Source organism: Balaenoptera ricei, chromosome 9 (genome assembly GCF_028023285.1).
Source record: "Balaenoptera ricei isolate mBalRic1 chromosome 9, mBalRic1.hap2, whole genome shotgun sequence".
Taxonomy (NCBI): Eukaryota; Metazoa; Chordata; class Mammalia; order Artiodactyla; family Balaenopteridae; genus Balaenoptera; species Balaenoptera ricei.
In genome coordinates, this window is record NC_082647.1 from 76,479,403 (window position 1) to 76,623,577 (window position 144,175).

General features: G+C 37.0%; 1 protein-coding gene and 1 pseudogene across 5 annotated transcripts; one reads left to right on the forward strand and one right to left on the reverse strand.

Annotated features, from left to right (window-relative positions):
- Nucleotides 1–12,803: 12,803 nt before the first annotated feature.
- Nucleotides 12,804–105,731, reverse strand: HYCC1 (hyccin PI4KA lipid kinase complex subunit 1). 5 transcript variants are annotated; one of them, XR_009505072.1, is made up of 12 exons: nucleotides 105,519–105,731; nucleotides 59,091–59,169; nucleotides 53,487–53,588; nucleotides 47,785–47,964; nucleotides 46,859–46,939; nucleotides 46,244–46,359; nucleotides 45,775–45,870; nucleotides 37,244–37,360; nucleotides 34,172–34,259; nucleotides 33,317–33,476; nucleotides 16,167–17,702; nucleotides 12,804–14,277 (listed from the first exon to the last, which is right to left on the reverse strand). XR_009505072.1 is itself a non-coding variant. In XM_059933988.1 (12 exons), exons 2-11 carry the CDS (start codon nucleotides 59,139–59,141, stop codon nucleotides 18,529–18,531), a joined length of 1,260 nt encoding a protein of 419 aa, XP_059789971.1. In that variant the 5' UTR covers nucleotides 59,142–59,169; nucleotides 105,519–105,731; the 3' UTR covers nucleotides 17,627–17,702; nucleotides 18,502–18,528. The 5 variants fall into 5 exon arrangements, 4 of the variants coding, with proteins under 4 accessions (XP_059789968.1, XP_059789970.1, XP_059789969.1 ...); XM_059933988.1 differs by lacking the exon at nucleotides 12,804–14,277 and adding an exon at nucleotides 18,502–18,797 and having other exon boundaries at nucleotides 17,627–17,702; XM_059933985.1 differs by having other exon boundaries at nucleotides 12,804–17,702.
- Nucleotides 105,732–133,917: 28,186 nt separating this feature from the next.
- On the forward strand, nucleotides 133,918–134,567 carry LOC132371562 (small ribosomal subunit protein eS4, X isoform-like; annotated as a pseudogene).
- Nucleotides 134,568–144,175: the final 9,608 nt, after the last annotated feature.

Below are 144,175 nucleotides of genomic sequence, written 5' to 3' on the forward strand. Positions count from 1 at the left end.
TCAGCACTCAGAGTAGTGCTTCAGAGATTTTCTTCTAGGGGGAGAAGTAATTCATATGGAAAGAGAGCTCCAAAGTTCTCCCCAAAGTAACTGACTTTATTTGAAAAAAGAGTGCGGGAAAGTTCAAGCCTAGGTGCTCTAGGAAACAACAGCTCTCTTAATAAGAGCAATAGTTAAACCACTGGCCAGCTAGTTCATCAGAGAGAATCAAGGAAAATGACAGCTAAGAAGGGTACCCCTGGGGTCAGGAAAAAAAAAAAAAATCTGGCTACAAAAACTGCTCCTGCCTGAATTTAAGTGGATCAGACTGAAGAACGATTTATGCCCAGGGCATTGTTGAAAACAATAGAGGAATTATCCAGTAACTCATGGAGCCTAACAGTTGGATGTGATATCAAGTAAGGCTGACAGCTTAACAGAGACCAGGGAAAAGACAGTCAAAGAAAGCCCTGTTAAAACCACTGTCATCCCAACGTGACTGTGTGCACGTTGAGGCAGTGCCTTCCAAGAATTGATACCACACAGTGGGAGAAAACAGACTTAACTAAAATAATTTAGCCAAGTTTCACACACACACCCAAATAACAACGAAAATAAGCCCCAGAGGAAGGGGAAGAGAATCGGTATTCATAGTACAATGTCCAAAATTCTTCAGGATAAAAGCAAATAAACCCAGATGAAAACTTGCATGCACATGAGAAAAACAAAGAGTATATTGCAGTACAAATGCATGTTTCTTCTTCCTTTTTCTCTGATTTGCAAAGCAATTATATAAAACAGTATGTATGTATGTAATTGTGTTTGGCTTATCACATATAGAAATGTAATATATTTTGCAATAACAGTACAAAGGAGGTGGGCTGGATCATAGTATTGGAGTAAAGAAATGACACCAGATGGTAAATCAAACCAACAGGAACTAATGAAGAATACCAAAATGGCAAATAAAAAGTTAAAAATAACAAATGCTATACATAGATACTTTCCTTCCTTTTCTCAGCTTCTTTAATAGACATACAATTATAAATAATAATAATTATAACAATGTATTCTTGGGTTTGTAGCATATAAAGATTTAGTATGTATAACAATAATAGTACAAAAGAAGGGGGAAGGAGGAATGAAGTCACATTTCTATATCTCAGTGGAATTAAGTTAGTATAAATCTGAAACTGATTTTGATATGTTAATATGTATATAGTGAGTTCTGGAGCAACCACTCAGAAAAACTCAAAGCCTATAGTGAAAAAAATAAGTAAGTTAAAATATTATGCTGGAAATGTTCACTTAATGGAAAAGAAAGCAGCAAAGGAGGAATCGAGAAATAAAAAAGTCATTGAGACATGGGAAACAAAAAATAAAATGGCAGGCAAATTCAACTATATCAATAATAACATTAAATGTGAATGATTAAACAATCCAGACAAAAGGCAGAGATTGTCAGACTGGATAAAGTACAAGATCCAACTATATATCGCTTACAGGATACACACTTTAGATTCAAAGACATGAGTAGGTTAAAGGTAAAAGTATGAGAAAATGTGTATCTTGTAGATAGCAACCATAAGAAAGCTGAAGTGGCTACATTAATATCAGATAAAACAGACTTTAAAACAAACAAACAAAAAATACTAGAGATAAACAGGGATACTTTATAATAAGAAGAGGATCAACCCATCAGGAAGCTATAACAATTATAAATATATATGCACATGATAACAGAACTCCCAAAATAGGTGAAGCAAAAACTAACAGAATTGAAAGAAGAAATATACAGTTAAACAATAATAGTTGAAGACTTCAACACCCCACTTTCAATAATGGATGGAACAGCTGGCAGCAGATCAACAAGAAAATAGAAGACTTACACAATACTACACTTAAATTTGACTTAACACATATCTGTAAAACACTCCACCCAACAACAGTAGAAAATGCTTTCTTCTCAAGTGCACATGGAATAATCTCAAGGATAGATCTTATGTTAGTGCATAAAACAAGCATAACATATTTGTTAATAACATAACAAATCCTATAGAAAGAATACTATAGCTTTAACAAGTGGGCTTTACCCCAGGAATGCAATGTTGTTTTAACATTCAAAAATAAATTAATGTAATACACCATATTAATAGAATAAAGGAAAAAAACTACACAATCATCTCATTAAATGTAGAAAAAGCATTTGACGGGGGGAAGGGGAATGGAGGAGGTGTTGGTCGAAACACACAATTTCACTTAAGCAGGATAAACAAGTCCTCAAGCTGTACTGTACAGCATTGTGCATACAATTGACAGTATTGTATTGTATACTTAAAAATTCATTAATAGGGTTGATCTTATGTGAAACGTTCTTATATTTTAAAAAAAGAGGGAGGAAGGAAACTTTTAGAGGTGATGGTTACGTTTTTGGCATTGTATATGGTGTCAGTTTCATGAGTATACACTTACCTTCAAAATCATCAAGATGTATACATTAACTATGTACAGGTTTTTTGTATGTTAATCATACCTCAGTAAATAAATAAGAAAGAATGTCCATGTCTCCCTCAAAAAAGACAGAAAAAGCATTCGACAAAACCCAGTACCTTTTCATGATAAAAAACACTCAACAACCTACGAATATTCTCAGTCTGATAAAGAGTATGTATTAAAATCCCACAACTAGCATCATAATAATGAAATACTGAAATTCAGAATGTGACCTTATTTAGAAACAGGGTCTTTGCAGATGTAGTTAGTTAAGATGAGGTCATATTGGATCAGGGTGGGCCCTAAATCTAATGTCCTTATAAGAAGGTCATATGAAGATACACAGGGAATAAGACTATATGATGACAGAGCCAGAGATTGAAGTAATGCAGCTAGAAGACAAGAAATGCCAAGGACTGCTTAGAGCCACCAGAAGTTTGGTGGAAGCAAGGAATGAGTCTCCTCTAGAGCATTCAAAGAAAGCATGGCCCTCCCAACACCTTAATTTCAGAACTTCATCCTCCAGAACTGTGAAAGAATAACCTTCTGTTGTTTTAAGCCACGCAATTTGTGATAATTTGTTAGAGTAGCCCTGAGGAACTAAAACAGATTTTGGTACCAGAAAGTGGGGTGCTGTCACAACAAATATCTAAAATTGTGGAAATGGCTTTGGAATTAAGTAATAGGTAGAGGCTGGAACAGTCTTGAGGTACATGATTAAAAAAAAAAAAAAAAAAAAAAAGCCTAGATTACCCAATCAAAAAATGGGCAGAAGACCTAAATAGACATTTCTACAAAGAAGACATACAGGTGGCCAACAGGAACATGAAAAGATGCTCAACACTGCTAATTATTAGAGAAATGCATATCAAAACTACAATGAAGTATCACTTCACACCAGTCAGAATAGCCATCATCAAAAAGTCTATAAATAATAAATGCTGGAGAGGGTGTAAAGAAAAGGGAACCCTCCTACACTGTTGGTGGGGATGTAAATTGGGGCAGCCACTATGGAGAACAGTATGGTGGTTCCTTAAAAAACTAAAAATAGAATTACCACATGACCCAGCAATCCCACTCCTGGGCATATACCCATAAAAGTCGAAAACTCTAATTCGAAAAGATACATGCATCCCAATGTTCATAGCAGCACTATTTACAATAGCCATGACAGGGAAGTGACCTAAGTGTCCATCAATAGAAGAATGGATAAAGAAGATGTGGTATACATATACACTGGAAATTACTCAGCCATAAAAAAGAGTGAAATAATGCCATCTGCGGCAACACGGATGGACCTAGAGATTATCATACGTGAAGTAAGTCAGACAAAGACAAATATCATATGATATCACTTATATGTGGAATCTAAAAAATGATACAAATGAACTTATTTACAAAACAGAAATAGACTCACAGAAATAGAAAACAAATTTATAGTTACCAAAGGGGAAAGCGGAGGGAGGGATAAATTAGTAATTTGGGATTAACAGATACACACTACTATATATAAAACAGATAAACAACAAGGACCTACTGTATAGCACAGGGAACTATATTCAATATCTTGTAATAACCTATAATAGAAAAGAATCTGAAAAAGAATATATATATGTGTGTGTATATATATATATATATATATATACATATATATAAGACTGAATCACTTTGTTGTACACCTGAAACATTGTAAATCAACTATACTTCAATTTTAAAAATTATTTTTTTTTTTTTTTTTTTTGTCCTTTAGTATTTTATTTTCAACACTTTTAAATGCAGTTGACATCATTTCATTACTTATACCATTTCATCTCTCTTTTATTCACTTTCCATCCTGGGATTTAGGAAGGGAACATTTTGATTAGAGGAAAAATACTATCAAGCAGGTGAATTGATGAATTCTTCTTTGAGGTAGGAAGGATTGCAGATTATTTTCTCTTTTTTAATAGCACTGCTTATTGGGGTTAAAAATGTCCTAAACATAGTCCTGCCAGGAGTGTGAGGTTAAGATGGTTTCTACTTTAGCTACTTAAAGGAGACCTAAATACAACACAAAAGAAAGACTATTGAAGTGTTTACTTATGTGAATGCTTATGAAAAGATTATTATAGATTGGAAATCTCCAATCTAAAAAAAGAAAAAAAAAGCCTAGATTGCCGTCAGAGGGAACACAGTCCTGCTGACACCTTCATTTTGAACTCCAGAACTGTAAGACAATAAATTTCTATTGTTGTAAACCATGTAATTTGTGGTAATTTGTTACAGCAGCTCTATGAAATTAATACATCAATCTTGAATTGCTAGGATAAATTCTCATTGATCTGCCTCATGGCTATATCCATTATCGAAAATGGGGTATTGAAGACTCCAACTATTATTGAACTTTCCATTTCTCCCTTTGATTCTGACAATTTTTGCTTCATATATTTTGGGGCTCTGTTAGTGTGTGTTTATAATTGTTATATCTTCATGATGGATTGACCCTTCTATCATTATAAAATGCCTCTCTTTATCTCTAGTTACATTTTTTGTTTGTTTTAAAGTCTAATGGTTTGATATTAGTATAACCATTCTGGCTGTCTTATGGTTGCTCTTTGCATGGTACATCTTTGGATCCTTTTATTTTCGATGTATGTGTGTCTGAATCTAAAGCATGTCTGATCTTTTTAACAAATTCAGTCTAACAATCTCTTTTTGATTGTTTAATCCATTCTCTAATCTGCTTAAATATATATACTGAGTTCTTAATTTTAGGTTTTGCATTTTTCAGTTCTAGAATTTTGAATAAAAAGGATTCTAGTTCTTATTAAATTCTCAATCTCAACTCATTAATCAGAGCTATTTTTAAATCCATATCAGATAACACTAATAACTGGGTCACCTGTGGATCTGCTTTTAGTGTCTTTTTCCTCATGGTTCTACTCTTTGGTATTCTTCATAATTTTTGACTTAATGCTAGATATTGTATATGATACACTGGGCTATCTCTGGATGTTATTTTCATACAGGGAGGGATCACCCTATTCCCCGGTGGGAAGATAAGAGTGGTGGCAAGCAGATCACATTAATCCAATCCATAATTCAGTGGATGTGAAACTAGGTTGTAATTTTTTTTTTTTTTATCATTGGAGAATCCTGCTTTACTTTTTTTTTTTAAATCAGTCATCAATTTTATACACATCAGTGTATATATGTCAATCCCAATCGCCCAATTCAGCACACCACCATCCCCATCCCACCGCGGTTTTCCCCCCTTGATGTTTGTTCTCTACATCTGTGTCTCAACTTCTGCCCTGCAAACCAGTTCATCTGTACCATTTTTCTAGGTTCCACATACATGCGTTAATATACGATATTTGTTTTTCTCTTTCTGACTTACTTCACTCTGTATGACAGTCTCTAGATCCATCCACGTCTCAACAAATGACTCAATTTCATTCCTTTTTATGGCTGAGTAATATTCCATTGTATATATGTACCACAACTTCTTTAGCCATTCGTCTGTCAATGGGCATTTAGGTTGCTTCCATGACCTGGCTATTGTAAATAGTGCTGCAATGAACATTGGGGTTGTAATTTTTATAAGGTTGTAATTTTTATAAGCTTTACTCTCTCTCCTGTTCCAATTTTTGTTTCTTAAATACAATGATGAGATAGGTAGATAGATAGATAGATAGATAGATAGATAGATAGATAGACAGATAGATAGATAGAAAGAAAGAAAGAAAGAAAAGATAGACAAATAGATATCTTTGCTTTGGCTTTCAGGTTTCTGCTTTTTTTTTTTTTTTTAATCTTTCTGCTCTTATCAGTCCCAGAATTCAGCAAATACTCAAGGGGAAAACCAGCAGAGTATCAGGCTCACTTCTCTGAAACTTTCTGCCTTATTGGGACCTTAGGTCTTTCAAGTGTTGGTTGGCTTGATGACCCTAAGCTTTTTGTCTCTCTAGTTCTTTGGAGTTGCTGTAATTTGTTTGCTTCTCTGATTCTTAGCAGAAATTCTCTTCCTGGGCCTTCTACCCAGATTTGTGTCCCAAACTGGCAAATTCTATAAAGGAAAAAGTAGCTGCACAAGGTTTGCTCACAAGTTCTCGGGTTACCTTCTGTGTTGAGAGTCCACAAGAAAACCCTCAAATTCAGTGATTTAGTAGAACGGCTCACAGGACTCAGCATACAGTCATACTCATGGCTATGATATATTACAGCAAAACAACGCAAAGCAATATCAGCCAAGGGAAAAAGTGCATGGGGTGAAATCCATAGGAAACCAGGCACAAGCTTCCAAGAATTTTCCCCTGTGGAATCACACAAGATGTGCTTAATTCCACCAGTATTGAATTGTGACAACTTATGTGATATGTTATCTGCCAGGGACACTCTTTAGAGATCTACTGCCCAGGGTTTGTATTAGAAGCTGTTCATGTAGGCACCTTCTGCCTACCACGTATCATAATTACAGATGCCCAGAGGAAAGTAGATGTTCAGCATAAACCATGTTGTTTGTATAATCAGTTTATACATAGTAAACTACCTTATCAGTTAGGAAATGGTGGGAACATTCCTATAATCCAAATTCCTAGGTGCCAGCCAAAGGCCAACATTGCAAGCAGGGCTTTCTAAGGATAGTATGTCAGGCCTGCTCTGTAAACTCTTCCCTGCACACCTTCTTTCTGGGATTTTGGCTCTTGGAGTCCTGTTTGCCTAAAAGTTCTTCAATGGTTTCAAACAGAGGTTTTAAATTATTTTATCCAATGTCACTAGTTGTCCTCAGTGAGGGCTGCTCTGCTGTAGTAGTGTCTGGTTATTTCTTCTTCGCTGCTGAACATTTAATTTGAAAAATTATGGAACTTGACACTTGAGATGTTTTTTCTTTCCTCCACAGAGTGTTTGTTACCAGGCACCTAAGCGATTACTTCAGTTCAGTTTCAGGAATTGAGATGATTTGATGCTGTGCTAAATTCCCCGTGAATTTGGAGGGGTGGGGGAGTGTACCTTCAATTCACTTTTCCTTCACTGGTGGAGTTTTTTGGGACCCCAAACCAAAGCATGGGAGTTTTCTAAGCCCCTTCCCATGAGTTGGCATGCACTAGTATCCAATTTTTGTCCTCCTAGCCTTCTGGGGGTAGTAAAAGCACGGCTCATCCCCTTAAGCGCTTCTTCTAGAATCAGCCAATACCTCCAGGTAAGAAGTGGCCGCAATGCTGGGTTTGTCTCTCTAGATTTTCGTGTTTTAAAAAGAATTCGTTCAGATTATCTAGATGTCCATGGAAATCTTGATGTTATTACCCAGTCTGCCATTAATGGAAGTGGAATTCCCCCTCTACCTTGCTTCTTACACTATAAAGCAAGTTCCTTAGATGCAATATTTTGAGGAAAATCATGATGGTCAATAGGGCACTTAGTGTTGCACACAGAAGCATGACAGACAGGGAAGGCAAATCTAAATCCAGATTAACAGTGTCTACTCTATGAACAAACAGCTGCTGCTCCATGAGAAAAGAGATTTGATATAATTGGTCTGCCACTAGGCAACTATTTGGTTGCCCTAGGGCATGAAATCTTAGGGTTTGTCACTCCTGCCGGCAGACTGGGCTCTTAGCAGTGGCAGTAATAAGGGAAGCCTTGACGAAAGGAGGGCCATATTGTTTGTTTGTTATTTTATAAGTTTTTAAAAAATATATTTATTTATTTTTGGCTGCATTCGGTCTTCACTGCTGCACGCGGGCTTTCTCTAGTTGCGGCGAGTGGGGGGCTACTCTTCGTTGTGGTGCGCGGGCTTCTCATAGCGGTGGCTTCTCTTGTTGCGGAGCACAGGCTCTAGGCATGCGGGCTTCAGTAGTTGTGGGACGTGGGCTCAGTAGTTGTGGCTCGCGGGCTCCAGAGCGCAGGCTCAGTATTTGCGGCGCACAGGCTTAGTTGCTCCGCAGCATGTGGGATCTTACCAGACCAGGGATTGAACTCGTGTCCCCTGCATTGGCAGGCGGATTCTTTTTTTTTTTTTTTTAACATCTTTATTGGAGTGTAATTGCTTTACAATGGTGTGTTAGTTTCTGCTTTATAACAAAGTGAATCAGCTATACATGTACATATATCCCCATATCTCCTCCCTCTTGCGTCTCCCTCCCACCCTCCCTATCCCACCCCTCTAGGTGGCCACAAAACACTGAGCTGATCTCCCTGCGCTATGTGGCTGGCAGGAGGATTCTTAACCACTGCGCCACCAGGGAAGTCCCAGGAGGGCCATATTGTTGAAGTCCATGTATAGCCCTTCTGCTTCCAGTATTGCCACTTTGTTCATTAGTTGATTGAACAAGGACTGGGATATGAAAGAAAGAGCTACTGACATCCTCAGAATCATCTTGACCATCTGAGTACTTAGCATCTCCTTCAAATGGGGTCAAACATAAGCCCAGAAAAATCTTCATGCTATTCATTAGCTTAAGTAAAAAGAAACATGATGTATCATAATTTAGTTCTCAAAAAACTTTTATGTAGATACTCGTTAAAGAACCAAAGTGGTAAAGTTTTACAACTTTCACCTTCATCTCTGTACAGATGTACATTAGAGAATCAAATGAGTTTCACAGACTTCTCTTGAATGGAAGAAGAAGCGACACAGTGTCCTTATGTTGCCACTTATTTCCTGGATTGGATTTACATTCTATCTAGTAAAACAAATCTTTATTCACTATCATGTATTAGGTATTATACTAAACTCCCATAGGGCAACGGTCTAGTGCGGGAGACAGACATGTGAAAAGATAATCACAGAACAATGTGATGAGGATTATTATATTACAGCACTTTACAAGTATAAATCAAATCAAGTGTGATAAGGGTCAAGAAGCTTCAGAAGAAATCTCTGAGATCTTCTGTAGAACCCTAAGAAGTCATTAACGATGTATCAATATGCTGTATTTATAGTATTGACTTATAATCTTTGAATGGGGAGAGATAAACAGACTTGAAACTATCAGTGTCAATATGGTTTAGATAAGACTGTAGGCCCTCTACGTCAATATGAGACAGTTGTTCATTCCAGTAAACCTTTGCCCAGGAAAGATAAGATGGTAAACAAAACAAAACACAAACAGGAACAATCTCTAATTTTTTGTTTTCATAAGCAAGTTCCTATAGGATAGAGACAATGACCTGCTGACCTAGGCAAACACCTGGCTTATCAAACAACAGTTTACTTATCAAGATTCTTCAAGGTCCTTATTTGCTGTGTCCACCAATCCTAAACCATTTCTTAACTTTGCCAAATCCAATCAGTTCCCTGTCTTGACAGACATGCCTTAAACCATTTGGGCACAGGTCTCAAAACTCAACAAACAGCTAATTTTCTAGTTCTGAGAGACAGGTAAGCATATCAAGGTGGTGCACTGTCTTACTGCAGTTAACTTTTAGTACTTAATTTTGTTTTATTAGCAGGTCACCAGATGATATTTGACAGTTAAACAACAGCAAAGGTTTTTTTTTTTTAAGGATTGCTCATTTAATTGGCATGTACTATACAGTAGAATCATTTTTGTGTGTCAGGTCAATTTACCTTTCACTAACAGGTCTATGTTGATGATGTTAATCAATGTTAATTGGCTTTATCTTAGGGGGAGCCCCATTTAGAACACAAGATCTGGTCCAGAAATTTGTCCTTTCTGAAACAACGTTAAGTGTCCATCAATACATGAATGGATAAAGAAAATGTGGTACACACACACACAGGAATATTATACAGCCATGAAAAAGAAGAAAATCTTGCCATTTGTGATAACATGGATGGACGTTGGGGGCATGATGCTAAGTGAAATAAGTCAGAGGCAGGGGTGGAAAGGTGAGCAAAATAGGTGAAGGGAGTCAAAAGGTACAAACTTCCAGTTATAAAATACATAAGTCATGAGGATGTAATATACAGCATGATCACTACAGTTAATAATACTGTATTGCTTATCTGAAAATGGCTAAGAGAGTAAATCTTAAAAGTTACATCATTTTATAACTCTGTATGGTGATGGATATTAACTAGACTTACTGTGGTCATCATTTTGCAATATATGCAAATATTGAACCATTATGTTGTACACCTGAAACTAATATAACATTATGTGTCAACTATACCTCAGTTTAACAATTAATTTTAAAACACATTTGTCTTTCCTAACTACAAACCACTACCAGAGACATAGAGAAAACCAATTCATTGCTGTCAGCTACTAAACCAAATGTTAAGTTTGTGTAAGAATCAACTGAGAAACTTGTTAGAAATAAAGGTTTCCATGCTTCACTCAGTGATTCTGATTTAGAGGGATCAGCACAAGGCCTAGGAATCTTTATTTTAAAAAGCACCATTTTTTCCCTAATGCAGGCTGTCTTTAGATCATACTTAGAGAAATAATGCTCTCCTCCCCGCATACCAGCAAACATACATGTGCTGTACATATGTACATAGATGAATATATAAACATATATAAACACATATACACCCATATTAAATGTTCTACCCAAGTCTTGTAAAAATGGGATTGCTCTATGACATGTTTTTTTCAGGGAACATTCTATTAAATAATCTCTCTGAATCACCACATACACATCTGCGTTGTTTTTCACAGCTACATCATATTCCACTATATGTGTGCACCATAATTTATCCAGTCCTCTATTAATGGTCATTTAGATTGTTGCTTTTTTTTTTTTCTTGCTATTACAAGCAATGCTGCAATGAATGCCTTTATACATTATGCTAAAATTTCTGTACAATATAGAGAGTGGAATAAACATGGAAGAGCAGGACTGCTAGGTCAGAAGGTATATGCACTTTAAAGTTTGACAGATCCTGCTGAACTGCTCATCAGTTTAGTTGTACCCATTTAAGTCCTGCCAGTGGCCTCTTAAACTAATGATTTCCCCACACCTGTACTAATACTAGTATCAATCTTTTTAATCCTTATCTATCTGACAGGTAAAAAAATAAACAAAATCTTAATTTATATTTTACTATGCTTTTAATATCAGAATAACTAGCATTCAGTTTACCACTGAAACACAATTACCTAAAGCTCTACAAAACGTATCATAATTTATTTTTGGAAAACTTTTATTTTGACCTTAAAACTTAACTCTGCCACCTATAAGACAGATGGAATGAGTGAATATCAAACACGTGTCTGTTATGTAGTATTCACTTAGTATCTTCTTTTACCAAGTGATAGAAAAGTGAGAGTCACAAGACCTATGTTTAAGCTCTAGCTTTCCACCCAGCAGCTAAGTGACCTTGGGCAAGTCACCTGCTCTTTTGAGAGCTTCAGTTTCCTTTTTTGTAAAATGGGAATTCTAATCATTTTATAGGACTGTTCTGAAGATTAAATGAGATCATAATTTTAACTACAAGTATTAGCTATCTACCACCACAATAACAATGCAAGGGAAATTACCAAGTGACTAGAATTATTTGTAAAAGCCTTTCTTAATAATTATAAAATAATTATATGCTGGTATTACAGATTCTATGAAGTGAGTCAACTATTTATTGGGATTGCTAAAGTCACTAGAAGACTTTGTATTCCATAGGGCTAACATACTGCCTACAAAATCACTTCTCTTGTTTTCTATGAATGCTCCTCTAATAGCAGTCAGAAAATATTTCCTAAATTACTTACTTCCTTGGATGAAATGGAATTATCCAAATATATAATCAACTATACAACAGGATTTTTTTTCAAGCTTCTAAGAGGGTTTTGTTTCTAAGCACACACAGTAATCCTATTCAAGTAATGTCATGGAGATTTCCTAGAGTCAGTAAATGAAATTTTAAAATTTTACCGTAATACAATACGTTGGAGACCTTATCCTTGATTCTTTCCCAAAACTAACGTCAACCTAACTCACACATTCATTGAATGTCTCAATACCTACCATGCACAAAGTCCTATGCTAGGAACTAGGGGCATATAGTCTCTGCACTCAAGAGATAAAGACCCATATGAAAGATAAAAGGGCAAAGCACTGTTATCTAAATTTGCCTGTACTTCTGGTATGACAAATAATCAGTCACTGGTGCATGACCCATGGAGCTCATCTTCTTCTGGATGGATACTAATGAACTTGTCACACTTCTCATCCTTAGCCATGTAAAACGTAAAGCCAGGAATGAGATGTCACTGTCCTATGGCTTACTCCCAAAAGCTCTCAATGGCTCAACTCACCTAAGTCTTCCTCCTTTAATTTCTTCCTCCACATCATGACTTTTGCAAAATTTTATGACGATTTTTAAATTAGTAAAGTGATCTGGAAAAAATATATTTTCAGTTTTTATTTCATTAAAACAAGAGGCAACACTGCTGTATAAAGTATTGCATATGGAGAACATTTACACAAATACACAAATCTTCAAAAAACTAAACTCCAGTTTATTTCCATAGCCTTAAAAAGGTAGAGAGCACATAAAAATATCCGAAGTTGTAATTTATTCTTTAGGAATGTAAACTCTAGGAACACAATCAGAAACAAGTCAATTTACTATGAAAAGATTAGTATCACTACGTGATTAGAAATAAAGATAAGAGGTACACAATAAACTCCACATAAGAGAAAATAACAGTATGTGAAATAGGACCTTGAGTTTACTAGTACAAACTTCATATCAAGACATAAGTACTCTAGAACTCTATTAAAAAACACAAAAGCATCTTCTAAAACGTTCACTGCTAATCTCTTCAGGTATGCACAAGTTACAAAATATAGAAGACAACATATTTCTGTTCTCTGATTAAGAATTTAACAATATTAAATATAAATGTGAATAACTCAAAGTATTGGGTATAATTTTACTAAGCAATTAATCTAAAAGTATAAATTCATGCTAATTAAAGGACTAGAGAGTTTATTTTTTATCCGAAGATTGGGAAGACACTATTATACATTAACTTCTATCTACAATGATTAATTTAAGTACCCATCAAATTATTTTTTTTAAATGGCTTTTTAAAAAATATTTTTTCAGTTACATTATTTAACATATATATTTCCTTGATGTGCTTCCCTTTAACAAAGTGTAGACTTACTGTGCCTATAGACTCAAACGTTAAATAGCCTTACTTTAAATATCTGCTGAAAATTAGGTCTCAGGGTGTATTTTTCTTTACAATTTAAATTTAAAGGTTTCAACACTTTAATTTTATTCTTCCAAAATAGACAAAATCCCTTAAAAATGGGATCATTTTTCATCTATTTTGGTTTAAAAATTTTATTTCCCTTTATTTTAACTTTTTGTCTTTAAAAGTTAATAATAATTTTTATAATTATTATTGAATAATGTTTGCTAAGCAGTTACTTCATAATTGAAAAGAGCAATGAACTATTGCTTTTTCAAAACACACTGAAATCATTTAAGGACTGAGAATTTCTACTCTTCAAATCTACAGAGCTGCCTTTAAAAGTTCCATGGTGGTATAATAAGGGATTCCAGGGTGCTCACCTGCCCTGGGACACTCCCCTGAAGTCTTTGTTTCTCTCTCCACTTGGATTCTAAAACGGAAAAGCTGGCACTCAGCTTCACTAGAATATCCCAGGTAGTCGGGTATCTGAAGAGTGAGAAGTTGGGTAATTTCAAGAATCTTTTAGAGGTTTAAAATGTGGAATGGGACTACAATGTCTGCGCAGATCCTCTGAGCTATGGGGTGCAAGGCCCCAGTTTTGTGCAGAATCCTTCTTGTGGTAAAAGGTATTACTCTGGATATACAGAAGTTCTGTGACCAAATGGTCACATCAGCATCTTCATAAGAAAATGACCTACAAAAGCCACTCCAACTTTCAAATTTGGGAAAGTGAGTGGGACAAGAAGAGAAGGGATAACTACCATTGTTACCACAGTTAGCATTACCCAGTATTAATAACTGCTATAAAAATTTTCAAATGTATAATCTTTATTTGAAATAGTATCAAAGGTACTACGAAAGAATTTTACTGTTAACGTAACTCCACATTCCAGAAAATCAACTGGGACAAATTACTTGGAGCAAAAATTCAGAACCACTCCTTTGAGTAAGCCTTCAGGGTTTTTAAAAGAAAAAACACATGCAGATTTGTTGTGCATTGTGTAAAAGGGTGGTACCCCTTTCATACTTAAAATTGTAGGCATCTACAGCTCTGATTCCACTTTCAAATAATAGAAGAATATAAAATGTTAACATTTTTATTGTAAAAATAAATGAGATTCATTAAAAATTTAGAATTAGGGGACTTAAGTCAGTTGACACTCTTAAAAAATTAATTAGCTTTAAAAACAATGAAGATTATAATGATCCAGTATCCAACATATTTGATCTAGGGTTGTGAGACCACTGAGAATTCTAAATATTAGATAAGTGATTTATTTGCACTTTGATACTGTCTTCTCAAACTTTAATGTACATAATAATCACCTGAGATCTTATTAAAAGGCAGATTATGATTCAGTAGATCTAAGGTGGCTCTGAAATTCTGCGTTTTTAACAAGATGGCAGGTAATGCCAATGTTCCTTACTGGTCCTCAGACCACAATGATTTATAATAGCAATGATCTAGAATAGTAACAAAATGAGGTTCCATTACAACAGCTGAATATTAAAATCTGATCTCTGATTTGTGCCAGCTAATGTTTCCTCAGACTTATTCTACAATGTTTCCTAAGCACCTTAACTTGCCTCCAATGCCAATCTTTTAAATTAGTTCTTAAGACTATTATTAATATTGTTAGTAGCTATGCCTAGGGGAAATTCTTTGTTAAAGAATTACAAAAAGACAATAGGAAATTCACAGTAATTGTACACAGGATTTAAATTGTACACAGGATTTCTATTAAATTAATACTTTATCAACTTTCACTGTCTGGTTGCTTTGCTTTTTTTTTTTTTTTCCTACAATGTATGCCAATAGATCTTATTCCATTTCTATCACTGGCACTAAAAAAATCAAATTCACTTATGTTAAAAACCATATTTTATTCAGAGTTACTGAATAAAAACTAGTTCTTGCTTTTTGAAGAATTGGATTTAAAACGATAGCCAAAGCAGTTATGGTCAAAACTGCATTCATAGTGAAAATGCTTTAGCAGTCTTCAAGACATAACAAATTTTTCACATATTTGAGCTCTGCATAAGCAGGTACAAGAGGAAAACTAGCATTTTCTCTGTGTGACCACAGCTAAAGACTGTGAATAAGGAAACCACTGTGTACTAACCACTAACAAGGGGACAGCTCCCTACATCTTCCTCTCCAGTCAACTTACTCTCTCATCCTCAACCCTGCTTTCTCTCTCTTACCCTAGATTATTACTTAAGTATACTTGATTTATAAGGAACCTCAACCATAGCTGAAATGACCACCACTAGCAAACATCAAATTTTTACATCCATCTGGAGGTCACCTGATTCTCTATAGCTACATACAAGTTTGTTTAGCTTCTGCCATATTGCCTTTTTATTTTTATTTTTTGGTTGGGAGCAACTACATTGATTATTCTTTCTATCATAACAAGAACATTTCAAATAGGCCTGTTCACAAAACAAGAAACACACTTAATATTTTTCATACTTAAAATTTTAAATTTAAGAACACAAACATATATAACCCTAAATTAGTCAATATATAAATGTCCTTTGTCCATATTTCACTATTTTTATTTTCTTTCAATGATATTTTATAGATGAAAAATTTACCTAATTTCCTTCATTTGTAGACAAACAATTCAATATGGTAAACACTGGTATCTTGAGAGATGGGTTGCAAAATTCAGTGATTTCCAGGAAGTCTTCAATGATGTGTGCTCTGAATTGTGGGAATCCAAACTAAGTAGGATTTCCGAAGTCCAGCAGCAGGGTAAGTCAGTTTTATGGCCTATTACATCTTAGGAACCGAAAGGGATTTTCACCTGCTAAATCCAGATCAAACACTTCAAAACAACACATCTACTAGCAGTCTGATTTCTGATATAAACATGTTCCAAAGATAACAATGGAAACCCCTCTTCCCATCCCCTGGAATCATATAATATTTTAGGTTACAGAGTTACCAGGCATTTTCCAGTGCTTTATATAAACTGTTCTACTAATCTTAAAGATGATCTGGTTACAAACATTTTTAGCAGGCACTTTTCTTACATTATCAGTTTTGTTTTTTCCCATGCCTGTTTTTCAGACTGGCTTGCTGAACAGCCAGCTGTAGAATTCCTGGAGTTGTACCACAGCCTCATCCTTGAAAAAACTGTTCTCATGCAAGGAGATTCCCTCTTACACTGAAGGCCAAACATACAGCTACCAAAATAGGAGTTATTAAAGAAAAAGACCCATAACCTCTCATGAGCTGTAACCAATCTGATCAGACAGCCTGCCAAAATGTATTGTCACACTGACAATCTCAGGGCAACAGAAACAAATAAGAAAGTAAGAAAAAAAAAAGACTCAAGCCAAGGGGAAAACAACCAACCAAGAAATAACAAAACCATATTTCAACTTACTGCAACCTAGACATTATTCCCTTCATAAAGTCAAGGTAGCCTTCAGAATTTAAGACATCAGGGCTCCTGTCAGGAACAGGGATGAAAGACGACCCTGGGAACTTTCATGAAGAAGCAAAGTCGTATTTTCTGATTCACTGGTTACGTGAGAAAACCCTTACAAATTAATCTGTGGACAAAGTAATGCTAATACTAGGAGGTCTCTGCTGACCTGTTTGATGCTTCATTGGAAGTTCAGTCCTTTCAGAAACGTAAATAAGCGTTTCTTCTTGCAGACTGCAAGCAGAAAACCTATTGCTATCTGACCCAGTCCCACAGCCAACAGCAGATGATGGGTTATATGGGACTGTGACACCACTAACTTGTTCAAAGGATTTACTGAATACGGTCGCAGCGGTCTTAGCCAAACCATGACTACTAGGTTTAGGCAGAGATTGGCTGGTTGTTAATGTAAGTCTCTTCAAGGAGAGAAGCTCGAGATTCTCACTTTGGGCTCTCTGAGTTTGTTTTCGAGCCAAGTGATCTTTGCAAGACTCCCCTGCAGTTTCTTTTTCTTTTCCTCCAGTTTTGTTTCCTCCTGACCGTCTCTGAGTCTTTCCTACACTTGCCTTGTTACTACAATTTTGACTACTGTTTGATAAACCCGACTGGCTGATACTAGACGCAGCCCTGGAATAAAATCCCTCGTCAACTTCAGATATCTCCATCAGTTCTTCTTGACCTGTTAATTCTGTATTTCCTAAACAAAGAAATAACAAAAATTAATTAACATTAAGCATTTTAAGTAATTGTTTTTTCATGATTCATACCAAATCAAGTATACTTTAAATACATTAAATTTTAGCATAATATGTAAGGCAACAGATTATAGACCAAAATCAAAGGATAATCAAAACATTCTATAAAATGTCAACAATAGTTCATTATAATTAAATAAGAGTAATTTAGAGTGTATTAAACAAAAAGCATGCCATAAACCACACCCCACTGTGTTTTTAGAAAAAGTTCTCTTACCATTCATGCAAAAGATCAGAAACAATTAGGAAAAATACCACACAGTAAAACTAGAGGTAAACTCTCCCCCAGTAGCAAAGCAGTGTAAAATCAAAGATCATACCAAGGAACTTTTTAAAAAATGGTATTAAAATATTTCAAAGATTTTTTTAAAGGTTGCACTCCACATTCTAGATTATTTTACTAAGAGAAAAATATACAGACCATAAGTATCACAAGCTCAAACTTGTTAAAATTCTTTATACATTCTCCTTCGTATCAAAGATGGCAAAAATACAAAGATAAAAAAGTAATTTTAGATCTCAAAACATAAGCAGAAAATTATTTTGGAAGCAGTTTTCTGCCTCATTTTCATAACTATTTACTCAGAGACAGCAGAGCTATGACCATTCCAAAGAGCATTAAGAGTCATTGAGAAACTGTGGTACATAATTCATGCATTTTGATTAGGTGACATGCAAAATTTTTGTGACTGTGCAACTGTTGCTTAAAACATGCAGCAGTGACCCTTTGCCATGAGATACCTTGGAGTGCAGCTATAAAGCGCTCTGCTAAAACTGCACTCTGCCAGGTGAGTTTATTCCATCCTCCATCATTTTTCTTACAGATTTTTGCCTCCTGATCTCTGGCAAGCCTTTGCTCTCAGTTCTAGGATCTGTGGTTGTTTCCTGTACACCCTGTATATGCTGAGCATCAATCTCTCCTAGTGTTCTGCCTTTTTCCCCATTCCCGGTCCTCTCTCCGGCCACATTTGTGACACTAATCTCAGGAATGACAAGGATGCCCAATTCAGTAGTATCATTATTGTTGTCAGGTTGCTCTAGAATTGAAGATGATAAGACAAAATGATGGCTGAAAACAAAACAAAATAAAAATGCAAAACAAGAAAAGCAAAAAGATCCAAAACAAAAATTGGACGAGTGAATGTTAGGTGTTAAGCCAAATATTTGCACTGTAGAAATTCCCATAATTTACCATACTCTGACGCACTGGAGACAATTAATTTCAAATGACAATGACAAAACTCAGAGCATCAGTTAATGTTCTGTATTTTTTCACACACATATTTGACATGGACTATGAAACAGAAATTTTTTTATAGTTTAAAATAGAATTTCTATTATTTTTAAGATAATATTGTGACCACTTGAACTTATGTCAAGCTTTAGGCAAATTTTCAAGGATTTACAGCCAAAACTCTAGCTCTTCTTAACATGAGGAACCAAGCCACTTAGGAATTCCCCTTGCACAATTTTTTTATTAGATTACACTGAGACTGCCTTAATAAACCATGATATTGGAAAAATGCTTATGCACTTATATCATGGTTAGTAATGCTACAGGTATAGTTTTTGTTTCACACACCAATCATCTTGTATATTAGTAAATATTAATGCAGCTGTGACATAATTAAACAGTCTATTCCTTCAGACTCATACTAATTGCATAAATTTAGGCTAATTTGTAACCATTCATTACTAAACTGGAGAAAAATAAAAATGGATTTGGAAAAACAAATTGGCTGTTTGTCCTTTATTCTGAAAATGGTCATTTGGAATCGAAACAAACGAATGAAACTCCTAACGAGTTAATACTTGTAGACATTTTATTGCGTCTCAAATCACAAAGCCATGGTTTATTTAAAGTTGTCAAGGAAATATCCGTAACAGATGGGAAAAAAATAACATGAATATGTCTACCATGGACCAGTAATGAAAGTTAAAGTTCAAAACACCATAAGACTATGTAAAACAGTATATACTCTTTTAAAATGTAGAACACTAATCTGTGTGAGGGACATTACTAATCCACTACTTTCAAATATTTTTCATTTCAAGGTCTCCTGAATGGCGCTACAGCATGTGAAACAGTAACAGGTAAAAGATTGGCGGCCAGAACCATATATTCCTGTGGGTGCCCACTTTGCTGTGCATCTTTAAGTACTACGAATGCCTGGCTCTCACCGTATACATTCTGATTTAAATAGTATGAGCTATGACCTGGGCACTGGGATTTTTAAAAGTTCCCACATGACCAATGTGCAGCAAAGTTTACGAACCACTGCTCTATTCTGATTCTTTCAAATTTTGAAAACTTAAAATGAAAGGTATTATGGATGCCCTGGGTACTCCATACCCAGCAGCAATATGCACCTCCAAAGGTCCTCAGAGCTTCATATTGCCCTGCGCTGGTAGGCCAATGTGCTGGTATATTAATTTCCCAATTACCTAGTGCTTCATAAACTTTTTTTTTTTTTTAATTGGGGTATAGTTGCTTTACAATGTTGTGTTAGTTTCTGCTATACAACAAAGTGAATCAGCTATATGTATACATATATCCCCTCCCTCTTGGACCTCCCTCCCACCACACACCCCCCCCATCCCACCCACCTAGGTCAAAACAGAGCACGGAGCTGAGCTCCCTGCACTATACAGCAGGCTCCCACTAGCTATCTGTTTTACACACGGTAGTGTGTGTATGTCAATCCCAATCCCCCAATTCATCCCACACCACCTCCCACACCGCAGGTCCACACGTCCGTTCTCTACATCTGTATCTCTATTCCTGCCCTGCAAATAGGTTCATCTGTACCATTTTTCTAGATTCCACATATATGCATTAATATACAATATTTGTTTTTCTCTGACTTACTTCACTCTGTACGACAGACTCTAGGTCCATCCACGTCTTTTGACTGAATATACTCTAAATGAAATTTTTATTTCCTAGAGAGACCAAAGCATGTTGATGAGGTAGTATCACATTGCTGCTTCTGCTTCCCTAATAGAGGTTTAATGAGACTAAGAAGTTCCAAACAAGCCCATTCCCCATTGCTAATAGTTGTCTTCAATGTGAGGGCAAGTAACACAACATTGTAAAGCAACTATACTCCAATAAAAATTAATTTTAAAAAAACAAAAAACAAAAACAAAGTGAGGGCAAGTAAAATCTAACTGAGGTAAATGCCAGAGGCCACTGCAACTGAGAGTAAAATCAGCATGGCACAATTGTTGGTGACAACCAAGAATTGTCCATTTACACTGTAGAAGCAGCTTCACAAAAGATCTATTAATGGGGTCTGTTAGTCCAAAATAATTATAAACTGTTGAAATTATCCAGACATAACAAAGCCAATGATTACTAAAATTTAACAAAATTTTAAAAGATAAGCATAAGTAGCCTAACAGAATAGAAAACAATCTACTACATTGATTGGCACTAAATAGTCTTCTTGAGAGTGTTCACATATATTATTCAATTATATTCTCAGAATAATGTGCTGGTGCACCTCTGAAGCAGGCAATTTGACTCCCATTTACAGACAAGGAAACTGAAGTTCAGAAAGAGCTAAAACAACTATTGTATAGGGGATCTAAACAGTATAACATACTATAAATTCTAACTCTTCAATTCATTAAAGTCCATTTGAGTTAAATATTCTCTGATAGACATTTTTCAATTACATTTAACTTACTTGCTTAGATTCCTGGTCATTTCATAGAAAGCAAATGAATTACTTTGGCTGAACACAGAGCAAGAGCAAATAAATCTCTAAGAAAACCTAAGTAAGTCATAACTCTCAAGGTTAATTAATTAATTAATTTTTTTAACATCTTTATTGGAGTATAATTGCTTTACAATGGTGTGCCGGTTTCTGCTTTATAACAAAGTAAATCAGCTACACATACACATATGTTCCCATATCTCTTCCCTCTTTCATCTCCCTCCCTCCCGCCCTCCCTATCCCACACCTCTAGGTGGTCACAAAGCACAGAGCTGATCTCCCTGTGCTATGCGGTTGCTTCCCACCAGCTATCTATTTTACGTTTGGTAGTGTATATATGTCAGTGCTATATCACACTTTGTCACATCTTACCCTTTGTCACATCTTACCTTTCCCCCTCCCCATATCTTCAAGTCCATTCTCTAGTAGGTCTGTGTCTTTATTCCCGTCTTGCCACTAGGTTCTTCATGACTTTTTTTTTTTTTTCCTTAGATTCCATATATATGTGTTAGCATACTGTATTTGTTTTTCTCTTTCTGACTTACTTCAATTTATTTTTTTAATTGGGTTTATTTTTTAAAAGATGTCAATGAAAATTAAAATGGTGCTGCAATGTGAAAATTTAGAATTTTGCAGGAAAACTAGAAAATGACAAGAATATTATATAAAATAGCAATAGGCAATTGGATTGCTAATCACATTCACTGGGATAATGGTAAAGATCTGCAGCCCAAGAAACAATAACATTAATTTTTTTAAATCATGAAATTACCTGGCATGTGGAAAAACAAGATATGCTTTTCCACAAGCAAAAATCTTTAATTCATTTATGTATGTTATCACTCAAAAATGGTAAAAACCACAAAACTTTTAAACTGCTTATTAAAGTAAATTCATAGAAAGAAAAACATGTAATTCTGCACAGAGCTAGAAAGAAAAGAAATATAACTCTCAGGAAAATTACAGGATAAAGAAAGATAATTACATAACAAACATCTGTTATGTTATCTTGCTCTCTATTATTTCTCCAACTTCTTCCCCTATATAATTCTGTGACCCAATCCCCCTACACACAACTTCTTATTGGTCTTGCTATTCTCTAGGCCTGGAATGCTCTTCCCCACATAGCTACATGGCTCACCTCCTTACTTCCTTCAGGTCTTTTCTCAAAACCTTCTCAGTGAAGTCTTCCCTGATCATCCCATCAAGTTTCAATATTCCCCATATTTCATATGCCCTCTTCCCTACTTTGTTTCTTTTTCTTCTTAGCACTTCATTACTTTCTAACCTACAATTATTTATCTTGTCTACCAGATGTAAGTTCCATGAGGCCAGGGATTTTTATCTGGTCACTGCTGTATACCTAGTTCCTAGGAAAGAAGATTGCATTAAGTACGTGCCTAATAAACATTTGTTTGATAAATTGAATGAATCTCCAGTTATGAGGTGAAATTTTTAAAATAAATGAAGTTGAAAGAACATAAAGAAGGAATGAGAAAGGTAAGCTGGGAATGTGTTACCTGACTTGATAAAATGAAAAAATAATGTATAGCATAAAAGAATTTTTAGGGACTTCCCTGGTGGTCGAGTGGTTAAAACTCTGCACTTCCAATGCAGGGGGTGCGGGTTCAACCCCTGGTAGGGAAACTAAGATCCCACATGCTGCGTTGCGTGGCCAAAAAAAAATAAGAATTTTTAGATGGCGAAGAAAAGCAAAGACTTTTTGTTTTAGAAAAGTGTAGTAGCTGCCTCTAAATGTAGGTTTAGTAAAATGCTTATTAACATCAGAAAGACTTTATTTTTAAATCTATAGTTCTTTTATTATGTTATCTAGAGGATAAGAAGAGAAAGTTATTCTTTCTTTAAAAAGACCATAAAGGAGATGTTTTAAGGGAATATAAATGCATAAGAAAATAGAATCTGCTTAAAAGCCCAGAGCTTAAAATTTTATGCAAAATGTGTTATGATTGTTCTATACCTATAAAAAAACAGTACTTACATTTGACTTCAAATAATATGAAAAGTTCAAAAAAGATGCAAAGAGAAACTTCTCAGAGAATATTTTATTTGTATAACCTCTATAAATAGGTAACATTCTCTCCATGTATAGATATGAGGAGAGTTAAAGAATACTTTTAATAGACATTTCCAAATTGGTTCTCAAAGGCACTCAAATCATTTCTCCCTACAAAATTTCTTCTGGCTTTGAGGAAAAAAAAAAAAAGGTGAAACAAATTGCAAATATCATTAAAACTGATCATGAAAAGTTGTGATTTCTCTCATATGTAATTTTATAATCCCAAATATCTATTCCATTATGTCACTCATGAAACTCTTTATCCTAGCTTTAGCTTCTATTTTTTCACAGCTGCCCTACTTACTAAAAGCGACAATTTAAATAAAGGAACAATTTATTATTCACAGAATTTATACAACTCTGTACTCAGACTGCTTCATAAGTCTAAAGGAATCTGGAAAAAAAAAAAAAACAATCAAGGTGAATCAAAAAAAAAAAAAAAAGAAAGGAACCTGGTTATGACCTAAGGCACTTGCAAATTCATTTGCAAAATCAATAAAATAAGCTGACATTAAAAAAAATTAATCTGTATTATACAATTTTGACATTAATTATGAAAAGTATTTTAGAGTAGACCCCAGAAGAAAGTCATACATATTCCTTTACAATTTATAAGATATATTTTAAATGTCATAAAATACCTGAACAATTTCATATTACCCAGTTTAATGTTTACAATTCATTCTATTCAATGGAAGACAAATGTTTATATTCATTAAGCTATTCATTGCAGTGTTATCCATAACAGCAAAAAGTTAGAAACAAATTATTTAGCATATTAAGGAAATGGTTAAGTAAATGCTGGAATATAAACTCAATGTGGTATTATATAGCCGTTAAAATAATGGGACTTACTAGGAGAACTTGGGAAAATGTTTGACAGTGTTAACTCAACAAAAGCACAGTATGTAAAAAACAATTAATTAGAGCATAACTATGAAAAATACATATACATATGGAAAAAAAAAACTGTAAAATGGTAACTCTTTAAGTACCGGGATTATAAGTGAATATTCCTCTACCCAGTTTACTATCATGTTGTTGCACTGTTTTTCAATAAAATAAGGAAAAAAGAAGCAAATTGCTCAGTCTATATTATAAATTTATCATTTATTCACTTATTCATGCATTCAACTATTTCTTGAGCACCTATTACGTGCTAGACATTGTTTTAGACTCTGGGGATACAATGGCCAACCAGACAGACAAAGACACTGCCCTCACAGAACTTACATTGTAGTATGGTAATTAAGTAAACAAGAGAATTTTAGATAGTGGAAAATGCAATGAAGAAAAGAATAATGGGAAAGAGTAAGCAGGGTAGTGGGGAGAAAGTCTACTTTAGATGGGTGGTCTGGGAAGACCTCTTTGAAGAAAGGATATTTGAACTGAGATCTGAATGATGAAAAAGCACTGGCTACACAACAGTGTGGAGGAAGAGAGTTCAAGCTGGCACTTATTAATAATTCAAATCTCAGCTCAAATATCCCCAATTCCTAGTACAAAGTCCCTAAGGCAGAAATGGCTTAGAACGTTGAAGGGTTAGAAGGAAAGGTAAGAGTGGTCTTCAGATGACGTCAAAGTGGTAGGTAAGACATCACCAGGGCCACCTATGCCATAGTACAGAGCTTAGACTTTGTTCTGATTGCAATGGGCAGCCACTGACAAGTACACAGATAAATTATTTGGGTACTTTATTAGCATTCTTTATCGATAGAAGTCACATCTGTATAACACAAAATATTGAGCACAAAGTGTGTCCTGGGTTAGAAAGAACAGCACTGTAACAGTCCACAGCCTGGGTCAGTAATTTGCAAGGCAGATTAGAGTAAAGTAAAGCTGCCATAGAAACACAGAATAAGGTCCTGGCAGTTAAGGGGCTGCACTCTGAGCACGAACATGAATTACGAAGATTTAGTAATATTAATCCTGAAGCCAGAAGCAGAATTTCCAGGTAAGAAAAGAGCAGCCTGGGTCACAAAGAAAAAACACAGTCTGGACAAGAACAATTTATTTACGGACACACTGGTTAGGAAATATTACCAGATTCCTTAAGTAAGAACAGTCAAGTCTTTAACTTGTGTATATAGTAAATGACACAATTCTCCTTATCGAGGTAAATTCAATTACTTGCAATAACTTCTGTCATCTTTATTAAGTCTCAAGTATAAAAAAAATCTCTTTGAGAACTGCCAACACTGTTGCTGGATCAGGTGAATCCTCCATGATTAAAGATCCTCATGACCAGAGAGACCAAAAACAGGTAAGCAATATCTACTAAAAAACTATCTATAAAAGCTTATTTCTTCCTCCGTGCGCATTGTGCAACAAATGCTCCTTAAAAGGTTGGGGGAAGGGTAAAGCTCAATAATAAATAACAATAAATAATAAGTTCCTTAACTACAGCCAGAATTATATAAGGCATCCTTAGTAAAAAAAAAAAAAAAAATGTAGAACACAGTCATTTACAAACAACTGTTTTTGCCTCATAAAACCAATAATTTTAACTATCTTGCTTCTCTGTAGAGAAAATTACTTTACTTTATTTTACCTAGAAATAAACTAAGATTTTTTGTTTGCTTCTAAAGTTGGCCATGACTCTTAAGACTACTGTCTTCCTCTTTAAGCCTAATGTTCACATGTGTCAATTGTATTTTAGCTCTCTGGTCAATATGTCCTTTTTCTTTGTGTCACCCAATATTTTCTAATATATTATTTTGTCTTCCATGAGTAAAAGATCAATATAAAAAATGTCAGTTAAAATTCATGCAATGCTAAGTTTGGTCAGAAGGAAATGCTTATTTTTGGTTCCAATGTTTTATCATCTATATAGGGAAAAGAAAATTTGTTCCTCAAACAGCATTTTAGAATCTAAAAATAATGGAGCTTCTCAAAATGATTTTTTCTAAATTTCTTTAAAAAGCATAAACAACTTTTAAAATAAAAACATAAGCATTATAAATTTCTAATTGCACATGTAGAATTCCAATAGCCAATTCTTTAAAGTTTGTTACTTTTGCGTTTAAAATTACCATTTCTTCATTTTTCAAAACGCTTTTATAACTATCAGCAATTTTGTTTTTCCTCAAATGCTTTACTTACAAAGTCATAAAATCTGATTCACAAAATAAATGTTCCGTGTCAAGATTTACAGCATTTACCTTCTGCAGTATCTAGAAAGACTAGCTTAAACGTTTTGAAATATTTACAAATAATCATTTTTTTAATATTTAACTAAAATATACCTCTTATAATTATTCCGATTTGTTCAACAGTTACAAAGTTATTAATGTCCTATTTTATCAATATGTTATTATATGATAGAAATTTATTAACATTTTCTAAATCAACATCTGTTTTTTTAAATAATCAGTTTTAAATAAACTATTTTCCAACATGAATTGCATCTTTTTATTGTTCCATTTCTTATCTCATCTAATAAGCTAGTCCTAAATCACTGGGCAAACTGAAACAAATCACATTTTTTGTCATTTTTTAAAAACATAATCACAGGTAACTTTGAATTTTATTACAATCATTTAAATTTATTTAACTACCTTGGCATCCTTTAAATAGGAACTTAATGCTGAAAATGCAATAAACAGCTGTAACAACATGAAACTTCACTTTCTTTAGATTCACTCCATGTAAACTATATTTTGTTTCATTTTTCACTTAAACATTCCATATAATTAATTAAATACTCTATAAAATTCTCAGGGTACTGATTTGGCATTACTAAGTTAGAAGACTTAAAAATATATATAGTACTTATTTTCCATTCTTTTTCACTACTTAAAACTCTGTACTCTTGGATCTCCTAAGTCAAAATAATGAAATGCAAAATTATAAAAATAAACCATTTAACATATGCCAGGACCAAAAGCAGGGCAAAATTCAAAGAATCTAGATTACAAATATTGCTTCTATTGTTACACCTACCTGTTGCAAACAGTTGTAACCGTACATAAATGAGAATACAAGTTCAATCTATTCTATTTACATGTTAATTTGGGATTGAGACAACAAGTATTAAAACAACATTCTAAAAAATCCTGACTGTAATGGTGTTATACATGTCAGATAATAGAGTACTATACCTCAGGGCTTTAGAAATTACAAAAAAATCATTAAACTGATCATTACTATTATATCACATATGTATACTTTTTTGTTTGATATTACACTCAAACTAAACATGTTTGTCTCAAATTGAGGAAAGCCAATGAAAGGGTTAATCAATCACAGGACAATTTGAATAGCAAGCTGGCTAATAAAAGCTTATCAAGAATACAATTATTGAGCAGTTAATAAAACAAAGTAAATAGTTTTAAATTAATAAAAGTCAGCCTTTACATAGTGCTTTAAAGCATACCGAAATGCTTTTCACTGACTTGTCTCATTATCTCACGAATACACAAGTGGAAAAATGGTGGGCAGTAATAAAGAATTAGGATTTCACTAGATAAGACTTTTATCAGATAACTAGTTGGCAAAAATTATAAGCACTCATTATTTGCAACCATAACTTAATTAGGGGACTTTTATGGAATGGGTATTTCAACAACCATTTTAAAAGAAAGGAGGAAAGTTGTTACATTGTTCCAAGTATAGATAATTTTTTAAAAAGTGGAAGAAGAGTGAGTCATAATGGTGGTGGTGGTGAGGAAACAGACAAAGAAAAAAAATAGCAATTAAATTTGCTCTGGGAGAGGAGAAGGAATGGAAAAGTACAAGGAAATAAATAAGTATAGATTGTATAACAGAATCTTGTAGAGAATCATTCAGGGATTCAAGAAAAAGGGCTCTTATATATAGCTGAAATGGTAGATAATGAAAATGGCTTTAGAAGCAACATTTAAGAATAACTATAGAACAGAGAAGCATAATTATAAAGAAATACCTTCTGTTTTCCTTTTAGCTCTGTTTATTTTTTAAACGTAATAAATATTTAAGAAAAAAAACTGCATTTTTATTATTAATTTTAAAAATTGATTATTTCACTGTTTTATTTTTCTTATTGGAATTTTCATTTTGATTCTTGTGACGGTCATCATCTACTCACATTCTTCTCTTAACTTACTTAATGCTTTTTAAAATCTTTATTCAATTATTATCTTTCTCTAATTGCATTTTACTTTCAAATTATGCCTTCTAAATGGCCCTCAATTTGTAGGTGCCTCAAAAATCTAGGTTTAAAAAATACACACTAAGTGAAATACAATATGCTTAAAATAATTAACAAATGTATATAAACAAATCTATATAAATATATATAAAGCTATTAATTCTGAAACTATGACCCTTGAAAGTCAAAAGCAGCAACTCTACATTGTAATTTTACTTTCCAAACATATGTATTGACATGGAATTATGAATTCATTAAAACTTTCTCAAAAATTTACACACAAAGTTTAAAAAGTCTGAAAACACAACATTAAGTTAAGCCACGCCACTATAATATTAAAATAATTAATTGAAAAGTGGGGAAAATCAGGCAAACACACTAGTTCTCAAACATGTCTCTCCAAAATAATACTTCAGCTGAAACCAACCTTTCTTTAAAAATCACCCTATTTAGTCACTGTCTGATCAAAATTAAAATTACAGGGCCTTGCGACATCTCCCTGGCTTGGGATGTTGATAGTCAGGGTGGATAAAGCATGTTGATAGAGGGCAGTGGTCAGAGGGTGTATGGGAACTCTGTACTTTCCACTCAATTTTGTTGTGAGCCTAAAACTGCTCTTAAAAATAACGTTTATTAATAATAATAATTTTAAAATTGAACCGTCCAAAATATAATTCTAGAAATTTGGGTTGTTATTTCACAATAATAAGATGATGGCAAGGGATATATGTTCTGAAATGTGTGGAAATGCTAAAGCTAAAGTAATTTTTTACCTTCCAAAAGAACGTTTTCCATTAAAATATAAACTATAGATAAATTGTTAACTTTAAGAATGGCAGATCTGTGAAGCTTCAGAGAATCCTGAAATATTGATACATTCTAAAAGAGCTCAGAAAAAAATTTTTGAATGCAAATGATTAAAATTGTTCCAAATTAATTTTTGAAGGACTAAAACATGAATTGGTTTTGGCTGTAAAGACAAAGAGATTTTTTCAGTTACAAATAAGAAAAAGAATACATGTGATTAACTGCTCCAATTTAATGTATTTATTTGCGTGTGCAATTTTTGGTGACTCAGATGTGCAAACACACTAATGGCTCAATTATCTATATTCCTTAATGAAAAAGGGAGATGGAAAGAAAAAAAGAAAGTTCTGCTTGGCTGCTTCTGTGGGACAACCTCATTTACTCCTGCCCCTCTTCTCCCCAGCTAGGATGGAAAACGGAGAAAAAAGGAGAGAGGCAATAAATAAAGACATAAATATGGAAGCAACCTAAATGTCCATTGAGAAATGAATGAACAAGGAAAATGTGGTATATATACAATGGAATATTATTTATCCATAAAAGAAGGAACTCCTGTCACTTGTAACAACATGGATGGACCTTGAGGGCATTATGCTAAGAAATAAGTCAGACAGAGAAAGACAAATACCATATGAGATTCCTTATATGTGGAATCTAAAAAACTCCTAAATACAGAGATCAGAGGTGGGAAGTGGGAGTGGGTGAAATGGGTGAAAGTGATTAACAGGTACAAACTTCCAGTTATAAAAACATAAGTCTTGCGAATGTAATGTACAGCATGGTGACTGTAGTTAATAATAATACTGTATGGTGTATTTGAAAGTTGCTTAGAGAGAAGACCTTACAAGTTTTCATCATGAGGGGAAAAAAGGGTAACTATGTGTGGAAATGCATGTTAACTAGACTTATTGTGATCACATTTCACAATATATCCATATATTGAAGCATTATGTTGTACACCTGAAACTAATGTTATATGTCAATTATGTATCAATTTTTTAAAAAGACACAAATAAAAGAAAAAAGAGAAGAGAAAGGGAAGAGATTCAAGAAAAGAAAAAAAAAGGGCCAATTGCTTTCTTCTTTCCCAGCACTAGCAATAACAAGGAAAAAGACACGGAGTAAAAAAAAAGAGTATTCCTTAAAGTTCATGTTTCTTGTCCCTTCTCCTTCCCCAACCCTCATCATCACTGCCTTAAAGTTGCATATTCCATATTCCTACCGTATGATACAGTTCAGGGTCTGGGAAGAAATCTCTCCTCCTGGGAGGGTTGGTGTGCGAAGGGAATGGTAGGGATAGAGGTGGAACACAGAACACATTTAGCATTCCATCAAACAAAGAAACTCTAAATGTGTTTTCACACAGTCATAAACTAAGCTTATATTCTACAGTGCTGTGCTTCAGAAACATAAGATGATAAGGCTTTTGGTGGACCACCCTGGAATCCACATGCCCTTTAACATTGTTTCTGCAAAAATTAATGTAAAAATAAAATTGTTATAATTTATATATATATAATTCATATGTGAATGTAATATAATAAACATAATTTATATAAACAAATTTAATTTAAAAATCCATTTACAACTTGAGAATGATCTATATATTTAAGAACTATAGTAAAGATACCTATCTTCCCCACAAGAAGCCAGTGTCAGCTAGAGCCCAGAACAATGATAAGGTGTTCAAATAGGAATCAGGACCATGGAGACGGAAAACAGAAAAGCTTTCAATTCAGCAAAACAGGGTAACAATGAAAAATACTGCTCTAGGAAGGAAAGCCAAGACTACTCTAAAAAGGGAGAATGCAACCTACCTGTAGACATAAATAAGGACCTTGGACTAGGAATATTTTAGAGTCCACTGGATAAAGAGAAGTCACACTGCAGAAGAGTGGTAAACAAGACTAAGCTACATTCTACATGCGCCTGACTTGCTTTTCATAGTTCACTCTCTTTAAATCCTCATCCTTGACTTTTTTGTTATCATAAACAGGAGTTGCCCAAGTGTTAGAGTTGTTAAGATTGAATAAGTGTAGGGAGACAGGTGACAAGTAAGGTTAAGGCTGTAGCCTTAAGACACTGTGCCAACCCTTCAAGTGGTAGCCAATATAAAATCTGGAAGATATGTAAGACTCTAGTATATATAATATATTCAAGTAGTCTTTTCTCATTTTGGTAATTTACTGCTATACAATATTTCTGGAAAATGATTTCTATTTTATTGCACGGTACACATCTTATTCCATTAAATGCACTTATGGACACATACACAAATCTCTTTCACACATACATACGTGCAAATACAATTAAACTACAATATTTCACATTTTTAACTGCAGGACCTATATTTTTCCCCTAGTTCCCAATATGTCCACCTAAATAGAAAGAAGGGAAAGTGAAAAAGGAATTAAAATTCATTCTTACGTTTCCTGTAGTGGTAACTTTGGAGCAATTATGGCCACAGTGGACTCATACGATCTGGTTCATTGCCTCTGTGTATATTTTCACTTGCTAATGCTTAAACAGAAAACGGATCTCTAGGGTAACATGGTGATATCTAATTAAATGACTTTCTACCTGTAATCTAGTCCCAAACTGTAGCATAATTTTCACTGAAGAAACTGATGTATGTTTAGACTCTGACTATATGTTTTAAACAGTAGCATAATTTGCCTCGATAATGGCAAATATTTACCACCTCTTTTGTGCCTTCCTAAAGGACTTTTGAGAATTGGTCACATTACTTTAAAAAAGGAAAAGATTGAAAATGATCATTGGTTAAGCTGGAAAATTTCATCATCATTTTTTTTTGGACATACTGTCTCCTAGATTCCCTGAGTAGAAACAATGGCAACTGTTCTCATCATCAACTTTCTATTTCGTAGTGAATAATCTCACTCTTCTCACTTTTGCATTTTCTCTATAGATATCATAGAGACAACTGGAACTATCAAATATACCAAAAGGAGCTACCACTTTCATTGCAGTTTGTAGGGAGGAGAAAACAGACAATCGCTTTTGTTTTACTCCAATATATATGTTTGCTTGGAGCAAAGAAATGGCTTTTTGCTTCCCATTCTATGGTTAACTTCTAGGAAGGTGATAGTAATCTCCTTACACTGATTCTTGCCCACTACAACAACTTCTAGGTAGGAGGCGAGTTATAAAAAGAATAAGAAATTAAATAAAAAATAATAAGTTATAAGAGAACGGAGAGAGATGGAAAGCATTAAGAAGGTCATGGTAAATAAAATTCACTTCCAGTAGAATTTTTAAATAATAAAATGAAGCAGTCAAGAAGGGATACTAAAACAAACCATCTTACAAGAAAATTGACTTCTAGAAAATAGAAATGCCTAGAGTTGTATCAATACCATGGGATTCTTTACCAAGACGTCCAGAAGAAAATGTTAAAAAGTCCCTACTGGTTGTTCCATTTCAATATGCAAGTTTACCTGCTAAAGAGTTGAAAAATCAGAAACATTAAGGAATATTTGCAAATAGTTGTGAATAGAAACCCAAAATGTATTAATAATTGAAAAATGCATTTCCTACTCTCCTACTGTGTTGAAATAAAATTTAAAAGCCAATACAATGTTTAAATAAATTTTCATCCATATATGTAACACAAGGGGCTCTGTATTCTTATTGCCTGCCATTCATGGATAACAAATGATATGTTAAAGGTGATCCAACAGCTCTTTATTCCATGCCACAATGATATTATTTACTAAATTTAGAAGTTATAGCACCTTAAGTACAGAGAAGAAGGGGACAGCAATAACAATCCTCTCATTTGAGGAGTGTTTTATTTCTTACCGTGTCTTTTCCACCTATGACCTCTAATTGACATGCTGGTTACTGCATTTCTCGATATTCTGGAAGAAGTTGGTGTGATTTCAACTTGAATACACCTTGTACCCTCCTTACTAGATTTCATGGCACCATGAGGTAACGAAGCCTGTATTGCATTGGCAACCTAAGAAGGAAAAATACAGTTCAAGATTGGCATTAAACAGATGTATTATTATACCCTTAGATAAAACAAGATGCTAAATTATTTTCAATTTTGTTTATTGAAGTAGAGCTGATTGACAATGTTGTGCCAACCTCTGCTGTGCAGCAAACTCGCTCAGTTATCCACAGACAGACACATTCTTTATTTATAGTCTCTTCCATTATGGTTTATCCCAGGATACTGAGTATAGTTCCCTGTGCAAGACATTCCTTGTTGTTTATCCCAAGATGCTAAATTTTAACAGATTTTTAAAAAGAATAATTTCTTCAAGATCTTTCATAAGATCCTCTAAAATGAGGAGTAAGAATGCAGAAGGAAACATGGTTAAAAATATATGTGATGAAATTTAAAATTCTAAAATACTAAATTATATTTCCAAATGCCTAATGCTAATTAATAAATGCAGCTTGAGCATGTTAATGAGAATATTCTTAGAAGTGAAAATGACTATTCATATCAGGCTAAGACGTTAGCCTAATGAAATTTTCAAATTATATATGCTTTTTTCGAGTAACAATTTTTCTACTATAACAGGAACATGAATCACTGAGTATTAATAATGTATTAATGCACTACAAATGGCTACTTCTCAATTTATAGTTCTAAATTGAGAAATTTTAAATTACAAAATTTACATAAATAAGTGAGACACCTACCAGCAATGGCTCTGGATATAATTCTAGCTGGGCTCTGTATATAATATCATCCAATGCTTTCTGAGCTAGATCCCATTCTCCATTATAACTATAAAATTAAATGAAGTACAATTATTTTAAATTAATTCTATATAACTGAACAAGATATAATGAGAAATTGTTTATCTTTAATAAGGAAAATAATAGATCATATTAGCACATTGCTTAGCATTCCACCCTCATTAAATATATATTTCTAAATCTTTGAATTCCTTTCAACTGTATCTGAAAGCCTATTAATAGCAAAGAAAATTGTACAGATGTACATTTCTTCTCTAAAGAACATTTCTATTTATAGAACAGAAGCCAAAAAGCTAGGCAATCTCAAAGCACTTTACGCTTTCAAAACAAGTCAGAGCATAATAAATTATATACCTTAGAATAATGTTCAGAACACTTTATGGTCAAACTACTCTGTAACTCCCATGGTTTTTAATGAAAATCTACAACTACTGTGGCTTGCAGCATCCTAAGTAGTTACTTCTTTGCATTCACATAGTCATCTAGAAGTGTACGTGATATATGCTGCAAATATCACAGAGATAGTGGGAAAAAAGTACATGTGTATATTAATTTTCAAAGATATGGTCAAACTCTTCCTAAAAATTGGCTAAATGATGGAATGGACAGAGAAATAATGGCTTGCTCATCTGACAACAAAATAAAGAAGTGTGAATTACATCAAGCGTGCAAGTGAGGCCTAAAAAATGGAAGCAGCATTGCTCTCACCCTAAAAATATCCAAGATCAAGCCAGGTAATCTACAAAATCATAACTTCTCATGAATCCAACAAGGAGCTAAGGTCACAGGGCAACCAAGTAGCCTGAAACCCAATGGCAGCCAGGTGCCCCTGAAGAGAGTGAGACCACAGTGCAGGTGGGTAAAAAGAATTCAGCTAAACTTTTCAACAAATTTCTAAAAGCCAGGTGTGGGCCAGTACAAGAGTACAAAAACTCCGGAAGCAGATACAAGGGGACGTCACACCCACTCATAAGCTCTTCTCCACAAACCACCTTTAGGCACTCATAAGAAAAACTAAGCGCAAGGCGGGGGACCAGAGAAAGCTGCGCTTGGTAGTGCAGGCCTGAAGGAGGAGAGTGGCCACCAGAGCAGGAAAGGCACCAAGATCCAGCCAGACACTTTCAGTGGAACAAAAGTTTAAAGCCTTTGGGGAAAGAGCAGCAAACCCTTTCACCCCAAGGACAGAGGTGAAGACCAACTCACTCTCGCTGTGAGGGAGAGAAAAAGAAAAAAAGCCTCTACATGTAGGGGAGGATCAGGAAATCATCCTATGCTGAGAAGAAGGAAGGCCAGAGGTCTCTTACCACTGGAGGAGGGGCAGGACCACAGAGGAACTCCCACCCAGATAAGCAGGGACATAGGGCCTGCTCAGAACTGAGGCCAGACCAGGACAACAGAAAACAACACTTCTCCTCCCTCCCACCCCCAGCCAGGCTAGTACACATCTAGACACATGCAGAAGCACTCTACTGCTGGAGGAGGGGCAAGAACACGGAGAGAGACCCTCTCTGAGGTATAGACACACCGGGAAAGCTAAAAGCTGAGGATGGAGCAAGAGTATTGAGGAAAAACCCTCCAGCAATAAGTACCAGGTAACATAAAAGGAATTTGAAGTAGGTGGTGCAGTATAGGTAATCACAGCAACAACGAATCCAGTCCCAGCTCACTCCTGCCTACACTAACACTACTGGCATCCTAGAAAAGAGGCATATCCATTTCCAGGCATAAATAATATTTATCTCAATCTTTACTGTCCTACCCATGAACAAAATAATGATCAATCAAATATTACAAAGCACACAAAAAGCAAGAAGAAAACAACCCACTATCAAGAGACAAAAAACAACCGAACCAAATTCAGAGATGACTCAGATGTTGTACCTCTCCAGGAAATTAAAATAACTGAGATTAATATATTAAATGCTCTAGTGGAAAAGAGGGACAACATGTATGAACAGATGGGTAGTTTAGCAGAGAGACAGGAACTATAAGAAAAGCCAAATGTAAAGGCTAAAAATAAACACAGTAACAGAGGTGAAGAACCCCCTCAGTGGGCTCATTAGTAGACTCAGCATAGTCAAGGAAAGAATCAATGAACATGAAGATAGATCAACAGAACTTAATCAGAGACACAAAGCAAAAAGGAGAGAAAATAAAATAGATCAGAGCATCTAAGAGCTGTGGGACAATACTAATGGTCTAACACAGGGGTCAAGAAACTTTTTCTTAAAGAGCCAGATAATAAATATTTTGGCTCGTGGGCCATACAGTCTCCACTGCAACTAGTCAACTCTGTCACTGTAGCACAAAAGCAGCCACAGACAATACATAAACAAACAGATAACACTGCTTTTCAATAAAACTTTTTAAAAACCAGGGAGCATGCCAGATTTGGCCCAAAGATCATAAATTCTGCCTTCAGTTAAGAAGCTTATAATCTACTGGGGAAAATTAAGGTATCAAGTGAATATAATATAAAGTATAGTAAGATACGTGTAGTAAGAGAAGTACAAAGTAGTAAAAGATAGGGTGCAAAGAAAAATACTAATATCTCAAGTATCAAGTAAGACTGAGCATCAATATTAGAAATGAATAGCAAATTCATAATAAACTTTGATGAAAGAGGCTCTAAGATGTTTCTCAAGAATTAAAATTTCTGGAACTGGAAAAGATATTCATTAAGGGAAAAATGCTACTTGGAAATTACAGCAAAAAAAAAAAAAAAAAATGGAGTAATGAAGAAAGAAACTGTAAGTGTATTTAGGTGTCACTAATTTTCATTCTGTCCCTGAATTAAAGAAAGATGATGAAGTGTTTTAGTTGGTTAAAAATTCTTTGGAATATTAAAAGATATGTTTTAAATAATAAAACTGTTATCAAGATCTTGATTCATATTTTTTTCACAAAAATATGCTGATTATTTATTGAGATTATAATATAGTAACAATAAAATAACAGACTATAATTTTCCAAAGAGATCAAAGGTTAACTTTGTATATGAAATAAACTTACAAGGCAAAATAAATTCCTGTTAACATTTGCACCATGAATCCTGAAGAAACCGGTACCCTGCTACTTATACCTTTGTATTTTCTTACATGTTGTCGAGGATATCCACAAACACAGATTCTAGAAAGACCAAAATAAGTATATTTGTAAAACTAGCAAAAATTAAGGTAATTTATTTTTTAACATTTATAAGCCAACAATGTACAAGGTATGCTCTCATAACAAACCAAACAGCAATGAAACAAAGAATCTTTCAAAACAGAACATTTGTCTGTAACATTTTACTGAGTAAGTTAGACTGGGAAAAAATGTAGAAAGCTAGGGGTATGTTAATATATAGTAAGTGAACCAGATTCTCAGAGTTGGTTCACTAATTTTGATCAGTCATTATTATTGACCAAATTATTAATGATTTTTGGTTATCATAAAACCATAAAACATGAAACTCAGCACTATTCATCATGAATAGATCAGTGGTATGATCCTCCATTCCCGATAAAGTTCTTGACACAAACTGCAGGCTCCAAAAAAGTATTCTAGAATTAGACTCAAACTTCATACAGTATATCTTAATAAATTTCAGATACACTGAAAATTTTAATGTTAAAATATCATAAGAGGGGACTTCCCTGGTGGCGCAGTGGTTAAGAATCCGGCTGCCAGTGCAGGGGACATGGGTTCGATCCCTGGTCCAGGAAGATCCCACATGCCAAGGAGCAACTAAGCCCATGCGCCACAACTACTGAGCCTGCGCTCTAGAGCACGTGAGCCACAACTACTGAGCCCACGTGCCACAACTACTGAAGCCCGCGCACCTGGAGCCCATGCTCTGCAATGAGAAGCCCACGCACCACAACAAAGAGTAGCCCCCCGCTAGCCGCAACTAGAGAAAGCCCGCGTGCAGCAATGAAGACCCAATGCAGCCAAAAAAAAAAAAGTATCATACTATCATCAGGGAGTGAAAAGGAAAGAATAAGAGGAATGTATAATTATCCCCACATTTATTGGGGGGTTTGGATAGCTGGCTGGCTGGTAGTACCACTAAATCAATTAGGACAAGTAACACATACTGTTTTGGAAGGTGCTAAGTTTCAGATATGTTTATTTTTAGGTATACAATATAGGTGTCAGTTTTGTCTGTCATGTCCTCTCTCCCACCCCCAATGTCTTCCATTAATAGTACCTCTATCCCTCTTACCTTTAGGAACTAGTCTCCCCCTATAAAATTAAGTATAACCATGTGATTATGGTGAGGCTGACAATAAAACTGCCTGTGACAAGAGATCGCTATTCTAAGATCTATTTTTCCCTTCTTCCTTTTAATAACATATATAAAGGCACACTCCCCTCCACACTCCCCAACCAATTTTAACTAGAACTATGGCCACCTGCTAGAGACCATATTTCCTAGGCTTCCTTGCATCTAAGTGTGACCATGTGACTAGTTCTGGACAGTGGTCTGTTAACTGAAGTCGTACGACTTCTAGGCTGTACCCTTAAAAGGCAGCTGCTTGCCTTCCACTCTCTCTTTCTCCCTGCTTTCAAGACAGAAGGCAGATGTAATAGTAGTGATCCATCACCATACAGACAAGAGTAACACCATAGGGAATGGTAGAATCCCAAGAAAGAAGGAGCCTGAATACTTTAGAAACAGAGCTAATCTGCCCTCAGACCATCTATCAGCTTGGACTTTTATGTGAAAGAAAAATGAATAGCCACTTTATTTAAGTTACCGTTATTTCTGTTAAAACAGCCAAACCAATATTTAACCTGATATAGTACTCTTCCAATAATACTACTACGCAACTTGGCCCTATAGGGGTTTGTATAAGCTTCGGACGGCACAATTGAAACTTTTGCTGGATTGTTTTTATAGTGAACTTGGGAGAGATGTTCTTTTTCCTGCGTTCACTAAAAGTAGACAATGTAAGCTTTTAGCTGCCTGTGGTCACTGCTCTTACCACACAGAAGAAGCCTATCTTCAGTAAAAAAAAAAAGTACAATGCCAACAGATGAAAATGAGGTAAGAGAGAGGAGAGAATAGCCTGATAACAGTTGAGCCTCTGCATCTAGTTGACCCTGAGGCCAGTTCCATCCCTGCTCTTCCCAAGTACTAACAGCCAAAAACTTTCCCTTTGATATTAGGTAGTTTTACGTAGGTATCAGTCAGTTGCAACAGAAAGAGTTCTAACTCTTACAAGGTATCTATGGGACATCTTGATGAAGATGTTTACTGAATTGGATACACAGGTTTAGAAATCAGGAAAGAAGTATAGGGTTTAAGAAAGAGAATATGGTCAGAAAAATAAGTTATTGCTGTTATTACACAATTTTTAAAAAACAACATTGCCATAGCTCTAGGATGGTCAATCAACTTTTAAATTTACTTTAGGTGAGAACTAGAGAGATAGTTCTCTCAATTCACAAAAGAAACAGGATTCCAGGTTCTCTTGTTTTCTCTACTAGCTACCTATAAGGAAATAAGGAGTTATCTGTTAGAGGCTGTATTTACTTCTTTATTCAGAAGTGCAAAGGGTTAGTGTCTTAGTCCGTCTGGGCTGTTATAACAAAATACAACAGACTGAGTAGTTTATAAACAATAGAAATTTATTTCTCATAGTTCTAGACGCTGGAATCACAAGATCAGGGTATCAGCATGGTCGGGCGAGGGCCCTCTTCAAGGTTGGAGAGTTCTTGTTATATCTTCACATGGCAGAAGGGGAGAGGGAGATCTGTGGTGTCTCTTGGCTAAGAACACTAATCCCATTCTCAAAGGCCCCACCTCCTAATACCATCACATTGGGCATTAAGATTTCAACATAAGAATCTGGGGATGGGGGGAACACGAACATTCAGATCATAGCAGTTAGGGGGGTTTTGTTTGTTTGTTTTTTAGCAGTTAGTTTTTAATAACTACTAAAACTTTACCCAAACTGTAGCAAGTGACTTCAGGAATTTTGCATTTATCAATGAAAGATTTTTAAAAAATAAAAACTTAATTATTTCCTTTAATCATAATTGTACTTAATGGATCACAAATCTGAAGTGGAAGAGATCATCTATCATTCATTCATTGAACAAATAGTTATTAAGTTTTTACTGTATGCCAGGCATTTCTCTTGAACTCTAAGGAGACAGAACTGAAAAAAACACCAAAGTTCCTGACCTCATGATATTCCAGCAGTTGACAGGCTATACCAAGTGAACAAACAAGGTAATAACAGTGTTATAAGTGCTAAAAGGAAATAAACTGGGGTGAGAAGGTGCTACTATAGAAAAGATGATAATGGAAGATCCCTCCAAGGAGGTAACATTGAGCTGAGACCCAAAATAATCTAGTGCTAGCCAGCTGCAGCATAACTCATAATGGCAACTCTTTACCCTCTTTTCTCCAGTCCTTTTTGTTTTTTTTAATTAATTAATTTTTGGCTGCTTTGGTTCTTTGTTGCTGTGCGTGGCTTTCTCTAGTTGCGGTGAGCGGGGGCTACTCTTCGTTGTGGTGCACGGGCTTCTCACTGCCGTGGCTTCTCTTGTTGTGGAGCACGGGCTCTAGGCGCACGGGCTTCAGTAGTTGCGGCACATGGGCTCAGTAGTTATGGCTCGCGGGCTCTAGAGCACAGGCTCAGTAGTTGTGGCACACAGGCTTAGTTGCTCCGTGGCATGTGGGATCTTCCCGGTCCAGGGATCGAACCTGTGTCCCCTGCATCGGCAGGCAGATTCTTAACCACTGTGCCACCAGGGAAGCCCTCTCCAGTCCTTGCTTTTAATAATTAAGAATTCTGATTTACTCATCAGTACTCTGAATGCTCTCTTCAAAGATATTCTTTTCGCATAGATCCTTCACTGAATTTACATAAAATGCAGAACAAAGCAAAAACAATCAACAAAGCTACATGTCACATGAATGCCTGACTCCTCTGTTCATCAGAGGGTATCCTGAAGTTGCCTGACTTCCCTTTATAAATCCAAAACATAAGGACTCGACCTTACGAAAGAGCAGCTGAGTGGCCTAACCTCCTCTGCTGTATTAAACTTACTCTGCGGTCACGTATAGATATCTCTCAAATTCACAAACCATGATAAAATAAAATTCCTTTTAGAAGGCATATTTGTCAGTACATTTCTGGAAGAAGTTCTAAGCATCAATTTGTAAGTGAGGGAAACTACTGCCATGATTCTCATTCTCTGTTGAGAGATACTCTTTCTTAGACTGAGAGAAAACCTGTGAGATTGTTCTCAATATACTGAATTACAAACCACAAAATGATTAGAAAGTCCAATTCCAGTGGGGCTGACTGAAGAGAGTATTTATTTAGAACTTAAAGTAGAAAAGAAAATAGATTAACTACTATCATTAGATCATCAGACCAGTGAGTAGAAACTAGCTAGAAAAAAAGGGAAACAATGATTTTTCTATCTTTTAACTTGAGAAATATCTAAAATTTGGTCCAGTTCTATTTCCTATCCATCTGGATAAAATACATAGACTATGAAATAAAACTAACCAATTTCAAAACCTCTTCCTTTTCTGCTCTGCTTTTTGAATAGTGAGGAGAGGGGAGGTGAGAAGGCCAGGAGAGCAGAAAAAGTGGGGGAATAAGGGAGAAAAGAGAAAATGGAAGAAATTCCTATACAGTAATGAGCACTTTTCTGTTCTCATGCTTCTGCTCTTTGAAATTAGGAGCCTAATAAAGGCTGCATCTTCTATCACTTTCCTCAAGAGAATACCATATACAAATATAGTGCTCGAGTTGCTGGAGAAGAGATTATTTCAGATGGGTTGTAAAGGAAGGATGGAGAAGATTTACAACGGTGGAAAGGTGTACAAAGTAAATAATAAGCAATGAAAAGTCAACTGTAGGTTCTTTCAACAAGGAATTCCCTAGTATAAGATATGCTCTAGAACGGCTGGCAACTGCAAACAGGTGGTAAAAAAGAAAGAGCGGCTGTGTATCTATAGTGAACATGTGTGTTCATCATTGGGGTACTAGCTGTCATTTATTAAATGATAACAAAGTGGCATACACTGTGCTAAGAGCTTGTTCTCTCTCTCTCTCTCTCTCTCTCTCTCTCTCTCTCTCTCATCAGTCAGGAAAATTAATCCACAAGATGGTTTATTTGCACAAAGCTGTCCCTAATAGACAGAAAACAAGAAGAAATCTGTTCAGTGGTCAGGAAGGCTGATTTAGGAATCAGGAGTGGGTCAGGGTTTCATTACAGATTCACAGGGACAAATACACTGATCAAGAATCCCTAGCAGTACATATTCAAGTCAGTCAGCGAGGTGACTCACCAAGTGAACAAAATCAGGACAGTCCCTTAGACAATGGGGGAAAATTTAATTTACAGCTTAGTACAGTTTCATCTTTAATATTTATATTCTACATCAAAAGGCAAGATAAGCCATTTCTTAAACACAATTGTATTAAAAGAGATGCTCAACAGTAAAAAAAAGAAAAAATATTTTCCCAAATTTAGAGGACTTAGGAATATACTAATAAAACTTATTTGTAGTATTGGTGGGTATGTTGCTTTTAGAAGGGCCATACGTAATATTTAGTACTAGCAGAAAATAAAAACTTGTTAACTAAAACTCAGTCTAGCTCTTGCCTCCTTTCAGATCTCTCTTCAAGTGGTCCATGCACAGATGTAGGAGGAAAATACAGGCTATCAAGCTGGCCGGCTATCAAGCTGGCCATCAGTCTGCTTACAGTTAACTGAAGCAAAGCTTATAGTTAACTGAACAGATTTTTGCCCAGTAGAATAGATTTGTATGTATGCGTGGAGGGTGGGAAGTGTCCAGGTTTGTTTTAATTCCACGACTCATTACAATCAGAAGGTTAAAAAAAGAACAGAACACATTTGTCACTGAACCTAGCTCAGGTATTCCACGAAATTTTTCTGGTTGTATTTATGTGTCCTTCCTCCTAGATAACCCAGTCAATCATTTTGGCATAATTATCATCAACAACCAAACTAATCAGCAATCTGAAACAACTGCCACATGGCCAAAACAACTTGATTAGCCATAACACTGTGTGATCACTTTATTTTATTCTTCAGGAAAACCTGCACCAGGACTAAGATCATCAGGCATCTCTTGTACTTTATCATAATCATTTATAACTTACTTATCACCATAGTTCTATAACTAATTTTCCTTCCATAGCTCTGGACTAGGCTTTGCTTGATTAGATACTCGTGCTTTCTAGTTCTTTGCTATACATCTTTAAAGTGTACACCTTAATTAGAATATTTGATAAATGAATAAGGGAATCCAGAGTTAAGAGGAAATAAATAACTAGATTTTAAACCATTGAGAATACAGTAATAGGGAATCTAAAACAAAAACAAAAGCAAACTAAAAAAGATGGGAACGATAAATTTGATGGAGTTCCTATTACATCATGTTTTGCGGCTTAAGAGTTAGCATTAAATAGTTTAAGTTTTTTGAATTACACAGATCTCTTTCCTCCCTCATTTTCTTATAGCTAGTGGGTATACATGAGTTTTTCTTGTGGCATAGAATTAATGTAATATGTTTCTACTAAAATCTTCCTCGGCCAAAATCCTACAGCTAGTTTTTAAGTAATCGGTGTTTCTATTTGTTTTCAAAACCAGCTCTTACTTGCGTTCTTAAAGGATTATCCAATTCCCTGGTTAGGTAAAATTGATATGTTAGCAATTTTCTACCCAGAACATAAAAGTAATTATATTGAAGATAGTGCACTGGAGTTACACAGGACAGAAACCAGCGACACATGTTCTTTCCTAACTTTGCCATCAGTCATTTCAGGAAAACATCAACAGTGGTTCTTATTTAGGAGGTTGTATTAGAACATCTGTATGTATTAGAACGTTAGAGCTTCAAGCATATTAGAATATTCCTGGGTCCTACCATCTAAAATACTGCTTTAAAGTAGTGTGTTTTAAGTTCTACAGGTGAAAAGTTCCTGCATCGAACTACTCCTTAAGCCAATGTTTCTGAAGTGTTGGTTCTTACACTCATTTTAGTGCATAACAACATGTTCACTGGACCATACTGAAATGAGAAACAAGGAATGCTAAACATCTCACTTTTGACTTATAAACTGTTGTCCTTCCCTTCCATTGTACCCCTTTTGGGTGTTAAAATAGTCTCCCCTTTCATTAAATAATGTTGACGGTAGATATTTATAATACAATGACTTGACAAAAGACAAAGTCGGCAACGCCATGTGAATACCCACTTCAGCTTCTTTGAAATTTTACAGATCTGTGAAATTCAAAAACTCTGGGCACCTCTGCCTTTAAAATATTTAAAACAAGAAACATATTAGAAAGAGTAAGTGAGAGAGATGGCACACTGGTACCATCTTCTAAGGTGCAGCAAATGTACTTACGCTCCAATTCAGGAAATATCTGAATGACTCTCCACTTCTCTATCTTCTCGAATAAGCCCCTTGCCTTGTTACCTCCCTCTCCCTCTGGTCCTGCGTGGTTTTCTATCTTATTCAATAGAATCAATTTAGGTTTTTTGTTTGTTTTGTTTTGACTTGATTTCTAAGTATTGCTCTATGCACCCTCCCTCTTACGAACTTTCCAAAGCTACATTTTCTAAATAAGTTTCCCAAATCTAAATTATTTTATAAGTTCCTTAGTTCTATATTTTCCCTTATTTACTTGAATTACCAAAGGCATTTTCTCTGCCTTGTTTTTTTTTGTTTTTGTTTTTTTAAAAAAAGGTAACAGGGACTTCCCTGGTGGTCCAGTGGTTAGGACTCCTCGCTTTCACTGCTGAGGGTGCGGGTTCAGTCCCTGGTTGGGGAACTAAGATCCTGCAAGCCATGCAGTGTGGCCAGAAAAAAAAAAAAAGGGTAACATCTTCAACATAGAAAATGTAGAGAATGACAGAAAATCACACAGGAAAAAAATTAAAATAAACTATAATTCCACCAAGTAGACATAACTATTGTTAATATTCTGGTCATATTCAGTCAACGCTGGAATCACACCATATATACTATATCATTAAGTACTCTTTTAAATCAGAATTCTTAAATATTTGCATAGTATACCCAAGGATTACCATAATTTACTTAACCAAGCTCTTGGCTAAATTTTTTTTAACACGAAACGCTTAAAAACCAGTATCTCTTACTTACTTCTTGGTACCAAATTAGAGCACAATAAAAATAACTACCTAGATAGATAGATAGATAGACAGATAAAAAAGCAAACAAAACAGAAACCAACCACATGCCAAAAACTGAAAGGTCATAATAGTTCCATTCTTTTAACTATATAGTATGATCCTTTTCTAATTAAGTATTCTATTGAAATGTTATTCAGCTTTACCCGCTTCACTGTGTTTTTTGTGACTTCATTGTGTTTTTAGGGAGCTTTCTGTATGTTGACTAGGTGGAGCTTTATATTAACCTATTTAGTGTTTCAAGCAAATGATTAAACAAAACAAAAATAACTTAGATATGTAACAAACTAGCAATCCTAGATTCATATATTTCAATACTAAAAACATTTGAATTTTAATTTACCTTGAACAAATTTGACACAGTGATTGAAGAGAAACACTGGGCATATAAGTTAGGGCAGCATTGTAACACAACAAAAGGAATGTCAACACTTCAAACCTAAAGATAAATCAAAAGAGTATTTACAAATCTTGAGAATTCTAAGAAGTCAACTGTAATTAAGCAAGCATTGGGGAGGGATATTATGTTACAGAACAGACCTGTACAATATAATCACACCAATAAGAATACAAAACTGAAAGGAAAAAGTAACAGTCATATGAAAATTATCTTAAAAATTCAATGTTCCAGATGACATCTGAAGCAAAGTGTAAGTGACAAATCGGGAAGATGTGTTTTTCTCTTGTATAAAATGACTCAACATTTTAAAAATTGTTACATACAACTCATTAAACATTATTTATAAATCTACTGAAATAATTTCTTTATAAATCAGCATGGTACAATAGCAGGTTATGTCTCCACAGTATACCTATTCTGTGCTGTCAGCATCTCCCTTTGGGGGTGAGGTCCGCTGTACACAACTTTTGACAAGCCGTGCTGGGACAGGGCGCTCTCGGTCAGAGCCATGGACCCAATGCTGGAAGGCTAAAGAAAAGACATGTGAATAAAGAAAAAACTGTTCTGTTGAAGATGTGGTATTTAGAATATATACACCAGTAAGAATGACTGCCATGAACATCATACATCTTAGAAATATTCAGATTGCCTACTAAGTATTCTGCTCAAAGATTAACAAATAATTAAAAACAAACCACAAATAGAAATACAAAATAGTTTAATTTTAAAAATTCTACCCCAGAAAAACATAATTGCCACACATAAAAAATCTAATCTTATCTGTCAGGAGAAGGGGAGAATATTTCAAAATGAATACTTTTAATAGATCTTTTACAGTCAGGTTTTAGTTTTATGATTTTGATTGCCCATTTTTACTTTGGGAATAGCCAATACTTTGTGTGGTGTTTTATACTTTTTAAGGCACTAATAAACTGATCAAATTTTTTGTCTCAATAACCAGACCCTAATTTATAGCAACTTCAAATCTTAGGACCAGTAAACTTACTTTGATAAAAATGTCACTTACCTCATGATATACAGATGGTTTGGATAAAGATGGAATCGTAAAACTCAATACTTTGCTATGTCCCTGTTTGTCAACTATTTCCTACAAAAGTGAAAGAAAATATACAATATTTATTTTTTACACATAAATTTAAAAGCTGAATTTAAACTGTTAGTCTAAAAAAAAAAAAAGAGATGAGAAGAAAGGAATTTTAAATTCAACTAAAATCTTAAACTATGATAATCGATTATTCACAAATACTAGGAGTTAACCTTCTCCTTAAAATATAAGTAACACAGTTTTAAGGATGAAATACAGATGTAATGTGGTAATAATCATTGATTTTTTCTCATGTAAAAAGTTCTACTTTCTAAATCAATTAACATAGTTATGAAATACATTACGAAATGACCCTTAATTTTTTTTTCCACTTTAAAAACCTTAAGTATGTATCTAGAATATTGTACTATTTAATATACAAACACTATTAGTAATGCAAACTATATATTTTAAATCAATGGTGTGAAGTCTGGAGACAGTCCAGATTTTACAGAATTATTAGTGGTAGATATTAGACTAGATCTTTTCTCCCAAACTTTCTGTGAAGGTCACAACAGACAATTTATAGACAGTGGATTTTAAGTTTAAAAAATTTAAAACTCAACACTGATATTTTCAGATACCTCCATAAAATTATTTAAATGGACTGATTTTTAGTCTCCAATCAAAAAATGTATATTTACATAATTGTATGTATGCCCATATAGCCTTCAACCTCCAGAAAGTTATTTTTGGGAGAATGAGCTATGAGTCATTTGATGTATTAAAAACAAATATTAGCTTTACTAAAATGAAAAATAGTTGCCATTATGTATTCATTTTTGTTGAAAGGGTTATATGCTTGGCTTTTGTCAGAAAACATTTTGTTAACTACATTAAATACAAACCAAATTGTAAACCCCTAGGAGAAGAGCTTCAATGCATCCACTGCTATGCACATTTCTGCTGGCTGAGACGGCAAGGTAGCACCAAATCAGTTCTGGAAGAAACTGCAGTGTAAATCGAAGCAACTGTTCCTCTCCGCTACGATAGAATTCAAAGAGCTGGTGACAGACAGGTTCTAGCAACTGGAAGAAAGACAAAATATTCATTCAAGGACTGGACTGTATTTGAATGACACTGATACATGAAATATAAAAGGTTTTCCCTGATTGGTAATTACTGAAATATACAAATGTTTCCATTTTTTGGAAGCACAAAACTATTCACAGCTAAGCTATTTAGTAATAAACTCCAGCGGAAGGCCAAACTGCAAACTAAGTGTATACGGAAGCACTTTATAAACTCTAAAACATTCTGTAGCTAGAAGGTAGTATTGTTATTAAAACCATATCTTCTAAAATTCCTAAAATAGATAGGTTGTGAGAAGTTTCTTCCTGAATATCCTTGCTTCCAGATAAAACATGTCAGTATAAATGATTGGCTACAGGGTTGGAGAAATTGAAAGGAGAGTCCTAGGGAGTTACTGTCTCATTGCCTTCCTGGGTTATAACTAGGCAGCATCGGACAGCAATGACCACTATGTGGAGGAAGAAGCGGAATAATATAAAGCCCCTAGGTCTAGTTTCTTACTGTAACCATGGTTAATTGCCCCTGGATGATCTAAACGTTGCTATCATTTTATTTTAAACGTGATTTGGACTTACTGATAGCCTTTTTTTCCCCCCACCACACTCCCCCAGTTACCCAGTTAACAGAGCTGACTGTATCTTTATAACAGACCTTTTTTAAAAAAATCAGAAAGTCAAGATAAGAGACTCTTATAGGTAAGTATTATCTTAAAGCATATATAATCATCACACACAAGTCATTAACGAATATGTCAGGGCTACTTTTCAAACAAGCAGGCTACTATTATATTTTCAGCGAACAGGAGTTCATTCACTTCACTAACTTAGGCAATAGATTGACGTCAATTTACGAAACAGATTTTCTACTACCAATAATTGGAATGAACAGGAACTAAAGTGGATGTTTTGATTTCAAAAAAGTTCAATATGTAAAGCAAACCGGGTATAATTAAAGTCAGTATTACAGAAAAAGTTATACTTTAATAAATATTGACTAAATCAAACTGGTCTTTCCTATTGAAAAACTATCTCCTGACAGTTAAGGAACATTTTTCCACTCTCAGAATGGTCATCAGAGTGCAACAGGTGTCCACTGTGGCATGGCAAAGGCAACAGGAAACCGGAGGGTCAGAGGCAAAGTAACCCCATTCACAGATAGCAAGAAAAGTTTTTAGGGTAGGAATTTGGAAGAATGGAGAGGGGGATGGTGGAAGAAAGGCTGGTAGGGGAATGTTTAGCTTTCAGGGTGGAGTTTTAAAAATTTCTTTGTGGACCAGGGTCGATAATCTTGTATTGTGGTGTAATATCGCTCATCTCTAAATACCAGGGAAAGCTTTGATTAAATCAATTAATATAGTCTAAAAAATATTTGCAAAGTTGTGAAACTTTATGCTGAAAATTTATTCAATAGGCTGCATGAACACATAATCAATTTTAATCAAAACACTCCAAAAGGCCTTTTAAACTGGTTTAAAGTCTAAAATTAAATGGAGTTTTGGTTTATGAAAGCAGAACCAAATGAAGACAGATTCAAAAGGGATGTAGAAGTTATATATTGCAGTGAGATTAGATGAAATTATGCATATCAAACCACTAGAGGTAAATACCAGTATCTGTGCAGGATTTTACAGCTTGCAAAGTACGTTCACATATATGAACCCATTTAATTCCCACAATATTATATGGTACAATGTCATTACCCTCATGTATACTTTCTACACGAGGATATTGAGACAAAGAAGCTATCAACTAAAACCAAAAAAATCACACAGCTCACGAAAGTCAGACTGAAGCCAAGGCTTTCTAACTCCTTTATAAACATACCTGAAAAATGTCGGAAAAGAATAAAACAATACACAATGTGGGAAACACAATCAATGTTTGACTTATCTAACCTGAATATATTTGAGGCAAGCAATGGAGCATTAGAACATGCTGTATTCCTAGTGTCTTGCTTGAATTTTTGAAATATTTTCTCATGAAAACATTGTTATACTTGGTGGGTAGGTTTCATAATACTATTAAGAGAGAACTGCACCTCAAGTACATTTTGATGTGTTAAATGGCCTTTTTATGGTCTAATCATAATGTACCTTCTTTCCATTCTAAAATACAATCTGAATTCTAAAACAACTGAGTTACAAATGAACTTTTACAACAATCTATTCATAAGTAAGAAGCTGTATCTTAAGAGAGAATTTTAATGGTAAAAAATGTATCATAAAAATGCCTTTAAATGACTAAAGCAGGGATAAAAGATGGAAAAGAGCTAAGTTTGGGTAAATTCACAAGAGAATCTTCCAAACCTTTTTTGCATTGAACAATTACTGAGAATACAGGTAGGAAACAGATACAGAAAAGTTGGAGGGCACTACTCTTCAGGTGCCAGTAGCCAATGAACTGACCTCCTCTCACTCTGGGCTTGCTATGCCTAGAACACCAAAAAGATTTTATGTGGCTTCTTCAAAAAAAAACAGCTGGTTTCATAACAGACTTGAGCATTGTTAGCCTCTAATCCTATGCCTATCTTAGTCAATTAAAAGCACTGATTAAGGAAATTTCATTGTATCCATAAACTTCCTCTTTACAGTTTCTTGAGCCTGCCACACACACCACACCTGCCTCAGGGCGTTTGCACTTACTATTCCCTCTCTGGAAAGCTCTTGCCCCAGTTTTATTTTCTTCCTCTAATTCATTCAGACCTTAATTCAACCATCACCTCCACAGTCCCAACACATACTTCCCCTACTCTGCTTTATTTATCGTCACAGTTTTATCACTGACATTTTATTATACATTTAGGTATTTGTTTAATGTTTCTTTCACCTACCAGAATACAAGTTCTAATCTATAAGATAAAGAATTTGTTCTATTTTGTTCACTGCTACATTTCTAAGTGATTTCTGGCACACTATATGTGTTCAATAAATATTTATTAAATGAATTTAACTAAACAATGAAAAAGTACTACTTGTAAAATCCGAATACCAAATTTCCCAGACTTCAAATAACAGCAGAATCAACGTTCCAAATTTCAAAAATGCCAAAAGACAATGATGTCAACTTTTCGGGAATATCTCCACTTTAAGACACAAAATGTTCTAAAGAGCAAAAGGAAGGTTATGATGTTAAAGTAGACACTGCTATATTTTAGAAGCACTTCTAAGTACATTTTTAAAGACTGAGTTGTCTTTTCAAGAATACAGAATACACACTGTCTTTACCACATTCATCAGGCTAAAAACATAGAACAAACTTACATGCAAAACCTCCTAAACCAGTGCTTCTGAAAGTGTGGTCCATGGACTGAAGACCATCTACAAACTATTACCAGTCCTCAACTATATAAATACAGAAATTGAGAGGAAATATTTTAAAACTTTTATAGCAACTTGATATGGCTGCAATAACCAAGAGGGTGATCAGCAGACTTATTGAACAGAGTATGGATCAGTTAGGGGTTATCAAATTTATGTGGTACCTCGCATGTGGTGTGAGTTGCATCCTTGTCATGCACATTAGGTACACATATTGGTCTGTGAGAGATTGGAAAAAAATTTTAAACTGGTACTTCACCACAAATAGTTTGAGATATACTGCTCTGAGCCATTAGAGCTCACTGTCATCTGAATGAAAGAAATGCTATGAACCAAAGTAGCCTATCAGAAATTTACCTCTATCCAAAGCAGCCTGGTTAAAACACACTGCATTAGAGACATAATTTTTAAGTCTTTCAAAATACTGAGCAGTAAATGATAAACAAGACTTAATTTGTTTAAAAAAAATACTAAAGCACACAGCTATACTTGCTCCATTTGGTAAAATAATTCTCAAATAAACATGGAAAACTGTAAAACAGCTTCTACCCAAATACTTCAAAAACTAAAACCCTTCAAGAAAACAAACTACTATACAAATTAAGAAGCTTTGGGAAGGAGGAAGGGACAAGCAAAATATGATTGTTCTATTTAGTTATTCCAGTTAAAGTTTTTGTCTTGTCAATATAATCCCTAATCTTTTTTTCAGCACCTAAAATTCATAATCTTTATAATCTTCTTTATGGAATAATCAGTAGAAGCTGGGTTATTCTAGACCCCCTCCAAAAGAGGTTACCTACTCAAATAACAAAAGACTCTAGTTTTGATAGTTTCATCCCAAAGGCATATAGGTCCACATAGGACTAGACGCCAGGCTGTAAGTTGTTTTACCCCTAGATAATAGGATTAGTGGTCTTAGAGCCTATTGTTTCACCTACCAAACTCAAGTATAAAAAGAATGTATACCTCATACTCCTCCTCTCTACTCCACCTCTTTCCATTCCCACTGACACTGCCCTAGTTCAGGTTCTCAACAGCCCTCCTACACTGTTGTCATAGCCTCCTAGTCTTCTTGCTTTCATTTTTTCCATTCTCCAATCTGTCCTCCACATAGCCACCTTCCTAAAACAATAATCTGGTCAAGTCATCAGTGGGGGGGGGGGGGAGTCTAAACTGCTTATGATGGAACTCTAGGCCTGCCATGGTTACAACCTAAACCTATCTTTCCAGCTTCAGTTCCCAACAGTCTTTCATCTCTTGTTAACTACTGCATTAGCCTATTTGCTTTTATCTGAATGCCATGCCTTTTGATTTTCCTCACTATTTCCAATCCTTACCTATTATATTTCTACTATGAATGGTGGGATTTATAAGCACCAGAATCTGGAGCATAGATCATTTTGTCACCTTCAAACTAAATTTGCTATCTAAAAAAGAAAAGGAAATGCGGGGTGGGGTGGAGGGGCGGGCAGAGAAAAGAAGAAAGGACTGGGAAAAACACCAGCAGGACCAAACTACTTGCTACTCCTCAAATTCCTCACATTTTCTCAGGCCTCCATATACTATCCCTACAGCTTGGAATGTCCTTTTACTTTCCACACCTGGAAAACATGTGCAAATCCATCTAGACTCAGTTAGGCATTACCTTGAAAGCATGTATTTACATATTTCCTCCCTTTCCTCTTACGGGATAAAGACCATGTGCTATTATTCATCTTTGATTTTCTGTTGCCTAGAACTGTAGCTGGCTCATAATGGGCACACAAATATTTGCTGAATGAATGAATGAATGCAGTGACCCAGACTTTCCAAGGCTATCTCCAGCAAGACAGATAGATATATAGATAGGTAGACAGACAGATACCTACATACGTAATACATAGGTAGATGAGCAGGAACATGTTCAGAGGTGGCTTTGGAATATGGTAACAATTCTATTTCTTGGCCTGGGTGATGGTACACTGGAGCTCATTTTATTATAATTTTTTTTATTCTGCCATTTTTCTGCACATAAAGTATTCTCCTCTTATCCCTCTATCCACTTCTCAAAAGTAATCAGCTAAACACTCCAGAATATATATTACAATTCTTTAAACTATACTTTTCTTACCCTTTTTAATATATGTGTTATTTTTCACAGTAACAAATTAAAAAATCAATCAAATGAATACTACTAGCACAATAAACTGTTCGAGTACTTACCTCACTTTGTGGCTCCTGGATAACTTTATAGAGAGATGAAACTAAAGAACTCTTGTCTTTCAAATTTGTAGCATAATTTGGTAAAGATGTTTCTGGTAGTGTCTAAACAAATTTTAAAAAATACATTTTATTTTTATGAAATGTCCAGAATAGACAAATCCAAATACAGAAAGCAGATTAGTTGTTGCCAGAGATTGGGGGACGGGGAATTGGGAGAAGGAAGAATTGGGAGTGACTAACGAGGTATGGAGTTTCTTTTGGAGGTGATGGAAATGTCCTAGGATTAGATGCTTGTGTTAGTGGCACAACATTGTGAAACCACTAAAAACCACTGTATTTTCACCTTAAAATAGTGAATTTTTCATTATGTGAATTATATCTCAACAAAAAAATTGTAAAAATAAAATAAAAGATATATTTAAACCTCAACATCAACAGGGACATAAATTAACATCAACACTTCATCTTTGATCACAGTTTGGGGTTAGAAATAAGAATACAAATCATTTGTAAAGCCAGAGATACATTTTTTTGTGTCATTATACAGGTTACCAATCTTATTAGCAGTATTTTATCCTGTTTCTTAATAAACATGTTATATAAGGATCTAATGTTTCAAACCTTAAAGCCACAGATCATCTATCAAAGTAACTCCTGAGTTACATGTTGTGACTGTTAAGTAAGACTGTTCTACTTTACAGAATTGGGGGGAAATTTTTTACTCTCAGAACTGGAGAAAAAGACAGCCACACTACCAACAAACTAGTGTTCTTAATGCCATTTAAAATATCAGCAACTAATCACAGAGCCACCCTTTCAGAAAGGACACTATGACCAGAGAGGAATGGGAAGAGATAAAACTCCAGTAGTAAGTCAGACGGTTTAGGATAAAAGTAGTAGGGAAATCTGAAGAAAAACAAAAAACAAAAACCCACTTCATTATAACAAACGATAAAAACCTATCCTTCTAGAGTATACACCTTCCTTAACAACTTCTGTCTCCCAAGTCATTATTTTTTCCTATGAAAATTATTTCTATCAATCAACCAATTAATCAACAATGTTAATCCTGCAGTAGATATAATATCTCAAGATATTGCTAACAGTCATTCCAAGATATACACTATTTCTCACATGTCCCACATCCTAGTATTTCGTGATTTAAAATGGGTTATGGTTAGTGTATATAGGTGTGTGTGTGCATAAATAGACATAGAAAATTAAACAGCATTAATTTTTATAATAAGGACATTTGGTTCATTTTTACCCTACTGTGAACTCCTTGAGGGCAAGAATTATCTTATCTTTCCATCCACAGCATTCAGCACAAAGCCTCGTACTCAAATCTTTGAAGACATTTATATAGATGAACAAAATAAGAAATAAATACTGTCACTGTTTACTCTTCAGTAGATTCTTTAAAAATAGGTCACATTTCACCTTAGGATATATAAGTGAATAGCTTCTTTTTTTAATTTATTAAGATAGTTTTGTTTACCAGAATGGTAAGTAAATGTGAACTATCTGGGAACCTTCCACAATTCTTCCAGGGCGGGGCGGGGGGTGGGGGAAGCGGGGAGTTTCACTGCAGCTGCTTACACAAAGAGGAGATTAGGGCTTTCTTCAGTATTTCAAAAGCATGTAGCAAAAAATTTCCAGGCAACATTCCATTTCCGTTATTTGATCAAGAGTAACCTAATATTGGTGGAACTTATATAAAAGGGAATAATAGTCAAATAAACAACAGATTTCCAATCACCTGAATGATAACGAACCTAAGTATACATGTAAAACACATTAATATGTGTGTGTATGTGCACACGTGCACATGCGTGTCTAAACATAAAATTTTAAACCAACTGAATTGAAAAATAAATCTCAAAAAATGATTAGTGAATAGAAAGATTATTACATACACTATCTAGGCTAAAACTGGAAGAGTCATTAAAAATGTGAACTACTGGGACTTCCCTGGTGGTCCAGTGGCTAAGACTCCACGCTTCCAATGCAGGAGGCCTGGGTTCGATCCCTGGTCAGGGACCTAGGATCCCACATGCTGCGTCATGTGCCCAAAAAATAAAAATAAAAAAGTTAAAAACAAAAAAAATGTGAACTACAATTTTCAGTTTATGTATCAATTAACCCTCATGAGGTAAAATATTTTTTGTGAAACCGCCAAAAGCAAAAGGACAGCTCTTTTCTGAAAAGACAAGTTCTAGAAAATATCCTGGGCCTAGGCTACTACTGCTAAATGAGAGGAAGGATCTCCTAAAAATTAGTGTAGTGGACTATTGTATTTTATCACAATTCTGTCATTATTTCATTTTGTGAATGTGGGAAAAGTTACTTTTGTCTATAGAAGGAGAGAAAATACAATTGCTGTGTTTATGAACAGTGCTTTGAAAACCTTAAGATCTAAAAGAGCCTATGGATTTAAATACCATGACAGCAAACCTTTAAATTTTCTTACACTGTACTAGTTCAAAGGTACTGGCCTTCTTAAATACCAGCTAAGCTTTCTCACTTTTCAGAAGGCAGAACTGGAGACAAAAGAAGTTATAATGGGAAATTATGGTAGGAAGTTAGTCTTGGCAAAATTTGAAGAAGACAGATGCTTCATACTAAAGTATCATTTGGCAGATGGCTTTTATAAAATGTAAGGAAGTGATATGGGTTGGGTGGAAGAGAATTAATGAAGATGGACAGATGGGTGGAGAACCAATAAATAAAACAACTCAGACCAACAACATTACACATAAGACTAGATTTTGAGTCACATATTGTGATTCAGTGACTACCAGAAAATCAAAAATCTGGCAGATAAATCTACGTATAACATTAAGAAAAACACAATACAATCTGAAAGATAATATTTTACAAATAAATATTTGAAAAGACAGAGATTGAACTAACTATTCATGAAACCTTAAAATAATGAAGTCTGAGTCTAATTCTCTTTGTTGGTATACTAAGAGAATATTAATGAGGGCCCATAGCTAGAGTAAATACTAGTTTTTCAAAAGGCAAAAAAGAAAAAAGAAAAAAAAATTGCACAAAGCAAACTGCATTGTCTTTGTGCATTTGAGAGAATGTAGAGTGAGGTTATGAGGTTGGGAGTTCAGACTGTACCCATGGAACAGTGCAGAGCTAAAAACATCTTCACAGACCACCTATTTCAGTTTTTCTGGTGAGGATACTGAGACCCAAAGAAGTTATGTGATTTGTCCAACATCATAAAACCACCTAGAGGAACAATTATGATTAGACCAAAGGGTGTCTGACTTCTCAGCCCCATGTACTCTGTACCACTTACTTTATTAATCATGATGACCTTGGCCTTATTAGCACCACAGTTATTAGATTAAACAACCAAGCAGAGGCATAGATAGATAGATAGATAGATAGATAGATAGATAGATAGATAGATAGATAGACAGATGATCCCTAAACTTTATTTCTTAAATATTTTCACCAAAATATACAATTAACATCACAAATCATTTCAAAAAACAAGATATTCAATTTTAAAAGTATACTTGGGAGATTTGTTCTCATGCACTTTCCTATCTTCTGTCACTTTTACTATGCTGCTGATTTTGTCTGGTAACCTTAATCTCTTCATCAAACATAAAACAGAGCTGAATTCAACACACATTAACACAATTCAAAATAGTTTTTAGAAATGCCTACCAAATTAACCAAGGAATAGGAAATATCTTCCCTTATACTTGACAATAATTTAAATCATTTGTTATGTCAAATTGATTGAAAATTGGGTAAATTTAATTTTGGCGGGTTAGGGTAAAGTTAAATAACTTTTTATTTCATGGGGCCCAGGATTTTACTCCCCTCCTCTCAAGGAAAAGTTTCCTTCCCAGGAAGGGAAGGAAATAAACAAAAAGATGGGAAGGGAAGAGAATTAGTCATGATTTTCAGTTATTTGCCTTAATAGTTGATCCTCCCCTAAGCCCCACATCCTTTATCGAGCCCTCTTGACACAACTCCCATAGTAAAGAATGGCTAACTGGCTCTATTTGCTTTTGCAAATTTTACTTCATCATTAATATAAGAATGCCCTAGAAGTGGTATTCAACTGTTAAACTTGACAATTTTAATCAACTTGCCAAAAAAAAAAAAAAATCATGGTAATGAACCATATTAAGCACTCTTGAAGCAGGAAAAAAGCTTAAAAACACAAAGACAACATATGTAGGAAAAAAAGGCACACACCAGATTTAATCAAACTATTAAAATATGTATGCTATATACAGTGCCCTTTTATAAGTGCATGTATAACTACATCACTTTATGATGAGTTAGGGGATCCACAGAAAGATATTCAATTCATGACTATAAAAGCTGAGAAAATGAAAACCTTTGTCATTCATCAGGATGAGATAATGACGGGTAAGGCCAGCTACAAAATTAACAGGAAACATTGCTTCTCTCAAGGACATACTGCAGCTAAAAAGTGTCATAACAACCTCCATTTTTGAATTACTGTATTCTTACTCAGTGAGAAGCCTTGTAATCTAAAATCACAGATATCAAGAACTTTGTCATTTAAACATATATAGGTAAGAATGAAACATCCCACTCTTGGCGGGAGGATCTAAGTCACCTAGACACAGAGAAGCAGGCTTCAGATAAGGGGTTTCTGAACCCAACATTCCACAAAGATGTTAACTTTGTAGTTCCCAAGACAACGTGACCCTGGGTCCACTTCACAGTCCAGGCCAGATTTTAACCCCATTACACATAGCTCTGCTTTGTTTTGAGTCTATCAAAATACTGTTTAATTTAAATTTCACCTCAACTCCACCTTTCCTGAAAATCCTGTAACAATTTTATTTTTTCCTTTGTTTGGTGAGATGCCTACAGGGTACCTATTGTATAGTGTCCCTCACTGAAACAAGCCAATAAGTCTGACTTCTGTCCGAGGCCTTGGGCTAACTTGGCTGGACAAAAAATGACAATTTCAGCCCAAACCCTTCCTTCCTGTGGTTCATGATCAGGAAGCTCACATAATTATGTGTAACAGCAGGACCCAGAGGACAAAAAGAAGTTAGTTAACTGGTTAAAGGAACACTATTTTAACTATCATAAAGAAGAGTTCATGAGACAAGAAAACAGAGTTACATTTTTCTTCATCAAGTAACCAAAATTTATAAACCACTTATACAGGCACTGGGTTAGCCAACCAGAGAAAGATGTACTGATAGAAAGTTGGGCAAATATCTTCCCATCTTCTCCTTATCGTTTATCTGCCCACTCCCAGTGCCCCCCAAATTGGGAGAAACATTTCAACAGTGAATCTTTCATGGTGGTTGGAGAGAGTGACATCAACTTTGAGACTTTAACTATTCTTTGTGGTGCTGCCATAAAAGGGAGAAAACAAACTAAACTACTTGTTGAAAACAGGAGTCAATTTCCTAGGAAAGATTACTATGTGTAAATAATTCCCTAATAAGAGTTTTTGGAAAATTCTTTTGCTTCCACAGATATTTAGCTTTTTAGTCATTAAAAAAAAAAAGTCACTGGAATTTAAACCCCAGACACAACTTCTTTGGAATATAACTATTATATTAAAACAGTAAATATTACCTTAAACTCTGACAACCATTCCTCCACAACCCCTTTCTCTGAAGTGAACATCTTTCCACATCTGTTCTAAACCTTCAACCTGAAAATTAACATAGAAAAATGTTAAAATTTTGAATATATTTTCTTTATAGTCAGATTACCAAGAATAGAAGTAATCCTATAAAATTTAGCTACTTTGTTACTTGTGAAACTAAAGCAGTTTCAAACATAAATTACTGGGTTCATTTCAAAACCAATGTGCACAAACAAGCATTAAAATGCAAGAATTTTGACAAAAGTATAAATATCATAACATGATGAAATTGGCTCTGCAATTTTTCATTTAGCTTTTAGTAATACCAGCTGCAAAACATACTGGACTTTTTTCCCTAGTTTCAATTAAATAATTCCAAATAGATAATGCATCTTAAGAAAACTGCAGAGGGACTTCCCTCGTGGCGCAGTGGTTAAGAATCTGCTTGCCAATGCAGGGGACACGGGTTCCATCCCTGGTCCAGGAAGATCCCACATGCCGCGGAGCGACTAAGCCCGTGTGCCACAACTACCGCGTGCTCCAACTACTGAAGCCCCCACGGCTAGAGCTCCTGCTCCGCAATGAGAGAAGCCACCGCAATGAGAAGCCTGCACACCGCAATGAAGAGTAGCCCCCACTCGCCGCAACCAGAGAAAGCCTGCACACAGCAGCGAAGACCCAACACAGCCAAAAATAAATAAATTAATACATAAATTTAAAAAAAAAAAAACTGCAGAAAACATTTTAAAACTGTGAAAATATAAAAAGACATGCATCCAAAACTAACTTTATAGAAAGCATTAATTTAATTTGTTTATATTTCAGTTCTTTACTACAGTAACAATCTATCTAGGTTAAGCCACTTGGTTCCCTGAAAGCTTAATATTCATAAAACAAAGTAAAAGTGGTAATATCCAAGATAATGACCTTAGTCTTAACAATAGATATTCATAAGATTGGAATTTACTTAAGTATAAATAAGAAAAAAGGAAGCTAAAGGAAATGCAAAACAAATTTATCTCAAGCAAAACTTTTGTCAAAGTACAATGTAGTTTTCTTCACCCATCCACCTATAGGAGAATGAACTTAAAAACTGTTTCTTGAGGGGAAACTTTATTAGCTCTAGCTGAATTTCCTAACCTCCTAAGTCAGGCACAAACCCTGCATTATCCTTCTTAATTTTAATCAGCATTATCATGTAGTAGAAACCAGGACAGAATTGACAGAAACTGAATCCTGATTCTATTCTTATTTATAGTATAACCTTGGGCAGGTTATTTGCCTTACTTTTTTCATTCACGAAATAGGGATAACCACAGTACCTACTTTCAATGGATTATTGTGAGGATTAAATGGAAAAATGTAAATAAAATCACTTATTACAGTACCTTGCAATAAAAGTGTTATTACTGTGCAATATTATTATCGAAGAATATCAACTTGTATAGCCTCTGCTCGGCTGTCTATCCAAGTATACAGATACTTCTTAATGAACAACACAGGTTCTTACAAAGAATACATTCTAATGTTTCTGTTGTCTAATTTCCATTAAAAAAATGGTTAAGAAAAATATATATATTCATTAATTCATTTATTCATACATGAAGAATTACTCGAGAGATATGCATTTTATTTTTTCAGGATAAAAAATAGCCCTTTTTTATTCTAAATTTTATCCTTGGATCAAGCCAGACAATTAGAAAACCACATATTTGTACCATATTATTGATTTTATAGAACTGTCCATTCAAATAAACTGGGCTTTGGAATTATGCCCAAAATGTTACTGAAAACCCTGTTAGATCACGTTCTTCCCTTTAAAATCCAAAGGAGAAAAATCACATCTTCATTTTTCAATACCAGGAAAAACTCTCCTTTAGAGTAAGTGGTTTACTTTTTCTTTTTTTTTTTTAAATTGTAGTAGCTGATTTTTGTTAATTTATTTATTTTTATTTTTATTTTTGGCTGCGTTGGGTCTTCGTTGCTGTGCACGGGCTTTCTCTAGTTGCGGTAAGCAGGGGCTGCTCTCGTTGCAGTGTGCGGGCTTGTCATGGCGGTGGCTTCTCTTGTTGCGGAGCACGGTCTCTAGGCGCACAGGTTTCAGTAGTTGTGGCACGTGGGCTCTGTAGTTGTGGCTCGCGGGCTCTAGAGCACAGGCTCAGTAGTTGTGGCGCACGGGCTCAGTTGCTCTGCGGCATGTGGGATCTTCCTGGACCAGGGCTCAAACCCGTGTCCCCTGCATTGGCAGGTGGATTCTTAACCACTGTGCCACCAGGGAAGTCCTGGTTTGCTTTTATATTATGGATACTGTGAATCTCATTACAGATTCTCTTTGCTTTGATTTTAATAAAATGGGAGTCAAAGTTTCTGCCCTAACTCTGTAAGCAGGCCAAGATTAATTTTATTTATCATTTTATATTATACACTTACCTTTATTTTCTTTCTACCTATTTTTATCCTGTTATACATGTTTGTTTGTTTGAAGCAAAATGAAGCAAGGTAAATATAAATGCACATGAGTTTTCTTTTGTATTTATCCACTGTTTATCTAGTAAATTAGGACAGAAAGCAATCACAACTAGAACGACACTACATCAAGTTACACAGAATTGGGGAGGTAAAATTTTTACAAAAATTCAAAATAATTCTCTAGTTAAAATTAATTTTTAAAAGGTTAAAAGGAATCAAGAGGCATATGCAAATGGATCAAGAATAGTCAAAGCAATCTTGAAGAACAACAGAGTTGGAGGACTTGGATTTCTAAATATCAAGGCTTACTATAAAACTTACCAAAACCATAGTAATTAAGCCAGTGTGGTATTACTATAAAGTATTATCATATTATCATCATATTATTACCAAAAAAGAAAATGGAACAGTTTAGAGTGACCAGAAACAGACCTACACATACATGATCACCTGATTTATTACCGAAGTGACACTGTAATTCAGTAGGGAAAGGGTAGTCTTTATAAAAAAATGGAACTAGGTCAACTGGACAGCTACATGGGGTACGGGGTGGGGAGAGAACCATAACCTATAGCTCATGCCATATGGAAAAGTCAGTTGCAGCTGGATCACAGATCTAATTTTAAAAAGTAAAACAAAAATTTTAGGAGAAAACATAAGAGAATACTTTCATAACCTTGAGATAGGCAAACAATTTTTAAATAAGAGGCACAAAAGCACTAATCATAAAGGGGTTTTTATAAATTGGATTCATTAAAAGTAAGAACTTCTGTCTGCCAACAAATGAATGGATAAGAAAATGTGATACACATACACACAAACACACACACAATGGAATATTATTCAGCCTTAAAAAGAAGAAAATCCTGCCATTTGCAACAAGATAGATGAACCTGGGGGACCTTACGCTCAGTTAAATAAGCCAGACAAAAAACACAAACACTGCAAGATCTCACTTGTACGTGGAATCTAAAAAAGTCAAACTCGTGGTAACAGAGAGTAAAATGGTGGTTTCCAGGGGGGTGGTGGAAATGGGGAGATGTTGGCCAAAGGGTACAAACTTTCAGTTATAAGATGAATAAGTTCTGGTAACCTAATGTGCAGCATGGTAACCATAGTTAGTAATAATGTATCCTTGAAATTTGCTAACAGAGCAGATCTTAAGTGTTCTCACCACACGCACACACAAAAAAATGGTAACTACATGAGGTGATAGACTTGTTAATTAGCTTGATTGCCGTATATCAAAACATCACGTACACCTTAAATGTATATAATTTTTATTTGCCAATGATACCTCAATAAAGCTGGGGGTGGGGGGGAAGAGAAGAACTTCTATTCATCAAAAGATACTACTGTGAGAATGAAAAGGCAAAACCAGAGATTGGGAGAAGATACTTACAATTGACATACCTGACTAAAGTCCCATATCCAGAACATATAAAGAACTCATAAATTATTACGAAAAAGGCAGAAAATTCAATAGGAAAAGCAAGCATGTCACTTATCCAAATGGAAACTTAATATAAAAGGTGCTTAAATTTGTTAGTCATCAGGGAAATATCACACACAAACACACACACACACACACACACACACACACACACACGCACGCACTTACAAGTATGGATAGAATGAAAGAGATAGTACCAAGTGCTGAAAAAGATATGAAGCAACCAGAATATTTATACACAGCTAGCATGGATGTAAATTAGTACAGTATCTCGGAAAACACTTTGGCAATATCCTCTAGTTGAACGCACACATACTCTATAACAACTCCACACATAAAAATATACCTTACAAGGACTTCCCTGGTGGCCCGGTGGTTAAGAACCCATCTGCCAATGTAGGGGACACAGGTTCGAGCCCTGGTCCAGGAAGATCCCACATGCCAAGGAGCAATAAGCCCGTGTGCCACAACTACTGAGCCTGTGCTCTAAAGCCCGTGAGCCACAACTACAGAGCCCACGTGCTACAACTACTGAAGCCCGTGAGCCTAGAGCCCGTGCTCCGCAACAAAGAGAAGCCACTGCAACGAAAAGTAGCCCCGACTTGCTGCAACTAGAGAAAACCCACACGCAGCAACGAAGACCCAACACAGCAGAAAATAAATTAATTCATTTTAAATAAATATATATATATATATATATATATATATATATATATATATATATATACCTTACAGAAATGTAAATATATGTCTCTGAAAGATATGTTCAGGAACATTCACAGCAGCAGTTTTTGTAAACAGTCAAAAACTAGAAAGAGACCAAGTGTCCATCAAGAGTAGGATGGATAAATTATAGTATATCATACATGGAGTTCTACACGACGACAATAAGCAAACTATAACTACATCAATGTCACAATATTGGGAAAAGGAAGGCAAACAAGAGCACTGCTATGCAATTGCATTTATATAAACTTCCAGAACAGGCAAAATTAATCAATTTTGTTAAAAATCAGAAGAGTGGTTGCTCTTGAGGCAGTTAATTCTTGGGTTCTGGTAATATTCTGTTTCTTGATCTAAGTGCTGGTTACACAGGTGTGTTCATTTAGTGAAAATTCATCAAGCTGAACACTTATGTTTTGTGCAGTTTTCTGTATATATATTATACATTAGTAACACCAGACAGCTCCAGGCCTCTTATCGTTCACTTGATAGAGATCAAATGGGAGCCCTCAATTGCATAACTGAGTTCACATGAATACTCAGTAAAATTGTCCCTCTCCATACTTCTTTGCCTTCCTCTGCAGAGCTCAAAAGGGAGACCTCAAAACAGCTCCCCCCAGACACTTTCACAGCCTCGCCACCACTACCTGCCTCCACCAGGACTAAAGTCATTTTCCCTTCCCCCCTGTTGATGTCAGGAACCACAAGAAACTACAGCTCCCAGGTTACACTCAGCCCTTGCACACTGATCTTCGTAACTCTTTGTGGGCCCTCTATTTTACCTTCATCTCCTATTCCACCCTAATTCTGGAAGGAGGTTCTCTTTCACTGTGCCTTCCGGAATTGACAATCTGTTACCAGCAAAATCCTCTATATCTTCACCAGTTCTCTCACTGTCACTTTCTTCTTGTTCTAACAAGAAGCCTGGCTCTCCTCTGAAGACACTGCTTTCCCTGCAATCTTCTCAAAGAGGACTGCTTTTCCTCTCATAGCCCTGGAAGAAACCACTGGCCCTAGAGGTAATATTACCATTTCAGATCATTCTCCCTCTCTCCCCTCGAACCATCCACCCAACGCTGTTCCGAAACTCAAAGCTGTCATCTATCATTCAATCCCTCCCTTTTGTTTCTAGATGATTTTAGCTCTGGCTCACTGTCATGCTTTGAAACTACTCTGCCTTCTCACTCCCTGAACTCTTAATTCCTAAAAATCTCCTACAACAATACTGTCTTCTTCCCTGCCTCAGGAACTCAATCCTATGATCATAAACTAGACCAAACATTTATACTTTTAAATATTGAGCCAACCTGAAAGAACACCCAGTGGTCAAAGTTGGAACAATTTGAGCAACAGAACAAATAACGTAGTAGTGAATTATTACCCAACGTATAAAATAAATATACATGAGTCCATATTGATATAAATAAATGACTAAATAAATAAATAAATATTAGAGAATAAGAGACAAATCTTTTTTTCAGAAGAATTCCAAATAATATATATAGGTATTTTCCCCTCTAGGAGGAGTTTAGTCTCTGCCTCCCCAGTGAGAATGGGCTGGACATAGTGATTTCCTTCCAAAGAAGAGAGTATGGAAAGAGGAAAACAGTAACTTTATAGTGGAGAAATCTGATAAAAACTGCCTTGATCAAGGTTAACATCATCCATGATGTCATGTGAATATCATGTACCCTTGATATGATGAGAAGGGCACCTTACCTCTAAAAAGCCATAAACCCAGTATAATCATGATACAAACATTAGAAGAAACTCAATTTGAGGGATGTTTTACAAAATATCTGACCTATATTCCTCAAAACTAAAAAGTCATGAAAAATAAAAAATGCTGAGACTCACAGACCAGAGAGACTAAGGTGACATAACAACTACATGCAATATGGTCTCCTGGATTGGATCCTAGAAAAGAAAAGAGAGAGTAATAAAAAAAAAAAAAAAGTCTGAAATTTAGTTAATAGTAAAGTAATAGTAATGACAAATGTACAATGGCAATATAAGATGACATTAGGAGAAACTGAAACTGGGTTTGGGGTATAGAGGAATTCTCTGTACTATCTTTGAAACTTTTCTATAAATCTAAAATTGTTTAAAACATTATTGAGGCTCTGATGTATTTCTGTTCTAGGATCCAATCCAATTGACATTTACTGTATTCAAAAACAAAACAAAATTTAAAAGCACAAGAACACATGAGCACATATTTCATTAGTCATCACTTATCATGTAGCCACTGTCTACTCATAAATGGGAGTGAAAAAGACAAAAGTCCAAGTATTATTATGAAAATAGTTTTGAGCTTGCAGACACCATGAAAGGGTCTTCAGGACCCCGAGAGGTCTCAAGATGATACTTGGAGAACCATTACCCTAGCCCTTGTCATTACCCACTCTGATCGCTCCTCTTATCTTTTCGGCACACACTTTTATGTACTCAGACCCCAAAACGTTTTGACCATACCTGAATCTAATGTCACCTTCCAACCTTCTCCTTTCTCTCCTTACCCATTACAAATTCTTTAGTCAATTATAATCACCATTTTGAATATGCTCCCTCAACTCCTTTGCTCTTACTAGTTTTACTCCTTTAGCAAAAATATAATTTTGGTAAAATCCAACTCTCCACCTAGTCCATGTGAGCACCCATGCAGCTGAACAAGGTGGAGAGAACAACTAAAACAACACCTGAAGCTTATGACCAAGAACCTGACTCGAGCTCTTACTGCTGCCTGGCAATCATGCAGTGTCCTCCTCCCCACAGCCCATTCACTTTGCTACTGTCCCATTTAATTGTTTCGTGCATTCTACCTGATCCTCAAAACCCCAAAACCATCTCCCCATTCCTACTCTCAGCTGATGATTTTAATTCCTACTTCACTGACCAATCAGAAGAGAACTTCCACAAACCTCCAAATGTCTACCAATCTTAAAGCATCTGTATCTTTATACTCCATCTCCCCTTCTGTTAACTATAAATGAACTGTCCATGATCCTATCTGCGGCCAATCCTTTGAATTACACACCACAACCATCCTTTCTTGTCTACCTAAAGAAATTGCTCCAACGAGTCTCCTTCTCTCCCTAATTAAATTTCTCCCTCTCTACTAGCTCACTCCCCCTAAAAAACTCTCAACCTTATTTCCTCTTCAGCTATTTTCACATTTCTCTGCTTCTGTTTTATACTCAAACTTCTCAAAAGAGTTGTATGCTTGTTTTTAATTCCTACCTCCCCTCACAACATTTTTTTTTTAGTTTTTAGAAATCAACTTTGAGGTATAATTTATACACAATAAAATGTACACATTTTAAGTGTACAGTTCTATGCATACATCCTTTCCTGTCAATCCTTCAACCCCCTATCCCAGCCAACTACTGATTTGATTTCTACCACTATAGATTACTTCAGTCTGTTCAAGAACTTCATATAAATGGAATCATACATTATGTATACTTGCGTCTGGCTTCATTTTCTCAGCATAATGTTTCTGAGATTTATTCATGCTGTTGAGTATAGCAATAGTTTATTCTTTTTTTATTGTATGAATATACCACAATATGTTTACCTATTCACCTGTTGATGGGCACATGGATTACTTCCAGTTTGGAGCTATCATGAACCAAGCTGCTATAAATATTCATGTGGCAGACTATATTGTCTGAGGATGACCACAACATAGTCTTCTTACAAGATGACTTGGACACACCTTTCTTCAAGAAGTAGAATCAATGTAACCTCTCCCTGAATCTAGGCAAGCTTGTTACTATGGCTAGATCATATAAGGTGATATAGCTTCTACCTGATTTTCTGTGGGACCATCATTCTTGGAACCTATCCACTGTATTACGAAAATGCCCAAAGAGTAATATGGGAAGACCACATGTAGGTGTTCTCCAGTGACAATCCTACTGAGTCCCAGTTAACAGTCAGTATCAACCATCAGACTTGGGAGTGAGGGAGTCTTCAGATAATTCTAGCCCCCAGCTGTCAGATTACCCCTAGCCTTTGAACCTTCTCAGCTGAGGCCACAGACATTGTGAAAGAGAGAAAAGTCATCTTCATGTGCCTTTTCTGAAATCCTGACCTACAGAATCCAAGAGCATAATAAAATGACTTTAATTTACACTATTAAATTTGGGATGGTTATGCAGCAACAGTAACTGGAACGATTTGTATACAAACCTTTTTATTTACCTTGGTAAAACACCTAGGAGTAGAGTTACTAAGTCATATAATAACTACATATTTTAACTTTATACACACACACACATGCACACACACAACAACAGCAGCCAAACTGTTTCCAAAATGGCTACACTATTTTACATTTCCAGCAACAATTTATAAGATTTTCAGTTCCTCTAACCCTCATCAACATCTGTTTGATATTAACACCTTTAAAACTTTTAGTCATTCTAGGGACTTCTCTGGTGGCGCAGTGGTTAAGAATCCACCTGCCAATGAAGGGGACATAGGTGTGAGCCCTGGTCCGGGAAGATCCCACATGCTGTGGAGCAACTAAGCCCGTGCGCCACAGCTACTGAGCCTGTGCTCTAGAGCCCGCGAGCCACAACTACTGAAGCCTGCACACGAGAGCACGAGCTCCGCAACAAGAGAAGCCACCGCAATGAGAAGCCCGCGCACCACAACGAAGAGTAGCCCCCGTTCACCGCAACTAGAGAAAGCCCACGTGCAGCAATGAGGACCCAGCGCAGCCAAAAAATATATTAATTAATTAATTAATTAAAATTTTAGCCATTCTAGTGGGTATATACTGGCATTTCATCATTTCAATTTACATTTCTATGATAACTAATGTTGAATATCTTTCCATGAACCTATTGGTCATTCATATATCTTCTTTTGTGAAGTGTTTCTACAAGTTGTTTGCCCATTTATAATCAGGTTATACGTCTTATTGAGTTTTAAGTGTTTTTAATATATTCTGGATTTATATTTGTTTTGCAAATATTTTCTCCTGGTTTGTGACGTGCCCCTTTATTTTCTTAATGGTATTTTTTTTTTAATTTTTGAATTTCATTTTTTTTTTATACAATGGGTTCTTATTAGCCATCAATTTTATACACATCAGTGTATACATGTCAATCCCAATCTCCAATTCACCACACCACCACCACCACCCCCACCCGCCGCTTTCCCCTCTTGGTGTCCATACATTTGTTCCCTACATCTGTGTCTCTATTTCTGTCCTGAAAACCGGTTCATCTGTACCATTTTTCTAGGTTCCACATAAATGCATTAATATACGATATTTGTTTTTCTCTTTCTGACTCACTTCACTCTGTATGACAGTCTCTAGATCCAACCACATCTCAACAAATGACCCAATTTCGTTCCTTTTTATGGCTGAGTAATATTCCATTGTATATATGTACCACCTCTTCTTTATCCATTCGTCTGTCAATGGGCATTTAGGTTGCTTCCATGACCTGGCTATTGTAAAGAGTGCTGCAATGAAGCTTAGGGTGCATGTGTCTTTTTGAATTATGGTTTTCTCTGGGCATATGCCCAGTAGTGGGATTGCTGGATCATATGGTAATTTTACTTTTAGTTTTTTAAGGAACCTCCATAATGTTCTCCATAGTGGTTGTATCACTTTACATTCCCACCAACAGCGCAAGAGGGTTCCGTTTTCTCCACACCTTCTCCAGCATTTGTTTGTAGATTTTCTGATGATGCCCATTCTAACTGGTGTGAAGTGATACTTCATTGTAGTTTTGATTTGCATTTCTCTAATAATTAGTGATGCTGAGCAGCTTTTCATGTGCTTCGTGGCCATCTGTATGTCTTCTTTGGAGAAATGTCTACTTAGGTCTTCTGCCCATTTTTGGATTGGGTTGTTTGTTTCTTTAATATTGAGCTGCATGAGCTGTTTATACATTTTGGAGATTAATCCTTTGTCCGTTGATTCGTTAGCAAATATTTTCTCCCATTCTGAGGGTTGTCGTTTCGTCTTGTTTATGGTTTCCTTTGCTGTGCAAAAGCATTGAAGTTTCATTAGATCCCATTTGTTTATTTTTGTTTTTATTTCCATTACTCTAGGAGGTGGATCAAAAAAGATCTTGCTGTGATTTATGTCAAAGAGTGTTCCTCCTATGTTTTCTTTTCCTCTAAGAGTTTTATAGTGTCCGGTCTTACATTTAGGTCTCTAATCCATTTTGAGTTTATTTTTGTGTGTGGTGTTAGGGAGTGTTCTAATTTCATTCTTTTACATGTAGCTGTCCAATTCTCCCAGCACCACTTACTGAAGAGACTGTCTTTTCTCCATTGTATATCCTTGCCTCCTTTGTCATAGATTAGTTGACCATAGGTGTGTGGGTTTATCTCTGGGCTTTCTATCTTGTTCCATGGATCTATGTTTCTGTTTTTGTGCCAGTACCATATTGTCTTGATTACTGTAGCTTTGTAGTATAGTCTGAAGTCAGGGAGTCTGCTTCCTCCAGCTCCATTTTTTTCCCTCAAGAGTGCTTTGGCTATTCGGGGTCTTTTGTGTCTCCATACAAATTTTAAGATTTTTTGTTCTAGGTCTGTAAAGAAAGCCATTGGTAATTTGATAGGGATTGCACTGACTCTGTAGATTGCTTTGGGTAGTATAGTCATTTTCACAATATTGATTCTTCCAATCCGAGAACATGGTATATCTCTCCATCTGTTCGTATCATCTTTAATTTCTTTCAGCAGTCTCTTATAGTTTTCTGCATACAGGTCTTTTGTCTCCCTAGGTAGGTTTATTCCTAGGTATTTTATTCTTTTTGTTGCAATGGTAAATGGAAGTGTTTCCTTAATTTCTCTTTCAGATATTTCATCATTAGTGTATAGGAATGCAAGAGATTTCTATGCATTAATTTTGTATCCTGCAACTTTACCAAATTCATTGACTAGCTCTAGTAGTTTTCTGGTGGCATCTTTAGGATTCTCTATGTATAGGATCATGTCATCTGCAATCAGTGACAGTTTTACTTCTTCTTTTCCAATTTGTATTCCTTTTATTTCTTTTTCTTCTCTGATTGCCGTGGCTAGGACTTCCAAAACTATGTTGAATAATAGTGGCGAGAGTGGACATGTTGTCTTGTTCCTGATCTTACAGAAAATGCTCTCAGTTTTTCACCATTGAGAATGATGTTTGCTGTGGGTTTGTCATATATGACCTTTATTATGTTGAGGCAGGTTCCCTCTATGCCCACTTTCTGGAGAGTTTTTATCATAAATGGGTGTTGAATTTTGTCAAAAGCTTTTTCTGCATCTATTGAGATGACCATATGGTTTTTCTTCTTAAATTTGTTAATATGGTGTATCACATTGATTGATTTGCATATATTGAAGAATCCTTGTATCCCTGGGATAAATCCCACTTGATCATGGTGTATGATCCTTTTAGTGTGCTGTTGGATTCTGTTTGCTAGAATTTTGTTGAAGATTTCTGCATCATATTCATCAGTGATATTGGTCTGTAATTTCTTTTTTTGTAGTATCTTTGTCTGGTTTTGATATCAGGGTGATGGTGGCCTCATAGAATGAGTCTGGGAGTGTTCCTTCCTCTGCAATTTTTTGGAAGAGTTTGAGAAGGATGGATGTTAGCTCTTCTCTAAATGTTTGATAGAATTCACCTGTGAAGCCATCGGGTCCTGGACTTTTGTTTGTTGGAAGATTTTTAATCACAGTTTCAATTTCATTACTTGTGATTGGTCTGTTCATATTGTCTATTTCTTTCTGGTTCAGTCTTGGAAGATTATACCTAAGAATTTGTCCATTTCTTCCAGGTTGTCCATTTTATTTGCACAGAATTGATTGTAGTAGTCTCTTAGGATGCTTTGTATTTCTCTGTTGTCTGTTGTAACTTCTTTTTCATTTCTAATTTTATTGATTTGAGTCCTCTCCCTCTTTTTCTTGATGAGTCTGGTTAATGGTTTATCAATTTTGTTTATCTTCTCAAAGAACCAGCTTTTAGTTTTATTGATCTTTGCTATTGCTTTCTTTGTTTCTATTTCATTTATTTCTGCTCTGATCTTTATGATTTCTTTCCTTCTGCTAACTTTGGGTTTTGTTTGTTCTTCTTTCTCTAGTTCCTTCAGGTGTAAGGTTAGATTGTTTATTTGAGATTTTTCTTGTTTCTTGAAGTAGGCTTGTATAGCTATAAACTTCCCTCTTAGAACTGCTTTTGCTGTATCCCATAGGTTTTGGATCATCGTGTTTTCATTGTCATTTGTCTCTAGGTAGTTTTTGATTTCCTTTTTGATTTCTTCAGTGATCTCTTGGTTATTTAGTAACGTATTGTTTACCCTCCATGTGTTTGTGTTTTTTACGTTTTTTTCCCTGTAATTCATTTCTAATCTCATAGCATTGTGGTCAGAAAAGATGCTTGATATGATTTCAATTTTCTTAAATTTACTGAGGCTTGATTTGTGACCCAAGATGTGATCTATCCTGGAGAATGTTCCCTGCGCACTTGAGAAGAAAGTGTAATCTGTTTTTTTGGATGGAATGTCCTATAAATATCAATTAAATCTATCTGGTCTATTGTGTCATTTAAAGCTTCTGTTTCCTTATTTATTTTCATTTTGGATGATCTGTCCATTGGTGTAAGTGAGGTGTTAAAGTCCCCCACTATTATTGTGTTACTGTCAATTTCCTCTTTCATAGCTGTTAGCAGTTGCCCTAGGTATTGAGGTGCTCCTATGTTGGGTGCATATATATTTATAATTGTTATATCTTCTTCTTGGATTGATCCCTTGATCATTATGTAGTGTCCTTCCTTGTCTCCTGTAACATTCTTTATTTTAAAGTCTATTTTATCTGATTTGAGTATTGCTACTCCAGCTTTCTTTTGATTTCCATTTGCATGGAATATATTTTTCCATCCCCTCACTTTCAGTCTGTATGTGTCCCTAGGTCTGAAGTGGGTCTCTTGTAGACAGCATATATATGGGTCTTGTTTTTGTATCCATTCAGCAAGCCTGTGTCTTTTGGCTGGAACATTTAATCCATTCACGTTTAAGGTAATTATCGATATGTATGTTCCTATGACCATTTTCTTAATTGTTATGGGTTTGTTTTTGTAGGTGCTTTTCTTCTCTTGTGCTTCCCACTTAGAGAAGTTCCTTTAGCATTTGTTGTAGAGCTGGTTTGGTGGTGCTGAATTCTCTTAGTTTTTGCTTGTCTGTAAAGCTTTTGATTTCTCCATCGAATCTGAATGAGATCCTTGCCAGGTAGAGTAATCTTGGTTGTAGGTTCTCCTCTTTCATCACTTTAAGTATATCATGCCACTCCCTTCTGGCTTGTAGAGTTTCTGCTGAGAAATCAGCTGTTAACCTTATGGGAGTTCCCTTGTATGTTATTTGTCGTTTTTCCCTTGCTGCTTTCAATAGTTCTTCTTTGTCTTTTTAATTTTTGCCAATTTGATTACTATGTGTCTCAGCGTGTTTCTCCTTGGGTTTATCCTGCCTGGGACTCTCTGCGTTTCCTGGACTTGGGTGGCTATTTCCTTTCCCATGTTAGGGAAGTTTTCAACTATAATCTCTTCAAATATTTTCTCTGGTCCTTTCTCTCTCTCTTCTCCTTCTGGGACCCCTATAATGCGAATGTTGTTGCGTTTAATGTTGTCCCAGAGGTCTCTTAGGCTGTCTACATTTCTTTTCATTCTTTTTTCTCTATTCTGTTCCACAGCAGTGAATTCCACCATTCTGTCTTCCAGGTCACTTATCCGTTCTTCTGCCTCAGTTATTCTGCTCTTGATTCCTTCTATTGTGTATTTCATTTCACTTATTGTATTGTTCATCTGTTTGTTTGTTCTTTAATTCTCCTAGGTATTTGTTAAACATTTCTTGCATCTTCTCAATCTTTGCCTTCATTCTTTTTCCGAGGTCCTGGATCATCTTCACTATCATTATTCTGAATTCTTTTTCTGGAAGGTTGCCTATCTCCACTTCATTTAGTTGTTTTTCTGGGGTTTTATCTTGTTCCTTCATCCAGTACATAGCTCTCTGCCTTTTCATCTTGTCTATCTTTCTGTGAATGTGGTTTTTGTTCCACAGGCTGCAGGACTGTAGTTCTTCTTGCTTCTGCTGTCTGCCCTATGGTGGATGTGGCTATCTAAGAGGCTTGTGCAAGTTTCCTGATGGGAGGGACTGGTGGTGGGTAGAGCTGACTGTTGCTCTGTTGGGCAGAGCTCAGTGAAACTTTAATCCGCTTGACTGCTCATGGGTGGGGCTGCGTTCCCTCCCTGTTGTTTGGCCTGAGGCAACCCAACACTGGAGCCTACCTGGGCTCTTTGGTGGGGCTAATGGCGGACTCTGGGAGGGCTCACACAGCAAGGAGTACTTCCCGGAACTTCTGCTGCCAGTGTCTTTGTCCTCACGGTGAGCCACAGCCATCCCCCACCTCTGCAGGAGACCCTCTAACACTAGCAGGTAGGTCTGGTTCAGTCTCCTATGGGGTCACTGCTCCTTCCCCTAGGTCCCGATGCACACACTACTTTGTGTGTGCCCTCCAAGAGTGGAGTCTCTGTTTCCCCCAGTCCTGTCGAAGTCCTGCAATCAAATCCCGCTAGCCTTCAAAGTCTGATTCTCTAGGAATTCCTCCTCCCGTTGCTGGACCCCCAGGTTGGGAAGCCTGACGTGGGGCTCAGAACCTTCACTCCAGTGGGTGGACTTCTGTGGTATAAGTGTTCTCCAGTCTGTGAGTCATCCACCCAGCAGTTATGGGATTTGATTTTACTGTGATTGCGCCCCTCCTACCGTCTCATTGTGGCTTCTCCTTTGTCTTTGGATGGGGGGGGGTATCTTTTTTGGTGAGTTCCAGTGTCCTCCTGTCGATGATTGCCCAGCAGCTAGTTGTGATTCTGGTGTTCTCGCAAGAGGGAGTGAGAGCACATCCTTCTACTCTGCCATCTTGGTTCCTTAATGGTATTTTTTAAATAACAGAAGGTTTTAATTTTGATGAAGTTCAATTTATCATTTTTTCTTTCATGATTAGTATTTTCTGTGCCCCATTTAAGAAATTATTGCCTACCCAAAGAATTCAATTTCTCTAACATATGTAGAGCTATTAAAATTCTTCTATTTCTTTTCATGTCAGCTTCAGTGAGTTGGTCAGTAATACTTTGCGTGTGTTGCTGCAGTTCACTGCAGGAGAAAAAGTGTGTCCCATGTGATCACTATGAGGGAGGACTTTGAAAGCTTGTGTCTGGTTTCCTCCTGACTCTACCTGATGCATCTTTTTCCTTTACTGATTCAGCTTTATATGCTTTCACTGTAATAAAGCATTGTGAGTATAACTGCCTGAATCCTGTGAGTTCTTCTAGTGAATCATCTAAGGTATGCGTGCCATGAGATATCTGAAATAAGCTTATATGAAGCCTAAATCTTCTTATATGAAGTTTTCTCTTCATTTTTGGTTTTCAGCAGCCTATGATAAATCTAGGTGTGTTTTTCTTTGAATTTATCCTGCTTAGGGTTAGTTGAGCTTCTTTTATCAGTAAATCAAGTCTCACAGAAAGAGCTCATATTATGCTTGGAGTCAGCTAAATCCAAAAACTTTTCTCATACAAACTGCTTCCAAACCAGGTTACTCCTATCTTGTACTTATGATCTAATTTATTCTTTAAAATCTAAGTTACAATTTAGCCCTTTAAAATTGACTCATACATAACAGATACACAAACATTTGCCCAGTGAATGAGTAAGTGAACAAACCTTGGAATCTTTGCTAGTTTGGGCCCTGAATTCCATTCTGTGTTTTTAATATAACATTTGCCTTATTAATTAGCCCTCCATGGTAGCTGACATCATAGCATGCAATAAAACTGATCCTGAAAACAAGGAATTTTGTACTAGAGAAAAAGTAAGGAATCAGAGCTAGAGATACGTTGTAAAACTATCCATGAATAAGCAGTAATGTAGAAAGACACTAGCCACTGTGGAGAGCAGATCTGAAATGAAATTAGTACAAACATTTCTAATTTTTAAAGGTAAATTTATTTTACCGTATATAAAGTAATATAGTATATTATCTGCCACAAGTGTAATCTGAAAGCACCTTCCAACAGCGGGATTAAGATCACTTCAAAGATATTCATGTCTTCTGATAACATTCTATACCATTCTTCATTAAAGCTTCGATTTCAGTAACTTTCATAATACTTGATTACACAAGGGCTTCTTAACCCTAAGGGGCAAATTCTTTTCCATTATAACTTATTCTCTGCACTAAACTGAGGTGACAAAGAGACTAATTTCTAAAGAGATTTCTTATCTAGTTGTTGTTGTAAGTTAAAAAAGGAAAATAATTACAGTACTGAATTATAAACATGAATGAAAATTCAAATCATTAGTTGACTTATCATTAGTTGTGTTTTCTTTAGGAACAGTAATATACTCAAGCATTTTAGTTGTCTTTACATGGAGTCAAAAATCTTCAGTACAATGTAGAAATATTTTTAATTAAATGTATAATTTCACAGAAATATTAAACTATACCATAAAATTATAAAGTGAAAATTTCAACTGGCATTCATGAAATTTTAAATTACCAAGTCAAGCCAGTTCAAAACAAATCTAAATATGGTAAAACTTAAAAATTCTCTCAGATGACGTTTTTATAAATTTCAAAAAAGGAAAAGTATCTTAAGAGAAATAGAAAATGTATAAAGATTAAAAATGGGACCTCAAATATTAATGCATTATATGAGAAAGAGGTTAATGAAATTTTATAAAATGTAGTACAAGTAGCTAGAGAAATAGAAGATGAAAAACCAATAGTGTGTGTCAGTTTACAGAAGTTTTTCTTCGTCCTTACCACACATTGTGACACTGTAAAAAAATTTTCTTTCCATTAGACCTGGCTTCCATGGTAAGTTATGACTATAGGTACCACTAAAGACTAGGGAGGACAAGAAGCAAAATGACCACAAAATTGAAACAGCAATTTAAAACCTTTCTCTCTCCACCAGCACGCAGCAAGAGGCTCTCTACAGTTGCTATCCCACCCCCACATTTCACATCTAATATGTAATCTTTTAACATTTATGGCAAAGTCTTGATTATATAACTTTAAAGCTTTATAAACTTAATTAGATCTCTCAAGCAATATTCAACATATACTCTCACATTAAAAAAATCTTTATTCTTCTCAAAGGCAAAAGGAACAAAATTGGGCTTCCCTGGTGGCGCAGTGGTTGAGAATCTGCCTGCCAATGCAGGGGACACGGGTTCGAGCCCTGGTCTGGGAGGATCCCACATGCCGCGGAGCAACTGGGCCCGTGAGCCACAATTACTGAGCCTGCGCGTCTGGAGCCTGTGCTCCGCAACAAGAGGCCGCGATAGTGAGAGGCCCGCGCACTGCGATGAAGAGTGGCCCCCGCTTGCCGCAACTAGAGAAAGCCCTCGCACAGAAACGAAGACCCAACACAGTCAAAACTTAATTAATTAATTTAAAAAAAAAAAAAAGGAACAAAATTAAAATAGGTATTTCCTGCTGTGTATCTAACTTCCTATTTTTCTCAAATATATCTTGGAACAGAGTACTTAAAATTATATTAGGAAGCTCGCTAGGATTCTATGCAGTATTTCACAAGCAGAGTTAGTAATGTGTGAAATTAATTTTTTATATTTTCAGTATGCAATAAAACCTTTCTAAATCTAATGTCTTTTTCTTCAATCCCCCACATTATATTTTAATTTTAACCCTAATAATGATTACTGAATTCCTCAAGGAGCTTTCCAGAAAGTATATCATAAAAATGTTGTCACAAAAGACATATAACTTATTATAAATGTTTTACTCTTATCCAATAGGAAGAACATAAAAAGAAAAAAAATGTACTTATAACTTTCACTGTAAAACTCTAAAAAATATTTTTACTATTATCTCACATCATCCCTTGCATCACGAAGTATTAATTACTAGTAGTATAGTATAGTAGTATAAATTACTACTGAATCTTTTAAAACCATTTGCTTTATATGTCATGAAAATCAAGTTTCTATAAGTCTAAAGAACAAACAAATTTCTATAAATGGATTGTGACACATCACAAAGTTTTAAACTTCTGTCCTACAAAATGGGGCCATTGCAGTAAATTAAGTGCCACCAGAAGATTATCAAGATTCCTAGCTGAATTTCAGGAAAACAGAGCAGAAGGAAATGTTCAGATTATGTTACAGAATAAAATTAATTTAAAATAGTGATTTTACTGCTTAGAAAATGACCAGTCAACTGGAGAACCCTATGAAACAGGAGGGTACCTGTGCTGGTGCTTGAAAAGAAGTGCTGCTGATTGCCTCATTGCCTACTCGACTCCTCAAGTGAATAAAGTTTCCTCTCAGGGCACAGGGAGAAGGAATATAATTTATAGGCCAGTAGAAGAGGTGTGAGAAGTCTATCCAAAGACCCATAACTTAGGCCTATTTTCCCCATAAATCACAGACAAGTATCTGGTTATTAAAAATAGAGCAGAGATTTTTACTACATGAAATGTTTTTTGCATTCAACATCTTTTGCCTACCCCAAGGACAAATAAAATCATGTTGGGATACCAATGTATTACGGCAACCAGGCCAGTGTGTTTCTTTTGGAAAAGGGAGGACAATTCGAAGAAAGGTAGCAATCCCTCTTCTCATTTCTCATTTCTGTCTTTCTATTCTTTTCAAATCCTCCAGGACTTCAGAAGAACCTTTTGTCCAGGGAACGGATATCTGATTTGAATTTAAATAACAGAAGTGAGGAAACAAAACACTTTGATATCTGGACTAGCCCCATGTGCTGCTTTCACCAAAAGAATGCAGTGAACACAATGCTGTGAAACTTCTGAGGCCAGGCCTTAGGAAATCTGCAGCTTCCACTTTCATGTGTTTAGAATCCAAACACCATACTGTAAGAAGCCCACACCATCATGAAAGGTTGCATGGAAAAGAACTGAGGCCCCGGCTGAGCTACCAACTGAGAGTCAGTACCAAGTACCAGCCACGAGACTGAGCCATTTTGGATATTCCAACCAAGCCAAGCCTCCAGATGACTGTAGCTTCAGCTGACAACATGAAGCAGATCTGCCATTCTAAATCTAGTCAGCCTCAGATCTGTGAGAGATCAAAAATATTTGCTGTTTGAAGCCACTAAGTTTGGGAATGGTTTGTTAGGCATCAATAGATAACCAGAACACCTATCTTAATCAAACATGTAGGACATAACTTTTTAGTGCAAGGCACTGTGCTAACTCCTATCAGAGAATATTAGATTTTTCAAGACATGATCCCTGCCATCAAGGAATTAGATTTTTCTCTGAAAACTTGTAGTTAAACCTATTATAAATAGGATATAATCTATGAATGTCTAATAAATGTGTTTACATTCTGCTGATGTATATATAGTTTTTGCCTGATCCTACTGTTAATAACGGCAGACATTGTGATACGGTTGGCTAGAATTCAAAGTTTGGAGAAGTCCATAGCCACAAAGCAAAACAAAACTCACTGACTAATAATCATCCTATCTTAAATGCTATGTTTAATCAACGGAGCCAACTTATCACAGTAACCTTCACAGTTCTCACTATATTATATAAAAGTTGCTTTTAATAGCACAGGGAGATCAGCTCGTGCTTTGTGACCACCTAGAGGGGTGGGATAGAGAGGGTGGGAGACGCAAGAGGGAGGGGATATGGAGATGTATGTATACATATAGCCGATTCACTTTGTTATATAGCAGCAACTAACACAACAATGTAAACAATTATACTCCAATAAAGATGTTTTTAAAAAAAAGTTGTTTTTATTCATTAGGTATAAACAATCTTAGTTTGTACATATCCTGAGGCCAGCACCTCAGAATTTTCCTGAGATGTCAAATGATTTCATTTAAATTTTCAGTTTAAAAAAATGAAGTTTCACCTTGATATTCTTCTTTATAGTATAGATCTTTGCAATTTTGAAACTAATAAAAAATTTTAATTTAAATGATACAATAAGGGATTCAGGTTTGATAAAATAATTAATAACCCTTATTATTGGAAACCTCAATATAAAATAGGCTACTGAGAGAAAACATACAATTTCCAAAATTCTTTAAGATTATGATAGATTTTTCATCTGTCCAGGATTTTATAAGTAAAATCTCATGAAAATTGAGAGATAATCTAGAAAACTCTTAAAATCCCTGCTCATCCTATATCCATATATAAAAATTAATTATTCAAAAGAAAGTTTAGTGAACTGTTACAACAATGTACCATCTTAATGTTACAGAAAGGGATATATGCAGAAGACCACAAAAGCCGTAGGTCCAGTTCCCACATCTCAAAGCATAGGATGAATATATGTTGCTTTCATAGTGTTGATGTTCCATTCTTCATTTGCTGAATGGCTTTCTAACTTACTCATCCTGCCTATGTCCCATTATGGCTATTCTAGTCCTAATTATCACGACCTTTCTGCTCCAGACACACACTCTCCTCTGCATCAAATCTGCATTTCTCAATTTCCCAAATCTAAATTCTTCAAATAAATCTGATTGTACCAGTTCTTTGATCATGACCACAACTCAACTAGCCACTCTGGAAATTGGCCAGCCTGAAGACTGCCCATCCTTGGACAGATATCTCCCCTTGGTCCTACAGTTGAAATCAAAGATACAGACGAATATAGATGCAGATTTATTTCGAAGGGGCTTTGCGTGAGCAGGAATGGTAAACGTATCTAGTATCTACTATAGATATAATATCCTAGGAGAAATCTAACAAGCTGAATACAAGGACACAACATTTCAATCAGGGAAACCTAAATTTTTTTTTTTACTTTCCTTTGTAATCAAGTCTCACAGAAAGAGATGATATTATGCTTGCAGTAAGCTAAACCCCAAGACTTTTTTCATACAAACTGCTTCCAAACTAGGTCACTCCTATCTTATACTTACCTAATCAATTCTTAAAAATCTAAGTTACAATTTAGCCTTTTTAAACTGACTCACACATAAAAGATACATAAACATTTGCTCAGTGAATGAAAAAGTGAGCAAACCTTTGAACCTTTGCTAGCTTGGGCCCTGAATTCCATTCTGTGTTTTTAATATAACATTTACCTTGTTAATTAGCCCTCCATGGTAGCTGACATCATAGCATGCAATAAAAGTGATCCTGAAAGCAAGGAATTTTGTACTAGAGAAAAAGTAAGGAAACAAAGCTAGAGATGTGTCATAAGCTATCCATGTATAAGCAATTATTAGTGCAATGACAATAAATGACTTTTCCCAAAGTGGACACAGGTTAAGTACAGGAGGCCCCAAACTAAGTAAGTATCCATGATAAAAATCCATTTTCAATGTTTATTTTTTTAACATCTTTATTGGAGTATAATTGCTTTACAATGTTGTGTTAGTTTCTGCTGTATAACAAAGTGAATCAGCTATATGTATACATATATCCCCATATCCCCTCCCTCTTGCGCCTCCCTCCCACCCTCCCTATCCCACCCCTCTAGGTGGTCACAAAGCACCAAGCTGATCTCCCTGTGCCATGCAGCTGCTTCCCACTAGCTATCTATTTTACACATGGTAGTGTATGTATGTCAATGCTACTCTCACTTCGTCCCAGCTTACCCTTCCCCGCCCCCATGTCCTCAAGTCCATTCTCTACGTCTGCGTCTTTATTCCTGTCCTGCCCCTAGGTTCTTCAGAACCATTTTTTTTTAGATTCCATATATATGTGTTAGCATACGGTATTTGTTTTTCTCTTTCTGACTTACTTCACTCTGTATGACAGACTCTAGGTCCATCCACCTCACTACAAATAACTCAATTTTGTTTCTTTTTATGGCTGAGTAATATTTAATTGTATATATGTGCCACATCTTCTTTATCCATTCATCTGTCGATGGACACTTAGGTTGCTTCCATGTCCTGGCTATTGTAAACAGTGCTGCAATGAACATTGTGGTACATGTCTCTTTCTGAATTATGGTTTTCTCAGGGTATATGCCCACTAGTGGTATTGCTGGGCATTTTCAATGTTTAGAATGAAGAAAGAATAGGGGCCTATGCTGAGGAAGGTTCCAGATCAGCCAATGAAATAGAAATCTCTGAAATAGATAACAGGAGAAATATCAAGGAAAAAATTAATAAAAGTATACAAGAATTACAACAATGAATCTTATGACTGTCCAGGAAGACAACACAGAAAACAAAATATTAGTTCCAACAGAATGAAAGCATTAAAAGCCAGGGCTTTCATTGGGATCTAATAGGGGAAAAAAAAAAAAGCAATGCTATAGGCAGTATATTTACAGTTATGACAATAAGAAGAAAAAATTACTTTTGCTTGTTGTCAATGAAGACAATACCATTAAAATTGAAATTTTCCAGTCTTTCTCATCAACACACTAAGGTATAAATTATTTATAACATGAAGATTTACCTCCATTGCCTCACTCTGCCCTCATACTTATATTCCAACATGCAAATTGTTATGTGTTATCAACATTACTTAAGGAAAATCTTTATCTTGTAAGAATGATTAATGTGGCTCTTTGAGTGGATTCATACCTACTTTTGTTATTGGCTTTAACCAGAGAAAATGACCTTGAAATTAAAGTACTTTTCAGTTTGTTTTAAACCAACAACCTATTTTAAGCATTGCTTGATGTAGAAATCATACTAACAAGATGCTAAAAGTATGGCACAAAGTGATAGTTGGCATTATAAGACTGTAATGAAAAGACTTTTTTATGCACTAGAACATTCTTTTTTGGGGGGGGCGGGGGGGCCGCACTGCTTGGCTTGTGGGATCTTAGTTCCCCGACCAGGAACTGAACCCCTTGAACCCGGGCCCTCAACAGTGAGAGCTCGGAGTCCTAACCACTGGACCACCAGGGAATTCCATGCGCTATAACATTCTTTTTTTTTTCTTTTTCTTTTTTTTTTTTTTTATTAATAGCTACTTTATTTATTGATTTATTTATCTTTGGCTGTGTTGGGTCTTCGTTTCGTGCGAGGGCTTTCTCTAGTTGCAGCAAGCGGGGGCCACTGTTCATCGCGGTGCGGGGGCCGCTCTTCATCGCGGTGCGCCGGCCTTTCACTATCGCGGCCCCTCCCGTTGCGGGGCACAGGCTCCAGACGCGCAGGCTCAGTAGTTGTGGCTCAGGGGCTCAGTCGCTCCGCGGCATGTGGGATCTTCCCAGACCAGGGCTCGAACCCGTGTCCCCTGCATTAGCAGGCAGACTCTCAACCACTGCGCCACCAGGGAAGCCCGCTATAACATTCTTAATCGTTCACAGATATAAATGCAAGCTTTCTTAAAAAATAAAGCCCTCTGTTTAAGAACTTCCATTTGCTTGCCAGAGGATTTCTTATATGTATAATTAAGTAGCTGGTTTCAATTTGTTAATCAAATAAAGTTCAAATTATTTTGGAAGATTAAGAAGTGTTTGCTCTTCATTTTAGAAAGGTCTAGAAGATTAACTATTTTTAAAATTACAAATCACCAGAAAAGAGAATAGTAAGAACTTCACCACCAGTGTACATAATTTTAAAGTTTAAAATTGTATTGTAATTATAGGCAAAGTTCAGTCCAGATATTAGAAGCATAAATATATACAGTCAAGTATTTAATAAATATTTGTTGAGTAAAGGAATAAATTTCATTCTTCATAATGCCTGTCAAATTTGCCAACTGCTCTCCATCTCTATAGCTACACCCTCAGTCTGGGTCTTTATTGCCTCTGCAGGCTCAGTTCACACAGCCTTCCTGCTTCTGTTTCTTCTCCAGGACACCATATGCATTACTGCCAAACTAATCTTCCTGAAACACTGCTTTTCTCCTGAAACATACTATGACACTTTTCCACATCATACCTATCAGATCTTCTACCTCAAGCTCCCCTTATAATACAGCCATAATTTACCTATCTAAATTTTACTTACTGCTACTCTCCAAAATGCATCATGCCACTCCAACCTCCAAGTCTGTATGCTTTTCTTCTCTACTATATCTTCCTTTTACTCCTGTTTTTTACAACCTACCCAGGAAAAACTCAGAGCCTAGGCTGATGAAGTATATGGGTGGCAAGGAAAACTGTCAGTAGAGAACTATGGCACTGCATCTATGAGCCACAACAGCATCACCTGATTGATTGGTTTAAAGATTGATGGATTGACCTTGACTTAGAAAATATTACTAGAATTTTACAAGAATTCTAAAGAGTTGACTAATGTAAGTTATGCATTTCTTTAAAAACAGAAGTATCAGAAATTGAGTTATTTCAAATTTAATATTGGGTATAAATCTACAAGAGCAATGATTGGCTGAAATAAGATTTTCCAAAATGTATGTAGGGTCTTTTATAAAATATAATTACAGTATATACTGAATAATTCAAGTATTACTTCAGTAAATGAAAGTCCATGAAACCATGATAACTAAGACACAAATTGTAAAGTTTATGTTGACAGATTATAAAAGTTTCAAACTACAAAAATTACCTCAATACCATTCATTGACATGATTATTGTATAAGTAATAAGTAAGTAGTATAGCGATCAGTACTGCTTTTTACATATTCACTAGACCAGGACCTCAAGTTGATACAAATTAGTTATACATCCCCTGTCTAGCTCATACAATTTACCCAGACTGTAGGGCAGGCAGGGTCAGAGTGGGAACAAAAAAAGAGAACAAGACTAGGCAAAAACAGACATAGGATGAGAATCGATCATGTGTATAACTCACTCAATATTTTTATACATGCAAAAAATCAATATTACTCTATATTCAAATTGCAACGTTAATAATTCAACAAGCCCTTGAGTGCCTACTGAGTATAATACAAAGTGTTTCTATTACTTTGTACTGTTAGCAAAAGAACAGTAAAATATGATCTGTGTCCACAGGAGGCTGTAATCCAGATGGCAAAGGAAGGGAGAAGCATAGCTGAGGGAGAAAATGAATCAAGACAGCACCCTATATTTTCTACAGGAATAATTACAAGTACTAGAATCATGATAAAATTATGTGAAATACACCAAATCAACAATGTAGAGTGTAAAACAGGGTTCTGCTTATTATGAAACTACAAAAAAATTACAAAATTTCCATTAAGAAAGAAAACAAACCAAAAAATTATAAACACTTTCACAGAACATTAATCGCCCATCTCCACTAATATTTTTCTTTATTGGATTTTTCTTTCATTGCTACACTTAAATCTTTTCCACATAATTAAAAGAAATGTTCATCCATCTCACTGTTGCTATCCCACTCTTCAAAGGAAAGCACTGTTGTACTATTTTGTATTATTTCAAACTTTTTTCTATGCATATACCATCAATATATAATCAACAGTTCTCAAAACTCCTTACTCTTAAAAATTATTGAGAACCCCAAAGAGCTTTTGTTTATGGTGGATATATTTACTGACATTTATCATATTTGAAATTTTTAATGATAAAATTTTAAATTTTATTACAATAATAAACCTATTATATATTGACATATTTTTATTTTTAATAATCTCGAAACAAAAAAATTATTGAGAAGAGTGGTTCTGTTTCACATTTTTGCAAATTTCTTTAATGTCTTGGCTTAATAGAACATAATTGGATCTTTATAACTGCTTCTGCATTCCAACTGATATGATATGATGGTCAATTTGTGTTTTGATTTCCCCTCTCCCCCCTAAAATGGAATCACTCTCCACAGAGACTTGATCTTTTTCCATCTAATATATCCTGGACATTTTTCTTCATGTGAGGTAGACTATTACTATTATATTTATGGCCTTCAACAAACAACCCTTCCTACCATTTTACACCTTTGTGTAGTCCTCTCCCACACTGATGCTGGGCTTGGCAATGTGACCCGCTTTGACCAGTGGCCTTTACCAAACATGATGCCAGCAGAGGCTTAATAGAAGTTTGCACCTCAGGCATGTCCTCTTGAAATACCCTTTTAGAAGGTAGCCACCATACTGTAAAAGCTCAGGGATAGACATGTGAATGAGAAGCCATGTGAAGAAAGGCCTTGGAGGATGAGAGGCCATCTTGGGGATTTCAGACACAGCCAAGCTCCCACATGAATGCAGCTGCACAGTGGTTTCAGCTAGACTGCTTTTAGCCATGCAAAGGCAAAACTGCCAGCTGAACCCAGTCAACCCATAAAATCATGAGAAAAATACATCTTTGTTATTTTTAAGCCACTTGGTTTTGGGGTAATTTGTTACACAGTTACAGATAACTAAAACACCATAGGACACATTCAGAGAAATTAGGTTTTTGTGGGGAATAAAAAACCTGACTATTACAATTTTAGCTAAATCTATTAAGTTACAGGTATTTCCCTTTTTCGAAATTTTTTCCAGCCCTTTAAAATGGTTTTTTCCAATTTTTCTATTTGAACAATGCTGTGACAAATTTTCTTGTATTTCTGCAAGTACTTCTACAGGATAGACTCAAGAAAGAGCATTGCTGGGTCTAAGGTTACTTGTGCATTTTGTTATCTAATAGGGTTTAAATTATACTGCTATTATAAATGAGCTCTTTTTATTACACCTTACATTTTTTCTTTTTAATTGTAACTGCTTATTTCAAGTATCTAGGAAAGCCATTGTTTTTCTATGCATTCGGTTTATTTTATTTCTAATAATCCTACTGAAATATATATCCAAAGTTCCAATAATTCTTCAGTCTATTATCTGAAATACTCTAGATAGACAATAATATTAATTATAAATAACTGTCCCACATGACAGTTAAATTTTTTATTCTACCTCAATGTTAATCTCCAATTTAATTTTACCTATATGAATTTTGCCATTCAGTAGGCAAATCATATTTTACATTTCAAACATTTTAAATGTACAAGTATTAAAGTTTGCTGCTATGGATATGATATGAAGAGATGTTGGCAATGCAGGTAAGATGAAAAAAGTTTCATAAAATGTTATTTTATGAAAAGATTCCTGAATGTTTCAAAAATAAATAATCCAATCAGAAAAATATTAACCTTTATAGCTAATAAAACCATTTGCTTGTTTAGTTCATAATTAAATGAAAACTATCACTACCACAGACAACCTACACCAATTCCTTCTCAGCCCTCACACACTCACAAACAGGCACAAACATTTTAGTCATGCTAACACCTATACGAAGGACAGTCTTGTGACAGCTTGGTATCACGCATTTAATCTCAAAAGGTAAAGCTGAATGGAAATTAAATGAAGACCATATAGTTGAGTCTAAAAAATGAACTGGACAAACAAGGATGGGGGAAACATGACTATGTACAGAAATTTAGGTGCTTAAAAAAACAGTAAGAGGATTTTTAAAACACCAGGCTACATTAATAGGAAATATTTAGGACAAGGAATTTGAATGAGTGGCACAACAGAAGACAATATTCTAAGGATGCTGAAGAACAGCACAGGGAAAAATTAGAACAGCAGCTGGGGCCAGAGTTCTGTTTCCACCAACTACTCCAAGGTGACCAGGCAAACATGGAAACCAAGGCTCAGAAAGTTTATGTGACTGTTAAGTGACATTGAAATGAAAAAAAATAATAGTTGCCCTACCTACCACACATAACAGAAAAATAAAGAAAATAAAGCATGTGAAAACACTCTAAATTACAGAATGATAAATGAATAAATGAATATAAGGTATCATTACTAGTACTGGTTTAGGGAAATGCTATTTGACAAATGATCTCTATTTTTTTTTAGAGGGGTGTGGTTTTTTTTTTTAATTGAAGTACACTTAATTTACAAGGTTGTGTTAGTTTCTGGTGTACAGCAAAGTGATTCAGTTATATATATATATTCAGTTTTATACATATATTCAGTTTTATATATATATTCAGTTATATATATATATATATATATATATATATATATATATATACACACACACACACACTTTTTCATATTCTTTTCCATTATGGTTTATCACAGGATATTGACTATAGTTCCATGTGCTATACAGTACGATCTTGACCTTGTTGTTTATCTATTTTATATATAGTAGTTTGTATCTGCTAATCCCAAACTCCTAATTCATCCCTCCCCCACCCCCTTTCCTATTTGGTAACCATAAGTTTGTTTCCTATGTCTGTGAGTCTGTTTCTGTTTCATAAATAAGTTCATTTGTATCATTTGGTTCCACATATAACTGATATCATAATGGTATCTGTCTTTCTCTTTCTGACTTACTTCACTTAGTATGATAATCTCTAGGTCCATCCATGTTTCTGCAAATGGCATTATTTCATTCTTTTTTATAGCTGAGTAGTATTCCATTGTATGTATGTACCACATCTTCTTTATCTATTCCTCTGTCGATGGACATTTAGGTTGCTTCCATGTCTTGGCTATTGTAAATAGTGCTGCTATGAACATTGGGGTGCATGTATCTTTTTGAATTAGAGTTTTCTCCAAATACATGCCCAGGAGTGGGATTGCTGGATCACATGGCAATTCTTACTTTTTTGAGGAACCTCCATACTATTTTCCATAGTGACTACACCCATTTACATTCCCACCAACAGTGTAGGAGGGTTTCCTTTTCCCCACACCCTCTCCAGCATTTATTATTTGCAGACTTTTTTTTTTTTTTTTTATAAATTTATTTATTTATTTATTTTTGGCTGTGTTGGGTCTTCGTTTCTGTGCGAGGGCTTTCTCCAGTCATGGCAAGCGGGGGGCCACTCTTCATCGCAGTGCACGGGCCTCTCACTGTTGCGGCCTCTCCCGTTGCGGAGCACAGGCTCCAGACGCGCAGGCTCAGCAGTTGTGGCTCACGGGCCTAGCCGCTCCGCGGCACGTGGGATCCTCCCGGACCGGGGCACGAACCCGTGTTCCCTGCATTGGCAGGCGGATTCCCAACCACTGCGCCACCAGGAAAGCCCTGCAGACTTTTTAATGATGGTCATTCTGACTGGCGTGATATGATACCTCATTGTAGTTTTGATTTGCATTTCTCTAATAATTAACAAAGCTGAACATCTTTTCATGTGCTTATTGGCCATCAGTATGTCTTCTTTGGAGAAATGTCTATTTAGGTCTTCTGCCCATTTTATGATTGGACTTGTTTTTTTGTTGTTGAGTTGTACGAACTGTCTGTATATTTTGGAAATTAAGCCCTTGTCATTCACATCGTTTGCAAATATTTTCTCCCAGTCCGTAGGTTGTCTTTTCGTTGTGTTTATGGTTTCCTTTGCTGTGCAAAAGCTTATAAGTTTGATTAGGTCCCATTTGTTTGTTTTTGCTTTTATTTCTATTGCCTTGGGAGACTGACCTAAGAAAACACTGCTACAATTTATGTCGGAGAATATTTTGCCTATGTTCTCTTCTAGGAGTTTTATGATGTCGTGTCTTATATTTAAGTCTTTAAGCCATTTTGAGTTTATTTTTGTGTATGGTGTGACTGTGTGTTCTAACTTTATTGATTGACATGCGGCTGTCCAGCTTTCCCAAAATCACTTGCTGAAGAGACTGTCTTTTCTCCATTGTTTATTCTTGCCTACTTTGTTGAAGATGAATTGACCACAGGTGTGTGGGTTTATTTCCAGGCTCTTCATTCTATTCCATTAATCCATATGGCTGTTTTTGTGCCAATACCACGCTGTTTTGATTACTATAGATTTGTAGTATTGTCTGAAATCTGGAAGGGTTATGCCTTCAGCTTTGTTCTCTTTCCTCAGGATTGCTTTGGCATTTTATGGTTCTATATCAATTTTAGGATTATTTGTTCTAGTTCTGTGAAAAATGTCATGGTTAATTCGATAGGGATCATATTAAATCTGTAGATTTCTTTGTATAGTACGGCCATTTTAACAATATTAATTCTTCCAATCCAAGAGCATGGGATATCTTTTCATTTCTTTGAATCATCTTCAGTTTCCCTTATCAATGTTTTATAGTTCTCATCATATAAATCTTTCACCTCCTTGGTCAGGTTTATTCCTAAGCTTTTTTGTTTTTTTTTTTTTTTTTTTTTTTTAAACTCTTTTTTTTTTTTTTTAAATGTGATGGAACTGCACTTTATTTATTTATTTATTTTTTATTTTTTATTTTTTTTGGGTGTGTTGGGTCTTCGTTTCTGTGCAAGGGCTTCCTCTAGTTGCGGCAAGCGGGGGTCACTCTTCATCGCGGTGCGCGGGCCTCTCACTGTCGCAGCCTCTTTTGTTGGGAGCACAGGCTCCAGACGCGCAGGCTCAGTAGTTGTGGCTCACGGGCCCAGTTGCTCCGCAGCATGTGGGATCTTCCCAGACCAGGGCTCGAACCCGTGTCCCCTGCATTGGCAGGCGGATTCTCAACCACTGTGCCACCAGGGAAGCCCTTTGTTTTTTTTTTTAGTGCAATTTTAAAATGAATTTTTTTTTAACTTTCCCTTTCTGATATTTCATTGTTAGTGTAAAGAAATGCAACAGATTTCTGTATGTTAAAAATGATCTCTATTTGAGGATAGATTTTATTATTTTTTATTTAAGTTAGGCTACAAACATCAGAATGTGACAAACTAATCTAAATTAAGTATGTTAAAAAAAAAAAAACCCCAAACCTCAACTTCTTAACCATATACAGAATTTGAACTTATCAAGGAATTATTTTTAACCAGATTTCTCAAAGCTTCTGTAGTTTTGTTAGTGACTATTTCTATAATGAATTGGATATCAGGGACTTGATCACAAACATAGCTCTTATTCCTATAACTTATTTGCAAGGCTGGTTGTATGACAGTTGGTACTAAGGCTGAAAAAAAGTCAAATCTAATAGGCAAGTTATTTCAATGACAAATCTTTCATATAACCAGCTGTTTACAGTCATTTTCCTCATTTATTTTGTTACTTTTAAAAGGCACATATACAGGCTAAATACAAGATCACTCTCCTACGTAGTTACAGAAATTCTACTAGAATCCCAAACTCCTGGCTCCTTCCAACTATACATCATATTGTTATTGTAGAGTACAAATAATTGGGGAAAATAAAAAGATCACTATCCTTATTAATTCACTAAACCAGGTAAACACAGTATAAATAGTTTAGGCAGTGCTTCCTAAACTATTGTTAGAACTGTTCTAGGACTCCCCTGGTGGCGCAGTGGTTAAGAATCCGCCTGCCAATGCAGGGGACACAGGTTCGATCCCTGGTCCGGGAAGATCCCACATGCAGTGGAGCCACTAAGCCCGTGCACCACAACTACTGAAGCCCGTGCACCTAGAGCCCATGCTCTGCAACAAAAGGCAACACAATGAGAAGCCTGCGCACCTCAATGATGAGTAGACCCCGCTCGCTGCAACTAGAGAAAGCCCACGCGCAGCAACGAAGACCCAACACAGCCAAAAATAAAACCAAACAAACAAAAACAAACCGTTCTAAAAGATATTAACAGTTGTACCAAAGAAGAAAAGGCTTTCCCTATTAAAATTTAACTACTCAAGAAAGTTAGAGTTTTCTTTCTTTTAAATCAAAGGACTTGTCAGAGCCTTTTAATATGCTATATCTGTGTTAATGAATCTCCAGGAAAGCTATTTAGAATGAAATATTTTCCCAAGTGTATTTGCCCATTAGATCCTTTATGGTCCAGACACAACTGGCATCATTGGGAATACAGTCTAGAAAACAGTGTGAGTCAAATGTGTCAACAACAGATGTCCAGGGATGATACTGTGATAACGATTAACATTTCTCAAGCACTTATGTGTCTGGCACTTTGTTAAGTGCTTTATGGGAATTTTCATTTAATCCTCACAGACTTCCTAAGTGGTAAATTAATATAATCTCCATTTCACAAAAAAAAGGAAGCTGAAGCTTAAAGAAATAACTTGTCCAAGGTCACACACCAGTAAGTAGTTGAGTCAGATTTAGAACCCAAGCAGCCCAACTCTAGAGTCCCCATTCTCAATCACTCTTCATGCTATCAACAATCCCTACCCTCAGCACACAACAGTTCAAAGTTTATAGTATACTGTTTCATGAATAATTTACTCTTTTATTCTTTCCTTCTTAATATTTTCATTCTAAACAGAAAACTAGAATATTTTCATCGCAAAATAAATTGGTAGGGGAAAATAAATTACATGGGTGATTCTGTTTGGCAGCCAAGTTGAGAACTACAGGGTCATAGAAAAACATGGTAGGGTAACACAGCAAAAGTCTTCAATTTACAATGAGACCCAGCTCTGCCACTTGTTAGCAAGTGACTTTGAGAAAATTCTTGGTTTCAGTATTTTTCTCAACAACTGGAATGAAGGAAAAGAAAGGGGATGAAAAAGTGTAACACTGGTATTTACCACAGTAACTACAGGCTGTTAACAAGGGTACTACAGGCTGTTAACAAGGGTGCTCCAGACTGTGTGGATGTGACTGAAGCTTAAATGCCAAAATTAGGTTAAAATTCTTACTGCCCATAAATTGGAGGGTTTTGTTGTTTGTTTTGTTTTGCTTTATGGCAAACAATTTTTTTTTTTAACTCTAGGACTGAGAGGTTTATTCAGTTTGCTAGTTAATTTAGTTTACCCTATTCTCAGTACTCTGGTAAACTACTTCCAAATGATGATAGAGCAAGTGTTCTTGTTTTGCACACGTCCAAAATTTTCTCTTTCAGCTAAGTGTCTCAAAACACTATAAAAGACACATTGTTCTGCCCTGTTGATTATAACACAGGCAAAGTAATGTTGCTGAGATTATGCGCAAGCAATTAGTTCAAATTAACATCACAATAACTATTTTATTCAGTCTTCCTCTTCCATCTCCATACTTTGAAAAAGCAACCAGGTTTAGCGGCAGTTCTTGAACACTTAAACACAAATAACTCATAAACACTTCCTCCATGCCAAACCAAACAAATTCAGTTGAACTAGAGAATTAGCTAGCTGCTTGCCATTGACTGTATTGGTAGGAAAGTGGAAGGAGACAAATAGTTATTGTTTATTTTTTTTTTAATTTATTTATTTATTTATTTATTTGAGATGTATAGTTATTACTTTCTCCCTTAAGCCATACAAATTTCTCTTTCCCATGTCTTGCCTGGGGGAAGAGTAAAAAGTTCTAAGGTTTTGACATTAAGTGTAGCAAATTGTTCCTTGGAAATAGGCAAATTAAGGGTATCAGATTTTGCTATAGCCAAGCATACAAGCCAGCTGTATTAGTTCATTAGGGTTGCTGTAACAAAGTACCACAGAATGGGTGGCTTAAACAATAGACATTATTTTCTCACAGTTCCAGAGGTTAGAAGTCTAATAATGAAGGTGTCAGCAGGGTTGATTCCTGCTGAGAGCCATTAAGGAAAGGTTCTGTTCCAGGCCTTTCTCCTTGGTTTGCAGCCATCTTCTCCCTGTGCCTTCACATTATCTTCCATCTGTAAAGTCATATCCAGATTTCCTCTTCTTATAAGGACACCAGTCACACTGGATTAGAAGCTACCCTAATGACCTCATTTTAAGTTAATTTGTACCTCTACAAAGACCTTATCTCCAAATATGGTTACATTCTGAGGTACTGGGGATTAGGAATGGGGTTGGGGGACAGACACAATTCAGTCCATTAACGCCATCAAAGCTGCATGCAATTAACTAGGATTGCAGCAATTAACCTCTCTTCTCTTGTACAGAGGCACTTAAATATCATCCATTTAGTTATGAACTATTAAATGTCTTCTATGTCCTAGATGCTAGATTTACAAAAATGAGTATGACACAGTCGCTGACTTGAGGGATTCACAGTCTATTAGGGGAAACAAGTAAACCTAAAACACAGCAGAAATGAGTGTCCTTTAATCCCTTTTGAAACAAATCAAGGCAAATCAGGGTATAAGCAAATAAAAACAAATGCTATGAGGAAAATGAAGAGGAATGTTGAAGAAAGTCCAATGTAAATATTATCTTGCAATCATTTTGCTATCATTCACCTCTCTTTCCTCTCTCTTTCCCCAAAATGATAGCATATAGAAATACACTTTTTAAAGCACAGTTCTATTTTAATTCCTTTAAAGTTTTTTGCATTCTTAAGCGGCAGTTTTCCCTTCTCTAATGTTGGAGACAAAAGAAGAGAGAAATGTTAGGAGAACCAAATTCCAAGTGACTCATGGGTTGGGTTGATGTCTTAAGGTGAGTCACTGCCCTTTCAAAAATTGGAATGAGATGCTCAACCATTAATGACATCTGCCAACAGAAGTTCAGATGTTCAATTAGAAAATGTGCAGACAAAGGGAGGGTACAATGAAAAAATGCAAGTAAACAGTTAATGGTGGTAATGTAATAGAGCCAAAATAATCCAGCCATAATAATAAAAGCAACATAATAATAAAATAGAGCCATAATAACAAAAGCAACAAATCTTAACTACACTACAAAATTCTATTTGATTTGTCTCAATCAGAAACTCAGTGGATCTTATTAACATAGTTGTTTTTCTTGGTTTAAAAAATTATAGTAACCAAAGATGAAATAAATAGTTCCGTATGATCATGGTTTTTTGGGTTTTTTTAAATTTATTTATTTTATTTATTTATTTTTGGCTGCATTGGGTCTTTGTTGCTACACGTGGGCTTTCTCTAGTTGCCGGAGAGCAGGGGCTACTCTGTTGTGGTACGCAGGTTTCTCATTGTGGTGGCTTCTCTTGTTGTGGAGCAAGGACTCTAGGCGTGCAGGCTTCAGTAGTTGCAGCACGTGGGCTCAGTAGTTGCGGCTCACGGGCTGTAGAGAGTAGGTTCAGTAGCTGTGGCGCATGGGCTTATTTGCTCCGCGGCATGTGGGATCTTCCTGGACCAGGAATCGAACCCATGACCCCTGCATTGGCAGGCGGATTCTTAACCACTGCACCACCAGGGGAGTCCCAGTATGATCATGTTGATTCATACTAACTGGGGTCACAGTCAATTTGTTTTAGCAGAGGCTGAATTATAAAATTATTTTTTAAATAAAGTTTTGTTTTGTTTTGTTGGCTGCGTTGGGTCTTCGTTGCTGCGCGCAGGCTTTCTCTAGTTGTGGCAAGCGGGGGTTACTCTTCGTTGCGGTGCTCGGGCTTCTCACTGTAGTGGCTTCTCTTGCTGTGGAGCACAAGCTCTAGGTGCGCAGGCTTCAGTAGTTGTGGCTTACAGGCTCTAAAGCTCAGGCTCAGTAGTTGTGGTGCATGGGCTTAGTTGCTCCACAGCATGTGGGATCTTCCCGGACCAGGGATCGAACCTGTGTCCCCTGCATTGGCAGGCGGATTCTTAACCACTGTGCCACCAGGGAAATCCTCTAAATAAAGTTTTTAATAATATTAAGTCTTATACTAGTACAGCAAAATGTAACTTAGATGTTGCTTTGCAGCTGAATGTGAAACTAAAATTAGTACAGCAAAAATTTCTATGTTGGTTCCTCTCAAAGTACTTGAAAGTCCTGTAAGAATGTTTAATCCCTAAAGTAGTTTAAGTATTTCTTTTCAATTATGCATTCTTTCCAAAGAAAGGGTTTACAACAGAAAATTAAGCATCTGTTTAGACTCTGTCACCAATAACCAATTCCTGACTGATGGAATCCAAATTCAATAAATCACATTATACTACAATAAACTCTGAAGCTTTATAATCTGGTGTCATGAAAAATATCTGCCCTGATTACCATCTTGTGACAAGCTCAGTATGATTTCCATGAAGAAGCTAGACTTTCTGAGGTGCTACCGAAAATTGTATAACATACTTGTAGCTCTCACAGTGAAAAGAACTATTCGTACACTACCTTTTTTTTTTTTTTCTTTCTCCCTTTGGCTGCGCCACGCAACTTGTGGGATCTTCGTTCCCCAACCAGAGACTGAACCTGCACCCTCGGCAGTGACAGAGTGGAGTCCTAACCTCTGGAATACCAGAGAATTCTCATATCCTGACTTTTCTTGACATCATCTTTCTTGGACTGTACTTCCTTTCCCCTCAACCAATCATTATCATGGATAAAAAGAACATTTCATCTCTAGATAAAATGTTTAAAATTTAAGTATTATACATATGGTAGAGGAGCTTACTGAAAGGAATCCTTTTATAAAACATTTTAAATAGAAAATACAGTCAACACAAATTACAGCAAACATAACTAAAACTTCTCTTCCACTCCTTTCTATAAGGAGAGGAATCATACCTTATATTCCTTTTACAACCACCCCTTCCCCACGTGTTTTTTTTTAATTAATTTTATAGGAGTATGGTTGCTTTACAATGTCCCCAAGTGTTTTAACACAGCTCAATAAACAGAAGAAGCATGGCATAATGAAGAGTCCAAAAACACCATGCCCACTTTCCAGCAAGTTACTTAAACTTTCTTAGTTTCGTCCACTGTGAAAAGTAGGTGATAACATCTGTATTACAGGAATGTTTTAGGGATTAAAAATAATACAACTAAATCACTGGCACACCACAGATGCTCAATGATAGTTCAAATTATCACTAACAAAATATTTTCAATTGGACAATTTGCACTTCATTCAGTTGGGCAAAATGCTTTTCAGGATCTGTGGGGAGGGGGTGGGGGAGGGATAGAACTGGGAGGGAAGCTTCATTAGCTTCTAATGCCCTCCAGTTACTTTCATCCTTATTTATTCTTCACTGATTAGCTTTCTGATTTAGTAGCCTTATCTACTGCCACTGCCTCCAATTATTTCACCACCAATTTATTCCTTAACCCCCTTTACAGTATATATTTGGTTCTCATCATATACTCTCCATGACCTCAAAAATGACAGTTCTATTGGTTCTCTCGATACTCATTCCTTCTCTTTAACCTTGCCACAAGCATCTTCCTTTCTGAAACTCTACTGAGAAGACTTCACTGACTTCAATAGTCTGCTTCTATCACCCACGTAACCCATTCTTCTGATTTTCCATACTTCTCTAACAGTCTATTGGATTTGCACATTTCTACCTTTCATACTTAGTTGATGCATCTCCCCCCACCCATTTCTAAAATACTTCCACCTTCCTCTACATTCCTTTATCCAGACCCACTCAAAGTTTCATAATTTCCCAAAACAGTCTCTCCCTCTTCTCAACTACTAAAGTGTGCACTGCTTTGAGGACCATGTGGTCACTCCGTCCACCACAATAATATCTATGGATTAACAAATCAACAGGAACTTTGACATTTAGATCCAAAGAGCATGTTATGTGCCAGGTCAGACTGGCAGCTTCTTCTGCCCCCCATTAGTGGCGGTGGGGAGTACAGTCTGTGTATGTTGATTAGAACCAATATCCTAATTGAATTAATTAAATGTTACTTACATCTAAAGGGGGAAAAAAAACCAGAGGAGCTCAAAAAGATAGAAACAGAGTTTACAATTGCTTGCCCAACTTAAGCACTTTTAAGGCTTACATTATTCTCTTTAATTTCCAAGCCTGTAAGTTCCTCTACAGAAGAGGAATGTATATCTTCCAATACCTGAAACCTCAAATAATGTTCATTGCACAGTTTAAGAACTCACATATAATGTTTTCATTAGGTCTAGTGCAAACAACTGAATGAATGCTTATGCATTTATATGAGAAAGCAACTAATGTTCATCCGCTAATCAAAAGACTCTTTGTTCCAGAAAGCACACACCAAACAAATATCATTTAACATTTACTACTAAAAGCCTACCCTGATGCAAGCTTCAACAATGACAAATATTTAAACTAGAATGGAAAAGTACTATTTCCAAAGCTCCTTGATGTGTTGCGCTTAACATTCCTTACAAGGTAAAAACAGGATTCAGGAATGCAAGTTGATCTTGAACACCTGACAAATTAAAACATGAATTATATAAAGTGCATTAAATGAATATCATCCCATTCCCATTCCAGTATCTTCTGTCATAACCATACTGGGCTGTATTTGTTAAAACAGCAGAAGATACGATATCAAAACAGAACAAACCAGTAATAATTAAGATAGGGTTACCAAAAACTGAAATTAATTGGGCAAAGATGAAAACACTTAATAAGACACTCAAATAAAATAATTAAGTTTACTTCTCAGTAATAGAGAATAAGGAAAGAGTCCTGATAAGGAAAAGATTAGGGTACTGATTAAAAATCATGAATCATGGCATCAGATAGGAATTGAGTTTAAACTCTCTCTACCACTAACTAGCTGTTGCTCTTGAACAAGTATCTTAATCTCTCTGAGTCTCAGTTTATCTGTAGAATAAGGATAATACTTATCTTGCAAAGCTGTGCACAGATAAATGAAATTAATTATGCAAAGTACTTAAGAAAGTAGCAGATATTAAAATCTCAACAAGTTGTATTTAATCCAAAAAGACCTAGACATTTTTATAGCTAAACTATTTCAGAACATCAAAGAAGAGATTGCCAGAGCTTATAAAAAAGATGGAACACTTCTCTCTCTCTCTCTCTCTCTCTCTCTCTCTCTCTCTCTCTATTTTACAAAGCTAGCATATTCAGAAACCAAAACCTCAAAAAGGTAATACAAAAAGAACACTAGAGATCTTACAGAGCAACCAAATGTAGCTTTAAAGAGGTATGCTATTATCAAGTTGCCTTTATTCCAAAGAGACAAAATTGGTGAAATCCACTAGGAAATCTTCTAATATAATTCATCAACCAATAGGTAAAAGAAGAAAAACCATATAATTATCTCAGTATGTGATCAAATTTAATATATTTTTCCAATTTAACCTCAACTCCAAAAAAGGGGAATAGAAGACTATTTCCTTAACATACTAAAAAAAATTGTGAAAAAGAATACACAACTATGAAACCCTAAGGGCATTCATTCAAATGAGAAATGAGCCAAAGATGCTCACTATTCACTACTATAATTTAACAATCTTCTAGACATTCCGATCAGTGTAATTTTTTAAACAAGAAAGGGTTAAATATTGGCAAGAAAACAAAATTATCATCATTTACAAAGGCTATAACTGCCTTATTACAAAATCCAATAAAAACTATTAGAATTAAGAATTTTGTAAAATAACCAGTTAGAAAACAGTATACACAAGTCACCAACTTTTCTATGTTCCACCAGGAAGATGCAATCCTCTTTAAAATACAATGAAAAAATATTCCACTCACAATAGCAACAAGTTTTAAAATACCAAAAATCAACTTTAAAAACAGGCAGAACCACATGAAGAAAACTACAAAACACTGAGTCATAAAAGATGACTTGAAGGAATGATTAAAATATTGTAAAGATATCACAGCTATCTCTAAAACATTAGTTTAGAAATTCCAATTGGGTTCTTTCAGGGTCTAAATAAACTGAATTAGAGGCAATCTGAAAAAAATATATGAGAAACACTGAAAATGTTTTGAAAAAGATAATAGGAATTCACACAACCTTATAGTAAGATACATTAAAAAGTTATAATAATTAGAACTGTTTGGAGTTACTGGAGCAAAAAATATAGCCCAATGAAGCAGAATAGAAAACCTGGAAAAAAAATCATGAATTGGTATATAAAAAAGAAAGCATTTAAAACCTCTGGGGAAAGATAATTAGTCAGTAAATAGTATTAAAATAATTGACTTGCCACTCTACCTCAAAATACATTCCAAATAGATTAAAGATGTAAATGTTTTTTAAAACTCTGAAAGTAATATAAGGAAATAGAGGTAATTACTTACATAATTTGGGAATGTAACAAGGCTTTCCTAAGCAGGCAGATACCATAAAAGAAAAATTTGATAGATTTAACTACACTAAATGTTAAAAATCTGTTTAAAAAGAAAAAATTCACACCAAAAACAAAATTAGGATGCAAATGACAAACTGGAGAAATTATTTGCATTGTAATTTGACCAATGTCTAATAGTTTTATATACAAAGAGCTCTCATAACTCAGTTTTTAAAAGTCTCCATATCATATCTTTATATCATAATAAACAAAGTACAGTAGTAGATAATTCACAAAAAAATACAAATATTTAAAGTAACTAATAACCAATGAAACAAAAAAATTTATAGAAGATACAACTCTGGGGCTTCCCTGGTGGCGCAGTGGTTGAGAGTCTGCCTGCCAATGCAGGGGACACGGGTTCGAGCCGTGGTCTGGGAAGATCCCACATGCCACGGAGCAACTGGGCCCGTGAGCCACAACTACTGAGCCTGCGCGTCTGGAGCCTGTGCTCCGCAACAAGAGAGGCCGCGATGGTGAGAGGCCCGTGCACCGCGATGAAGAGTGGTCCCCACTTGCCGCAACGAGAGAAAGCCCTCACACAGAAACGAAGACTCAACACAGTCATAAATAAATAAATAAAAGAACGTGAATTTCTTTAAAAAAAAAAGAAGATATAACTCTTCATTTCAAAATGGCAGATTTTTAATATGGAGAGGTTGCTGACATTCTCAAGCACAATTAACAAAAATGAATATTAATTAAAACTTTCTGGAAGGCATTCTATTAATATCTATCAAAAATAATTAAAATATGATACCTTTTGATTTCAGAATTTGTCTTAAGTAAATAAAGATATGGGCAATGATTAATCCATCAAGAAGCTAACTGCTGCATGATTCGTTCAAAATTATTGGAAAGAGCTTAAATTTTTAACAACTGAAATGCTGGTTAAATAAATAATGGTAAATCCATATGCTGGAATATTAGCCACACATTTAAAATGATGTTCTGTTGTAAAAAAATAATGTTTTATTGACTCGGGTAAGTATTCATTCAATTATGTAAAAGTAAGCTAGCAACAGAACAGCATGAACAACAACAGAAAAAGGGTAGTTACAATATGGGGGGGTTTTTTGTTAAAAAAAAAAAAAAGAGTAAATCCCATTTAAAAAGACGTATAAGGATATTCACCAAAGTATTAATAATGATTATCAATGGGTGAAGGTATTATGTTATTTATCATTTATGCTTTCCTGAATTTTCCAAATTTCCTACAATTATTATGTATTACAATAGTAATTAAGAAAATACAGAATGTTTACAATATTGCTTTGACTATAGTAACAATAGTATTCAAAATCATGTTAACATTGATAGTCCCACTCTTTTAGGCTGCACCAAAACTAGGGATGCCTACCCTCTCTAGGTCTGATCATACTTTTATACTTTCATCACAATGAAAGAAATTTTCAGAACTCTAGGAAACAATCAGACAAAATTTTTCACCCCACCTTTATTTATGCTCAAGTGCAATGTCAAATAATATTTAGATGTTAACCATTTGCTTTCAGCCCCCTGCCAAAGGTAAGAAACAAGAGTGAAGAACAAACCCTGGACCTCAGAACCAGTGGGGCTCAGCTTTCACCTACATCCAAAACCTGAGCCGGAAATTTAAAAAAAAAGAAAAAGAAGTGGAATGGGGGAGTGGGGTAGGATGGGGGGGTAGAATTACCTTTCTCAGGATACAAAGTGTGAGCCTTTTTTTTTTTTTTAAATATTTATTTATTTGGTTGCACCGGGTCTTAGTTGTGGCAGGTGGGCTCCTTAGCTGAGGCTCACCAGCTCCTTAGTTGCAGCACATGGGCTCCTTAGTTGTGGCATGAGAACTCTGAGTTGCGGCATGCATGTGGGATCCAGTTCTCTGACCAGGGATCAAACCCGGGCCCCCTGCATTGCGAGTGTGGAGTCTTATCCACTGTGCCACCAGGGAAGTCCCAAAGTGTGGGCCTTTGACAACTTCTAATCACAACTCTTCTCTGTCTCATTTGGGACACAGAAGAAGGATTTTCTTCTCCAATGTATTTAAAAGGCATACATCCAAAGGGCAAGCAAGCAGGATTTCTTCTGAACAAAAATACTTTAAACAGGAGATTTGTAAATGTTAAATGTTCTCTTTCCACAGTGCAGATATACAGCCTAACTCTGAGAGGGCCAAAAAGATTCTAGCAGTACTTGGCTCTTAACAATAAGCAATAGTCAAACTGTTAATTCCATCTGCTCCCCTCCAAAAAAATGACAAAGCATTACATGGTGGTGGCCAGGGGTCTCAGGCTGCATTTAAGGGGTTTTTCTGAGCGGCATTCATTTTCATAATATTCAGATGTTAATTGTTTTTGAGTATTTCAGAGAACTAATCTTGATATTACATGATGACAACTTTGATGCTGATAACAACAACAACAAAAAATACTATCTTTAATATCATATTCTTTGTTAGAGATGTTGCTTCCAGAATTGTCTTCCTTTCTTACCAGTCAAAGCTCTAAATTCCATCTACTTCTATGTCCTCAGGGACTTAGTTCCAATAGATAACTTTCCTAATCTCTTACTTCTCACTTTCCTTATGCATATAAAAAAAAACAAGCACAATATCTCTTCAACCCATATCCCTCTGCAGCAGTTTCAACTATGCCTACAGAATTACCTAGGGAGCTTTAAAATATCTATGCAACTAATCTATAGTAACAAAAAGTATATCAGTGGTTTCAGGGGATGAGAGAGAGAGATTACAAAGGGGCACTAGGAAACTTTTGGAGGTGATTTTGATTGTGGTGACGGTTTAATGAGTATAAACACATGTTAAACATTGAACTGCACACTTTAACTATGTATAGTTTATTATTTGCCAATTATACTTCAATAAAGCTATTGAAATAAATACTGATGTCTGGGTCCTGTCCCACTCCCCAAATTGGTACAAGAGTTCCCCCTTGAAATCGGGATTCTTAAAAGCTCCCCCAGAAGATTGTAAATGTGTAGGTAAGATTGAGAACCACTGTTCTATAGCTGTCATTCTCTCCCTTCCTCAGTTTTCTTAAAATGCCTCAGGCAAGCATGTCTACTTTATCATCATCCATTCTTTCTCAGTCTTCTGAAGACTAGTTTCTGAACCACCACTCAGCTAAATCTGTACTTGTCAAAGTCACCTACGGACTCCTGACAAATTCACTGGTCCCTGAAGTCTCTCCTTATTTGACACCTCTTCAAAGAATTTGAAATTGTTGACCCATTCCCCCTCTATTTGAAAATTTCTCCTCCCTTGGCATCCCTCTTGAAGTTCTTCCCACCTTTCTAACTACTACTCTTCTCTCTTTCACACTATTCTTCCACCTATCTGCTTTTTATTTGTCTGTTCTCTGACTGCTGCTTTCATTATGCTAAAGACTCCCAATCTGAGTCATTCCAACATACCCAAGTCAACGCAGCTTCTTCAATTCAACCTCCGCTCTTCCCTCTATTCCTGATTTCCCTTACAAGTTTCACATCCTAGATCCAAACATCTATCTACAGCTTCACCTGAACATTCCACAGCTTCCTCAAATCCAAAAGTATCCAAAATAGAATGTATCATCTTCCCTCCATCTATGTGTTCCTCATTTCCAATCAATGGAACCAAATCAAATCCTCAGTCTTGATTCCTCCTCCTTTCTTTCCCGAGGTGACAGCATCTATCAGATTCTACCTCACTCTGCCAGAGTGAGAATCCAAAACACAGATCCATTAAGCAGTTTCTCACCCATCACTTTCAACGCAACCCCCTTAGCCAAGGATACAAGGCCCTGGTCTGGCCCTCTACCACCCTCGCTGTTCTCATCTTCCACCATTTCCCCGTCTGACCCCTGCATTCAAGTCACGTCAACGTTACTGACTTCGGACTTGTCACTGACAAATGACTTCTCTAAACTACCAGGGTTTCTCATGCCTCCTTGCTTTCTCACTGACTATATTTATATTCTCTTCTTGGAAAGTTATTCACTTACGTCCTGCACTTGGCAAAATTATGTCATAGTTTAAAACTCTACTGTGTGCCCCCGACTTTATATACATCCAAGCTGACTTAGCCATCTCCTACTCTGCTCCCTTACTATACTAGGCATATCTCTACTCACACTTATCAGAGGGTATTATAATTGTTACTTTACTTATCTGTCTTGCATATTACACAGTAAATTCCTTGATGACAAGAGTTATGACATTCATTTCTGTATCCCTAGCACCTATTCAGCCTGGGATAGTGCAAATTTTACGTTTGACATAATTTCCATTATTTACAAAATGTAAACTTGATACCCCCCAAAATGGTCTTGATACTAACATTTTTTAAAGATTTCTTAATATTCATTATAAAATAAATATCAGGCAACAGGATCCTGAGTAAAATAGTTGACTACGAGATATATTTAAACTCTGACTGTCAAAACAACACCACTCTAAAAATGCAACCAAGAGCAGATTTCATAAAATAGGAATACAACAAAGAAAGGAAGCATAGCAGGGATAACACACTGACCTAGCCAATGCCTCATCTGGCTATCCATATCCTGTTAATGCTGATAACTAAGAGGGTTTATAATCCCTCTATGGTTACAAGTATAGTAAATCAAAAAAGGCTAAATACACCAAATCCAGAGTTTATTTTCTAAAATAGGTGATGATTTTCTCCCTTGCCACTTTGTTGAAATGAATTATTAGAATAACTGACTTTGAAGCTACTATTGGCCAATCAAGCATATCCTACAGATATTTTTTTTCTTTCTTTCTTGCCTGCACTTCAAAAATATGGTGCTTTGGACTTAAAATGTATTAACCTAAAGAAAAAAATGCTTAGAAATTGGGGGCCGGGGGCGGGGCGGTGACCTATGGATGTTAGGAGAATGTTCTTATGGAAAACAAGCCTCCCAGGACTATCACATTGACTCAAGGTTAGACCAATATTTATGACTTTATGCAGATAAGATTTTAAAAGCTGAAAATTTCAAACTGTAAAATGATACACGAACCAAAGAGGTGTCATACCTGCCCCCAAAACTACCGGGTGACCCAAAGGACAAACAATTTGCCAAAGGACAGCCTGGCCCTCCTGCCGGTAGTACGGTCTCTGAGATAAGTAGAAGCTGCCAGCGGAATAAACTCCCCCTACCTGAAGAGCCGAGCGGCTGCCAGGCGTGTGATAGTGTATTTATCAGAGAACCGATTCTGCAGAGTACGAAAACACCAGGGCAAAATTAAAAATTATCAGGACTGTCTAAACTCTGAGGGTACAACGCACACATGTGCACACCGAAGGGCGGATACGCAGTTTTGCCAAAGCGTGCAAACTTCGGCGGGTCTTTCAATGCAACAATTTTCAGACAAAACCCTGACGATTCTCGAGTATGTTAGAATCATCCTAAGGAGAGGACTAACTCTTAGTAAGAAGAGGGCAAGGGCTGCAGAAGAGATCTCCGGTGTAAATAACCAAGGAAGGAATCGTGCCTGCTTTGTGAATCTGTCCGACTTGGGGCGGGTGGGGAACCGAGGCGAATGCAGCTTTCAAAGACGAGGGGGACGACAGTGACCGTTTTGGCCATTAGACTGAACGGATAGCGGCAGCCTCGCTGAAGTGGCAAGCAGGAGTAGGAGGGGTGGGAGGGGTAGGAGAGGTCAGGCCGGAGCATCAGCCGCGGCGGGGGTGGCGGGGTGCCACCCTAGGCCAACCCCGCCGAGGGGCGGCGGGTCGGGGCGAGGCGGCTGCACTCCGGTCACGCCCGGAGGTCGGAGGGCTCCTGGCCGGGGAAGGAGAAAGACCCGAGTCCGCGCGCACAAAGCTGCCACCGCCGCCCAGGCAGCAGGCGGGCTGCGCCCAACTTCTGGGCGAGAAGCCGCCGGCCGCAGCCCACCATCCGGTCCCGCTCCCCAGACCTCCGGACGCCCCAGGCGCCCAGCACCGTCTCACGCCCAACCACGGCGCCTCGCGCGGGAGCCGTTACCTCCAACGAAGCCGCCGCCCCGGGGACAAAGTCCCGGTGCCCTCCCCGCCGCCGCCTCGCCCCGGCTCCTCCCTGACAAAAAAGTTATCGGTCGCCGGCCGCCCTGGGGGCCCGGCGCGGTTCGCTCGGCCGGACTCACCAGAACGGCTCTCCAGGCTCCACCTCCAGAACCTCGACTTGTCTGGCTCGCAGCGACAGCGACGGCGGCTGCTCTGCTTTCTCCCGAGTAAGCAGCACCACCTGCCCCCCTTCTTCCTAGCAGAACGGGTCCCCGCGAGCCATCTTCCCCCTCCGCTCACGGACTGACAACCCAGTCCCGAGAGCCGCCACTGCCGCCAGCTACCCTGACGGGCAAGACCAGGGACCCGTCCCCAGGCAGCCAACCGCCACCGCCCCACGCCAGCTCGGCCTATCGCCGCTCGCCGGGGCGGGACCAGAGCAACTTCTCCACCAATGAGAATCTTCCTCTGCTAGGCCTGGGGCGGAGCCATGAGGTGGGAGGGAGAGCGACTTGGTGGGCGTGGTCTGAGCAATAGGCGTGGTCGGGGCACCCAAGGGGAGATGATTGATTGTTAAGATTGCGGCAACAACTAGGCGATAGTGATCAGAGAAGGTCTCTTGGACTCAGGCATTAGGATTTACAGCCCTCCCAGAAGAAAATAAGCCTTTCGAAATGCTGTTAACCGTAATCACAGAAGAGAAACTAATTGATATCTTAATTTCTTGGTCAGGAGGATTTACTTCCCAGTAATTCGAGTCACCAGAATTTCTCAAAATTTTATCAAATTCTCGGAGGGGAGAAAAAAATGTACGTTTTGCAAAATGGTAATAAAAACTCTTCTCACCTTATATCATTGCTTTTGGCCTTAGTCTGGAAAAAGTCAAACAATTCCACAATATCCGTTCCATGAGCTGTTTTGTTTTGTTTTGTTTTTCTTCATCTTCCCTCCCTACTCTTCTCCCAAATACACACTAAATATTTTATGTAACGACTGGAACCTGAGCACATCTGAACTATTTCCTACATATAGTTCCTCTGTTTCGACCTTGTCGATTCCTCCTACCACGTCCCTCGCAAGTCCAATCAGAATTGATTAGAAGAAAAATGAACCTTCAACCTGGAAGACAGGAAGCCACTTTAGTTTTATAAGAAAGGGGAAGGACTTCTCCTAAAGCACCAAGATCTTTTCAAACATGGCACACACATAAATAACAAGCAAAAAGTAAGAAAATATATTACTTGATATTGAAAGGGCATCAAGCAAACAACTTCAGCTAATCATTAGGGTAGATCTATAGAACAATCAGGATCCCCCATCCAAGAGTATAGACAGATTTATAAGTAAATAATAACAAAATATGGTGATAAGGGCAACAGAGCTAGGTTCAATGAGCCAGAGGAACACAGAAGAAGAAATTATTGTGTTTAGGAGAGTCAGGGAACTTCACAAGGAAGGTGATATTTGAGTTGGATCTTAAAAGGTAGATAGGAGTTTGCCAGAGAAGGAAGTCAAACGGCATTTCAGGAAGCGGGAACAGCAAGTTCAAAGGCGTGAAGTGTGAAAGGGCACTGATTGGCTGCAGAACACTGAGAAAGTGGGTGGGGCTGAAAGGTATGTAGCAGCCAAAAATTAAGCTAGAGCAAAACACTGAGATGAGATTATAAAGGCCATATGAACTGCACTAAGGTATGTAGATGAGCACTGTCCAACACCGCTTTCTTCAAGGATGAAAATGTTCTATATTTGCGTTGTCCAATATGATAGCCACTAGCCACAAGTGGCTATCCAGCGCTTGAAATATGGCATAGTGGAGGAACTCAATTTTTTATTTGAATTTTAATAACTCCCATATTGGACAGCTCAGGTTTAGACTTTATTCTACAGGCAATGAAGGACCCATAGAAGCTTTTAATCACGTGGACAATCTTAAAGACAGTGTAGAGAGTGCCTGTTCTGTTTGATGAGAATCTTGACAGATCAGACCAGGGTACTGGTGGAGGATTGCAGGATAACTGAGGTCAGCTGGGCCAGAGCCTGGCCAGGGGAAGTGTTTACCTGAAGGAATAGAAATAGGAAGATCCAGAGAGTGTGTTGTACTCTAACATCTCAAAGAATGCAAGCAGTCAAAACCCAAGAAACTGAATTCTGCCATCAAGTCCTGACAGAATAGGGAGTAGGAGAGTGAGGGGTCAGAGAGGGAAAGAAAGCCAAAAGGTCAGCTGATCAGAAAATAGGGAGAGAGCAAGGGTGAGCAGAGGAGTACACACACAATCAGTTTTACTGACAATTAGCCATGTGGGCCGCTGATGTGTTGGCCTGATTTAAAGAGCCAGAGAGTCTGTTGGCAAGAAGGTCCACTAGGACCAGGGCAAGACCCCAGCAGACATGAAGGGCCAAACCACACCTTTGTAAATGGGAGAAAGGGGCAAATACTTATTGACTTCCTGCGCTACACAAGGCACTCAGCTTGTCAAGGATACAAAGGCATGCCAGAAGCTCACAGTATGGGTCCCTGGGTAACAGGTGAAAAGTAAAGCAAAGTTTAATCATTTATCACAACAGTAGAAGAGATAACACAAAGCAGTACATGATTGATTCATCGTTCAGATGATTTTCTAGGCAATAACTGCTGTGTGAGTTCAGAAGAGGGAGCAAGCCCTCCAGTCAAGGATGGTCAGGGAAGGCATCATGGGAGAGGTAAAAACTGGGCCAAGTCTTGAAAAATGGGCAGAAATTTGAATCCGAAAAAAAACATGTGAGAAGGAAACTCTTGGTATGCCTGGAAAAGAAACAGAAGAGGGGAAGTATAAGCAATGTACAGAGGACATGGGGAGCCGTTTGAGCTGGCCAGACCCTGGCAAGCTAGGTTGGAGATGGATAATAGAGTGCCGTAAAAGCAAACTCAAATGTTCAGGTTCTGTCTGCTTGCCAAGTAGCTTCCTGTCTGTTCCTTAGAGTTACTTGGGATGACTTTCAAAAATATAAATGCCGAAAGCATACCCATGTCAAATAAATCAGAAAATTGGGGGATGGATATAGGGTTTATTTCACAAGCTTCCCAAGTGAATCTAACATACACTCAGGGTTGAGACCAGGGGAATGACATCATAACATTTTACTAATGCTAAATCAAGACTGTACATAGGATGGATTGAGTGGCGAGAGACTGAAGGCTGCCTATTTATATTCGTATATTTGTTTCCTTTCTGCAAGAAGACAGAAAGCAATTTATTGCCTGACCACTTCCTGTTTTGAAGTGGTGAGATGATATAGAAGGCAATTTGAGTCATCTTCCCTCTAAGTCAGAGTAAAACCAAAACACAAATTTATGTTCGCGGTCCACTCTCCTTTCGATCACAATTTGTGCATATAAAAATAATTTCCAACAATAACAGCCTGCAGTTAACAGTTACACATAACCATTTGTATCTGAGCAGCAAAGCACCAGGAAAATGCCTGAGAACATTGTTTCAAAAGGGAAATGCTTTTAACCTACTTTATGAAAGTCAGCATACTCCAGACCTTAACTACCCAACTTTGCCAGTCTCCAATATCTGTACGCATAATTCTACATTAACTATTAAGATGCATTTACCTTCTTGCAAATAAATTGAACATTTTAAAGCGTGAACATTTTCCCTATGATATTAAATTTCAGAAACCTAAGAAAAATTTAACTCAAATATATTTCTATTAAATTAACCGTAAAACAGCTAGGTAACATGACTATTTTCTTCCAGGTTTATTGAGATAAAATTGACATATAGCATTGTGTAAGTTTAAGGTGTACAATTTGACCATTTGATATACAGACTGTGAAATAATTACCACAGTAAGATTAGTTAATACATCCATCACTTCACATGGTTAACTTTTTTCCTTTTTTCTTTCTTTCTTTCTTTTTTTTTTGGCTATTGTTGTGAGAATGTCTAGGATCTACTCTCTTAGCAACTTTCAAGTATACAATACAGTATTGTTAACTGCAGTCAGCACGCCGTACATTACATCCCCAGAACTTATTCATTTTATAACCGGAAATTTGTACCAACATCTCCCCATTTCCCCCCACCTGCAACCCTTGGCAACCACCAATCTATTCTTTGTTTCTATGTACCATGACTATTTTAAATGACAGAGTCTGGAGAATTTTATCTTGAAAACAACATGAAGAATATGTTACTTTAGTGGCAAGTATGTTAAAACATATTTTTTTAAAAAAAATTAAAACAAAAAGAGTGTGCCTAAGAGGTCATTCTGTCTTGCTGTGCCAGATTCCCCTTCTAAGAGAGCCACTCCAGCCAGTGGCGCCAGCAGAGGCAACAACCATGATCTGTGCCGTACAACCCCCTTCCTAGAACCATATAGGCCAAGGGAAGCCAGGCCTAATGATGTGAACACTCCATCCAAACAGGGATGGTGGTAATTACCTAAACCCATTCTCTTTCAAGAATGTGAACAGGAAATGGGAAGAGAAAATCACTCACGCGGTGGGTGCAGAAGCTAAAAAGTCAGGCACTAGAAGGAAGCCCTGAGAAGCCCCAAGAGGGGCAAGTTATGAGGAAACTGAAGCCATTAGGCAGTGAACAGAGATAAAAAGTAGAGGATGAAGTAATTGGTCACAAAGGAGCAGTAGAAGTAGAGACAGAGTAGAATGAGTCACCGTAATAAAGATGGGGATCAATGAAATCCTGCTGTTGAGGGGACAATGAAATAATCCATTTCCTACAGCTGCACTGAATCACACCAGTTTCCAGTGTTTGTGTTCAACATCTGTGAGATCCAACTGCAATTGTTTCCAGAGTCCTATAAGATTCCCATCTGCATCACCTAAGATATTCTAAGTAAATTGTTGTACCTTTCATGCCTATATAAAACAATAAGTAGACTCCCAGAATCATGCACCAAGTGAAAGAAGCTGCATCAATTGCATTTTGCAAAGTGAATTTTATCCTTCAAGGTTGGTTCCAGGTTTTTCTAGGAATAACATCCTAGAAAGAAGACAACATTCTCTACATCTTAAAAAAAAAATTCATAAGTTAAAATTAAAAGTTCAATATCTTTATAACAAATATTTTAAGGGAAAAAATCTTTTTTTCTCTTAACTTTTAACAGCAGAGCCAATCTTGTTCATATTTATAAAAAGCCATATAGATAGGGGTGGAAAGCCTAATGACTACCAGCTACCCTCAAGTCATTAGAAATGAAAGATATCCACATATATCTTCTAAGGCATTTTATTAACCAGTGTTTTCTAGAAGAATTATTGTTGGGAGAGTCTTGTTCTGCAGGTTTTATAAATCATGTTTTTGAAAAATATTTTATGACATAGGAAAAAGATGAAAAATGGGTACAAAACTGCATATGTGGGACTTCCCTGGTGGCGCAGTGGTTAAGAATCTGCCTGCCAATGCAGGGCACACAGGTTCAAGCCCTGTTCCAGGGAGATACCACATGCAGCAGAGGAACTAAGGCCGTGTGCCATAACAAGAGAAGCCACCGCAATGAGAAGCCCGCGCACCGCAATGAAGAGTAGCCCCCGTTCGCCGCAACTAGAGAAAGCCTGCGCAGCAACGAAGACCCAACACAGCCAAAAATAAAATAAATTTAAAAAATAAGTACTTTTTTTTAAAAAAGCAGTAATCTTTAAAAAAAAGAGAGAGAGAGAGAGAGGCAGGAAGAGGCACACCCGCAAAGAGTTTTGCCAACCCATTCACTTTGGTTTGTTACTCTTGGGTTAAGAGAGTCCAATGTATGAATAATACTATTTTTCAATTTTGTTCTCATCTACTTAGTCACCATCACCACACCCTGATATTTATGCAAAAAAAAAAAAAAAAAGTTCCAGTGAGCAAATTCAACATCGTCACCAATGTTCAGTAAGGACAAGCCCGTCACCCATTTCCTCCACCGCCATGTTGAAATGACTCAGTCCTCCATTAAGCTGGTCTTTCTTGATACCCATTATGTCAGCAGAACCAAGGAACACCTTCTGTAGACTTCTCTGTTTACCTGAGGCAAGTCCCCAGCACAGGCATGGGACACATGTCCAGACTCAGCTCCCCTGTGTCCTTTAAATGGTGTCATTCCCCAAAAAACCACTACCTCTATGGGCTGAACCATGGTACTAATCTTTAAAGTCATTCTCGAAGATTTTTTTCAAATTTGAAATACACCAGGAAGAAAAGAAGTCACATTGGTCATCAAAAAATTAGCAGAGATCAGGAATTCCCTGGCCGTCCAGTGGTTAGGACTCTGCACGCTCACTGTCAATGGTTGGGTTCCATCCCTGGTCAGGGAACTAAGATCCCGAAAGCCTCAGAGCTCGGCCAAAAAAAAAAAAAAATCAGCAGAGATTAATTGATCATATCTCTAAGACAGAGCAGGGCTTTAGGAAAGACAATGGGGAGGACGGATGCAAGAAATGTAGACATTTGAGCCTGGGACAGTAACTAGGGAGCTCTTTCCCTCTGGAGACCATGGGCAGTAAGATGCTATGGGGAGTTGAGAAGAATCAGGGGGACACTTGAAGGAAATAAGATATGCTGAAGGGGTCAAGGAGGGGCAGGCTATTTTGACTTGGACCAGTCCTGCCAGCTCTGCAATTGTAATTTTGTTTTAACAGAGGTATAACATACATATAGAAAAATAGAGAAGACAAAAATGCGATGACCTCAGTGGATTGTCACAGGTGAACACTGCAACCACTGATCCATGTCAAGAAAAATAAAAATTGACAACAATTCAGAAGCTCCCTTGGGCCTGCTGCCAATCACCACTTGCTCCTTCCTTCCCAAAGATAACCTCTGTTTTGACTCCTATTGCTTTAATGTAGCTATACTTATGAAATTTGATGTAAGTGGAATCATACAGAATATATACTCAAGTCGTTTTTTTCTCTACATATTGTTTGTGGATTCCATCCATGTTTCTTGTACTTATAGTTTATTCATTCTCGTTGCTATATGGTATTCTACTATATGAATGTGTTACAATGTATCTGACAATACTACAGCTGATGGACATTTGGGTAGTTGTCAGAGAAAGACTATTACAAATAATGCTGCTGTAAGCATTCTTGTACTACATTGCTCTCAGTGTACATGTATGTGTACTTTTGTGGTGTATATCCAGGAGGGGAATTTCTGGTTATAGGGTCAGCTTATGCTCTCCTTTACATGATACTGTCAAATCATTTTCCTAAGTAATTGTATCATTTACGTAGCTATCAGTGGAATATGAGAGTTCCAGTTGCTCCACATCCTTGTCAATATTTGTATTACCAGCCCTTTAAATTCTAGCTATTCTAGTGGATAGGTGATGGTATCTCATTGTGGTTTTAATTTGCATTTTCCAGATGACTAATGCAGACCTTTCCATGTTCAGCAATTTTAAAGGATCTCTGCATGTCTGTTTCATTGCAAATCACTGCTAAGTCACATTTTGATTCAGAATCAACAGCCTTTTTTTAATTGAAATATATTTGACATATAACGTAAATTTAAGGTGTATAACATGTTGATCTGATACATTTTTATACTATAATATGATTACCATCATAGCTATAGTTAGCACTTCTATCATGTCACGTAATTATCATTTCTTTTTTGTGGTTGGAAAAATTAAGATCTAGACTTAGCAAGTTGGATGATTATAATACAATATTATTGTCTATATTCACCATACTGTGCATCTCCAGGACCTCCAGGACCTATTTGTCTACTAGTTGCAAGATCAACAATCATTCATTAAGTCCCTACTGTGAATCTGAGACTACATGTGTTAGTTGCCTCCAATTACATGGCCTGAAGATGGTGGTGAGAGATTTTTCTGGACTAGGTGATTTCTGGTCAGACCTGCTGGTTTAGCTCCAGTATATTTTCACTGACATTGCAGGCAGAACACTACTGGGAGAAGAATATGCCAGCAGGGGCAGGGAAAGAGGAAAGGAGTTGAGTATAAAGAGTGAAAACCAGCCGCGTTTCCAAACTTTACAGCTTGAAAATAGTTGGTGACAGTTTCCACAAGGAAGTAATTTAACCTGTCGGCCATAAAATAGGATGATTATTAATACTGATACAGATAATACTAATCCTCGTAAGCAAGGGAAAAGTGAACTGCGACAGGTGTTTGACGGTATTGTGAAATAAACATCTCCTAGAAACATCTTTCTTTGAATGACTCATAGCACAGCTTCTCTAAAAATGTGGGTAAACCTCTGGGAACATGAGGTTCTCTGAAGGCCAAAGAAAAGTTTACTTGGCCTCAAATCCCACCCGGCAGTTTTTTCCAGAGCTGGCCATAGGGGCTGATGAGAAGCTCTTTTCTGTTCCAGAAAAAGAGGCTGCAAATTATCTTCCTCTGCACCTCAATCAAGAGGTGGTGCTAGATGACCTTCCCCCCTGCTGCCTGTCACAGGTTGACTGGAGTGTATGAATATTCCTCCATAGGGTCTATTTATCAGACTGAGGTGCTGTCAATGTACAGACAGTGGAGAGGAATGTGGGGAGAGTATTTGGCAAGGGTAACACATTAACAGGCTACTTAACAACCTCGAACAGTTAGACACACCTTTGTTTAGCAGATCTGCTGAAGTCTCACTGAAAAGGAAACCCTAAAGGACAGTAGGCCTTGACTGAGGAGAGGGCCAAGACAGTCTGAAACTCTGGGCACGTTCAAGGGGATAGGAAGACCAGCTCCTGCCTAAGGCGGGAACTAGCTCTTGGTGACCGGGAGTGAAGGGGAGGAAGAAACCTGGGAAGGAGTGAGCATAAGGCAACTGAAGGCAAAGGTCAACCATTTCCCAATTTTCCCTAAGGCTGACCCTGAAGTATTGAAACCTAAGTGACCTGAATTCCCTGCAGTGAACCTAATAACAGACCCAGCATTTTGGCCACCTTAATTACCCATTCACATCGCCCCAGAACACAGCTGTGGTGCATTTGGAAGGACAAGTTGACCTCTCCTGGTGAGCCAGGTCTTTCTGGTCCACCCAGCTTGCCCAAAGGGCTGTAGTTGAGCTTTCATATAATCACATTTTCATTTCTACGCAACTCGCACCTTATTCAGATGAACAGTCTACTGTTGGTGGCATATGTCTGCCCAGAGATGAAATCTTCATCTCTCTTTTCCTTCTCTAGAAGACACAGGAGAACTGAGAAACTGAATTTTGAGGGAGAAGTAAGATAATGAATAGACCCAGAGGGTCTAAAAGATGAAGATTAGCCGCGTGGAAAAGACGCATTGTGGAACTAGAAGGCAGCATTGGGCTGACACCTCACAGCGACCTTGTGTGACTTTAACCAAGCTCTGTGGATCTCAGTTTTCTCATCTGTAAGGTGAGTGGATTGGACTCTGAGCTGAAAGTAAAATGTTCTTTTATTTGACATACTGGAGTTTTGCTCAAAGTTTTTACCCAGAAGGTAGATTGTGGAAAGAGAGGCCTAATTATTCTCCATTTTCTCCCCAGAGCCTTGTGTGCTCTGGTTCCAGAGAGGCTCTCACTTACTCACATTGCATCTCCTGGGCTCTTTTGCTCTCTGCTTCTATCTGAGTTTGGCTAGTAGGAGATACCTGTAGGAGAAGGGAGAACTGAATGAGAGAAAGAGATTTCTTTCCTGCTTCCTTCCTGCTTTGATGTGCTGCGTCCACAAGTCCAGCTTCTATGGGATGGCCCTTCCTCCAGCTGGTAACACCTTTACTCTCTTTGCCCCCTCAGACCTACTAGCGGTAATAGCTTCCCACTGTCGACAGTCCCTGGGTACCTTAACATCTTTGCTGGCTCCCTGGACCTTGCCCTCATCTCTGTAAATAGTCCCTTTAGTAAAACCTCTTCCACTGAACTATTTTGAGTGGAGAATTCAGTTTCCTACCAGGACCCTGGTTAATACAAACATTTTCTCTTCAAAGAGAAAACTATGAATTACAGAACTTCCTGAGTCCCCCCTCTCCCCACTTGATGCTAGGTATTACTCTTTTTCCCTTTTCCAGAGAATGATGAGGTCTGATGGGAATATTTACTTGGAGGAGGGAAAGGAACACAGAGTTAAGAGGTCTCCTTCTTTTTATTACTTACACTATTGTTTTCCTTTTTTTATTGAACGGTGGTTGGTTTACAATACTGTGTTAGTTTCAGGTGTACAGCGAAGTGGTTCAGTTATACGTACATATATATATTCTTTTTCAGATTCTTTTCCATTATAGGTTTTTACAAACACTATTGTTTTTCAAGTGGACTTCATCAGTGCAGCAACTCACAACAACGTGCAGGTACACACTTCACGTGAAAGAAATCCAGGTTGGGAAATGGTTAAGTTATTTGGCTAACACAAATGCCGAATTACATGATCCAAGCTCCAAAGACCATTTCCTCCCTCTCCACACCTCCTCCAACAAGAATTATTGGACTTGACTTTGAAACATGATGAGATTAAGCAGGCGGTTTCCAAGTTTTCCCTTTCACTTTGCATCCAGGATAAACATAATCCATGACTTTAATTTTTATACATTTTCGTTTCAGTCAGGAGTTGGCAGTTTTTCAGCAGGGCTGCACCAAGTTTCATCTGTGTACTGAAATTTACATTTTTTACCCTTTCTGGTTATAACCTTTCTCCCTATGTCCTCTTCTTCCCTCCTTCCCCAGTCGTTGTGGATCGAGGACACTATATCATCCAGGGATGAAGGGATATGAGAGGCTAAATGTCTTTTATAGACATATCCAACTTGACTAGAAGTCTCTGTGAGGTGTGAAAACTAGACATGCTGAAGACACGTAAGATTGTCAGGGAGGTGGGGAGTTTGCAGTTGTGGAGAATAAAACCCAGAGCTTTTAGAGCACTAGAGAGATTTGAAGTAAAAGGAGGAAATGAAAAAACTTGTAAAAGCAAAAATAGCTTGGATAAGTCTCTCCTGAAGTGTGTGCATGGAGCCCTAACACTGTACCTCCTGTGCGGGGTGCAAGTTGGGGGGAGATTATGATCAAATACGTCTGGGAAATAATACAAAATGTGGCACCTCCTTGGAGAGCCCCAAAGCCTACTAAAGGTACTGAGAACTCCTGTAGTAAAGCATTGTGTTTAATGGTTGAGTCCCCACGTTTCCCCGCAAAATTCTTAGTCGTGGAACTTTTAGAATAACATCTATTTTCATTCTCTCGTGGAAATATCAAGGAACAAACTTTGAAAAACATAGTCTATCATACTGGGAGGAGAAACTCAGGGAATTAAAACAGAAAAACCTGATTTGTATCTTCTCTATCTCTTTCTTACTTCCAGGGCAATAGGGCTCTCGCACTAGGATTCAAAGTCAAACTGCTGCTCTTTTCCACCCTGATGAATATTCTAGCTGAAAACGGTCTATATAGTATATAATACCAGACTGGCAAATGTTAAGTGTTCTGCAAATGTCTGTTGAATGAATTCATGATTGAATAAAATGAGTTAGTCCCTGTAAACCATGCACAATGCCTGACACAGAATAAATAGCAACAAATGCTATTATTACTATTCATCATGATCTCTGGTTTAGAGGAAACAGAAAAACTCAAAACTTGTTACTGTCCCCCCCTTCAAAATGACTTAAAGACTTAGATGGCCTCTGTCATCAGGTAACATACATTTTCTGAAGGAGAACCAAATGATTAAGCCACAATAAAATGACCTTTCACACAGAAGTCTTACATGGAAATATATCAGAATCACAGACAAAAAATTCTGTTTGCTTAGAGTCATAATGAATGGCATGTTTCTACAAGGAAGAAATGAACTGGGTAAAATAAATACATATATACATACATACATATATATATTATATTCCAATTCTGTGATGCCAGAAGGAGGAGCTAATTTGTTGAGAGTTTTGTTTTTTATTTTTAATATCCTTACCATAGTTGCCATTACTTACAATAACAACATAAAACATGAAGGAGGTGAAGTAACTTGCTTCACTTCTGCTCCTACCTCGACTTATAAACAGAATGGAGGCTCTAACAAACTGCAATTGTTAAGATTATGTGGATCAGCTTCCTTAGAAGGAATTTATCTTGTCTAAGAATCTCAAGCGTTTCCTAAGTTAGTAATGTACCAGAGTTTGTTTCTCGCTGACAACTATTAACTAATCACATCAAATCTTTTGAAAGAGAACTGTCTTTTCTGCCCACAGTATATCATGAAAACATTAAGAATAGGGTCATGCTTTTATTGAGCACTTTCTGTGATTTTAAAGCATAGAAATAGATTTGTATTTATATATGTATTATCTCATTAATGAAAGATAAAGTTGTCAGTTACTTGGAAGAGGAAAAGCTCCAATAAATAAAAATATTACTTATTTCAAATGCATTTATTTTCATTTTATTGAGCTTTAGGAATTTATGTAACATTAAGTGTTACAGTTAAGCATGGCCAAAGTAAAAGAAGCTCTGATTTGAAGTTGCTTAAGTAAGGAAATTTGCATAACCTCACATACCAGGAGGTACAGAGGAAGATCAAGTCTCTGGCTTGAGTGATTCAGTGTCTCAATGATTTCATCAAAGGCTTGGGCCCTGTCCCTCCCTCTGCTCTGCCATCTACCCCACTGGCTGTTTACTGAGGCTGGTTCTCTCCTCATGATAAAATGGGTGCCAGCAACAAATAATCATTCATTTTTCATCTACAACAGGAGAGAGCAAATCTTCCAACCAAGGAATATACACCTTTGCCTTTAGTCTGATTGGGTCAAGTTATTACACTAGCTGAAAACGGTCTATATAGTATATAATACCAGACTGGCAATGTGACACAATGCTAGGAAATCCTATGGCCATTTATCTTGCGTCTTCATGAGGAGAAAAGAACATAAAATTGAGAAAATATCCAAAAATGTCATTACTGGTAGTCATTCTTAATAATTTAACTCTATAATTATACCAGGTTTCCTTATAAAATTTTTATATATAACACACATTTATTTTACATATATGCATATTTCTATAGTACATAAGTGCTTTAAAGCTACATAAAGGATATATGTTTTTAATTATTAGACACCAGAACTGGGTTAACAAACAAGGATCTTCAGACTCTATGGGGTAAAACCAGGCACTATTATTTTTTTTAAAACCCCCCCAGGTGATGACAATGTGCAAGCAGAGTTAAGAAACACTCATCCAAAATATTCTACCAACCACACATGAACATGAACACATATATTTTCTTAATTTCACTGGGAACACCTACTACTAGCAATAGAGTCTCATAGAACAGACAAGTTCAGGGGCATGCCTGCTCCCTTTCCCCATTATCCTTCATTAACTTCTGCTTGAGCAAAATATCCAAGAGATTGGTTTGCCCTTTTGTGTGTGTGTGTGTATAGTAGCATCAGTAGTAGAAGAAGCAGCAAAGTTCTTTGTTCTTTTTCCAAATGATTTTCCCTGCAGACTCAACAAATAATACTGAATGAAGCATAATGTACAGAACAAAAGTGGAATGCCTCAAGCCCCTTCTGCCCTCCTACCCCTTTCTCTATCATCATCAGGACCCCAGGGGTCCCCAGAGCACCATTCTAAAATCTGTCTCTCAGACCCTAGAGAACTTGGCTATCTCACTTAGTGGCTGCTGGAAGAAGACTCATCTCTAGTGTGACAGGAAGGGCCCCAGGACAATCTGCTGAATTGTACAATAAGCAACTCCACCCAGGCAGTCCTGGATCAACCTCTGCTTGCCCTTGGCCATGCTATGAAACACCAATAACTGTGGCTATTTAGAAGGTTGTTCTCCTCTAGTTCCTGGTATGAATAGTTCTAGGCAGGGCCCTTACTCATGGGTGGTGGAATGAAGCAAATAATACCGTGTGCTCCCCTCCCTGCTCTCCCCCTTCCTCCAAATCAGAGAACATCCCGAGGGACCCAGAAAAGGACTGCCAGTCATGGAAAGGCAATATATAGCCTAAAAGGGGTGTGTAGAGTTAGGGAGGGCAGTTTTGCCCACTCTGTCTTGGTGATTTGGGGAAGTAGTTGTGGGCAGTTGGCATATGAGTTTGGTCTTTGTTAAAAACAAAATAAAGCAAAACACAGAAAGCCTGGTTGACAGCATGTTCTCTCTCTGGCCACCTCTGAGTCTCTACCACTAGTCTTTGTAAACACTGAGCCCCTGTCCAGGGCCTGGGACCTGGACTAATCTTCTTGATTCATCACACAAAAGAGAGCTTGGTTGAAGACGCTACCTGAAAGTTATAGGGTGCAAAAATGTTTTGTGCCTGCCAATAACCCAGTGGTTAATCTTAAAACCAATGCTTAGAGAAGTTAACCAACTTGGCCAAGGTCACCGTGTGGTGGAGATGGGATTCCACTCCATGTCTGCCTGATTCCAAAGCCCACAGTCTTTCTACTACATTTGCTTGTCCTTGAGGAAAGGGGTTTTGATTGGAGGATGAGGTAAAAGATGGGTAATTTTAGACACCAGGTGAAATTGGGTTCCAACCAGGCCTAAGTAAGTGCTTTATTAGGGGTCTCTAGGAAGACACAGGAAACATAGACCCACAAGGCAGTTGGGGAAGAAAGACAAAGAAAGGGAGGGCACTGGAGACAAACATCACCTAATCCAAAAACTTGAACACTGTGAAGCAAATCCTGATACCTGGGCATTACTAGATGTGTAGAAACTAAATCTGTACAGCTCTTAAATTTTTTATTGTGTGACATTTTAATCTGATAGAAGATATACATTCAAATTCTATACTAATTTAACTCTTCATCTTGTTTCTGAGGCAGTTAGCAAAGGAATACAAGATACTCTGATTTGTCCTAGGCAGTCAAACATTGTGAAACTTTTTACATTGGTTAAGGTGCCAAAGTGATGATTCATTTCACACAGATCACCAATGGGATTGACTTCCAATCATGTCTATCTTGGTCGATATCAGAAACAGGTAAAGGGGGTCAAAAGGTACAAACTTCTACTTATAAAATAAGCAAGTCCTGGGAATGTAATATACAGCATGGTGACTATTGTTGATAATACTATATTGTATATTTGAAAGTTGCTAAGAAAGTAGGTATCAAAAGTTCTCACCACAAGAAAAAAAATTTTAACCATATGTAGTGATGGGTGTTAACTAGACTTATTGTGGCGATCACTTTGCAATATATACAAATATAAAACCATTATATTGTACACTTGAAACTAATATAATGCTATATGTCAATTATATCTCAATATAAAGAAGAGAGAGAGAGAGCGACCCACAGGTCACTCACCGATTCAGTAGTTCACTTACAATTTGCCATGAAGTTCCTCCTAGCTCCTATGTATGTGGATGTGATGATAGACTGGCCAAAATGAGGTGGTATTTTGGCTAGTTTAAACAATGTGCCTCAAGTAAAATTTAGCTCCAATCATCCTAATTCAAACAACCAACTGTTAAAAAGCAATATATAAGACAATCAGCGAAATATGAACACTGACTGTATATTTGATGATGTTAAGGAATTTATTGCCTACTTCTTTTGGTGTAATAATGGTATTGTGGTTAGTTTTCATTGTTGTTGTTTCAGAATATTTCTCTTTTAAAGCTACATACAAAAATATTTACAGATGAAATGATATGATTCCTGGGATTTGCTACAAAACAATTCAGTGGTAGAGAGAGGGAGTGAAGAAAAAGTAGACGAGTAGAGATGAAACAAGATTGGCTATAAATTAATAATTGGAGAAGCTGGGTGAAAAGTAAATGGAAGTTCATTATACTATCCCCTATCCTTTTGTTTATGTTTAAAATTTTCCATTAAAAAGTTTTGCTTTTCTATATATAGACCTAATCAGTGTGACATAATGGAAATTTCAAAGGATTTGGAGCCAGGTAAACCAGAGTGCAAATACTGGCTCTTTTCACTAACCAGTTAGTGAAAAGATTGTTAAACTCATGGAGCTTCTTTTTCATCTTTAAAATAATTAATTTGTACCTTATAAGAATATTGAGAATTAAAAGAAATAATATCTCTAATGCAACTGGCATGGTGCCTGATACATAGTAGACACTCAGTAACTATTGTTATAATTGTACAAGATATTGAAGACGTAGGCATTTCAAAGGAACTTGGAACATGTTTTGAGATTTCAGTGGAAATCTCAAAGCAGAATGAAGTGAACTAACAAAACAAAAGGTGGTACCCTTTCACAGAGAGCCAGAGATCAGAACTTTTCCTAGGCAAGAAGACAATTATCCAAAGCACAAAAGGAAACAACTTTCTATTTATCTCATTTCTAAGGTAACCATTGTATCACTAGTAAAATAGTTAAGGAATAAATTGGACATGATTTGTAAGGTCTTAAATTCCATTCTGCTTCAGTATTTGAATGAGAAGGGGCAAAGAAAAATGTCCTTGGCTGGGAATAGGGGAATAGGATCCAGAATTTTTTTTATTGACATCTTTCTCTAGTTTAAATTTGTACTTAAATTTAATTTATTTAATTATGTGTATTCAACTCACATAGCTCTCCTATGTGAAAAAATGATTCTCATTAGACAATTATGTTTATAACTTGCTCCTTCTTCTATAACAACCCAGTTAATGGCTTCAGCATTCAGCTACTCAAACCAGAACACTGGTAGATATACTCAATTCCCTTTTCTCCCTCACCACTTCTCTTCCCACACACTTTCAAGTGATTGCCAAGTCCATCAGTTTTATCTCTCAGATGCCTTAGGCCAAGTCCTCAGCATCCCTCAATTAATTTCTGCAGCAATTGTCAAACTGGTTTCTTTATCTCTAGTTTCTTCTTTATTCAAATTATATTGCAAAATACTGCAAAGTGGCATTTTAACACTCAAATCTGATCATTTCATTACTCTGGGTGAAATATTTCAGTAGGGGCTTCCCTGGTGGCGCAGTGGTTGAGAGTCTGCCTGCCAATGCAGGGGACACGGGTTCGAGCCCTGGTCTGGGAGGATCCCACATGCCGCGGAGCAGCTGGGCCCATGAGCCACAATTACTGAGCCTGCGCGTCTGGAGCCTGTGCTCCGCAACAAGAGAGGCCGCGATAGTGAGAGAGAGACCCGCGCACCGCGATGAAGAGTGGCCCCCGCTTGCCACAACTAGAGAAAGCCCTCGCACAGAAACGAAGACCCAACACAGCCATAAATAAAATAAATAAATAAATAAAAAAAATTCAGTAGCTCTCAACTGTCTACAGAAGACGTTCAAATGCCTTAGCTTGGCAATGACCCTTGTCCACGTTTCTAACCATATCAGCTCTTCAGCTAGACATTCAAATGCACCCTGTCCCTTGCTCTCTAGCCTTACTAAATGACTTGCCATTTTCTCCAAGTACCATGTTCTCTTCAGCTGCTGTGTTTTTGCACATGCTATTCCCTCTGCCTTGCAAGATATTCATTCTGTCTGTTTGACAAACCTTGCTCAAACTTCAACTCTCAGCTTGCATATTCTTTTGGTTGTTTACTCTTTCACTGCCAGTTGCTCACAGCCACCATGCTGAGTTAGACCCTCTATTCTCTGAGCAACTTGCACATGCATGCACATATCCCTATTTAAAAATCTTATACTAGTAAGTTGTGTGTGTGTGTGCCCATGAGCTCCTAGAGAACAGAAATCTCAGCTTATTTATCTTTAACTCCTTAAAGGTTGCCTAGTATCTGGCACAAAGTAGGTGCTCAGGAATATGTGGAATAAGTGAAGGGAACAAATTAAGCAAGAGAAAACTTTAAAAGCGCAATACAATGAAAAACTGTTCTTCAATCTTTCAAAAATATAATACCTATCTTTCATAGAATACACCTTACCCCCTCAAGTCTTAGTTCATTAGATTGTTCTTTCTGTCTAGAATGCTTTTCTCTTCAATTTTATCCTTGGCTCATCCTTCAAGAAGCTACTTAAGAGGTGACATCATTATCTCTACTAGGCTTGTCCTGAGCCTCGAGAGAGAGTTACCAACCTCCTCCCTTGTATGCTCATAAGTCTCTTATGTGAAAAATAGATTCTTATCAGGTTCTTGTACTTTATAGTATATACCAGAGCCCCTTGATATTTGTAAGGTATATGTCCTGAGACCTCACAGATCCAAAAGTTTGACTATGGAAATGTTTATATGGGTTTCTGGATTTCTTCTAAATTAAATTTCTAGCTTGCTGCACTCTAGAGCCTGCAAGCCACAACTACTGAGCCCACGTGCCACAACTACTGAAGCCCGCACGCCTAGAGCCCGTGCTCCACAGCAAGAGAAGCCACTGCAGTGAGAATCCCGTGCACCGCAACAAAGAGTAGCCCCCGCTTGCCGCAACTAGAGAAAGCCCTTGTGCAGCAACGAAGACCCAACACAGCCAAAAATAAATAAATAAATAAATAAATAAATAAATAAATAAATAAAAAAGAATTGGTGTTAAATTTCTAGCTTGAATCCTGGATTTCCTCCCAGCACAAGACAGTCAGCTTTTTGACTTTCACTCAAAATTGTTCTTTTACTTGATGGCCATTTTGAAAAGTCATATTTATTGGAATATGATTTACGGAGAGTAAAATTCACTTTTTTTTTTTTTTGGCCACTCCCCACGGCTGAAAGAACAGAGTCCTAACCACTGGACCACCAGGAAATACCCAAAATTCACCTTTTTAGATGTATGATTTTATGAATTCTGACAAATACATCCAGTCACATAACAACCACCACAATTTAAGATAGGGTACATTTCTACCACCCCAAAAAGTTCCCTGGTGCCCCTTTGTGATCACTCCCCAGCCTACAGCTGTGCCTACGGTTTTAACTTTTCCAGAGTGTCACATAGATTAAAACAAATAGCATGTGGCCTTATAAGTTTGGCTTCTTTCGGTTAGCATAACGCATTTGAGATCTGTCCCTTGTGTTGCTGAGTAGTATTCCATAGTATGGAATTCCACCGTATGGAATGTATCACAGTACGTGTGCACACATTGTGGATGTTCTGTAGTTTACTCATCCCTTCTCATGTAATGAACATCTGTGTTGTTTGCATTTTTTTTTGGTAGTTATGAATAAGGCTTCTATAAACATTTATGTACAAGTCTTTTGTAAACATATATTTTTAATTCTTTTGGGTAAAAACCTAGAAGATGAGTTAGGTCATGTAGTAAGTACATGTTTAACTTCATAAAAAACTGCCACGCTGTTTTTTCAAAGTGGCTGCACCGTTTTTCATCTTACCCGCAACGTATGAGAGTTCCAGCGGCGCAGCATCCCCGCTGACACTAAGAGACCTGTAATGATATCTCATTGTGGTTTTAATTTGCATTTCCCTAATGGCTAATGATCTTTTCAGTGTTTATTAGCCCTCTGTATCTCTTGTTGTATGAAATGTCTTTTCAAATGTTTTGTCCATTTTTTTTTTAATGAGATTGTCTGTTTGTCAATTATTGAGCTGTCAGGGTTCTTTACACATTAATGAAATCAGTCTTTTATTAGATAGTGTTTTGTAAATATTTATTTCCAGTCTGTGGCTTCTCTTTCATTCTCTCAACATTGTTTCTTTGTTTTTTTTCTGTTTTGTTCATTTTTATTTTTGGCTGCATTGGGTCTTCATTGTTGCGTGGACTTTTCTCTAGCTGCAGTGAGCGGGGGCTACCCTTTGTTGCGGTGCGTGGGCTTCTCAGTGCGGCGGCTTCTCTTGTTGCAGAGCACGGGCTCTAGATGCGCGGGCTTCAGTAGTTGTGGCGCATGGGCTTAGTTGCTCCGTGGCATGTGGAATCTTCCCGGAACAGGACTCAAACCCGTGTCTCCTGCATTGGCAGGTGGATTCTTAACCACTGTGCCACCAGGCGAGTCCTTAACACTGGTTTTTGAAGACTGGTTGTTTTTAATTTTGATCAAGCCCAATTTATCAACATTTTCTTTTCTGGTTTGCATTTTTTGGATGCTCTTTACAAAACTTTTGCCTAACCCACGTTCACAAAGATTTTCACCTATTGTCTTCTAGAAATGTTATACTTTAGGTTTTACACTTAGGTCTATGATCTATTTTGAGTTAAATTTTTAATACAGTGTGAGGTATAAGTCAAGGTTCACATTTTGCAACATATACGTCCAGCATCTATTGTTGCAACAGCACATATTGAAAGTCTATCCTTTCTCCGTTGCATGTTTGCACGTTCTCCTCAGCATGTTTGCCAAAAATCAATTGACCATATATGAGTTCTTTTATGCCTGGATTCTATTCTAGGAGTTGGCCAACTTTTCCTGTAAAGGGAAGGATAAGAAAGATTTTAGGCTCAAAGGCCCTACAGTCTCTGCTGTAACTAATCAACTCTGTCATTACAGCATAGTAGCAGCTGTAATAGACAATATGTAAATAAATAAGCCTGGCTATTTTTTTTTTTTTTTTTTTTAAGAAATTGTCTCCATTTTTTTTTTTTAAGAAATTCACGTTCTTTTATTTATTTATTTATTTATGACTGTGTTGAGTCTTCGTTTCTGTGCGAGGGCTTTCTCCAATTGTGGCAAGCGGGGACCACTCTTCATCGCGGTGCGCGGGCCTCTCACCATCGCGGCCTCTCTTGTTGCGGAGCACAGGCTCCAGACGCGCAGGCTCAGCAACTGTGGCTCACGGGCCCAGTCGCTCCGCGGCATGTGGGATCTTCCCAGACCAGGGCTCGAACCCGTGTCCCCTGCACTGGCAGGCAGACTCTCAACCACTGCGCCACCAGGGAAGCCCCTGGCTATTTTTTTGTGTCAACAAAACTTAATTTACAAAACAGACAGCAGGCCAGATTAGGCTTTTAGGTTGTAGTTTGACAACACTTGCTCTAGTCTGTTTCATTGTTTTGTGTCTGTCCTTTTGCCAATACCACCCTGTCTTGATTACTCTGGCTTGCAAGTTTTGAAATCAGGTAGTAGTGTGATTCTTCCAACTTTTATCTTTTTTTCAAAATTGTTTCACCATTCATTTAGCCATTCTTCTGCAGAATTGTTTTGACTATACTTTTTGCTTTCCTATTTAAGTCTAGGATATGCTTGCCAGTTTCTAGAAAAGAAAAAAATCTGCTGGAATTTTCATTAGGATCACATTGAATCTATAACAATTAGGGAATAATAGGAATTTTAACAATATTGAGTCTTCCAATCCATGAACTCAGATACTTCTTTCTTTAGAGATATATATTTTATAGTTCTCAGCATACAAAACTTACACATATTTTGTTAGGTTTATACGTAAGTATTTAATGGTTTTAGTCCTATTGTGCAGTGATATTTTTTATTTCACCTTCCAACTTTTGCATATATATATATATATAAATTATTTTTGTGTATTAAGCATGTATCCTGCAAACTTGCTAAATTCATGTATTAGTTACAGTAGCTATTTTGTCTATTCTTTGAGATTTCTTATATAGACAGTCATGTCACCTGTAAATACAAACAGTTTTATTTCTTCCTCTTCAATCTCTTTGCATTTTTTTCTTTCTTTATTGCACTGGCTACAACCTCCAGTAAGATGGTGAATAGCAATGGTAAGAGTATACAATCCTCCCTTGTTCCTGATCATAGGGGAAAGCATTTGGTCTTTCACCATTAAGTATAATGTTAGCTCTAAGCTTTTCATAGATGTCCTTTATTAAGTTGAGGAAGTTTCTTTCTATTTCTAATATGCTTAGAGTTTATATCATGAATGGATATTGAATTTTGTTTAATGCTTTTTCTGCATCCATTGAAGTGATCATATAATTTTTCTTCTTTAGTCTATTGATATGGTGAATTACATTGATTTTGTTTCAATATTATGCCAGCTTGCCATCCTGGGATGAACTCCCTTGATCATGATGTATTATTCTTTTTATATATTGTTGGATTTGATTTGACAATACTCTGTTGGGAATTTGGGGGTCTATGTTTATGCAGGTTTTCTTTTCTTATAATGGTTTTGTCTGGTTTCAGTATCAGGATAATGCTGGCCTCATCAAATGAGTTTCCTGGGACTTCCCTGGTGGTGCAGTGCTTAAGACTCCATGCTCCCAATGCAGGGGGCCCGGATTCGATCCCTGGTCGGGAAACTAGATCCCACATGCATGCCGCAACTAAGAGTTTGCATGCCACAACTAAGACCCAGCACAACCAAATAAATAAATAAATATTTTTAAAAACATAATGAGTTTCTTATGTCAACACTCTCGGTACAATTTTCACCCACTTACTTGATGAACAAAAGAGCCTCTTCAAAATGACTCCCTATATGAAAAATAGTGTGCATCAACAAAGCCTCTTTAGGATATGGATGACAAGCAGTAAGGTAGACATACTCATTGGTTCAGTAACTGAATCCAGAACCCCAGCCCCTTAGTATTAAAGAAAACACTCTAAGCCTTGGCACAGTTGTATATTAGTGTACCTCATTGGTCTCTTCCTGGCTTGGGACTAGCCAAAAAACACATGTTAATTCCAACTGAGTCTTCATCTATGCAATTGCTACCCTAATTTTTGTTTCAAAAAAACAAAAAACAGAAGAAAATCCAAATTCTCTCTCACTAGAATATAATCTCCTTATGGACAGGGCATATAATTTATTTATTTTTGTATTTGCAATACTAGTACAAGGCTTGAAAATTCTTGGGCATTAGCATACTTTATTTAATGAATGAATGAGCACTTTAAAAAGCTATACTTTGTACAGCTTTTCCTTGTACAAAATTCTTATTTCCGAACAGAATAATACTCTCTGAAACAACATATGTCATAAACACTAAAACTTAAATCTTTCACTGCTACTGTATTCACTGTATTCAATTTGTCTTTGGGTTTTACAGGAGAAAAGCAAGATGGTATTAAATATAAGTAATGGTAATTGTTGCTTGTTTAAATGGAAGCTTTAATAAACCTCAAGATCATGTTGAAAGCCTAATAGTCTCAAGTTGCAAGCTACATTATATATTATAGACTTATAATATTACTGGTTATGTATATTCTTTTTGCAGAAATATTTTTTACTTAGGCTTCAAAATCTCCTTTAACTTTCAAAATAACCACAATTTTATACTTATGGTGGCTCTACGTCTTTGTCAATAAGAGAAAAAAAAATCTACATGATGTCTTTTTAACACATATGTGCATCATGCATCAAGGGGAAAAAAAGACATTTCTGAATTCCTTGTCTTTGGGGTAGCTGATCAGTTAGCTGGCCTACACGACAATGACATCTACTGGCACAAGCTGGACTGAGCATCCAGAGGTAATTGTGAATGTGACACAGCAGTCTTTGAGTCTTCCTTTATGATTACTGCCTGATAATATGAGTTGCACCAGCCTGAATTTCTTAAGAACAGAGATCATGTTTTTTGTTTTGTTTTGTTTTTTAATATTTATTTATTTCGCTGTGCCCAGTCTTAGATGTGGCACGCGGGATCTTCCTTGCAGCATGAGGGATCTTTTAGTTGCAGCATGCATGCAGGATCTAGTTCCCTGACCAGGGATCAAACCCGGGCCCCCTGCATTGGGAGCGTAGAGTCTTAACCACTGGACCACCAGGGAAGTCCCAGAGATCATGTGTTTTTGAGCTTTGACTCTGTGGTGCCTGATACTATGCTTGTCACATTAAAGATGTTCTACAAATGTGTTGGATGATCATGAACATAATTGCCTGTAGTCTAACCTTTTAAAAAGCATAGGACTTTCCTGGTGGTACAGTTGTTAAGAATCCGCCTGCCAATGCAGGGGACACGAGTTCCAGCCCTGTTCGGGGAAGATCCCACATGCCAACTAAGCCAGTGCGCCACAACTACTGAGTCTGAACTCTAGAGCCGCGAGCCACAACTACTGAAGCCCGCGTGCCTAGAGCCCGTGCTATGCAACAGGAGAAGCCACCTCAGTGAGAAGCCTGTGCACCGCAATGAAGAGTAGCCCCCGCTCACTGCAACTAGAGAAAGCCCGCGTGCAGCAACAAAGACCCAACATAGACAAAAATAAATAAATAAATATATTTAAAAAGCATGGAATCTGATAATATTGTAACAGTGATTTACATTTTTTAAAAAATGATAAAATACTCTAAAATGATGGCTCTTCATCTTTGTGGTTGAGAAATCTCTTATAAAGTCTAAAAATAAAAGTAAGTCCCATGTTGCAGAAAAATCACACACAGTTTTACACACCATTTCACAAAGGGCCTAAATCCCATCTCTCAACTCCAGGTTAAGAACCCCAGATCAGGAGGGAGCAGTATGTTTTGAGACATTTCAAAATGCATGTGGACAAATTAAAACAACAGTGAGATATCATTCTATACCTATTAGAAAGGCTAAAATCCAAAACATTGGCAACACCAAATGCTAGCAAATGTGTGAAGCAACAGGAATTCTCGTTCATTGTTGCTAGGAATGTAAAATGTTACAGTCACTTTGGAGGACAGTTTTGCAGTTCCTTATAAAACTAAACATACCTTTATGTATGAACAAGCACTCATGCTCCTTGTTATTTACCCAACTGGGTTAAAAACTTATGTTCACACAAAAATCTGCATACAAATTTTTATAACAAATTGATTCATAACTGCCAGAAGCAACAAAGATGTCCTTTAGTAAGTGAATGGATAAACAAATTGTTGTAATCCATGCAATGAAATATTATTTAGCAATAAGAATAAATAAACTGTTAAGTCACGCAAAGACTTGGATGAACCTTAAGGAGGAAGAAATTTTCCTCTACTCTTCTAGGTTCTTCTGGCTGGTCTAAGAATTAAATTGACATGAGACAGATTAATAGGAGAGAATCATACAAGAGTTTAATAACATGTGTACATGGGAGAGACCCAGGAAAACTGAGTAACCCACCAAAATGGCTGAAACCCTCACCTTAAATGCCCTCTTCGGCTAAAGACAAAAGAGGATGTTTCATGTAGTAGTTTGGGACTTCAAAGCAGAGGAAGGCAATTCACATGAAGGTGGAAAAGCAAATGTTTGGTAAACAAATGTTTTCTGGGCCACTCAAAGGCAATGCGACACAGAGCGGACTCTGATCTCCAGGCCCTGCCAAGTTTCCCCCACCACACCTGGCCCGTGTTCTTTCCATATATCCCTGCTGACAGCTCTGTTCCGGGAACAGGGCCTTTAAATGCTTTAGGCAGCTAAGAGAGAGGTCAAAGTTTCTTCCTGAGTCTTTCGGGCCTTGATTGTTTTCCGTTCGAAATAAACCACAAGCCAAAGAGACATTTTGGGAGGGCCAATTTTGCTCTCCTACAAATGCATATTGCTAAGTGAAAGAAACCAGTGAGAAGAGGCTACATACTGTACAATGCCAACTATATGACATTCTGGAAAAGATAAAACTATGGAGATAGAAAAAGTTCAGTGGTTGCCAGGGGTCAGGGGGAGGAAGGGAATAAACAGATGAACAGGGATCTTTGGGACAGTGAAACTATTCTGTATGATACTGGAATGGTGGATACGACATACATTATACATCTGTTTAAACCCAGAGGATGGACAACACAGAGAGTGAACCCTATTGTAAACTAAGTACTTTAGTCAATAATAATGGATCAGTATAGGCTCAGGTGCAACAAGTGAACTACACTAATGCAAGATGTTAATAATAGGAGAAACTCTGGGGCGGGGAGGAGGCAGTGGAGGAAGTGTGTAGGAACTCTGTACTTCCTAATCAATTTTTCTATAAACTTAAAATTACTCTAAAAAAGAGTCTGTTCATTTAAAAAATGAAAAGAAATAAACTTCTATCATATTGATATATTATAGGATCTATTTGTTATGGTAAAAAAAAATGCATGTGGTCTTATAAGGAATGAATTGAACAGGTTTACCGTCTAATGTTATTCTCCGCTACAATTTTAAATGACACATAATCTATGCCAGAAGTTTATTTTATAAGGGCTCATGTAATCAAGTCTCTCTAACAGAAGGCTACTTTGTTATTATAAACCCTACAGAGAAAAAGACTTTTTACTTAATTCTTGGGTTGATGAAATTAAACACTTCATTTGGTGTGCTTTTCACTTTGATGTCCCTGAGGACTGAGAATTGCCTTTCTCAGAAAGCACTATAAATCAACTGTGAATGGCTGGTGTGATAGAAGGAAGAAGGACAAGTTTATTATAGCTTCTGCCAAGAGCTCTAGGCACATCTAGCTAGCGGCTGCCAAGAAATGCTTATTGGTGTGGTAGGGAGTTCTACTCCCTGGATCCTTGTGAAAAACTGAAAATTGCTTTTGGCCTGTCAGTTGCATTGTAAAAAGTCTTCGGCTTAAAAATTCATCACCATTTTATCTCAGAAAGCAGAATGGCAGTCCAGCAAATCATGATTCCCGTAAGTCCTCATCTGAACCCCTGGCACTTACCAAAGTGGAAATATTTTTAGCCCATCTCCATAAAGTTTAAAGGTAGGTGGACATTTGGGCCATAGCTTGAGCAATTTCAGGACAGCAGTTTGTCTTCTGGCCTGAGTTATTTGGAGTTTGGGTCTCTCATAATAAAAAATTTTTACAAAATAACAACTTCACCACGGGGCAGGCTTAACCTTAGGTAACAGAAAAAAAATAAATAATTGTAAGATAAAATTATAGCTATAACTGTTCATATTATTCAGGTTAAAAGATATTTTGGTGTGACTGAATGTGCTTGGCTTGTGTCCAGGGAAAAGACCCTGCCCCAAATGAAGAGATAAAACCAAAGGAAGTGAATCTCTACAGCCCCACTGGAGTCCTACCTTGCTCTTAGCTTGCTTGGGGTGTAAACTGGTGCATAAACTGAAGTCTAGTCCACCGGGGCCAATGGAAGCTTTTTGATGGAAAGCAGACCACGTGAGACAGGAGGAGCCTTAAAGAGTCTCCCACTCTAACATCTCTACCTACCCAGACTCTTGTTAGAAATGCATGTATCTAATTTTGTAAGTTGCAGTTCTTTCTGGTCACTCACTGTAAACTGCAGTTATACCGGTCACTAACACCCTTGAGTGAATTCATTTGTCAGATTTCACTCTTATGTAGCATCTGGCCCAAAACAGGGCTCTAAAGAAACCATATACTCTAAAAAAATCTATTTAAGATAGGGAGGAGGAATGATTTTGGAAGAAGAAAGTATTGAGACACTCGGGGGACTGCCCAAAACTGTAGCAGTAACAGCAGCACTTCTGCTTAAAGGTATTTATTACAAGCAGCAACAGCAACTAGGCACATATGTTTGCCTCCTACTCAGTATCCAGATTCCTTTGCTGAGAAATTCAGAGGATGAAATACCTAGTGGATAACTGTTATCACCTTTACTAACATTTCCCCCTCCGTTCAGTACTAAATGTTTCACTTGTGAAAATCCTTTGGCCAGACATTAATTTGAGATAATATACTGAGGCCTACTTATCTTTAAGGTAGAGGAATCTGAGCTGCTATACTCAAAGCAGCATCAACCTGATTTTAATAAGTCACTTGTTATCAATCAGACCTATCAAAATAGGAAGAAATGATTGTAGGGGAAGGGGTAATGCTGTAGTGCTAAAACAGGTCATATTCTTAAAACCTGTTTATTAACACAAGTCATACATTAGGTACACAGAGTCTAACATTTTGGTCCAGGTCACATGGTTGCTAAGTAGCTGAGTCAGGATTTAAACCCAAGCTCATCTGACTCACATTATTTCCCCCATTATTTCAACATCCTCTCAATGACATAAAATTTCAGCCACTGTTGTAAGTGCTTTATGTCCATTAACTCATTTAATCTTCCCTGTAGTTCTATGGAGTAGGGACTATTATTATCTCTATTTACACATGAAGACCCGGAGACAGTGACAGCAGAAATAATCTGTCCCAGGCTAGGCAGCTAGAAAATGGTAAAGCTTGGATTTGACCCCAGATAGCCTTGACAATACAATAATGTTTCTCTAAAACTCTAACTTGAGATTTGTCTTCTTACAAATGAATTTTGAAATCCTCCCCCATGGTGATCAGTTTCAGCCTTTAGAAGACACCTCTCTTCCCACTCCCTTTGCACACCCTTGTTCTTCATCTGTAGCAGGTGAGGTCATGAGCTCAGTGACAGCAGCACACCACAGACATGCAGCAGGCTTGCTCTGAATCAGTGGACAGGATTCAAAGCTTAACTCTCAGCTGTGTAAAATTGGACAAGTCCCATAACCTCCCCCTTAGTTCTCTTGTGTATAAAATGGGGATATTCAACCCTATCTCATGTCATTGTTATGAGGATTAAGAAGGTATGTGTGGGGACTTCCCAGGTGGCGCAGTGGGTAAAAATCCCCCTGCCAATGCGGGGGACACGGGTTCAAGCCCTGGTTGGGGAAGATCCCACACGCCGCAGAGCAGCTAAGCCCATGCACCACACCTACTGAGCCTGCGTGCCACAACTAGTGAAGCCCGCGCGCCTAGAGCCTGTGCTCCGCAACAAGAGAGGCCACCGCAGTGAGTAGCCCGAGCACCACAATGAGGAGTAGCCCCCGCTCGCCGCAACTAGAGAAAGCCCGCACCCAGCAACGAAGACCCAACACAGCCAAAAATAAAATATAAAATAAATAAATAAATTTATTTTTTTTTAAATGTATGTGTGGCTCTTTTCATGCCTGGCGCAGCCATGGCTCATGGTCCCAAGAAGCACCTGAAGCACATAGCAGCTCCAGAGCATTGGATGCTGGATAAACTGACTGGTGTGTTTGTTCCTCGTCCACCTAGAGGACCCCACAGGCTGAGGGGATGTCTCCCCCTCATCATTTTCCTAAGGAACAGACTTAAGTATGCCCTAACAGGAGATGAAGTAAAGAAGATCTGCATGCAGCATTTCATTTAGATTGATGGCAATATCCACACTGATATAATCTACCCTGCTGGTTTTATGTATGTCATCAGCATTGACAAGACTGGAGAGAATTTTCGTCTGACCTATGAAACCAAGGGTCGCTTTGCTGTTCATCGTATTACACCAGAGGAGACCAAGTATAAGTTGTGCAAAATGAGAAAGATCTTTGTGGGGACAAAAGGCATCCTTCATCTGGTGACCCACTATGCTCACACCATCCGCTACCCTGATCCCCTCATCAAGATGAATGACACTATTCAAATTGATTTGGAGACTAGCAATATTACTGACTTCATCAAATCTGACACTAGGCAACAAACCATGGATCTCTCTTCCCCGTGGAAAGTGTAGCCGCCTTACCATTGCTGAGGAGAGAGGCAAGAGACTGGCGGCCAAACAGAGCAGTGGATAAAATGATCTCTAAGTGACATGACTTGTACTTAAAGATAATACTACATTAAAAAAAAAATGTATGTGTGTATGCACCCCAGTGTTCACAGCAGCACTGTTTATAATAGCCAAGACATGGAAGCAACCCAAGTAAGTATCCATCAATAGATGAATGGATAAAGAAAATGTGGTACATATATACAATGGAATACTACTCAGCCGTAAGAAAGAATGAAATGACGCCATTTGCAGCAACACAGATGGACCTAGAAAATATCATAATACTAAGTGAAGTTATTCAGACAGAGAAGACAAATACCATATGATGTCACTTACATGTGGAATCTAAAAAATAATACAAATGAATTTATTTACAAAACAGAAACAGACTCAGACATAGAAGACAAACTTATGGTCACCAAGGGGGAAAGGGCAGGGGGGAGGAGTACGGGATTAACAGAAACACACACCACTATATATAAAACAGATAAGCAACAAGGATTTACTGAATAGCACAGAGAACTATATTCAATATCTTATAATAATCTAAATGGAAAATAATCTGAAAAAATATGTATATGTATAACTAAATCACTTTGCTGTACATCTGAAACTAACACAGTATTGTAAATCAACTCTACTTCAATTAAAAAAAAGAAAAGAAAAAAATAAATGTGTGTATAAATATTCTCAGCCCAGTGGTTGGCACCATTAAATAAATGGTAGCTATCATTATTATTAATCATTACTATTATGACTATATTACTGTGTTACTGTTATACCAGGAACACAAATTGATAATGAGAGTGCTTGCCATTTTCAGTTACATATTTGTGTGCTGTTTCCAAAGGGAGGTACTCACATTTCCAATCCTGGGAAAGATGACTCATATTGTTCTTTCTTCAAAAATATTTGAAGCAAAGTAGTAAGAATTTGGAACAATGATATGCTTTATGGAAAACACCATGTACCAAAGAATGATGGTTATTTATCACAAGTGTAAAGTCAGAAACTTGAACCTAACTTTTTGCATTAAGCCACCTGGCAGGGATGACAGAGAGGCAGTAGTTATTAAGGAGTGTCCCCTCCAACCCATAAGAAGCAGTGACTCAGCACAGTGACCTTGCCCATGGAGGTCCATTGTTATGAGGCTTTCACTGTTATAAGCCTTTGGCATAGAACCCTGTAGCAGACACTGTGGATCCAACTACTTTTCTTCCTTTCTCCAACACTACTAGAATGCCAAACTCTTTCAAGCATCAGGCAGCAAAATGCTCAGGGAAGGTCAATTCTGCCTCTGGGAATAAATCATAATTGGCCTAAGCCAGTCCTGGTAATCTCATTTCCCTTTATTTCATTGGCTTAAGTATAAAAGTGTGATACATTGGGGGTCAATTAATTATAAGGGAAAGTCAGCTGGAGGTTATTTTTTAAATTCCCTGATGAAAGAGGGAGTCATATGAGAAGAAAATCCTTTCCTATTGCTGATATTGTCTGATGAGGGCATAATGTTTAGAATTGCAGCAATTATTTTGTGTCCATGAGGAGAAAAACAATAAAATTGCAGTCTAGCTGACCAAGAGCTCAAGCATCAATAAACATTCTGGAACTTCTCACATCTAGATTTCTTTTTATATAAGATAATAGACTCCCATTGTTTAGCCATGTTTAGTCAGATATTCTGTTACTTGCAACCAAAAGCCTCCTAATTAATTCAAACCATAATTCACTTGGTTCTAAACTAAAATTGATGTGTGAAGTTAGGCAAGTTCCTAAAGCTCTCTGTAAAAGGGATATATTATGGGGAAATAAGCAGTACACAATTCAACTTGGCTTATAATAAATATCCCAAACATCCCTCGTACATTAGGATGAAAAAAGAATGAAAAGAAAACAAGTTTTAGGATGAGACAGGTATGGACTTGAATCTTGGCTCTGCCACTTAACAGCAGTGTGATCTTAAACAAATTATTTAACATCTCTGAGCCTCACTTTTGAAATTTGTCAGGTGGGAAGAACAGCACTTACCTGATAGCATTTGTGATAAGGATCATATAAAAACACATAGAAAGCTTTGTCTTAGTTTCTCTTTTGACTATGCAGGTCCTGACACATAGGAGGGCCTTAATTTGGTGATTGTATAATTTGTTGTTTAAACTGACACTGATCCAGGCAACCAAAACATATGGTCATCTTAGGCTTAATAGGTGCCTTAATAAATGCCTTCCCTGCCCCCAACTCTCCCCTCCCTCTCTCTCTCTCTCTCCCTCTTCCTCTTCCCCTCCCTCCCTCACCAATTTAGGGATATCTTATTTAAATTACTCATTTCAAATCTTGACCATACCCAACATCCAAGTCCTCAGCAAGATGCCCTCATCTAGGATGCCCTCATGAACCCCAATTCCCATCATTCATGCCCTGGTATAATTGCCTCCTGTTGAGTGTGGCCAAGACCTGTGACATGTTTCTAATCAATAGAATGAGGCCAAGGTGATGGGATGTCACTTCTGTGATCATGTTACCTTATGTAAGACCCTGGCTTGCTAGCACACTCCCTCTAGAGGCTTTCCTTGCTGTCTTGATGAAGTAAGCAGCCATATCATGAGGTCCACAAGGCAAGGAACTGTGGGCAGCTTCTATGAACTGTATGGTCTCTAGGAGTTGAGGACAGCTTCTAGATGTAGCAAGAAGCTGGGACCCTCAGTCCTACCACTAAAAGGAAATGAATTCTGCTAACAATCTAAGTGAGCTTGGAAGCAGTTCTTCCCCCACTCAGTCCTCCAGATGAGACCACATCTTGTTTGTGGTTGGGTGAGACCCTAATCAAAGGACCCAGCTAAGCTGTACCCAAACTCCTGACCCACAGAAATTGTGAGACAATAAATGTGTGCTATTTTAAGCTGCTAAGTTTGTAGTGATTTTCTACACAGCAATAGACAATACACCAACTATCTAGCACGGTGTTCTTCCAAGACAAAATGGTTCTCTCCTGAAGAGAAATTTTGCTTAAAACCTATTATAATATTAAAATAATAACAATTTCCCTACATTATGATATGCAAATTGAGAAACAGACTCAGAAGTATTTACTGACTATATTAAGAGGGGTAATTAAGGGGAATTTAATAAAGGGTCTGTTTATAATAAAGCTGTGGCCAGGTCTTAGGAAAAGCAACAGAGCCAGAATCAGTGGGAAAGTTTTGTCATCATGTCTGAAGGAGAAAGAAGCAGTTACTAAAACCAGGGGCACTGTATGGGAAGGGATCTGGGTAGGTGGAAGCTAGAGGACTAAATACCCTGACCTTACTCTCCTCCCTCCCACTCCAGCCAGTGCACTACTTTTGCTGACTTCAACCAAAGCCAGAAGGAAAGAGGCCCCACTGATGCAATTCATTCAGGCTAGCCTCCCAGGGCAAGGAGCAAGATGGAAGAAAGTGGAAAGTAAATCTGTAGGGGACATTCAAAGAAATCTGGTACAGGGACTTACCCAAGATCTCACAGGGAGTTGGTGACAGACATGGGACCAGGACCTATGCCTCTGACCTCCAGACCTATCTTCTCTGGCCCAAAGTAGGTCAGAGACAATGGGGATGATGGGGTGTCCAGAGGAAGAAAAATTCACCATTTGTAGAAGGTTTTCCTTCTCCTAAGTAGTGTCTGGTATACAGTACATCTTCAATACAATTTTACCAAATGAAGAATATAAGTGATTAATGAAAGAAGTTTGACCAACTCACCTTCTACAGGGATTCAGCCAGGCATGCTCACAGACCCCTCTGCCCTCCATAAGCATGAGCTTCCCTAACACAATTCCACCCACCCTGAGTGAGCCAAGCAGTTTTGGGTGATGCCAGGTCACTAAGTCCCAGGCTACTTCAGTTCTCTCTCTCCACCTGGCAGTACTTGATAGATGACCCCAGCATCTACCAAACCATGTTTGTCCTCAGGTATCATATGGTCCTAAAACAACCTCCTGGTCACCAGAAATGCAGAAGAACATTAAGGGCTGCAGCCAGATCCTCTTCTACATAAATTCTATATAAGTTGTGTGTCCAGACACTGGTGAGCAGGAAGAACACTGGACTAGAAGTAGGCTGAGCTGGGTCCCAGTGTCTTCTCTGTCCCTAGTTCATACATTCGTTTATTCATTCAACAAACCTCTATTGAGAACCTCTCCTGTATCAAGCACTGTGCCATGTGCTGGAATTACTATGATTTTTAAGACCCTGTATCTACCTTCAAGGAGTTTATGCTAACCAGCTGTTCAATTCGGGACAACTCACTTGACTTTAGCTTTCTCATCTGAAAAATATGGATAATAACACCCACTATACTTCACTTCCTTTTTAATAGCATCAGTTTATAGATGGATTTCACATAGTTGTTAGGGAGCAAAATAAAATGACTTATAGGAAAGTGTTCTGAAGAGAAGATAAAATTCTATGCAAACACACTCTTCCATGCAGAGAATTAAAAGACGGCCCTTTCCGGGACTTCCCTTGTGGTCCAGTGGTAAAGAATCCACCCTGAAATGCAGGGGACGCGGGTTCGATCCCTGGTCAGGGAATTAAGATCCCACGTGCCGCGAGGCAACTAAGCCTGCGTGCCACAACTGCTGAACCCACATGCCTCAACAAGAGAGCCCACCTGCTGCAAACTACAGAGCCCATGCGTTCTAGAGCCCACACACCACAACTAGAGAGAGAAAACCCGCACGCCACAACTAGAGACTCTAGAAGCCCGCGCGCGGCAATGAAGAGCCCTCATGCCACGACCAAGATCCCGTGTGCTGCAACTAAGAGCTGACACAGCCAAAAATAAAAAATTAAATAATAAAATAAACAAACAAAAACGAAATGTTTAAAAAAAAAGACAGTCCTTTCCTTTGAGCACCTGCCTAAATGGGAAACATTCTTTGACTTGAGATAAAAGGCAAAAAATTTATACCTATATTACCATTATCATTACTATTATTATCATCATTATCATTATTCTTTATTCTTTCCTATCCCCAGATTATCATTATCATCCCCAAATACCAGCAGCTTAGAGCTGAATTATTTTTTGTTTGTTTTAAACATATGACCACTCCTGAGTATATCCAGAAAAAATAAAAACACTAATTCTAAAAGATACATGCACTCCAGTGTTCATAGTAGCACTATTTACAAGAGCCAAGACATGGAAGCAATCCAAGTGCCCATCAACAGACGAATGGATAAAGAAGATGTGGTGTATATATACAATGGAGTATTACTCAACCATAAAAAAGAATGAAATTCTGCCATTTACAGCAACATGGATGGACCTAGAGAATATTATGCTCAGTGAAATGTCAAAGACAAATACTATGTGATACATGGAATCTAGAAAATAATACAAATGAATGTATATGCAGAACAGAAACAGACTCACAGATATAGAAAACAAACTTGTGGTACCAAAGGGGAGAGGGAAGAGGAGAGGGACAGATTAGGAGTATGGGATTAACAGATATAAACTACTATGTATAAAATAGATAAGGAACAAAGATATATAGTATAGCACAGGGAATATTATATATTTGTGTTACATTTTCTCTATATAAGGAGGGTGTTTAATGATTCACTATATCACACCCCCTTTAATATACATAAGTATCTCAACCCTTTCTGTAGTTTGTTTTAGAAAAAATATATAAAAATTTAAAATTATAACCAGTGTATTGAATAATCCAGACTCCACAGGGTGCAAGCAAAAGCAATGTAGTTTTTTCTCCCCACTGCCCTTGCAAATCCTCTCTGATTGTTATTTTCTGTCCCTTGGCTGAAATCTTCGGCAGATCTCATAGCTTTTCTTGCCATTCTCGGTAATAAAAGAATGTTCTCCTTGTTTTCAAATCTTAAATAATCCAGTTCAGTGAAACATCAAAACTCTAAACTCTCATGGGATTGAAAATGTCTCTCCTCCCTCCTTTCTGCTCACATGAAATCAAGATCTGCAGGGGTGATGCCTCAGTTTCTTCTCTCTGTCTCTTGTTATCCTTTCCCCCACCTGCTGGCTGCAGTTTAGAAGCCTTTATAGGTTTGGAGCAGGGGTGAAGGAGAAGCATAAGGGGCAGGAACAGTCCTTGATGAGTACAGTTTTAATCTGGGTGTGCCAGTTTCCAAATGCATCCTCTTTCCTTCTGGGGAACCATTTTGGGTTCTCTGGTGAAGCCCCACCCTTACCCCCTCTGTACCCTCCTGCCTCTGGGATCAGCTGTCTCCACTTCCTTTGATGTAGGTGATGCCTCCTTAGGGGACCCAGACTCTGCTTCCGCATCTGAAGGTTCATCTGTAGCTTATTCCCGCTGTGGTCCCCTCACCCTTATCAGAAGGCCCTCTTGGGCATGGCCAATTTCAAGACAACAACCCATGCCCAGGTTTAATCTGCAGGGTCCACTCTAGCCCAGGAGAAATATGCTTGTGTTCTTGACCTGCTGAAGCACTTTCTACCCTGTCAAATCCAGGTGCAACCCCTCAACTTCAGACTTTTCAGGTGTGAGTTCAGTGTCAAGCTCTATGTCCCCCCAACTCCAGGGATGTATGTCAAGTTCTCCAAGTGGTTCCATTGAAGCCTATTGCACCTGGCTTCAGATGAAGGTTCAGTCTCTCCCTTCCGCATCCCTCCTTCTTGGAGGCAAGAAGAAGAAATGCACAGCACCCTGCCCTCCTCCCAAGTCTCTTTCAAACTTGAATGCCCCTTATTTTCTCAGACAGTCTGGAAGTGGGTCATGGGCAATGGCAGCAAGATGGGGCCATCCTGAGGTAGCCTCACATTTCCCTGAAACTGAAGGGATTTAGCCTTCAGTTTCAAAATGTGCCTCCCCAGAATGTGCCAGTTTGGTCAATGGATTATTTTGAGTTGAAGACAACAGAGGCTCAAAAGACTTAGGAAGAGCTTTTCCCCTCCCCCTCAACTGCCTAAAAGAATTTATTTTTTAAATTAATTTTTATTGGAGTATAGTTCCATTACAATGTTGTATTAGTTTCTACTGGACAGTAAAATGAATCACCTATACATACACATACATCCCTTCTTTTTTGGATTTCTTTCCCATTTAGGTCACCACACTGTATTAAGTAGAGTTCCCTGTGCTATACAGTATGTTCTCATTAGTTACTTATTTTATACATAGTATCGATAGTGTATATGTGTCAATCCCAATTTCCCAGTTCCTCCCACCTTTCCCCCTTGTCCAGCTGGTATCCACACATTTGTTCTCTACATCTGTGTCTCTATTTCTGCTCTGCAAATAAGATCATCTATACTATTTTTCTAGATTCCACATGTATGTGTTAATATACGATATTTGTTTTTCTCTTTCTGACTTACTTCAATCTGTATGACACTCTCTAGGTCCATCCATGTCTCTACACATGACCCAATTTCGTTCCTTTTTATGGCTGAATAATATTCCATTGTATATATGTACCACATCTTCTTTATCCATTCCTCTGTTGATGGACATTTAGGTTGCTTCCATGTCCTGGCTATTGTAAATAGAGCTGCAATGAACATTGGGGTGCATGTGTCTTTTTGAACTACAGTTTTCTCTGGGTATATGCCCAGTAGTGGGATTGCTGGGTCATGTGGTAATTCTATTTTTAGTTTTTTAAGGAACCTCCATACTGTTTTCCACAGTGGCTGTATCAATTTACATTCCCACCAACAGTGCATGAGGGTTCCCTTTTCTCCACACCCTCTCCAGCATTTATTGTTTGTAGATTTTTTGATGATGGCCATTCTGACAGGTGTGAGGTGATACCTCATTGTAGTTTTGATTTGCATTTCTCTAATAATTAGTGATATTGAGCATTTTTTCATGTGTTTGTTGGCCATCTGTATGTTTTCTTTGAAAAAATGTCTATTTAGGTCTTCTGCACATTTTTGGATTGTGTTGTTTGTTTTTTTGATATTGCGCTGCATGAGCTTCTTGTATATTTTGGAGATTAATCCTTTGTCACTTGCTTCATTTGCAAATATTTTCTCCCATTCTAAGGGTTGTCTTTTCATCTTGTTAATGGTTTCCTTTGCTGTGCAAAAATTTTTAAGTTTAATTAGGTACCATTTATTTATTTTTGTTTTTATTTTCATTACTCTAGGAGGTAGGTCAAAAGAGATCTTGCTGTGATTTATGTCAAAGAGTGTTCTGCCTATGTTTTCCTCTAAGAGTTTTATAGTGTCTGGCCTTACATTTAGATCTTTAATCCATAGATAAAGGGCCTGGTCCAGGAAGAATGCTATCACCAGAGATGACTACAGAGAATATGGGCTAAGTGTGATGGGCTGGGGGGAACTGGGCAGGGCCTGTTTATTCAAAGTCCTCTCTGTCTCCCACTGTCTCTACATGGCAAGGCAAACATTTGTTTACCAAACTTTTGCTCTTGCCATCTTCTTGAGAATTGTTTTCTTTCCCTTAGAAGCCCCAGGACCCTACCCCCTTCTTCTTAGCTCAGAAAGGCATCTAAGCCTCAATTATCTGTCAGGAACCTCTCATTGACTTTGTGGGGCTCCTATACATACGTAATTAAATTTGTTTATCTCCTATTAATCTCTCTTATGGTAACTTAACTAATAGAGCAGCCAGAAGAACCTAGAAGGGTAGAGGAAAAGTTTTCTCCCTTACAAAGCTTCTGCTGAAACTTTGAGATAACAGGAAAAGTTCATTTAATATCCAATTCCCAAGGTATATTATAATATTAAATAAACTTTAAAAATGAATATTTTCTCTCAGAGATTCTCAAATACTCCTTCCAGGGGCAGTGCCCATCCCCCATGTAGTTGAGGAAGATCACTGTTCGTTTTTGTTTTTGTTTTAGCTGTGCCGAGGCATGTGGTATCTTAGTTCCCCGACCGGGGATAGAACCCCTGCTCTCTGCACTGAAGCGTGGAGTCTTAACCACTGGACTGCCAGGGAAGTCCAGACCACTGTTTTATGCATAAAAAATATTAAATCTTCTTGAGCTTTTTCTTGGGGCCCCAGGCATCTTTGAATCCACCCAAATTTGGTACCTGGGATCAAGGATCTGTAGGGACCTCTGCCCAGATATAATATCTAACTTTGGTGAGTTGTAACTGGTGGTTGCATTTGACAAGGTTTACAGCAAAAACTGAAAATGCTGAGACTCTTCGGCCATGCTACAGTTACAGTTCCCTAGGTCGTTAGAACGGGAAAGGCTCTGTCTGTCTAAGGGGTCAGTAAGACCTGAGCTTTGAGACATTGTTTCAGCCACTTGTTTGCTTTCCTTATGATCAGGAGCAGCTTGGGGTTGGAATGCTCATATAAGGCCACGAAGTAGAGTCAAAATGACTGTACCCTGGAGACCTGAACATACAACTCTAGCCTCACTGGCCTCATTCTCATGGCAACTGGGCTCACATTGCAGAGAGCAGTGAGTAATACAGTAGCTGTCCCTAGAATGCTGTTTCTCCCTTTGCCGAAAATGGTTCTAAAATATTTGCAGCTCTCCTCTTGACTAGATAATCAATCTAAGAGTCTGGATTTTCCCATAAAGTCTATATCAATATGATTCTGAGTTTTAAAAGGATTTTAAAGGCCCAAGGAGACATATAAAGGAGAAAATATTCTACCAAGAAGGCTGTAACTCTCAGAGTACCACTC

What these genes read in the sequence shown, in the direction of transcription:
- HYCC1 (XM_059933985.1), bottom strand. Translation starts at nt 59,141, where the DNA reads ATGTTCACTTCAGAGAAAGGGGTTGTGGAGGAATGGTTGTCAGAGTTT. An exon ending in TCCAGGAGCCACAAAGTGAG is followed by an intron (nt 47,965 to 53,486) that starts GTAAGTACTCGA and finishes TCTTTCTTCCAG; the next exon opens with TTGCTAGAACCTGTCTGTCA. An exon ending in CTGTGTCAAATTTGTTCAAG is followed by an intron (nt 37,361 to 45,774) that starts GTAAATTAAAAT and finishes TGGTCTTTCTAG; the next exon opens with AATCTGTGTTTGTGGATATC.